This window comes from Schistocerca gregaria, chromosome X (assembly GCF_023897955.1).
Source record: "Schistocerca gregaria isolate iqSchGreg1 chromosome X, iqSchGreg1.2, whole genome shotgun sequence".
Taxonomy (NCBI): Eukaryota; Metazoa; Arthropoda; class Insecta; order Orthoptera; family Acrididae; genus Schistocerca; species Schistocerca gregaria.
In genome coordinates this window covers 622801208-622945386 of record NC_064931.1, presented here as the reverse complement: position 1 = coordinate 622945386, position 144179 = coordinate 622801208, and positions in this window count along the sequence as shown.

Sequence of the window (144179 nt, the reverse complement as noted above, 5' to 3'; positions counted from 1 at the left end):
TTTACGATCAATATATTTTGTGTGGCTGAATAGCCGGGTGTAAGATTTTCAACTGGATGCCACTTATGCTACTTGTATGTCCTTATTAACCTACCCTTGTCCGCCCCCGGTAGCTGAGTGGTAGCCGGCATGGTAGCTAAGCGTGTTCGGTCAGAGAGCCGTTTGGCCTCTGTAATAAAAAAACTGAATGGAAGGATCAACCATCGAACTTGAACAGGATGTCTTGCGAAGTCCGCAATGATCAGACAAAACGATGAATAAAAACAAAACAAAAATCCTAAGGGCCCGGGTTCGATTCCCGGCTGGGTAGGAGATTTTCTCCGCTCAGGGACTGGGTGTTTTGTTGGCCTAATCATTATCATTGCATCCCCATCGACGAGAAAGTCACCGAAGTGGCGTCAAATCGAATGACTTGCACCAAGTGAGCGGTCTACGCGACGGGAGACTCTCGTCACACGACATTATTATTATTATTATTATTATTATTATTAACCTACCCCATTTTTCTAGAGAAACGGGACCTGCAGTTTAACGTGGAATTTTAATCACGTGTCGTTCTTTGCGACTCCTCACATCGTCCAGAGGTGACGGTTACATTAAAGGCAGATTGCAAAATTTGATGGTCCGACTGGGATTAGATCAAATGGTTCAAATGGCACTGAGCACTATGGGACTTAACTTCTGAGGTCATCAGTCCCCTAGAACTTAGAACTACTTAAACCTAACTAATCTAAGGACATCACGCACATCCATGCCCGACGCAGGATTCGAACCTGCGACCGGAGCAGTCACGTGGTTCCAGACTGAAACGCCTAGAACCGCTCGGCCACACTGGCCGGCTGGCATTAGATCCTCCGTGTTCTTGGTTTCCTGGCATGCGCTATACCACTGGATTACCTTTTTGTTTTTTCCTGGTATGCACTATCACTACTTTTTCTTCCAGTTACCTGCTCTTCTTTAGAAATAGGAGTAATAAATAAAGGTTCTACTGCTTAGCCGGCGGGAGTGGCCGAACGGTTCTAGGCGCTACAGTCTGGAACCGCGCGACCGCTAAGGACGCAGATTCGAATCCTGCATCGGGCATGGATGTGTGTGATGTCCTTAGGTTAGTTATGTTTATGTAGGGGACTGATGACCTCAGATGTTTAGTCTCGTTGTGCCCAAGCCATTTGAACGATTTTGACTACGGCTTAGTGAATTACACGAAACGTAACGTCTCGTAAAGTTATAATCATTTTTGTGGTTGTGTTTACAACAGTGTCCTTGTTCGCGCATAAATTAAAATGTGTCTTCCACCCATTAAAACAAGTAACAGCCTCAAAAGGGGTAGAAAAATTTAAACTGAAAGGAAATGTAAAATTAACATCCTCTCGACGATATGAATCTTATATCTCAGCGTTCTGTTAGAAATAGTGCAGCTGAATAAAACATTTGAAGAATGGACACTGCAAATGAAACCAATCTTCTAACGTAAGTATTAATCTCAGCGTTTTTGGTGTTTCTAGGATTTTGCGGTTAGGTGGGTTTATGCATGTTTTAAAGGTGAAACTCTCACACTTTAGAAATTAACTGAAGTAAGGTTTGCTTAGAATTTTACTGTTGCTGTTGACCTTCCTCTTTGTGTTTATTTCCATGTGACAGCGTATATGTATGTTTTATTCTTTTATTCCCTGTTCAGGATTTGGTAGTAGCTTCCATTTCTCTTTCCTTAGGCGGTCCTGGGAATGTTGTTTCACTAAGTTTAATGTTTCCTTCGGCTACACGGGTATCTGCATCTACTATATAATTTTGTCTGATGTGTTCGTTACTTCCTATTGCACAGTCGAAGTCAGACTGCATTCTGTGAATGCGTTGGGTCATCTGCCCGGGACCCAATGTTTTGATTCACAGACTTTTCAGACTTTTCTAGCATCTCGTAAAATCTTTGACATGCAACACCGAGACTGACGCGATATCATGGTCCTTCTATTCCCTTTTGCGTTTTTTGATATTCGAGACTGGAGTCTGGATTTCCCTTCTCATCTCCCTCGCTGCTTGCCTTATCTGTATTGAACAAGGTACTATCGTCCGTTTGCATTTTCGCAATGAAGATTTTGAAGACTGTCGCATCGCATAAGAGGTTGTGTTATCTCGTCCGATTTCCACAGATTTATCCAGCATGGTGCCTCCATCGGTCATAGATTAGTCGTCGCATATGTTTTCTGGGTACTCAGCGTAACTATTTTCACTGTTTTTTTTTAAATTGTTCTTGCTTTCATTAATGCTTGCTGCCATTTCCACGCCTTCTTCCACTTCTATGGGCGCATTCTGATGTTACTCAACAGGCGTGTCGTCAGCGACACTGGGAGCCCTCTTGTCCTTCATGGAACATTTGCACATATCATTCCTCACGGCTGCCTTTTTTTCAATAGTCAGTTGTACAGTGCTTCTACAGTCACAATTTTCCCTCAGGTGTTCGGTTGAATTGCACATGGAGCATGTACGTGGATAATTTTCGAACCCAACATACGCCCGATGACCGCATACAGTCACATGAAAAGGTATGTGCTTTTGTAATTCTACTTCAGCTATTCGATTTCCATAGAGCTTACAATGCCTAACTTCGTCTCTGATATCGTACTATGTATTTATCTGATCTTTCGAGCGGCACTTCGAACAGTAAATTACACGCTTTCACAGTTCGCTAGTCGAGACCTGCGTGTGTTATTGATACTACGCTGACTGAACCATCAGTATGCTTCAATTTTATGCTACCGGTCGTGTTTCTCACTCTTCGCTCACAAATGTCTTTCTTTATACATTTTGCGTTTACGGTATTCACAGCCTTTTAATTTTAATTGCTATCACTTCCTCATCAAGCAAGGTATCTTTCCTCGAGGAAGACATGTTACAATTAAACTGACAATTCCCTGACCATCATGCTCGGCAGGTGCGTAGATAAATTACTATGATCGCTGATTGCACCGCCAGTCCCTTCTTTTCCATCTGACACGCCAGTTTAGAGTATTTTTATGTGCACTAATCTCTGATATGTTGTCATAATAAATTTCCTATTCATTTATCAAACCAGCTTTTACCTTCTTGCAGTGTACTGATGTGCCTCATAGCACTTGGACCGAATCTTTTACTCTCTCTAGTCAACTCTTTTAGACTTCTAAAGTATGACCATACTATGAAGTACGTTCGTGAAAGGCCTACTGTAGGGAAGCATATTTAGCAGTCGTATAACAATATTTGGAGAGAACTGTTTTAATACTGGTGTCATTCTAATTACTAACTTGGATAATTTGGCCATTGTTTAAAATACTGATACGATGTCACCGGTTTTCCTCCAAATTAATTCTGTGTGCAACAAAAATAGCTGACCTTAACTTTCAATACACAATTTTATCCCATCCCCGTTTTTTGTTCGTTCACTTTCTCCGTATTCCTAGTAACTAAAAGTGGTCCATAGCAGATATTGCGGTGTAGCAAAAGTAATCAGTATTAGTGAAGCTCCAGATATTTCAAATCGTAGCATACTGCACACAAAAAATACGCCAAATGCTTTTGAAAACATGAACAAAATTCGTTAGAGTTTGAACTCCGAACATTTCACGCCACGTACGTCCCAAATAACCTTTGAGCAGTGAAACTCGTTGCATTTATACCCGAGGCTGCACAGTGCTAATTTGAAGTACCCTTGTTGGCATTCTCTCCGCAGACTGCGACGAGACAAGATAACACTAAGACGTTGACCCCGTATACAGTACTAACTGCTTCGACTCCTAGCGTTCCCTAGCCGTTAATGAACACTATCGCGGGTTCTCTGCTCGTTCACCCCGGCACTCCTATAATGACTGGCTGGGAATCAGAAGAGCCACAGCACCAGCGGTCATTATAACGTTATCTGGCTGCAAGTCAGTTACCTGTTGCATTAGGAAACGCTTTTTCAAGTCCCTGTAGGTAACAGCACGTCTGTGGGGACGAACGGCGAAAGCTATTGACATTACCAATGCAATCAACTTGGAACCAGTACGTCGATGAGTTTATTTTGCGTAGGTAACGAAGTCTCTTCTGTTGTCTCTCGAACAGAAGTGAATATGGAATGCACGATCTCTTGGAAGACTTCGATACGCGTTTCGCACACCCTGGTAGTGTGTGAACGACGGAATGACTAAAATGTCGACAGGAGGTTTACTGCGATATCTCATAAAGCATATACAGAAGTAATCTGGTAGTTTCCGTTTCCCTGCACTTTGAGTTTAGTAAAATGTTTTCACTTCGACATCCTACTACTAAGGAGAAAATTTTCAGTATTTTTAATGGCAACATAAGACACGATGAGAAACTAAAATTAAATCTCGAAGTAGTAGTCTTTTTTGTGTCTTCAGGAAACTAATTTTCTATCGACAGACAGTCAAGTTCTCCGGAAAGATGATATCTGCTATACAGATGTAAATATAACGCTAGTGTAAGTTACATATACAGCGGATACTGTTGTACTTACTACGCTTTTCGGACTTCACCCCTGCAACAGAAGTGTAATATATTTTCTTACTATACTTTTAAATGATTGCATTAACTTTTTACGTGCTGCAGTCTCTTAATGAAATTATAAGAAGAACTAGATTAGCGCTCGCAACTTAGATAGCGTGGAGTATGTGGCCTGAAAAGATTTGTTTTGTTGTGATTTAACCGAATTTTTGTGTTGTTCCCAAATTGCAACATCTTTTGCACTCTTGTGGAGATATTTCCATAACTACTTTCATCCCCAAAAAACAATTTCTTTATATCTACACGAGGAATGAATTATCAATTTTCATAAATTTAGTTTCAAAACTTTGTTTTAATGTAACGAAATATTTTCTTACAAAATTTCATCCCCTATTGCTCTCCCTAAGGGGTTGAATTTCCAGAAACACTGGAACACGTATTTTTTTATTTTTACCGAGAAGTCAAATACCTGACGTCGTAAATGTAGCCGTATAAATCCTTTAGGAGTTCTTTAGTAATTATTTGTTTTAAAAGAAACTTTCATATCCCACTTTATCCCATTAGCCGTTCAGTTTCCAAAAATTCTGAAGCACATTTTTGTTTATTTTCTGACTGAGAAGCGAAATACCAGTCTTCTTATTTCTAGCTTCAAAATTTCCTTAATAGAGACGTACTTTCAAAGAGCATTTCATCCCATACTTCACCCCTTTAGGAGTGGAATTGCGGACAATCCTTTCTTAAACGATGCCTACAGTATAAGATCCACACACACCCAAGCTTCAAGTTTCTATCCTTTCCGGTTTGCGCTGGGCGATGATGAGTCAGTGTATCAGTCTGAACCTCTTCCATCCCTATAGGGGTTGAATTTCTAAAAACAGTTACTTGCGGATGTTTTATTACTAAAAGAGAAGCCAAATACAAATGTTCATAGATTTATCTTACACAATAAAATACTTCCATAAAAACTTTCTTTCCCTGCTTCACCCCGATAGTGGTTAAATTTACAAAAACAGTGAAACACGTATTTATTTATTTGTAACCAAGAAGTCACATAACAGTGTTCATAGATTTAGCTTTAAAAATACTTCAGTAGTTCTTTAATAATGATATACTTGCGAAAAAGATTTTACCCACTATTTAATCCCCATAGGGTTAAATTTACAAAAATGCTGAAGCACACTTTTCTCTATCTCTGGTAGAGAAACCAAATAATAATTTTCATTGGTCTACCTTCAAAATTACCTTAATAGTGACATTTTTCAAAGAATCACTTAATCCCTTATTTCACCGTCAGTGTTTCGAAAAATCCCTTCTTAAACTAAGGCTAAAGAATATGATGCACACGTTCAAATTTCAGGTTTCTATCCTTCGCGGTTTGGGCTGGGCGATGATGAGTCAGTCAGTCAGTCAGACAGGACACTGCCTTTTTTATATATAGGGATTACTGCTGAAGAATGTCTTTCCAAATGTGAAAACATGGTCAAGTGCCCATGAAAAAATATTCGACTGAAATTTAAAAGCATTGCAAATCTTGTCAATACTGTATTTAACAACCTGTTTCACTATTACTGTACTACACGTCAATAACCAGTAAGTGAAATCAAATTAAGTGGAAATATTGTCAAAAACCAGTTACAAGTTAAACACACTATGAAATATAGGTTAATGGAGACTGACACAAATTTTCATTTTCAAGATAGGTAAAATCTTTAACACATTAAAGAAACTCAGTTCATTTGCAAGTAGCACACTTTCCTTGGTAAAATACCTTCTGTTGCTTCAGGGCACAAGATGGAACATGACACGAAGTATAGCTTAACTGCCCACATTTTTACGAAACTAGTTCTAAAAATATGTAGCATTTTACTCACCATAAAATTATGTACTTGAAGCATAATTAATGTATTCCATATAACTTTAATATGTTATGCAGCACTTAAATGTCTAGAATGCGGAATATAATGCGAAATGTTTGAAATATTTACAAATGCTGTGCAAGGTACAACGTCATGTCTAACAAAAAAAAATAACAAAACAGGGGACCCCGTGATCACGCTTTGAACACCGAACACCACACGATGGTCGACAGACCGCCGTGTCATCCTCAGAATTCATCGTTGGATGTGGTATGCATGGGCATCGGGTCAGCACGCCGCACTCCCGGCTGTTGTTCAAGTTTCGACCTTGGAACCACTACCTCTGAATCATGTATTTCCTCACTTGAGATGAGGAAGCTGAGTGTATCCCAGTCTACTCTTCCCACCAAGGAAAAATCCCTGGCAGTATCAGAACCGAACCCAGTTCCCCTGCATGAGTGTCTGTCGCGTCGTCCACTCGGCTATGAAGGTGGACAACAGCCATAAAACTGTGTGGAATGGAGAAAAATGCTTATGTTGGTTTTTAGTGGGCATTACCTCATGTGATTATAAAACGAGTCATAGCTTGGAGTACAGATCAAAAAACATCCGTTGTTCCTACATACACTATCATCTAGTTATACACTCGCCCCTACTAGATAGCATAAAAAATTGCCAGGAAACAAATGTGCACTACCCATCACGTTAAACCAAAGCCCATTACATTTACGGATGTTCAGTACTGTTCATAACAATATAAGAGAGTGTAAAATTTAATGACAGATTAAAACTATGAGCCAGAATCGGATTCAGCCGTGTTTGCCCTTCGGCAACTATAATGATTATTTTAGTAGATATACTCAATCGGTGATTCCTATGATCACGCAGTTTTGAGTAATATGTTGCCACTGGATTGTGTAGAAGAGACGGTAAATGAACTAGGGGAGAGAGCGTCCCACATAGTGTCCCTGGTCACTTAGCATTACATCAGCCACGTAACAAGACGGCCATTGTTCGATCCCAGAAGGCAACATTTACGTAGGCCACAAAACGACGGTCTCTGATTGGCGTAAAACACATTAAGCATTTTCCTGCTCGTTGTCAATGTAACAAAGCGGCAGTCTGAAATGGAGGGCGGAAGTGATCGGTTGCTCGTCTGGCATAGATACCGCTGATCGCGGTACAATATGCGTTATCATGAAAATTGTGCCACTGTGTGGAGTTTGTTAAACAGAACTTAATTGTTTTAGCGCGATACCCGAGTTTAATATGGTTGTAATCTGCATACGACGCAGATGGATTACAAAAAAATTATGTAAACTTGTTTCGTAATCCACCAAATAGGAAATTACTAGAATTACAGATGGCATCCCTTCAAAAAATTTGGGAGCTGTTATTCGACCATTAACTCCTGTCAGACTTTATATCATTCTAGACCGTTGTAGTCATTCATTCTGATCCTGAATCTGGCGAATCCAAGACCAGTGTTTCTGCTGTGCAGAGAGGACATCATTATCATCTGAAAGGGACAAGTCAGTGTATGTTAGGTATCCACAGCGAGATACGATGGACGTGTGTCCTTCCACAAGCAACCTCGCCGAGTTAAGACGATCTACGACAAATATGTTCTGTGACCGGTCTTGCTAACGCAAGGGAACAGTCTCTCGGCAAATCTCAAAATAGCGCACATTCCACTTCAGGGTGAAAGGTTCAAAATGGCTCTGAGCACTATGCGACTTAACTTCTGAGGTCATCAGTCACTTAGAACTAATTAAACCTACATAACCTAAGGACATCACACACATCCATGTCCGAGGCAGGATTCGAACCTGCGACCGTAGCGGTCGCCCGGCTCCAGACTGTAGCGCCTAGAACCGCACGGCCACTCCGGCCGGCCAGGGTGAAAGATTCGTTCTGGACGCATACCCGTACGCTGTGATTAAGGCACTTGTAGGATGTATCTTTTCTCCAATGAGTGTTTGTCCCGCATGTTATGCAGGAAAACTTGTCTGAACTTAGTAAGGAAGGAGCGAGGTTCTCCTTTCCCCTCTTCTTTCTCTTGTCCATTTGTCCCACATCGACGCCAGGTTGGCACTGTTATTAATGGATTTGGCATGGTTAATTGAACGGTTGGCTGGATACCCTTTCTGTCACCAACATGTTACTCCCGGTGGTGGATATGCGTACCCCAGCTGTCCGCCGTAGTATTATTAATGTGAAAATCAGCGAAAGTTTTCTGTATGTTTGGGAATCTTTTAACTCAGGCGGGACATTGGTATGAGATCAGTATTCATCTAAAACATCAAGCCTGACCGGGAAACCGACCTTGCCGTTAGTTCGCAGGGCGGCTTCGACTCGTGGTCGGTGCATCTGTCCGCCAGGAAAACAGTGCTTTAACACGCAATACTGTCCAGGCGAGTTTTGTATTAGTGAGGTTCTGGTGGAAGTGAAGCTGTGAGTGTGGATCGTGAGTCACACCTTTATAGTGCAACACATGAAGAGAATACCACTTTTAAAATGGGAAGATACCTGTCAATGGCCTGGTTAGGTGGACTGGTTGGTTCAAATGGCTCTGAGCCCTATGGGACTTAACTTCTGAGGTCATCAGGCCCCTGGAACTTAGAACTACTTAAACCTAACTAATCTAAGGACATCACACACATCCATGCCCGAGGCAGGATTCGAACCTGCGACCGTAGCGGTCGCGCGGTTCCAGACTGTAGCTCCTAGAACCACTCGGCCATCCCGGCCGGCTAGGTGGACTGGCTGAAAGACAACCACACATCACTTTTTTTCATAATTTTGATTACTCCTTCACGTAAGTCTTTTGCTTTAATGTTATAATTCATACAATTTGTAGAAATTACATAATTAACAGCATGACATTACTTCACCACTTAACATTCCGATGAAACACCTGTGAGTTTAGTGACCATAAACTTCCTGCAGGATGGAGTGTATTTGAGTAGGGTGAAAACGTCTCACGTTCTTCCATCTCCTCCCACCTATTGTTCTTAGTTTTACTATAGGACTGCATTAGAGGCAGATCCTGTAGGAAACGGAAGGAAACAGATGCCTTCGCCAGGACATAATTTTCCGACCGTTGAGACTATTACGTTACTCATGGTTGTGTGTGTGTGTGTGTGTGTGTGTGTGCGTGTGTGTGTGTGTGTGGTGTGCATGCGCGTGCGTGCGTGTGTACTGAGCATCATCAGGTCACCATGCATGTGTCCTTTGAAGCATTTCTAGTCGACCCACAAGGATTCAGCGGAAAACTGGCATAGACAGACGGCCACTGCAATATTACTCATAAATATACAGTGTGGGTATGATTAAACTTTCACTTCTTGAACCAGCGTAGAAGGAAAACTATTTACCATATGGATACCCAACATTACATGAATGATGTTCAGACCATGCGCTTCAGGACTTGCTCTGTTAGTAGCATTAGTGTTATAATTTCCCGTTAGGCGCCGGTACCGGTACGGTGACGTAGGCTTGAAAGACAAGCACCAGTGAGCATCGCAGTTGCAGAGAGTCAACATGGGTCTGGACGAGATGAAGAGGGCTTTACTCGTTAAGCTGTTATATGAGAACAGCAGTAACAGTGCTGCCGTTCTTCGCGAGTATCGTCGCATTAAACGTAGGGTTACGGAGAGGTCCTCTTTCCGCACCGGGGTTGAAGAACATGATTCGTAAGCTCCAATTAATTGTCGACTGGGAATTGCTCCGGGGAGAGGCCGACGTCCAATTGCGCCACAAACTGTTGAAGTTACTGGTGTCATGGCTCTGAAAGCTGGACTCAATGTGCAATGTTCAAGCAGCCTACGAGCTGTGTTACGAGAGCTGAAAATTCCATGCATCACCGTTCCAAAGGTGCTGCGAACAATTGTGAAACAGTATCTCTAGTGCGGTTCCAGGCTGTCGTAGATGCATTTGGTCGTCAGACTGAGCAGACTCGATGTTAACCCCTCATGTGGAAATTAAAATGTGTTTCTTTCAATGCTTTATTCGTCATTTCTCTTCTGCATGTCCTCACAAACGTTTACAAAAAGATTCATTGTTCTACGATCACTCATGTTTTATGGAGACCCTATGAAGTAGCGAAATTTCAGCTATAGCCACGCTGTATTTCGGGCCGAATCGGACACATTTCGGCCCTTGTACCCGTGTCAGACCATCGTCCATTGACATCTGCAGCCGTGTTGTGGGAAAAATTCACTTTGCTGCATACGTACCTTTCTCGGATGATCCCCGTTTCATCGGAGATGGAATGCTCAATAGAGGTAATAGTCCTGTACTTATTGTTGGGAATCCTCAAATCAGTTCACAGTCGACTTGTGATCGAATGAATGATAGTATGGCATTGATGGCCGGGAGTCCCCGCCTGCGAAGTTCGGCCGCTAAGTTGCAAGTCTTTCCACATGACGTCACACTGGGGGACTTGCGTGCCGATGATGATGATGAAATTATGATGCGAACAACACACACCCAGCCCTAGAGCGGAGAAAATGCCCCACCCGGCCAGGAATCGCACCCGGGCCTGCTGCATTGCAGTCAGACGCGCTCACCACTCAGTTAAGGAGACGGGCGACTCATGGTTAATTAACACGTACCTATTTCCTTCTTGACCAACTGCACCATTGTACACAGTGTTTCTGAGTAACACACTCCCCATATACCTGGAAGATTTCCTAATTAATATTTATGTTCGCATGTGGTTCCAACGTGATTGAGCTCCATCTCACTTTCTACATCTAGCTACGGATCACCTGAATCAGGTGTTATCTGAAATATAGACAGGACGAATAGGTTTTGTTCCATGCTCAGATTTTTCACCTGATCTGATGGCAGTGCATTTCTTCTTCTAGTGTCGTGTAAAAATATTTTCTTCGAGACACCTGTGGAGACCAGAAAGCTTCTGATGGCATTAATCCTAGCTGCATGTGAAACTTTTCGGATATATTGGCGGTTGTTTGAACGAAAACGACAGAACTGGGTGACGTCATTCTGAACGGTAACACTATATCCTAGTTGTAAAGGTAAATATAACTATTACAGAAATGTACCAAGTTCTGTTTTTACAGCTGTCGGCAGATTAACGGCATATTTGAAATTATCTCAAGTTTCCTTAAATCGTATGACCTACGAGGACAATACACCAGATCGAATTGAATAAAAATTATTGCAAAACACGAAGATGTATCTGTTTTAAGACCAGTCAAGCTCACGTATCTGTAAAATTCTGCATTTTTGTGCAATAGATGGTTGTAGGTCACCGAATGAACAGGCTGCAAGAGCACTAGAGACAACATTCTGTAACAGACAGTTATAAATACAGGGTTCACAAGAGTCATGAATGAGGTGTTCTTTGCCTAAAGGCTAAGCATCTGGTGCAAGCTATATGTGTTTACACATTAAGTAATTAAAGTGTCATATTTCTTAAGGTGCTGTGCTGTCATACGTTCTTCCGTTATTCGTCATCGAAGAAGCATCATATCGGAGCCGCTAAACATCAGTGAACTATTGGTAGAAGATGCTGGTGATGAGTACTTTGGTTCTGAGCTGTTTGATTAACCCTGGCTCCAGAAAAACCTTCTTAAGTACCTGTGCAATACCTCTGAAAACTATTACAGTAGCTTTTGCCGAAACAACTGGCAGTTGGCCATTCGTTACACTGATCAATAAGACCGAGTAACTAATATGGCCATGAAATACCAAAATTCTTGAACCCGCCATTCTGCACGACATTCCACTAACGTGGGTGGCTGCATTATATAGACTGTAGAGAGAGTTCTCTTCCGTTCGATCAGTCTGTGCCAGGGGGCTATTGATAATCGGTGTACTGTACTAAACGCACAAATAAAGAGTTTGAGTTCATTCACTGTCTAACACTTTTCTACCCACATTTCGTGTATTTGGTAAGGATATATGTGTAATCGAAGTATAGTCATAATTTTGGCTTGCTGTCCTCCTATGTACACGGTATAGTGTACTTCCGACGACACGTGCATTCTTTTCGGATGTGAACGACTGCTTCTGTTCCCTATTGTCTGTTTACACTCATCGCTTTGACTGGTCCTAAATGATTTATTGCCATTCAGTATTCTACAGAAAATATGCAACTTAAACACGATGAATGCCGTACGGTTCACGTTGATTATAAAGGCAATAGTATCACCCGATTTGTGACACATGAATGGATTCATATGAATCTTAAGTACACCTAAACTAGTACAATAGAAACGAACAAAAATTCAACCAGAATGAACTGTTTGGAAGGTACATAGATGGTGCACAATCTTAAAGTCTACTAACGACAGTGTCAGAAATTTATCACAACAATGGTAAAGTTCGTATGCTGCCACTAATAATATTTTCCTGAAAATTTCAGTGAATTATACGGTTGCTTACCTGTGCTGTTCATGTTTTAAAAAAGGAAAGGTCACCGTAAAACAAGGTTGCACGGAACGACACGAAACAGTTCGATACTTTGAATTTTTGAGTTCGTAAAATAGTGCGTTTATGGTAAGTTTTGTATCATATTGGAGTAGAAATTAAAAAATACCATCAGAATGTGGATATATTATAGTGGGAATAGATGTATAGAGAAACAATTTAAAAATTATGCAGTGCCACATTTTGATAAATTCAATTGCCTGTTTACATGTCGGCTGAAGCACAAACAAAAGTAAGGCTGGGAGAAAGTTCATAATTTTGCATTATAACACATAAATGATGCTAATACGCCTCTTGTTTTAATTCTCTTTGTCTAGCTGGTAAGTGAGAAACAAAACCCTAACCTGTGTCAATGAAGATCACTTCCAATCTTTTAGAGACATTATTAATTTGAAGTAGGTTGTCACTCCAAAACCAAACTGCTATTAAACCATAGATTCCCGTAGGCTTGAGAATCGTACGTGACAAATTGATAATCCTTAGGTTTGATGACAATTTGTGGCTATAATAGAAAACAAAAAGCATTCTTTCATCTTATCGTTTTCATAGCTCGTTGGAATCGGATAAGAATTAAAGTATAATCAAATTTTTTTCTTTAATCTTCAGTTACTGTACTGACGCTAACTACAAAAACTAAAATGAGACATTCTAGGATGAACAAAAGTACCCATTTGGTACTTTTAGTAGCAGTGACAGAGTATTTATTCCACTGGTTAAATTATCGTAAATGAATTAATTCGTATCGTGGCTACGATCCAAAAGGAAAAGCTGCATCTTTCTGTGTTGTGTCACGGAAGGATTGGATAGTAAAAAAACTGACTGAAAGTGTATTGTTTATCCAGTTTTAAAACCTTCACTACGAGGGATCCTCATGTACCAACTTGTAAATACTTTGACAAATTATTACATAACAATGGATTCATTTGTTCCATGAATAGAGATATAGTGACGATGTGCCCGCTGGTATCAAAGCCAATAAGAATTACTATATATTTTAAAGAAAATCTGTGTCACGCTGCTTAAGTACCCCATGGTGGCATTTAATACTGTTCACATAGTCCATGCTTGGATGATAGTATCGATATGACGTTGTCTATGCTGGGATATATTACTGGAGTGGAAGGGAATTCGTCGTGTACGATGACGTTATAAAAGGCATCGGATAGCTATATGCGCCGGCCGGAGTGGCCGAGTGGTTCTAGGCACTACAGTATGGAACTGCGCAACCGCTACGGTCGCAGGTTCGAATCCTGCCTCGGGCATGGATGTGTGTGATGTCCTTAGGTTAGTTAGGTTTAAGTAGTTCTATGTTCTAGGGGACTGATGACCTCAGAAGTTAAGTCCCATAGTGCTCAGAGCCATTTGAGCCATAGCGATTTGCACATTTACAGATGGCAGTAGTATCGCGTACACAAAGTATAGAAGGACAGTGTATCGGCGGAGCTGTTATTTGCACTCTGCTGATTCATGTGGTTTTCGACGAACGACTGGAATTAACGGACTCTCGAAGCGAAATGCTAGTTGAAGCTAGACGCCTTCGACATTCCATTCCGGAAATCGTCAGGTAATTTAGTATTCAGAGAACCACAGTGTCAGCAGTAGGCCAAGAATACCATATTTCAGGCATTACCTATCACCACGGGCAACATAGTGGCCGACAGCCTTCACTTAACGATCGAGAGCACCAACGTTTGCGTAGAATTGTTAGCGCTAGCAGACAAGGAAAACTAAGGGAAATAACCGCAGAAATCAGTGTGGGTCGTATCCTTTAGGAGAGTTCGGCGAAATGTAGTGATAATATGCTGTGGCAGCATATGCCTTTGCTAACAGCACGACGTGATCTACAGCGGTTCTTCTGGGATAGTGACCATATCGGATGGACCCTAGACGAGTGGGAAGCCGTTGCCTGGTCAGATGAGTCCCAGATTTCAGTTGGTAAGAGCAGTTGGTTGGGTTCGAGTGTGGCGAGGGTCTACGAAGCCATGGACCCAAGTTGTCAACGAGGCACTGTGCAAGTTGGTGATGACTCTACAATGGTGTGGGTTGTGTTTATATGTAATGGAGTGCGGCTGGTCTAACTTAACCGATCATCGACTGGAAATGATTATGCTCGAATACTTGTAAACCATTTTCACCATTCATGGACTTCATGTGGAATTTTTATGGATGGCAGTGCACCATGTCAATGGGCCACAGTTGTTCGTGGTTGGTTTCAAGAACGTTCTGGACAGTTAGAGCGAATGATTTGGCCACCCCGGTTGCCCGACATTAATTCAGTCGAACATTTATGCGACATAAGCCAGAGGTCAGTCCGTGCTCAAAATCATACACCGGCAACACTTTCGCAGCTGTGGACCGCTGTAGAGGCAGATGGCTCAATATTACTTTAGTGGACCTCCAATGACTTGTTGAGTCCATGGCACTTCGAGCTACTGCACTACACCGGGATAAAGAAGGTACAACACGATATTGTGAGGTATCCCATGACTAATGTCACTCTTCACGTTATTTAGAGCTCATAGCAATGTAAAGTCAGACTGAAATTACCGTAGGCTGCTCGGGATTAGATCCTGTGTCTTTAAGGTTTCCAGTCTCATTCCTTACCGGTAGATCACTAGAACTGTCAGTAACAGAGTGAAGATGTTACGACCGGTGCGAGACTGCAGTTACCTGCGGCATGTGACTTCGATTCGTTCACAAGTGTTGTTAGTGTTGTCCTTCCCAGACTCTGTGGTCGTACGCTGCAAGAAAACTGACACTTGTACCATAGGATTCGGTCTATAAACGTGGTAGAATGATGAGATATAATTTAAAGGCAGTTTGAGACACTGAAGCGCCAATGAAATTGGTATGGGCATGCGTATTCAAATACAGAGATATGCAAACAGGCAGATTACGGCGCTGCAGTCGGCAACGCCTATACGATATTAAAAAAGTGTCTGGCGCATTTGTTAGATCGGTTACTGCTGCTACAATAGCAAGTTATCAAGATTTAAATGAGCTTGAACGTTGTGTTATAGTTGGCGCTCGAGCGATAAGAAACAGCATCTCGGAGGTAGCGATGAAATGGGGATTTTCCCGTACGACCATTTCAAGAGTGTACCGAGAATATCAGGAATCCGGTAAAACATCGAATCTCCGACATCGTCGCGGCCTGAAAACGATACTGCGAGAACGGGACCAAAGACGATTAAAGAGAATCGTTCAACATGGCAGAAGGTTATCCCTTCCGTAAATTGCTGCAGATTTCAATGCTGGGCCATCAACAAGTGTCAGTGTGCGAACCATTCAACGAAAAATCATCGATATGGGCTTTCGGAACCGAAAGCCAATCGTGTATCCTTGATGACTGCATGACACAAAGCTTTACGCTTCGCCTGCGCCCGTACACACGGACATTGACTGTTGATGACTGGAAACATGTTGCCTGGTCGGACGAGTCACGTTTCAAATTTTATCGAGCGGATGGACGTGTACGGGTATGGAGATAAGCTCATAAATCCATGCACACTGCATGTCAGCAGGGGACTGCTCAAGGTGGTGGAGGGCGTGCGCAGTTGGGGTGATATGGGACCCGTGATACGTCTACATACGTCTCTGACGGATGACACGTACGTAAGCATCCTGTCTGATCACCTGCATCGATTCATCTCCATTGTGCATTCCATTGTGGATTACAAACAACTTGGACAATTCCAGCAGGACAATGCGACACCCCACACATCCAGAATTGCTACGGAGTGGCTCCAGGAATACTTCCGCTGGCCACCAAATTCCCCAGACAGGAACGTTATTGAGCATATCTGGGATGGCTTGTAACGCGCTTCTCAGAAGAGATCTCCTCCCGTTATGGACAGCCCTGCAGGGGTCATTGTGTCAGTTCCCTTCACCACTATTTCAGACATTAGTAGAGTCCATGTCACGTCGTATTGCGGCACCTCTGCGTACTCGTGTGGGTCATTCACGATTTTTGGCAGGTGTACCGTTTTCCTGGGCTCTTCAGTGTGTATTGTTTCAATAAGCTGATAATGAGTGTGTCTGTTCATATTTTAAAAATAACTATTGTTATAAAAAGTTATTATCAGTCAGTCTTTTGCTCTGCTGCAGTGTCGTAAGTTCTTTTTATTTAGATAAATATTCAGGATCACCACATCTTTACTACTCTTCCCTAAACAGTCACTGAGCAATATGAAAGTCACTTTCCAGTAAATTTACTGCCCATTCCAGCAGTCATACGGTCGCTTGATTCCACAGTCGCAGTTCTGTCGGCTGCTACGCTGCATCGAGTATGTACGATTTGTTTCTGGATTAAATTTCACTTCTTATACATATGTTGCGCGGCACCCCAGATGCAGAAACACAAATGACACTTTAGTCCTCGTTTCTAAGTAACATTTGACACAAAATATGCGTTTTTACCGACCGATTTTACCGCTTTGTCAGATACATGTGTCTTTTCATGCTTTGCTTGGTCGTCAGCAACTAATTACTTGGCGTAAACCACAATCCAAAGCTTCTTGTGTGGCGAGCTCTTTGGTCACAAGGGAAGAGGTTATCGATAAAAGACGCACAAAGAACCACTCCAACATTTACTTTAAATGATATAGAAAAACCACGGGTAAGCTAAATGACGATTGGGTATTTCAGCCACAATTCATGCGAATGTGAATCCTGTGTTGAAATGATCGAAGGAGGTACTGGAAAGTCCACGGCTCAATCCTTACCCATTCTATGCTCCATCTTCTCTATCGTAAATCCTAACATTCGTCCCGCTCTATAAGGAAAGGAGAAAGCCAATCAAAAGTGCGGCACACCTAATAGGTCTACTAGACGTAGGTACAATGATTACTTGGGAACTAGTCCACCTTATACTCAGTGTAATAAATGAAGACATGATTTGAGTGAGGGACATGCCATTCGTTTTCTTTTCTAGTAGCGAAAGAACTTCGTGAAACAGACTGTATTGTAACACATTTTACAACTGGCGAGCACCACAGGGCATAGTTCGACCACCTGTAGGAAAATCAATACTATGTTATTGACATTTAATGCATCATCAACAACAACAGCAGCAGTACCCATTTCAGATGCAGTACTGAACGAAAGGCTCTCTACACTTTTCCACGCTTACAATCTTCAGCTGTATGCACGTATGTTTCTTCTGCATGTTTGGTAATATCATATACTTACCTTACAGTAGGTCGTTGCCTCGATAGTTTCTTGTTTCTTGGGATATGCTAAGGATCTTCATTGCTCTTTCTGCCATTAATTCACTTGGGTGCAGCTTCTATCCACAACCAATTTTCATTGCAGTCGCAATTACGTCTTTCATTCCGTCCTGACCCATGATCCATTTTAACAATTTGGTTGTTTTCATGTCTTGCGCGGTATTTCCATAGAGGCATCTCTATACTGAGAGCTGCGCGACACTCAATGTTGGAATAGTAGACAGACAAATGCAACGTGTGTCGCTGTCGTGTAAGTCTAGTCTAGTAATACACACTGTGATGTAATCACGCCTAATGCGTATTATAAAATCTACGACGCCATCTGTATCGACCTCTTCACATAAATTTAAATAGCAAATTTTTACAAAAATCGATCTTTAATATTAAGAATTCACGTTGTTCATGCTATCAGTTTGCTGGTGAAGTTGTGTTACAGGATGTTAGAAAGACAATTGCAAAGAGTAGTCATTTTAGTTGTTTAAAGAACACTCTTCTCGGACCCTTGTGAGACATATGCTATGATCCATTCCTCTACGGGTTTATGAATACAGAAGATTCATTGAAGAAACTGTTTCATTTGGTGGTCAGGAAATCATCGACCCGACAAACCTAGAAATAATATACTTTTTCACTGAACGAGGTGGCGCAGTGGTTAGCACACTGGACTCGCATTCGGGAGGACGACGGTTCAATCCCGCGTGCGGCCATCCTGATTTAGGTTTTCCGTGATTTCCATAAATCGCTCCAGGCAAATGCCAGGATGGTTCCTTTGAAAGGGCACGGCCGACTTTCTTCCCCGTCCTTCCGTAATCCGATGAGATCGATGACCTCGCTGTTTGGTTTATGCCATCAAACAATCCACAATCCAATATACTTCTTCGCAGAGAAATTATCCTAGACCATCATACTGTTGAAAAGACGACAACGAGGCAACCTTCAAGTGAATCAGCTATGGAAAAATTATGGCTTAAAAAAGTGAACATGTCTTTGAAACACACTTCTTCCGGAAAAAGGCGAAAATCCATTTAGTGGACACGTCATTGTACAAACCTTATTGAAAAAGCGTCTTACAATTCTGATAGTAATCTTTTATTTTCAGACGTATCAGAGCTTAGCTTTGATAACCAAATTTCGTTTACGAAAAGTTATGATGGTAATATTACATCTCTGCTCACTTAGTTTGATCTCCATTCACGTACTGTCTTCAGCTGTCCTAAACATGAAACACTTCGATTGGTTTTATGACTTCATTGTTAGTTTGTACTATTTCTTTTCGCTAAATTAGTTGTATTCTACTTGAGCCTTAGTTTATTTGATTTTAAAGACTACTTTCTAACTGGCTCTACGTAGTTCTTCCATACATTCCTGAAGATTATTTCCACGTAAGGAAATTAAAGTGATTTTGGTATGCTCGAGTTGCACGTATTCCTCCTTCGTTGCCGGCCGGCGTGGCCGTGCGGTTCTAAGCGCTGCAGTCTGGAGCCGGGCAACCGCTACGGTCGCAGGTTCAAATCCTGCTTCGGGATGGATGTGTGTGATGTCCTTAGATTAGTTAGGTTTAATTAGTTCTAAGTTCTAGGCGACTGGTGAACTGAGAAGTTAAGTCGCATAGCACTCAGAGCCATTTGAACCAACCTCCTTCGTTTCCCTAATTTACGAATCTGAAAATTTACTCTGGGACTACTGACAGTACTAGTGAAGAATAGTGGTAGATATACCTCTGACTTATATGTACTGGAATACAGTAACAGAGGTTGAATCAACGACTTCTTTCTTAAGTTGTGATAGCACATATTTTGTTGAAACTGAGAAAAAATGTTTCTAAAATCTTGGGAACTGAGACAAGGTGCTAATAGTATCGGTCACGACTTCCAGTGGTCGAGCATGTTATATCCGCTTGGACAGCTAGATTGTTCCTCCGCCTAATTAATATCTAATTCTTCTGCTATATGGCTGTTAAGAATTGCATTTGATGTCTGGCACATTACAGAGAGAAGGGTGTTAGATTTTTGAGTCTTGGGTACCTGCTCCCTTTCTCGTCAAGCAGACTGATAATAGCATTTTTTTTTTCCAGGTTTCAGAAACTATGATTTTTTGCAGACATTCTGTGAATCGTTTCGTAAATTCCTTTGTTTCGCATTTCCTATATTTTTCACTATTTCTCCTTAAACACTATCATCTCCCAGTGCCTAAACATTCTCCACATGTCGAGTGATTGTATACATCTCATCTGGAGTTATGGCCGGTCGGCGTGGCCGAGCGGTTGTAGGCGCTACAGTCTAGAACCGCGCGACCGCTACAGTCGCAGGTTCGAATCCTTCCTCGCCCATGGATGTTTGTGATGTCCTTTGGTTAGTTTGGTTTAAGTAGTTCTAAGTTCTGGGGGGACTGATAACCTCAGAAATTAAGTCACATAGTGCTCAAAGCCATTAGCCATCTGGAATTATATCCGGAACATTGTCATTTTCAGTACTATCTATTTGTGTTTTTGATTCATCTCTTGAACTACACAAATATTTATCGTTGTTTCTGATTCATCTCTTAAAATACACATACATTTAAATATCTTGTATTGTGTATACACTTATTTTCTCCGTTACTATGCCGCCTGAATTGTTAACTGGTTAGATGTAGAGTCTAATAAACGTACGTTATTGTTATTTTTTGTATGCCTTCATTGTTTTGCTATCCGCATCCTCCTCTGAGGATGACGCAGCTGCCGGATTGTACCGGTAGGCCACTCCTGGCCTGAAGACGGAGTGCTTCGTTGTTTTCAATTCTTTCTCTTTCGAAATTGTCATTGTTTTTCCCTCATCCCTTCAAATACATTTATATTTTCTATTTCTTTTTAGTTCTACGTATTAACATATTGCTATTATCTTTAATATCTTCCTCCTTCCATTTGAGATTTTCTTTTTTATTGATTCCTTTATATCTGCAACATCTTTTGCTGTCTGCATAAGTATCTCTGATAAATGACTGTCCCATTTTCTCTATGTCTGTATAATTTGCATTTTCCAAGGTGCTAACTTTTTCCTTAATTTGCTCTGGTGTATCTCATTTCTTATTTAGAGTAGATAATATATGAAGGTGAAGACGTATATATATATATATACTGTGTTCAGATTATCGACGATAATCTTCCGTGGAAAAATGCACATCTTGAACAGTCTTTCTGTTACCACTGGTATTAATGCCAGATCCCCTGTGTTAGACTGTATGTAATAAAGGGCGTGAAAATAATAAGAAGCGAACATTCATCACAAAATGTCAATAGTAAACTATATTAGCGCGTCATTCACATGCGAGAACCACCTGAAATTAGCGAAACTGTTTTGCGGAAATCATGACACACATCCATCGGGATGACCAGTCACGAATCCAGTGACGAGATCTGTCAGCCATTTCACGTTTGGTGAAGATCAATTATACAATCAGCAGTTTTTAGGAAGAATAATAAAGATTTAGGTTCACAAATTTTAATTGTCTTAAACTTTGCTTTCTGAAATACACGCTGTAGACATAACAGCAGAGGTCTTGTCTCCGGAAGCGTGAGGAAGAGACGCGGAGGCGGACAGCTCGTTAGAGGAAAGGCGTAACGACCGAGACTGTTGCTGTAACGAGCATAAATCAGGACGCGACAGCTGTCACCTCGCAACCCCTCCTCCACAAAAATGGAACACAAGTATTCTTCTCGCCGAAAACGGAAGAGAGATAGCACTTTGGCCCTTCAACTGGGCGGCCTGAGCTCTTTTTATATTTTGTTTTAATTTTAGTACGCGAGCGAAAACGGATCATGGTTCACTTTTGCTCCTGTTTAAAAAACATTTTTCCTCTTCTTCTGTATTCTGTCACTGCCGAACAAGTCGATACATTTCTAGTGACATATTTTACATCACATTTCAGGTGTTCAGAAATGCTACTGCAAATGTATTCTGAAGGGCACAAAATCTCTGAGGAATAATTCCTTATGTTCCTCTGTACCCACTATAATTATACTGAAGCTATATTCACATATTTTATGGCAACAGTGTACATCTACATATATATCTACAGGGTGTTACAAAAAGGTACGGCCAAACTTTCAGGAAACATTCCTCACACACAAAGAAAGAAAATATGTTATGTGGACATGTGTCAGGAAATGCTTACTTTCCATGTTAGAGCTCATTTTATTACTTCTCTTCAAATCACATTAATCATGGAATGGAAACACACAGCAACAGAACGTACCAGAGTGACTTCAAACACTTTGTTACAGGAAATGTTCAAAATGTCCTCCGTTAGCGAGGATACATGCATCCACCCTCCGTCGCATAGAATCCCTGATGCAGCCCTGGAGAATGGCGTATTGTATCACAGCCGTCCACAATACGAGCACATAGAGTCTCTACATTTGGTACCGTGGTTGCGTAGACAAGAGCTTTCACATGCCCCATAAATGAAAATCAAGATGGTTGAGGTCAGGAGAGCGTGGATGCCATGGAATTGGTCCGCCTCTACCAATCCATCGGTCACCGAATCTGTTGTTGAGAAGCGTACGAACACTTCGACTGAAATGTGCAGGAGCTCCATCGTGTATGAACCACATGTTGTGTCGTTCTTGTAAAGGTACATGTTGTAGCTGCAAAGGTAGAGCATCCCGTATGAAATCATGATAACGTGCTCCATTGAGCGTAGGTGGAAGAACACACTGACGAAACTAAAATGAGCTCTAACATGGAAATTAAGCGTTTCCGAACACATGTCCACATTACATCTTTTCTCTATTTGTGTGTGAGGAATGTTTCCTGAAAGTTTGGCCGTACCTTTTTGTAACACCCTGTATATACATAGTCTGCAAGCAGCCACACTGTGCATGGTGGAGGGTAACTTGTATCCCTACTAGTCATTCCGTTACCTGTTGCACTCGAAAATGGACCGAGGGAAAACGACTTTCTATATGACTCTGTACGAGCCCTAATTGCTCGTACCTTGTCTTCGTGGTCCTTATACATGAGATGTACGTCGGCGGCAGTATAATTGTTCTGGAGTCAGCTGCAAATGCTGGTTCTCTAAATTTTCTCAGTAGTGTTTCGCAACAAGAGCGTTGTCCTCCCTCCAGGGATCGCCATTTGAATTCACGAGTCATCTCCGTAATACTTGAGTGTTGATCAAATCTACCGGTAACAAACCCTGCAGCACGCCTCTGAATTGCTTCGATGTCTTACCTCAACCCGACCTGGCGGGGATCTCCAACATTCAAACAGCACTCAGGACTGTGCCGCTATAATGTGTTACACGCAGTCTCCTTTACAGATGAGGTAAAGATTTTTAAAATTCTCCCAGTAAATCTAAATCGATCATTCGCCTTCCCTCTACCGATGTCAAGTGCTCATTCCATTCCATATCGTTTTCCAAGGTTATTTCTACTTATTTCATCTACGTGGCTGTGTCAAGCAGTACACCAGCAATACTATATTCGAATTTTTTTTATTGTTTTCCCTGCTCGTCTGCATTATCTTACATTTTTCTACGTTAGGAGCAAGATGCTATTGAGCACACCCAATAGGAATTCTGTCTAACCTCTTATCCTCCCATAGCCACTCAAAGATGACATTTTCCTGTACACTACGGCATCATCAACAAATAATAACAGACGACTGCTCGCCCTGTTCTTCAGGTCACGTACGTATATAAAGATCAAAAGCGGTTCTATCACTCTTCCATGGGGCACTCCTGAAGATACCCTAGTCTGTAGTGAACACTCGTCGGCCAGGACAATATACTGTCTTCAGTCGTGTAAGAAGCCTTCAAGCCACTGTCATATCTGTGAACATATTCTGCATGCAGTCTTGGTTAACAGTCTGCACTGGCGCATTGTGTTAAACATTTTCCGGAAATGTACGATATTGAATGGGCCTGTAGCCCTTCATCCATGGTTCGCATGATATCGTGTGAATAATGGTCAACGTGCCTTTCGCACGACCGATGCCTTCAAAATTCGTTCTGGTTTGGGTACAAAGGCTTTTCTATCTCAAGGAAATTTATTATATCGGAATTTATTGTTCAAATGGCTCTGAGCACTATGGAACTTAACTTCTGAGGTCATTAGTCCCCAAGACCTTAGAACTGCTTAAACCTAACTAAGCTAAGGAAATTGCAAACATCCATGCCCGAGGCAGGATTCCAACCTGCGACCGTCGCGGTCACGGGGTTCCAGAATGTAGCGCCTAGAACGGCTCGGCCACTACGGCCGGCCTACTGGAATTTAGAATACGCTTAACAGTTCTGCAGAAAACTGATGTTAACAGAACTTTTTTGTGATTTTGCGGGTCCATTCTTTTACCCCTCCGATATGCAGGAGTCACCTACGCTATTTTCCAGTTGCTTCGGACTGTACGCTGGACAATACATTCACTATAAATGGAAGCTAAGCAAGGGGCCAATGCGGAAGAGTACTGTCCCTGAAATCGAACTGGACTTCCTGACTTACTTCTTTTCTAGTATTCCAGTTGTTTCACAAAGCCAAGGGTGCCTATTTCTATATCCTCCATACGTGAGTCTGTGCGACGCTCAAACGACCGTCTGTCTGTATGAGTCTCCTGCGTTAATGATGTTCTAAATGCAAAGTTTGGAATTTCGTATTTCCTTCTGCTGTCTTCTATTGCCACACAAGACGTATCAACGAGTGACTGTATAGAAGCCTTTGACCTGCTTAGTGATTTATGTAGGACAGAACTTTCTCGTGTTAACGGCAATTCAGTCTAGAACCGCGCGACCGCTACGGTCGCAGGTTCGAATCCTGCCTCGGGCATCGATTTGTGTGATGTCCTTAGGTTAGTTAGGTTTAAATAGTTCTACAATCTCTGTCTCCTCAGCAATTTCTGAATTTAATTATTAAAGCACGGTGGGTTTTTTTACGTCCTTAATCCACTTACTCGGCAGATACATTTCCAGAGAGCCATTTACAATCTGTTTAAAGTGTGCCCATAAATCGTCTACGTCAATTATTTTGGAATTAATTTATGTCCTAACATTGTCTAAGTATGATGCTACAAACCCCTTAGCTGCATTCTTCAGTATAAAAAGGTCTCCTAATACGAAATTTCTACATTTCTAATACGGAAGGTGTTCTTGAAACACTTGTTGGACAAGAAGAATTTCTGGCTTACTGGTAATATAGACAGGTTAAGCCGATATAATCATTAAACAGTTTACGTGAACATTAACTGAACTATATAGCAATTACACAGTTTCCCACACTCAGAAACAAACAAAAAAGTGGCAGAAAGTCAGAATGTTACCTTAGTAATTATATGAATCTTACACAAAAAGGAGAAAATGTGACAAGGCATAAACATAAAACCTTTGCTCGAAACAGAGAAATTCTCAAGCATCAATCTGACTCTGCAATGGATTGTGCACTCTTTCGGAATTTCATGAGGTACTGAAGCTGTGCACTGAAGCTGGACTCGAACCCGGAACCTAGTCATCCGCGAGCACTGTTCTCTCTGAGAGCTAGTCAAGAATCGCACCTGGATAGCTGAGACGATAGGAGCATTCCTTGCGAAAGATAACATTCCAGATTCTAGTCCTTGTCTGGTACACACCTTTAAACTGAATAAGTTTGAAAAGAACGCACTCTCCGCTATAGAGTGACAGATTCACTCTGGATACAATTCCTTAGGCTATAGCCAGAGAATTCCTCCGTGATATCTTTTCTTCATGGAACGCTCTCCAGTAAGGTACGCATGAGAGCTTCTACGAATTTTGGAAAGCAGGACAGAGGCAGTGACAGATCTGAAGCAGAGAGGGCCGGTCGTGATTCGTACCTGGATAGCTCAATCAGTAAGGGCATGACCAGCGGAAGGCACAGCTCTAGGTTCGAGTCCCTGTCCGGTGCGCAGCATTAATTTGTCAAGAAGTTTCAGATAAATTTTCTTTCGACAAGCTGATACTGTCAGTTATATCTGTCATAAGTAAAACGAATCTGGTCTGTGACAACTCCAAGAAAATATCCAGCAAGTACAAAGTTGAGTGATGTTGTTGTTTATGGTGTCTGTGGTGTCAAGGGAGTAAGTGACTTGATACTGACTAAGCTGCACAGTAAGTATTTGGGGAGAACAACTATGAGCAGCAACTTGCTTCTCGAGAAAATCCCAAAAATGCTGTAGGGATAATGGCGTCGGAAGGGACGATGACTCAGATAAGGCCGTAATCCTACACGTCTGTGTCCAAAACTGCTTCACTGAGGAACATCGCACTGTACTTCTTCCTGGACACCATTCCACGTACGTCAAAATGAATAAATGACCATTGGATAGAGAAGCAACTGAAATAAGTCAACAGAGGAAAGACCACTCAGCCTGACGAGATACGAATAAGATTCTACACAGAGTATGCAACCGAACTTGCTGGTCTTATAGCAGCAGCGTACCATAGATAGATCATTGGAGGAACAAAATGTTCCAAATGATTTGGAAAAAACGCAGGTCATTCTTATTTTCAAGAAGAGTCGTCGAACAGACACTCGAAACTACTAACCTATATCTCTGACGTCAGTCTGTAGTAGAATTTTAGAACATGTTTTATGCTTTCGTTTTATGACATTTCTGGAGACCGAAAACAACGATTGTGTGAAACCGTGGTCGCTATTTCACACGAGACCAAGAAAGCAGTAGATGTCGGCGCCCAGGTTGATGCCATGTTCCTAGACTTGCAAAAGGCATTAAATACAGTTCCGCATTGCCACCTAATGAGAAAGAAGTGAGCGTATGGATTATCAAGCCAGCCGTGTGACTGATCTGAAGACTTTCTAGAAAACAGAAGACAACATGTCATTCTCATCGGAGAAAAATCTTCAGACTTCATAGTAACTTCGGGTGTGCCCAAAGGGAGTATTGTAAGACGATTACTTGTTACAAAATGTGTGTAAATGACCCAGAACACAACATCGTAAGTTTCGCGAGTCTTATCACGGTTGATTCTGTTGTGCACAGAGAAGTCGCAACGTTAGACAATTCTAGTGAAATGAAAGAAGACCAGCGTGGATTGGCAACTGACCCTCAACATAAACAAATGTGAGTTAGTGCGCGTAAATAGGCAAGAATACCAATTATTGTACGATTACACGATTGCAGAACAATCATGCAAAGTCCATTATGGTGAAATTAGAGAGTTTCCAGCTCACAGGGGAGTTTGCCGCCTATCGTTTCTCTCGTGGACGATTCGTGACTGGAACAAGAAAAAGGAGGAAATGACAGTTACATCCGAAAAATAGCTAGTAGTATGCATACGGAGCGATTTAAAGTGGAACGATCACATAAAACTAATCGGATTCACTGGAAGGATCCTCATGAAATGTGGCACACCCACAAAGGAGGTAGCTTACAAAATTATCTTTCGATCAATATGTATTTATTGCTCGTTAGTCTGGGATCCGTATCAGATGAGATTGATAGAGAAAATTGAAAAGATCCAAAGAAGAGCAGCGCATATTGTTGCAGCTTCATTTAATAAGTGCGAAAGCGTCACAGAGATGCTCATCCAATTCCAATGACAGATGCTGCGAGAGAGGTGTTCTGCAGCACGGCGTGATTTAAGTTACTATTGAAATTTCTAATACTAGTATTCCTAAGAGAGTCATCCTTCTCTTACGTATACCTCATGCAAAGTCCATTATGGTGAAATTAGAGAGTTTCCAGCTCACAGGGGAGTTTGCCGCCTATCGTTTCTCTCGTGGACGATTCGTGACTGGAACAAGAAAAAGGAGGAAATGACAGTTGTAGACAGCGCAACCTCCGGAACACACCGCTAGGTGGCTTGTGGAGAATAGCTGTATATCTGGTTGTAGGGATTCGGGTCAGGAACGGAGGTAGGTTTTTTTTTTTTTAGGCAGCAAAGATCATTAGCTAACAGTAGTTAAAAAAATGCCATATTGTCATGTTGCAATGTCCACAGTAGAATAATAAAAATAACTTGGAAGTACGAACATATGTACTTAATGTAAAAAGAAAAACACTAAAAGACGAACACCAAACAGCCAATAGTAGATACAACAAAGTCAAGTTAACATTAGTGCAATGTTAAAAATGGTATAATGATAAAATAGTAAAGTACAAAGAAAAGTTCGTTACATAAATTAAAAACAAAAAATTACGAACCATTGTGCGAACCGGGCTGGTTCCAGAGACTTGTAACTGTAACTGTAACTGTAAACCAAACAAAGCTGTCCTTTACAAATATAAGTTCTTAATGCAATGTAAAAAAAACCAACAGTGTCTAATTTTCGAACCGGGATGATTCAATGGGAATACAAGATCCACACAACTTATAGGTCAAAGCTGGATACCGGAGTGTTTTAAATAATTTGCTAGCAAATAGTACCTATATACATTTCTCACCGGTGAAATAAAGCAGTTACACTTGTAAGAACGGGATAGCCCCTCGAAACCTATTTCTTGTATAAGATCCCCTCTGCGGCCGATTACTTGGTACACTCCATTGTGATGTGGTTCAGATCTGCCACCGCCGTTGAGTCCTGATCACAGTGTCCAGAAACGATGGTTTTCAACCGGTATAGGTGGTTGGGATAATTCCCATGTACCAGCCTCATACGGATGAGAGAGGTCACATGACGCCTACTAATCTTCACCGAGGTGAGCCATGGCCCACAACAGAATTTGGGTTTTGTGGTCTCCAGGTGGCCGCCCTTGCAGTCTGGGATACATCCTACTTACAGTTCCAGTCGTGATAAGCAGCTTTCTTGACCGTCGAGCTTAAATCTGTGTCAGAAATAAGTGTTGGGAGGAACTGACCTTCAGTAATGCTCCTCTTAGCGAGGTGGTAAATAATTTCGTTACGGAGAAGCCTTGATGCCCTTTTATCCAACGTAAGCGGACGTCAGTGCCCAATTTGCGAGTCTGCTATGGTCTCCGAGACATACCTATTAGTCTGTTTATCAAACGACGGATGTTGTTGTTTCTGCCATATACTTCGGGTGACCGTGGGGATCAATATCAGCCAGAAAGCCTGTGTGCCATAACAAATGGCCTCTCTGATGGTCAGGAGCTCCGCCGTGTAGACAGACGATTCAGGCGGCAGTCCAAGCATTTGGTATGCGTCAACTAATGGGGCTGAAGTAGGTGTATCCCACACTCGCTTCACTTTTAGAGCCATCCGTATTCGCAAGCATACAGTGACCAACGTCGGTTAAGGAAGTGCTCCAGGTCGTGATTAATATTCGTCCCGTTTCTGGAATCAGATAACAAGTACTAAATCAGGGCTGGGTTGAAGAAAGTACCAAACGGAGAGCGAAAGGAAGAGAGTTTCGAGTCTTGTAGGACAAAAGGTGAAAGATGTCGCCATTTCTCAGAGCTGCAAATTTGTAAGGGAGTTCGGTTCGTCCTTACTCTGTGAGGTGCCTGCGTGAGCTCTCAGAACTGAACCACCGTCTTGAGGGAGGCACAATGAAATCTGCAAGATCTATTAAACAAGAAATTGTTGGATAACATCTGCCGACGTGTATTGAGCGGCTTTGCAGACGCTCCCACTAACAGTGTACTGGTGGTCCTTGATTTCATTGCTCCAAGAACAGGACGGAGCATCCTATAGTTTATAACTTTGAGTTTTTGCAAACTGGGTTACGCTACGTTGCCATAGACGATGCTGCCGTAACCAAGTCAGAGAGGATCAAGACCTTATACAGAGTTTAGGGGACTATCGGTTCCGCTTCTCACCAAATTCTAGCAAGCATCCACAATATATTTGTTACAGTGAAACAGCGAAATCTGAAGAATGACGACTTTCACCGGTGAATGTCAACATTCACATAGTCACTTAGTGTATGTCCGAAATATTTGCTAAATACCCTTATATCTGACTTACACCGGTAAATGTTGACATTCACCATGCACTGATGGTGAATGTTGAACATGTTGGAGATTTATATTTTCTTCTCCGTAATTCAGTCGTTATAAAACGTCACAAGGGTGACGTAACTTTTTCGCCTCACTTTCTGAAAGGAATGACCAAGAATTTAAAATACACAGTACATTCTACACGAGAAAAGAAAATAATAGTTATAAAAAATTACTTACTTATGTGATTCAAATCTTATTTATTGCAACCACTTAAACCATTATGAAACTTTGAATTGCGCAAGAGTCCTTTGCTTTTACAACTGCATTTATTTGCGGAATACTTTCTTTTGCCATGACAGCGTGTATAGCCTTGTCTCCCGCTTCTCGAATTAGCTGCAGCTGCTTCTCTCAGGCGACATTTCTTGAAAAGAAATCTCATCTATGGAAAGTAACTTTTCTTTGCAAATCACGAACTGATTACGTGTGTAAAGCTGCTTGAGCGTACCATTTTTATTTGCCAGTTTATAGAAGTCGGAGTCTTGTATTCAAACAACAACCGCTAACACATTTCGGCTATCTGTACGACCACGGTCGACATCGGGGACTTGTATTCGTACACTATCACCAATTTGAGCAGGAGGAAATTGTTTTTGTGAGGTTCTTAACATCTTTGTTGCTTGCAGTAGAAGATTTTCTTTCGCGACCGCTCTTTTTGTAGAAATCAACTCGTGTTTTTCAGACAGAATTTGATGTGAAGACGTTGTAGGTTGTAGGTCCTCCCCAATATTTTTCTTTGGAATATGGTATTCGGTATGACCACCCGTCAAATTTTTTTTATAAGCATTAACAGTTTCTTCAAGATGGTCTTCGGTTTCAGAAGTATTGAAAATTTCTTCGAGTTGTTCTTCAGTTTCAATATTTGTGATTTGTTCGCAAGGCGAGAAAGACGATGCCATGCCTCTTTTTGCTTTAACGCCAAAATGGCTTCATAAGGACTTTGGCGTATTCCTTCGTGGTGTGTAGCGTTCTTGGCAAATTGAACAAAGAATAATCCATCTGACCATTTATTTGTATCGTTATCGTTCATCCATGCAGTTAGCATATTCTGTATATCTTGATTGGCCCTTTCAACTGAGCCTTGTTTTTGACTGTTACGAGGCTTCCCATTAACTAATTTAACATTTTTCCACATAGCGCATATTACAGATATGACTTGATTACTAAATTCTCTACCATTATCTGATTGCATTATTACTGGTGCACTTAAAAATATTGAAAGAACGTGATGCGCTGCTTCTTCAGGTCTTTTAGTTGTCAAAGGTCGTAGCTGGACAAACTTAGTTAAATGATTTTGATACTCCATTATGAACTTATATTCGCCATCTCTGTTTGACTGCAGATCTATCAGATCAAATTGTTACTTGAGTTTAATTCAGAACTAACCATTGGCTTCACAACAATACCTTTCTTAGGTGCACTGTGTTTCATCTGACACTGTTTGCATAAATTTAAATACAACATTACAAATTCATATGTAATATTTTTGTATTTAACTTGCAACTCTTTAAGCATACGTGTTCTTCCTCCGTGGCCTATTCTGATGTGATTTTAATGTAGTATACTGTACAGTTCTTTAAAAATTAATGATGAAGAGAAGTTAATTGCACCATTAATACAAGGGGAATCAAACATAATTATAGTAACATAATACTGTATGTTCGTTTCCCCTGGTTTTAATGGTACAATTAACTTCTCTTCATCATTAATTTTTAAAACATAAAAACGTTTTAATCGTCTGCAATCCAAAAGTTTGTTGCATTTAATTTTAGCAGAAACCACTTCAGTAATTATTTTAGGACACGTTTATTGAGAAAAATAAAAACAATTGTCTTCTCGTTTACCCGCAATTAATGTATATAGCTTTTCATGAAAAATATCACGATTTACTGCAGTATCCATTTAGTATAAATTAGGGTATCGGAAAGAAATTAAGAAAACGTTGCTCGCGTTATCACAGCTTCCATAAGACTGACGAAGCTGATTGACTCCGAGCGGAAGAAAGGACTCTTCTGTTTTGGACCTCCACCGGAGCATATCTGTGATTGTCGGGATTTGATTTTAAGGAAATCAGTGTCTCTGTATCAATGTCTTTTTATCACTACATATAACACTGTTACTTGTAAAACCGGTAAATATTCTTAATCTGTTTAAGAATAAATAGTCGGAAGTCTATCACTTCAATAGGGTGTCTGATATTAGGGAAATGTGACATTACCTGACACTCGTTGCTTATGAAGAGGAATGCACGAGTGCTGCTGGATTGGTATTTCCTCTGGAAAAACTTATGTAACTTCCACGTCTTGTAGTTTATCTCGCACTTCAGATGCTTTTGATGTAAATCCTCTAGTTTTTCCGATATTGTAGATGCAAAATCTTGAGTATGCAACACAGTGTATGTGTCTTTCTGAGACAATATTTCGTTAACGTATTTTGTTGTTATGGACAGGTATTTCACGCTTAAACAGCGTAATCAGTCACATCCAAGCAGTGTATTCTATATTTGGTCCTTCTCTAGTTACCCGTGACAGTTTACGTAGGTGTGCAATCGAGTTTCCTGCATAGGCAAGCTGGTGGTCCGTATTAAGTTCCCTTCCATATATACGGATGTTTTCTGCACCATTCACTACCCTAGCTGGCTGTGACGTATATCCTGATCACAGTAGGAGAAATTCGGTTCACTTCTATTCTGTTGAGCACTGTCCGAAGTTTAGTTGTAGCCATTTTGTACCTTTCTCAGATTTTCAAGTAACCACTATTACTGGGTTTGTTTATAATTCGTTCCACGCTAGTGCTGTGACTTCTCACTACTGAAAATAAACCGTCCCTATCACTACACCCACATCACTTTCCAAGCTCTTCCTGTGTGGCTTTTCCAAACTGTCTTTTCGCTACTGGGTCTTTCACAGCTTTACAATTTTAATTTCTAAACAAGTCCTGAATAATGGATTAAAGTAATTTCCAGTTAACCTGTGACATATAATACTTTGACTTTCATTACGTAATCAAATTTTTAGTAACGCCAGCACCAGAAAATCTACACTTTCATTTCTGGTATATCATTTACTGCAGTATGTTTAACTATTGAAGGAAAGTCGAGACAGAAAATGAATTCAGGTTAAACCTGAACGTGGTAAAGTATGGAAAGGAAAATTACGTTTCTCTTTTAATTAGTACTAAAATATAAGATTGGCATATTCAGTGTAAATTCAGTAAATGTTTTATCAATCTAGCTACAGAATGAATAGAAACGTTGTACATATCACTTTAAGTTACAGTACCAGAAATGAGCTTCATTTGGTATGACTGTTAGTAATCCAATTCTAGTTCGTTACGTATATTCACAGAATCTGTTTTAGTGTTAATAAGCTGTTGCATGACTACTCACGAAACGAATTTCATACTTTACTCATAGACACAGCAAAAGAAAATACGTCAAACATAATTACACGTTATGCCGGAGTTCTTTCTTTTAATAAGTGCAGTTCAAGTTAAAAGAAAATGTTATTACAAGAAAATATGCTACTCATTGTATTTTGTATTACCTCCACGTCACAAAATGTTTGAATTATTTTCTGTCTACGAATCATGTGACTGTTCAGAATATTCCATTGTCGGCAATATAATTACAACATCAAACAATACTACGCAAGCCGCCAGAGTGTACTCTAATCCTAGGACATAATGTGTGATGTAACTCAATGACAGATGTCACAGAATACGAGTATATAGCATGTCTGTTGCTTCCCCATATGACGCTATGTACTTAATACATCGCCAGTGGTTCAAAATTTGTATCATTAACATTGACGCAAGTAGATTCATCACCCTGTCGTTTTATCTCTTTCCATTCCATTTTTATTTCGGTATCACTTCCCTTGTTATTTGGCAGGATTTATATATGGATATAATGAGAAATCTGTTCCGCCCAAATACGACGGCCGGTGGCACTGCACAGTCTGTTACAATTAATGGACAGTATGCATGATAAGCTTCTCTCCTCATATAATTTACGGTAAGGGACTATAATAAGACACAATGTCTGAGAATCAATTAATACGGTTGATATTCGTATATATAATCCTATTTTGCATTGGCACCTGGATGACAGACCTTGTAGATTGACAACTGGTATGATAGCACAAGAAGCGTAATTGCAATCCTCCTCCAACCATAAAAATTCAGATTTGGGAATTTCCGAATAGTTCTATACCATAGAAATTCTGTCATTCTATCATAATTGATAAATACGTCAAAAATGTCATTCAGTACTTGAAATATTGCCACTAAAATGAGGATGATGACTTGTCGGTGTGGATGCACGACAGCAAGGTTTGTAGCGGTCACTAAAATCGTTTGCCAGACAAATCATTGATGGTCCAATTGGTATCCCGCCGTAAATATATGTCATAAAAAATATAGTGAATTACTTTCTCAACCGAATTTAAACTGGGAATCTAAATGTGAAGACAAGCACTGACGTCTGTCGCAATCTTCTTGTACAACGTGTGTCATATGAACGATTTTTCTTTGGTTCAGCAGCCTACTCTTCAGTTGACCACAGGTCAATAAAAAATACGATCCGCATGGTTTCTGCCATTGTGTTTTAGTCTTAATTGTTGAATATATCTATTGACCTCGATGTAAACCTTATTTTCGTTTTGCTGTCAGTTCTATGAACACAAAAATATTGGTAGAAAGCACTCCCCTGATAGACATAAGTAATAAGAATCTACACTTCTTGATGAAAATGTCAAGATGGAAATTTTCTGCACGATTCTGCTAAATGGTAAGTACATTTTAAATCACATTTAGTTACAGGTTCCATAGATCATCTGAAGTTTTTTATCAAAATTGTATGAAACGAATTAGTGCATAGGTTATGTATGCATGATTAGTTTTAAGATTAAGGAACATACACTGCTGGAAAAAAATAATACATCTGGATAGACGACGTCGATTTTGATCTAATGGCGGAATATGCCACTTGTACTGATGTAGATGCACTGATAAATATTTCAAAGTCATATTGTTGTTGTTGTGGTCCCCAGTCCTGACACTGGTTTGATGCACCTCTCCATGCTACTCTATCCTGTGCAAGCTGCTTCATCTCCGAGTACGTAATGCAGTCTACATCCTTCTGAATCTGCTTAGTGTATTCATATCTTGGTCTCCCTCTACGATTTTTACCCTCCACGCTGCCCTCCAGTACTAAATCGGTGATCCCTTGATGCCTCAGAACATGTCCTACCAACCGATCCCTTCTTCTAGTCAAGTTGTGCCACAAACTTCTCTTCTCCCCAATTCTATTCAATACCTCCTCATTAGTTATGTGATCAACCCATTTAATCTTCAGCATTCTTCTGTAGCACCCCATTTCGAAAGCTTCTATTCTCTTCTTGTCCAAAGTATTTATAGTCCATATTTCACTTCCATACATGGCTACTATCAGAAACGACTTCCTGACACATAAATCTATGCTCGATGTTAATAAATTTCTCTTCTTCAGAAACGCTTTCTTTGCCATTGCCAGTCTACATTTTATATCCTCTCTACCTCGACCATTATCAGTTATTTTGTTCCCCAAATAGCAAAACTCCTTTACTACTTTAAGTGTCTCATTTCCTAATCTAATTCCCTCAGCATCACCCGATTTAATTCGACTACATTCTTTTATCCTCGTTTTGCTTTTGTTAATGTTAATCTTATACCCTCCTTTCATGACACTGTCCGTTCCGTTCAACTGCTCTTCCAAGTCCTTTACTGTCTCTGGCAGAATCACAATGTCATCGGCGAACCTCAAAGTTTTTATTTACTCTCCATGGATTTTAATACCTACTCCGAAATTTTCTTTTGTTTCCTTTACTGTTTGCTCAATATACAGATTGAATAACATTGGGGAGAGGCTACAACCCTGTCTCACTCCCTTCCCAACCACTGCTTCTCTATCGTGCCCCTCGACTCTTATAACTGCCATCTTGTTTCTGTACAAATTGTAAATAGCCTTACTCTCCCTGTACTCGATGTTAGCAAATTACAAATTTCTCTTCTTCAGAAATGCTTTCCTTGCCATTGCCAGTCGGCCAGTCGGTCGGTCTCTTTAATTTTCCTGTAGGCAGTATCTATCTTACCCCTAGTGAGATAAGCCTCTACATCCTTACATTTGTCCTCTAGCCATCCCTGGTTAGCCATTTTGCACATCCACCTTCACAATTTGAAAGGGAGTATTCCAGTCAACATTGTCAAAAGCTTTCTCTAAGTTTACAAATGCTAGAAACGTAGGTTTGCCTTTCCTTAATCTATCTTCTAAGATAAGTCGTAGGGTCAGTATTGCCTCACGTGTTCCAATATTTCTACGGAATCCAAACTGATCTTCTCCGAGGCCGGCTTCTACCAGTTTTTCCATTCGTCTGTAGAGAATTCGCGATAGTATTTTGCAGCCGTGACTTTTTAAAGTGATAGTTCGGTAATGTTCACATCTGTCAACACCTGCTGTCTTTGGGATTGAAATTATTATATTCTTCTTGAAGTCTGAGGGTATTTCGCCTGTCTCATGAATCTTGCTTAGTCAGGACTGGCTCTCTCAAGGCTGCCAGTAGTTCTAATGGAATGTTGTCTACTCCCGGGACCTTGTTTCGACTTAGGTCTTTCAGTGCTCTGTGAAACTCTTCACGCAGTATCATATCTCCCATTTCATCCTTATCTACATCCTCTTCCATTTCCACAATATTGCCCTGAAGTACATCGCCCTTGTATAGTCACTCTATATGCTCCTTCTACCTTTCTGTTTTCCCTTCTTTGCTTAGAACTGGGTTTCCATTTGAGCTCTTGATATTCATACAAGTGGCTCTCTTTTCCCAAATGTCTCTTTAATTTTCCTGTAGGCAGTATCTATCTTGCCCCTAGTGAGATAAGCCTCTACATCCTTACATTTGTCATGTAGCCATCCCTGCTTAGCCATTTTACACTTCCTGTCGATCTCATTTTTGAGACGTTTGTATTCCTTATTGCCTGCTTCATTTACTGTATTTTTATATTTTCTCCTTTCATCAATTAAATTCAATATATCTTCTGATACCCAAGGATTTCTACTAGCCCTCGTCTTTTTACCTACTTGATCCTCTGCTGCCTTCACTACTTCATCCCTCAGAGCTACCCATTCTTCTTCTACTGTACTTCTTCCCCCCACTCCTGTCAATTGTTCGCTTATGCTCTCCCTGAAACTCTCTACAGCTTCTGGTTTAGTCAGTTTATCCAGGTCCCATCTCCTTAAATTCCCACCTTTTTGCAGTTTCTTCAGTTTTAATCTACAGTTCATAACCAATTGATTGTGGTCAGAGTCCACATCTGCCCCTGGAAATGTCTTACAATTTAAAACCTGGTTCCTAAATCTCTGTCTTACCATTATATCATCTATCTGAAACCTGTCAGTATCTCCAGGCTTCTTCCATGTATACAATATTCTTTTATGATTCTTGAACCAAGTGTTAGCTATGATTAAGTTATGCTCTGTGCAAAATTCTACCAGGCGGCTTGCTCTTTCATTTCTTAGCCCCAGTCCATATTCATCTATTACGTTTCCTTCACTTCCTTTTCCTACTATCGAATTCCAGTCACCCATGACTATTAATTTTTCGTTTCCCTTCACTATCTTAATAATTTCTTTTATCTCATCATACATTACTTCAATTTCTTCTTCATTTAGAGAGCTAGTTCGTATATAAACTTGTACTACTGTAGTAGGAGTGGGCTTCGTATCTATCTTGGCCACAATAATGCGTTCACTATGCTCTTTGTAGTAGCTTAACCGCACTCTCATTTTTTAATTCATTATTAAACCTACTCCTGCATTACCCCTATTTGATTTTGTATTTATAACCCTGTATTCACCTGACCAAAAGTCTTGTTCCTCCTTCGCTAATTCCCACTACATCTAACTTTAACCTATCGATTTCCCTTTTTAATTTTTCTAACCTACCTGCCCGATTAAGGGATCTGGCTTTAACCTATCGATTTCCCTTTTTAAATTTTCTAGCCTACCTGCCCGATTAAGGGATCTGACATTCCACGCTCCGATCCGTAGAACGCCAGTTTTCTTTCTCCTGATAACGACGTCCTCTTGAGTAGTCCCTGCCCGGTGATCCGAGTGGAGGACTATTTTACCTCCGGAACATTTTACCCAAGAGGATGCCAACATCATTCAACCATACAGTAAAGCTGCATACCCTCAGGAAAAATTACGGCTGTAGTTTCCCTTGCTTTCAGCCGTTCGCAATACAAGCACAGCAAAGCCGTTTTGGTTAGTGTTACAAGGCCAGATCAGTCAATCATCCAGACTGCTGCCCCTGCAACTACTGAAAAGGCTGCTGCCCCTCTTCAGGAACCACACGTTTGTCTGGCCTTTCAAGAGATACCCCTCCGTTGTGGTTGCACCTACGGTACGGCTATCTGTATCGCTGAGGCACGCAAGCCTCCCTACCAACGGCAATGTCTATGGTTCATGCGGTTATATGTCAACAAATAGCGTAGTGTAATAGCAACCAGTGCGCCACCTGTGTCTATACTTCAACAGGGAATGCTCATGGTCAGAAGGCTCAATGTGGTTCAGATGACTAAGGTAAGCAGCAGCCATGCCACGGAGAAACTCTTCTGCCAAATTACCGAATTTTAAAGGGGTCAAATTGTGGTCTTTCTAGTGGCGGGATGGTCTTTTCGGAGAGCTGCCACACAAGTTGGACGTGCTGCGTCAGTTGTGCAACGATGCTGGTATCAGTGCTCACATGAACACTCTCACACCTGTAAATGAGGTTTTGGACGTTCATGCAACACAGGCGCCCGCCAGGATAGTCGTATTGTAAGGGCAACGATGAGAGATCGTACAGATACTACAGCATAGATACGGGGGTGAGTGAGCTCAGGAGTGTCAATAAGAACTGTTGCAAACCGGTTATTAGTAGTGGGACTACGGGTCCGCAAATTTCTGGCCCGTCTTCCACTCACGCACTAACAGTGACATACAAGGTTCGACTGGTGCCGTCAGAGGATTTCGTGGAAGATGGAATGGCACGCCGTAGTCTTCAGGGATGCAAGCAGAGTCTGCCTGCACGCAAGTGATGGCGTTTGCCCGTACGACGTAGAGCTGGTGAGCGCTGTCTGGTAGAGTGCATTCTTGCAAGTCACACTGGCCCCACCCCTGGTCTTATGGTCTGGAGTGTGATAAGCTACGATTCATTCACCTCTGGTGTTTCTGGAGGGGACGCTAAAAAGGGTTCGGAATATGCAGAAGGTTCTTAGACCTTTTCTTTTGGCGTTCTTGTGACAGGAATGTGATATGATGTTCCAACAGGATAATGGTAGCCCCCACACTGCCGGTGAAACTGACGTGCTCTGCAAGACGTGCAGCAACTTTCGTGGCCAGTACGATCTCCGGAATTGTCTCCAATCGAGCACGTGTGGTATATGATGGGACGAGAAGTGACTCGTGCGACTTGTCAACCAAAAATTCTTACCAAACTACGTGAACAGGTTCAGCAGACATGGCATAACGTATTCCAGGACAGTATTCGCCATCTGTACGATCGACTGGATGCCAGAGTCAGAGCCTGCACTTCCGCCCTTGGAGACTACATCACGTATTAACGTGTTTCAGTGTGGGTAGACAACTGGCACCTCAGAACCGTTTGAGCTATTACTCTGCAAATGTAATCATTTCATGTACTCCCTAAGCACTGTTGCAAAATAAATCTTGAGTGAATTGGAAACATGTAAAGGCTGTACTAATTTTTTTCCGCCAGAGTATTATTTGTCAGCTGCACATAAAAAGTACGTTTTTACAGGCTACCAGTTTTCAAATAAAAATTTGCCTATGAAATAGAAGGAGCTCTCCTGGAGATATGATTTTAGTTTAGATTTGAAAATTAGTTTGCTAGCTGTCGGACTCCTCACGTTATTCAGTAAGTAATCAATGATTTTTGTTCATTCGTATTGTGGTCCTTTGTGCTCCACTGACAGCTTTAATAACGGGTATTAAAGATCATTTCCACTTCTAGAATTGCAAGTAGGGACTTGACCATTCTTCTCAAACTCTGATCGATTACTTATGACGAATTTTAATACCGAATATATACGGGTATTTGATTATTATAGATGCAATCGAAAGGGACGCGGAAAGGTCAATGAAACAAGCAAATAATCTTAATAAACATAGGCCCGGCAGCCAATAGTTTCCACGATACGAATTATATGAACGTCTTACAGCAGAGTCCCCGAGGGTGCCAAATGAAGATTTGCACTTGAGGACAAACACATTTCCTCAAGAGTTCCATTTGGCCACCGTTCATGTGAAGGCAGGCTTGCCGGTCGTGGTGGCCGAGCGGTTCTAGGCGCTTCAGTCTGGAGCCGCTCGACCACTACTGTCGCAGATTCGAATCCTGCCTCGGGCATGGATGTGTGTGATGTCCTTAGGTTAGTTAGGTTTAAGTAGTTCTAAGTTCTAGGGGATTGATGATCTCAGCTGTTAAGTCCCATAGTACTCAGAGCCATTTGAGCCATAGCGATATGCACATTTACAGATGGCAGTAGTATCGCGTACACAAGGTATAGAAGGACAGTGTATTCATGTGGTTTTCGACGCACGACCCACAATCACCATGGAGCTATGGTTCGAAGACTCTTCCGGCTTCTTTTTTATTTTCTAGACGTCCATTACCAGTTCTCATCGTTTATAATCAGAACATCATTTTGTCACATCCCAATAGCCTGTCCTACGACAGTGGGTCCCGTTAAACTGCATGCATGTGTGTACTAACCGTGCAGTGTGCAATCATAACTGGTCTTGCAAAGTTCATGTGGGGCGTCTTCCCCACTGAGTACACAAATGATGAATACGTTGACATTCTTTTGGTGCAGGGTGCTGCTGCTTGTGCGTATGCTGCACAGTGTCCTCAAATGCGTCATTCCAATTAGAATGTTTTTCGTCGCCTGGAACAACGCCTTGGGGAAACCAGAAACCTTCGTCCATAAGTAATAGAGGTCATCAAAGGACTAGACGTATTCCACATAGACAGGACGCGATCTCGAAACTGTTCACCAGTCACCTCGGCAAAGTACCTGTGATACTGCAAGGCAATTCCAGATGTCCCAAAGACCGGTTGTGTAACCGGCAGTTGTGGCATTCGAATCCTGTCTCGGGCATGGATGTGTGTGATGTCCTTAGGTTAGTTAGGTTTAGTAAGTTCTAAGTTCTAGGAGATTGATGATCTCAGATGTTAAGTCCCATAGTACTCAGAGCCACTTGAACCATTTGAAGGCAGGCTTAAGCACGTCTCCTCGTCGATGCCATGCTCGGGCAAAAATCCCAGGCGAGTTCCTACAGCGCCGACAAACATCCATAATTCGTTCATCGATACTGTCAACAAGGCTGGAATACTGTACATCAAGGCTTTTAAATATCGTCACACGAAGATTCCTACGGGGTCATGTTGGGGGTCATGGGAGGCTATGCTAGTGGGGAGGCACGATCGATGCACTTGTTGCCGAAAATTCGTGCCACCTATTCCCGACCAGCCATACTAAAATTAGCCGGTGCACCATCATGCGTGTACCACATGTACATCATTTCATCATAAGGAACATCATCTATATAGTCGATTAGATCGTGTTGCTGGAACTGATGGTACTCATGACCAGTAAGCCGGCTAGGTAGCACATGTGGCCTGTCAACCGAATACCAACGACATCTACCCAAACGTTAACGGAGATCTAAGCAGATGTGCCGTCTCACTGGGAATATGTGGGTTCCCTTAAGTCCAAACGTGTATGTTGTGGTTGTTCATAATACCATTTCGGTTAAAGCATTCATCGTCTGTAAATAACTGGTGCGTGAGGAACTGTGGATCATACGCACATTGTGTAAAGGTTACACTAGCAGAAGGAAAGCCGGGCTGGAAATTCAGGTGCGGCTATGGCTTGCACACTTTGTATATGATGTGAGTAAAATTGTCCCTCTTATAATATCCAACATATTGTGGAGGGCGAAACGCGTTCTTTTGCAGAAACCCCTCTGGCACTTGCGCCCGGCGTTGCGTCCACTTGTAACACACGCTCATCCATTGTAGTGTCGGCATTGTTCTCGGTCTGTGTTCAGGTTGCATGCTGTGTTTAAATAAAACAGTCTCGCGGAGGCGATGATGGGACTCAGTGGACTCACCGGTGTCTGGCTATTTTCTTTGAGGATACTCTTCATGAGGACACCGACCGTGCATTGCCATTAGCAAGCCGTACGTAAAACAGACGTCAGCTATTTCTCCAGTTCAGAATGTGTATGGATCCACAGCAGCCGCTTCAGATGCTACACGTGCACACTGCGTTTGCTGCTCACTGTGAAAATTGGTAGCTGGAATGAGACATTAACAGTATTGTAAAACTGGCATGACTGCATTTGTGCACACGTCATACCGGGAAAATCCATTGTTTCCGGACCTCTATTCGTTAGAATTATTTCGTTATTTCACTATCATCTTCACGTCTCTTTGAATCGTATCTATAATAATCAAGGTTCCTGTTTATTTTAAAGGTGCAGTTAAAATGCTAACTTCTTGAAAAGATACCTACAAGGTGATTGCAGGTGAATACCTCATATTATTCTTGTTACTGTAGGGGATGTCGTTCAGGATGAGCGGTGGTGGATTGTCGAGTCATGAAGGCGAGCAGGTGATCGATGTAAATAACCATAGTACTGTAATTTGCACTCGCATTTATTATTGGAATGGTACATACACTTAAGGAAGTGACCAAGACCCAAACGGCATACCGACTTAAACGAATCTCTGACGACTCTGGTGCCAACCGACAGCGTTGATTCCGCACAGACAACTTTCATTTCCTGCCAACGGGTTCACGTTGAGTCAGCTGATGCGACATGTCCGTACTGAGTCTGGCGTGGTGAACTCTCCAGCACCCTACGAACGTGGGCACCTACGCCACCTTTCCAAATAGAAATGAGCTACCGTGGGGGCTTATTTAAAGAAAATCCTCTGTTGCACTAACTCCAATACTGTGGCAAAGGTGTAGTACGTTCACATCTCTCGCATGTTACGCTTCATTCGTGATAAGTGACAAATCAACCACAATATCACCTGCAGTATTGGTTTTAAGTTCAGGGGGCGAGTGAAGGGCTCAGTTCGCTTCAAGTAGAAGAAACCAACACTCAAAAGAAAAAGTTGTGATCAAACCAAAACCAAGAATCTTTGTCCATAAACGCAACATAATGAATAGAGGAAGCTGAATTACATCTCTCTGTAAGAAAAGGCAGGGCTAAGGGTCTGACTCAGTGTGACACCTTGTTACTTGCGAGAGATGAACACACACAGACACTCACGCACTATCTGTAAGAGATATGTACACGCTTTGCACTGCCTCGGGAATAGAAGATAGCGTGTAGAAGGCCGTGCCTGCTCCCTGTCTCATCTGGCAGCGTCCTGGATCGTCAACGTCGAAGAACGGACCATGGCGTCGGCATCTCACCAGCTAGTCACCGTCTGGTATGTTCTGCGGTTGCGTTAGCTGCTTCCGTGGTCTGCCATGGCGTCGTTCTTTCTGTTCATCGGCTGTTTCAGTAGCTGGCTTGTACACTGTGGCTTTTCACAGTTCACGTACATTGCGATTGGGCGAAACGGCATTTGGACTTTTAATGTGACTGGGGATACTATTTCAGTGTCTTTATAGGGTGCTTTCCAGTGCCATTTAAAGATCCTGAGGTGACATTTCTTCAGTACTGAATAGCTCAAATAACTGAAGTATCCAAACACAATACGAGTATTAATGTATAACAGCTCTGTAATCATGTCGGGCAGCTTGCTGAACAAATGACTGGCAGATGTGAACCATTACATGCTTTCACACTTCATGTAATTTTCAAGGTCTCTGAAGCGTTTGTTCCTGCTACCTCTTACTGATCGTGCTAAGTCAAACGGTGAGGTCATTCGCTTGCCGTAGTCTATTTCGTAAGGACTGAGCTGCGTGTTGGCATGGACCTTCATAGTGTAAGCACTAAGCACGCATGACATGTATGTGTCCATGAAACGTGCATACTGCCGACATAGCTATGATTTTCATGATAGCTCCCTGAAATCTTTCCAGACGGCCATTCCCTTCTGGATGAACGTATGTTATCCTTAGCTTGTCATTTTTAGCAATCGACATACTTGCTGCATAATTCCAAAGTAAAACTGGAGTCAGGGTCACTGACTACAGAAGAAAGTGAAACGTACTTCAAAATCTAGACCGTAACAATTACACGCGACATGGTCTCAGGACTATAGACTGGGACAGGTGTTCTTAACAGATACCTCGAGAAGCGGTCCATCATAATTAAGCTATACTTATTTCGATATTTTGTTTTGGTGAGGGACCTACAATATGAAGAACCCTCCTTCAAAAGGTTCACTTGTTTCTGGGAGCTCTTCCATAGATTCTTTGGCTTTACCCACATCATTCCACTTACTGCGTGGATCACAACGTGAAACGTAACTATAAAGATCTGATTTCTGATTTAGGCACCAATAGATTTGTGCTATTCGCTGGTTAGTTGACCTTTTGCCACTGTGTCCTGCCAATCGACTATCATGACAGTCTCTTAACAACAGTTCTCATTAGCTTTCAGGTATGACGATATGTTTCCCTTTAACAGTGATCTTGTTAAGTATTCGACCAACAACTTTGAATTTAGGACCTTGTTCCCAGGACTGACGTTGCATTTCATCCTCATGTATGTTCATTAAATCATCTTCACTCCCATTTGTGAAACATACTCTGTCATGCCCACTTAACCCATTGCAATGATGTGCAGTTTCCTGGCAACTTCGGTATAAATGGAAATGCTTACAGTCCTTTTACATTTATCAATTCTGAATAGTTCTTCACTCGCTTTGGTGCTGTCAGTAACTCCTCAGAAGGTATTATTGAAATCCAATATACAATATACGTTAGGAAATTGATTCATTCGTTTCTAAAACTAGCAGTTGCCTGAAGAGAAAAAGTTGCAGAACTTATTGTTTGAACAGCTCAGTAACATGCTTATTCCAGTTCAAGGTTTCAACAATATTCACTGAAGAACCAAACAAACTGGTACACCTGCCTAATATCGATCGTTTAGGGCCCCCGCGGGTACGTAGAAGTATTGCAATACGACGTGGCATGACTCTACTAATGTCTGAAGCAGTGCTGGAGGGAAATCACACCATGAATCGTGCAGGGCTGTCCATAAATCCGTAGAAGTATGAGGGAGTGGGGATCTCATCTGAACAGCACGTCACAAGGCATCCCAGATATTCTCAATAATGTTAATGTCGGGGGAGTTTGGTGGCCAGCGGAAGAGTGTTACTGGTGCCACTCTGTAGCAATTCTGGACGTGTGGTGTGTCCCATTGTCCTGCTGGAACTGTCGAAGTCCGTCAGAATGCACAGTGGACATGAACGGATGAAGGTAATCAGACAGGATGCTTACGTACGTGTCACCTGTCAGAGTAGTGTCTAGACGTTTCAGGGATCCCATATTACTCAAACTGCACACCATTACAGAGCCTCCACCAGTTTGAACAGTCCCTTGCAGACATAGGGTCAATGGATTCATGAGGTTGTCTCCATACCTATTCACGTCCATCCGCTCGATACAATTTGAAACGAGACGTACGACCAGACAACATGTCTCCAGTCACCAACAGTCCGATGTTGGTGCTGACGGTCCCAGGCGAGGCGTAAAGCTTTGTGTCATGCGGTCATCAAGTGTGCACGAGTGGGTCTTCGGCTCCGAAAGCCCATATCGATGGTGTTCCGATGAATGGTTTGCACGCTATCACTTGGTGACGTCCCAGCATTGAAATCTGCAGGAGTTTGCGGAAGGGTGGCCCTTCCGTCACGTTGAACAATTCTCTTGAGTCGTCGTTGGTCCTGTTCTTACAGGATCTTTTTCCGGCCGCAGTAATGTTGGAAATTTGATGATTTACCGGATTCCTGATACCCACGGTACACTAGTGAAATGGTGGTACGGGAAAATCCCCACTTCATCGCTACCCTGGAAATGCTGTCTAACATAGCTCGTGCGCCGACTATATCACCACTTTCAAACCCACTTAAATCTTGATAACCTGCCATTGTAGCAGCAGTAACCGTTCTAACAACTGTACCAAACACTTGTTGTCTTATACAGGGGTTGCCAACCGCAGCTGCGTATTTCGACTGTATACATATCTCTGTATTTGAATACGCATGCCTATACCAGTTTCTTTGACGCTTCATTGCATATACCCAAAAATTCTGAGCATTCTACCTTGTTTACTGACTCCTTTTTCAACTGAAGATATGAATATTTTTTCTACATAACTGAATGGCGTGTCTTCTCAAAATGTAGGGAGAACCAATTTTCAAATAATCGCTTATTAATTCTTTTAAACACTTCACTAGGAATTTCTTCCGTGGCTGTCTCTCTAATGAGGCTTCTAAAAAAGATTTGTATCTTTTGCAAACTTTACCAATTCTGTTTGATGAAAACTAAGCGAAAGGTCATTCACATATACAAGGAATAGGAGCAGAGCCAAAATTGAACCCTGTGTGATTCCATTATTTCTCCCTGGCCACTAAAATTTTCTCCCTTTCCAATAGTTTTTGAATTATTCAGCGAAAATTTTTGCATTCTGTTCTTTAACTGAGGTTCGGACCAGTTATTTTTGAAGACATAATCCTAAGAGATTAACATGGGTAACATAATCAAATACTTTGGGAAGATTACACAAATATCGACCGCCGATATTTTAAGTGTTTCAAAATTTGATGAATTACTGTAAAAGTAACATTCTCAATCAAGCAGTACTTCTGGAAACCAAATAGTAATATCCTAAGTAAAATGTTTCTACGTACATGTTGGTTGGTTGATTTGGGGGAGGAGGCCGTGATGTTCTAGGCGCTACATTCTGGAGCCGAGCGACTGCTATGGTCGCGGGTTCGAGTCCTTCCTCGGACATGGATGTGTGTTATGTCCTTAGGTTAGTTAGGTTTAAGTAGTTCTAAGTTTTAGGCAACTGATGACCTCAGAAGTTAAGTCGCATAGTGTTGAGAGCCATTTGAACCATTTGAACCATTTGGGGGAGGAGACCAAACAGCGAGATCATCGGTACCATCTGATTAGGGAAGGACGGGGAAGGAAGTATGCCGTGCTCTTTCAAATAAAACAGCCCAGCAATCGCCTGAAGCGATTTAGGGAAATCACGGAAAATCTAAATACGGACTGTCGCACGCGCGTTTGAACCGTCGTCCTGCCGAATGCGAGACTAGTGTGCTAACCACTGCGCCACGTCACCCCGTACGTAAATGTAAGACTGCTTTTGAATATATTAGTTTTTCGAATATTTTGGAAGAAGATGTCGGTAATGGAACTGGACAATAATTATTTAAGTTTTTCTTGTCACCTTTCTTTTAAAGACTCTTGACTATGGCATATTTTAATCTGTCTGGAAAAAGTCGCTGAGCCGATGATGCGTTACATATATCAGTACAGACATTACATATTAAGTTAGAACAACTCTAAGGAATTCTGTCTGAAATTCCATAAAAACCATTGGACTTATGTTTATAGGAGCTTTTTAATTTTATTAATTTCAGTGAAGTATGTTAATGCTACTTCTAGATAGTTACATTTTTGTAGAATGATATTTTTAATATTTTAACTTGCTTCTTCAACTTAACTTTTCAATCCTAGTTTTGCTGATGCATTTAGGAACTGGTTATTACCGGCAATTTGTTAATTACCACTCACAAAATTGACATTCAGTTTATTTTTGATAGTATATTGCGTACTGACTAATTGGTCGGCCTCACGTTTTGAAATATCGTACGTAGCTAGAATCACATTATTTCAATTGTTAAATTCTTGTCATTATATATACAGGGTGAAGAAAAATGCCACACTTGGAGGTCAGCATCCGATTTCTCATCCAGATTCAAGATAAATGTTTATCTAGCTAAATCAGATCAGATATAATTTGAAAACACATGTTTGAAAATGAGGAGCTGGCAACACTGTCACATCGTGCAGCAGAATTGAATATACAGAGTATAGTGAAAGACCGCGCCGTACGGTACAAGCCACCGTCGCTCACTTAGTAGGCTGCTGGGTCAGCCAACCCACAATCACCATGGAGCTATGGTTCGAAGACTCTTCCGGCTTCTTTTTTGTTTTCTAGACGTCCATTACCAGTTCTCATCGTTTATAATCAGAACATCATTTTGTCACATCCCAATAGCCTGTCCTACGACAGTGAGACCCGTTAAACTGCATGCATGTGTCTACTAACCATGCAGTGTGCAATCATAACTGGTCTTGCAAAGTTCATGTGGGGCGTCTTCCCCACTGAGTACATAAAAGATGAATACGTTGACATTCTTTTGGTGCAGGGTGCTGCTGCTTGTGCGTATGCTGCACAGTGTCCTCAAATGCGTCATCCCAATTAGAATGTTTTTCGTCGCCTGGAACAACGCCTTGGGGAAACCAGAAACCTTCGTCCATAAGTGATAGAGGTCATCAAAGGACTAGACGTATTCCACATAGACAGGACGCGATCTCGAAACTTTTCACCAGTCACCTCGGCGAAGTACCTGTGATACTGCAAGGCAATTCCAGATGTCCCCAAGACCGGTTGTGGAACCGACCGATGTGGCCGAGCGGTTCTAGGCGCTTCAGTCTGGAACCGCGCGACCGTTACGGTCGCAGATTCGAATCCTGTCTCGGGCGTGGATGTGTGTGATGTCCTTAGGTTAGTTAGGTTTAATTAGTTCTAAGTTCTAGGGGGCTGATGACCTCAGATGTCAAGTTCAAAAATGGTTCAAATGGCTCTGAGCGCTATGGGACTCAACTGCTGTGGTCATTAGTCCCCTAGAACTTAGAACTACTTAAACCTAACTAACCTAAGGACATCACACACATCCATGCCCGAGGCAGGATTCGAATCTGCGACCGTAGCAGTCAAACGGTTCCGGACTGCGCGCCTAGAACCGCGAGACCACAGCGGCCGGCTCAGATGTCAAGTCTCATAGTACTCAGAGGTATTTGAACCGGTTGTGGAAGTGTTGCACGATGAGGAACTACACCCATATCATTACACACTACCTCAACACCAGCTGCCAGGTGACGATATTCAACGAATATACTTTTCTGAAAGCCTTCTGCTCCACATGAAAGATAACGAAATTTTTTACATAACATGATATGGACTAACGAATCGAGCCTCACTCGTGAAGGTATTTTCAATCTTCACAACAGCCATTATTGGTAGGAACACAACCCGCCTATCACACGTGAACGTGGCTTTCAGGCACTCTTTTGTATAAATCTGTGGGGTGGAATCGCGGGAGGAGTGTTTTTATGCCATTACCTTTTGCTAGACAAGTTGAATGCGTCCCTGTATCGTACGTTTCCGTGGGGTAGTTTGACTCATTGTCCGCCCCCGTCGCTAAGTGGTAAGTTGGCCTTTGGCTGTGCTGCGGTGAGGCCGCGCTGTTTGTGTTCCTGCCGCGGAGCGAGCGCTCGTGTTGTTTACATCGTACTCGGCCGTTTCGCGTGTCCCGTACTCAGCATATAGATCACTATGGCGCACCAATACAGAAAATCAACGCTCAAATTTACGTTCCGCAACGAATTTGCACTGCCCAAAGCGCACGAAGTCGAACGATTTCTACGAGAAAAAGTTCAAATCCCGGCGTTCGGCATTCACTTGTCCAAAATCATCAACGATGCAACATGTGAACGGATCCTTCGGGAAACGAAACAGGGCCTCCGTTTCTGCCATGCTGACGACAATGTGGGGACTTTTAGAACTTACTTTCGAACTACCGGCGAAGGACGTCGTGACTTCGCTTCGCTCCTACGGCACGGTGCATGATCATATTGCGGAAAAATGGACGCAATTCCAGACATATACTGTGCTGAACGTAGTCCGCCAGGTCCGAATAGAACTTAAAAGACATGTACCTTCATATCTGAATATCGGTGGCTGCCGTGCCATCGTCATCTACGATGGGCAACCGAAGACCTACTCTGGTTGTGGGAAGGAGGGATACCTCAGATCCGAAAGTATCCAGCGTCGCATCACTCAACTGCCGCCGGCTGACGCAGACCCGCCATCGCAGCCTACGCTGCTTCCCGTGACTTATGCAGCAGCCCTCACGACAGCTACCACTTCACCACGACAACCGACATCCACTGTTGGGTCGCGGCTCCATCCTCCAATACAGTGTGATGACGACACACCCGTTTCACAAGCTACGGATACAACTCCGATGCAGCCGCCCCCGTCGACGGATAACAACATACATGGCGATAGCTTGGCCGTAGACTCGCTTATTGTGCCTACGGCAGACTTTGTGCCAGAACGTCGTGAATCTTTGCCATCGTCTGACACAGAAGGACACACCAGGAAGCCACGCTCTCCGAAACGACGGAAGCGGAGGCGTAGAGCAACTTCCGAACGGGATGCGACACATCCTCCAGAGGACGATGACTCCACCTTCAATGACGACGCTACCACTGAGGCAGCGCCGTTTGCTGCAGTGTGGCACCACCGAACGGAACTGAGGACAAACCATACATATCTACAGTGGCAAAATCGGATGCCGATATTCAGGACAGATGCTGCGCACCACCTCCTGGAATGGAAGCACCCATGCAGTGTCCTGAGGAAGCTAGGGAAGCCGATCTTGCTTTAAGTTCCCCGACGTGGGCGGATGACCACGACGACGACGGCACCATGCAAGTTACGCCAACAGCGCCCACGCCATTGGCACCGACTCTCTAGAAAGGGCTGCAGGTGAGGTTTGGGGGGATGTGGAGGTGTCAAAAGTAATTCCAGTCTTAACGGATAACTTAACAACAACAACAAGTTTATCGGCAAGTTTGGCAACAAGTTTATCGTATCGCCACGCTTAACCTCAACACGATACGAACGGCAGTGAAGCTCCAGTTGCTGCGTGAGATGCTTCGTTCTTCGGATGTTGACATTGTCCTGTTGCAAGAAGTGTATATAGCGGCCCTCCCCGTTTTCTACGGTTATGTGACATATCTGTCACCGGCGGACCAAAATGGCAGCGGTACGGCAATACTATTGCGCGACGGAATTGCCATCGAAGAAGTGACTTACCTTCCGTCAGGAAGGGGGTTGGCGATCACAGCACTGGTCACGCGCATCATTAACATTTATGCTCCATCAGGCACTGACCAACGCCGCGAACGATCGCTGTTATACTCGGAGATATCGCCCCCCTCTCTATCAGCCGCTTCGACCATTATATCTTCGGCGGCGACTTTAACTGTGTGCTCCACCCCAAAGACCAAGTCCCACATTTCTCGACTTGTCAAGAACTTCGGCTCCTGGTTCGAGATCTGCTTCTCACCGACACATGGGAGACAGTGCACGGTGACGGTCCCGGGCCACATACCTTACTAGTCACTCAGCCAGTCCCCTAGACCGCATTTATGTCTCACGAGCTCTAGCGCTGGGAGTATTGGACGCCGAACGTTGGTCACTTGCGTTCTCCGATCATAGCGCTTTCATATGCACACTCACTCTACAGCAGCAGCGGATATGGCGCAGCCGAGGACCCTGGAAGCTGAATGTGGCACATCTCCTAGCCCCGGAATGCCGTCAGATTATCGCCAACATACGGATGGATTGCGAACGTCGTCTTCCCCGATACCCTTCGACTCTAGCAGGGTGGGTGGAATGTGCCAAACCAGCGTTTCGGCGTGTGCTAACACAGTTCGGAAAAGATATCGCAGCTGGGCATCGTCACACTTTTATTACGCGTTATTCTGCGAACTCGCCAGCCAACCACCATCTCCAAACCGACAAATGGAAAGCCGCCGAATTAAAGATAAAATATTGTCTTTTACGAGGAAACGTTTCGAGGGGATCGTCGTGCGATTGCGACGTCAAGACCGAGCGGAAGGAGAAAACCCGTCTATGCATCACAACGTGCTCTACAGCCACCGACGCCGAGAGCAGCTGATCACGGACCTCGTATTGCCAGGTGGTAGGGTCGTAATGACTCAGGCGGCGGTTACGGAAGCCTTTGCAGATCACTATCGCCTGTTTTACGACGAGGTGAATACAGAAGAAGCGGACGAGCACGACATACTGCAGCACGTGTCGCACACCCTCGAGAAAGCAGCAGCGGCGACGCTGTTAGCTGGACTTACACGGGACGACATCGAGAACGCGCTTAACATGGGAGCACTTTACAAATCTCCCGGGCCAGACGGACTGGCGTTCGAGTTTTATCGGACTTTCCGCGATCTAATGATGCCCCAATGGATCATCATGTACCAAGAACTGATGATCCCCAGTTTCCATGTACCACCTGTATTCGTGGAAGGTCTCCCTATACCGATACACAAGCCTTCCAGAGGTCGGACGGTCGAGGACCACAGGCCAATTACAATGCTCAACTCGGACTATAAAATCTTTGCCCGACTACTCGCCAGCCGCATAAAGAAGGTTCTGCCCCTACTCCTCTCCATGGAGCAAACGACACAGGGCGGAGCGACCAAGGTGCAAACGGCAACCAACGAATGCAGGGATTTAATAGCCATCGCCACATCCTGTCGCCTTCGAGCTGCTCTGATCTCAATTGATTTCGACCACGCCTTCGACAGAGTTCACGACGAGACGACGGTGTCAAGCGCCAACCGCCAACCCTTCCCTTCCCTCTCCTTTTACTTCTTCTTCCTTCTGTCCGTTATGGTCAGCATGGGCTTCCCGCCTGGCTTTCTCGACATCTTTCAGCGCCTTTTCCGTGGAGCTGTAACCCGTGTATTGGTGAATGGACGGATTGCGGGTTTCTCTCTGATCCGACGGTCCGTTCGCCAAGGATGCCCACTCTCCATGATCATTTACGCGAGCGCACTCGAACCACTTGTCGGAGGGTTGAAAAACAGGCTCACGGGCATGACATTGAGGGATCACACCTTTCAATGCAGGATCTATGCTGATGACCTTCTATTAATTGTCCGATCTGGTGACGAGGTACGCTCGGTGATACAGTCGCTATGGATTGGCAGCGGGCAGCCTCATGAATGTGGCAAAGTCGGCCGCGATGCCCATTGAGAGAGGTCTACAAGATCCGGTTCTTGGGCATAACATTTACACAGGATGTGCGTCGCATGGCTGCCATGAACTATGCATGATTACTACAGGCAATACGCACAGAAGTTCGCCGGAACCTACTTCGACGGATGGACCTCCTCCAGCGTGTGGAATACCTCAACCTTCACGTGGCGACTAACATGATCCACGTGGCCCAGGTCCTACCGATATAGACAACGATGGCCCACAGACTACAAGCAGCGTTTGGATATTACCTTACCGCCGGACACCTATTCAAAGTCCGCTACGACACACTCACTATCCTTCCGCGTGATGGCGGACTGGGACTTATAAATGTACGAGCGAGAGCTACAGCGTTATACTTGTGCACAATGATGAAATTGTGGACCCACAAAGATGCTTCCCTTACGGGACGTCTGTTAGAGGAAATGCTGCCGGCGTCTCTTCTGCCACCTGTCACGGTCGCGCACATTACACCCTCACTCCCTCACCTCTCGGCATTTATTCCTGAGTATAAGTTACATGCACCCAGACCTTCCCAAGACTTGCACTCCCAAGGCGAGAGACGTTTACAGGCTGCTGCTAAGGCCCATCCCTAGCAATTTGATTGAGAGGAAGAGCCCTACATCCCTATGGCCTGCAGTATGGAGAGCGGTCCAGAAGCCGTCTCCCCACGCGCATACGAGCCGCGTGGTACCAGGTGGTGAACCGGAAGGTTGTAACACGACAAAGGCTGCACGCTATTGCGATGACGGATTCCCCCCTTTGCCCACGTTGCCACCTCGTGGATACTGACGAACACCGTTTAACATGTGGATCGGCGTTAGAGGTATGGCTGCTAGTGCAGAAGATCCTCGCCTGCTACCTACGTATCGCGCCTCGCACAATTGAGCCACGGCGTCTCCTTTGTCCAGGGGATACTTATTTGCCACCTGCGAAGACTCACGCTCTCACATGGTTTAAAGGCATGCCCATATACTACCTCTTTCGCGATGATGAGAAGATGGTACTAGATTACTGGCAATTTCTCCAAGACAGTCATAGCACACTTGAGTGTACACCCCGATACCGACAACTATTTGCGAACTATTTGCGCAGTGTCTTCGATAACCCCCCTCCCAGTTGGGGAGTACCGGGCAGAGGCTGACCGCCGTCATGGAGCTCCAAACGCTGTGAAATGTTGTACCAATTTGAAACATGGAATCTGTATGCCGATGGGCCATGTACATGGAATGGCGAGCGGGATTTGGTTACATTTTCTTCCTTTATTCTCTATCATCACACTATTAGTTTCAATTCTATTTCATAGTTTAGGAGGAACTCTTTTTCTGTTGTTGCTACGGATGTACATTCTGATTTTGTTTATCGTAACTGAAAGACGTCTTTTCCATATAAAACAAAAAAGTAGGCAGAGACAATAATTTACAATTAAAAAAACAAAAAGAGGAAAAAATAAAAAAGTCTAGAAGACAGCACAATCTCGTGGTGCTCCGAGTTCCCTTAAAATTTTTTAAAAACAATTAAAAAAATAAAAATAAGAAAACAAAAAGTTGTCAGCGTAATTTAAAAAAGTTGGCAGAGCATTTGCACGCGATAAAAAAAAAGTGGTCAGCGCGACAGAATGTCAATCCTAAGGAACCGGGTTCGATTTTCGGCTTGGTCGGAGATTTTTCTCCGTTCAGGGATTGGGTGTTGTGCTGTCCTAATCTTCATCATTTCATCCCCATGAAGGCATAAGTCGCCGAAGTGGCGTGGAATCGAAAGACTTGCACCCGGCGAACGGTCTACCCGACGGGATGCTGTAGTCACTCGACGTTTACATTTTTACTGACAGATTAGAAAATGTTCCACGTGGTGTTCAGCTACAGCTATGGTTTCGGCATGGTGGAGCACAGCCGCACTTAGAAATGAATGTGCGTACCTAATTAAATGAAGCGTTCCCAGGGAAATTGATGGTCGTGGAGGTCTAGTGTTCTGGCCTCCGTGTTCGTTGGACCTTAATCTACTAGACTGAGTACTCCACCAATGGACGTACACGACATAATAGGTCACGTGGCTGCTGTTTCAGCAGTGGTGGATGCAGGTGTCTTGCGTACTGTCCAGCTAAGTACGAGCCAGCGAGTGGCGAAGTGTTTGCGAGTGCAAGGTGGTTACTCTGAACATCTCTAAAGCAAAGTTTCCTTGTACGTGCTAGTACCGATTCTGTGAAGATAAGTCTGGACGTCAAATGTACAAAATGGAATTATCGTCTGTAGCATTAATGTGCGATGTTGTGTAGCCTACCTATTGTATTTTTTGTACCTCATTGGATACAGACAGTGTAACTGTATCCACTGTTATTTTCTATTTGTCCGTACCTGTGTCATGAACGAAACAAGGTGGTCGGCTACAAGATGTTCATATTATGTCATGATTTTTCAATAGAGGTCACGGCAACAGAAACATATACACAAGATACCAGTTTGTGTAGGTGTAAAATGGATAAAATTGATTCTTTAACTGAAAAAAGTATTCGGCCCAAACGTCATGGACATCTCTCAGAACTATAAGGTGCTACACTGTTTATTTCCATGAATTATGCATCATGATCGGATAGTCCATTAACAATTGGGTACATATTAATTGTTTCAGCCTGAACACTCTACTATCTTGCTGCATGCGACTTTGAGTACTGACTACTGAAATCGCGCCGAAAAGAACAAAATAATGAATCCTGTCCATTTTTCCTGTTAAAATCTTGTAACAAATCTCTACAAACCACTGTTTCTCTTTGTCTGACAGGTATCTCAACATGTACCTAGATTTCTCACAAATAGCCGAAACTTGCCTGGAGGGTATCTGTCGATTATTACGATTAGAAGAGAAGTAATCTGCAGTGATAACTCACAAGAAAGTGCTTGTAGCTTCTGAGCTACACAAAGACTGTTTCATTACTTTTGTCTTTGTGTCCAGCTTTTGCACATATTACAATACCTCCTTTTTTCATGCTGACTTAGGGGCCGATGACCTTAGCAGTTTGGTACCATGGGAACTTAACACCGTCATAAAATTACATGCTGACTCTACATGAAAATGATGTTCGTATATAATTTTTGACATTTAACTTCTCTATCTCTATAGTTAAACAATGTTCAGAGAGCTGTAGAAGATCTCTCACTCCAAAATTTTCCACATCTTCTAGAAATACAAGAAGCTCATCTACCTTTTTTCAGCCCTCTAATGTTTCGATGAAATAAACTCATTTTATCTTTTTAAAAATTTACATTTATTATGGTCCTGTTATGCTCCGATTTCTTTCTTGACTATCGGTCTTTAACATGACATAAATCTTAAAAAATGTCCCTCTGACTCCAGTAATGACAGGAAGTACGCCTTTTTGCTGATGCCCCCCTTAAAGATGCTCAGCTTTCTGTCTGTAGTCCTATTCAGGTGGAGGCCATTATTTGTGCATCCCCAACTTCTAGTAGCTGCAACAGATGCAGCTCTGATCTAGGACTTAATTTCAGTCGGAAGGAAGCTACTCAGTTCTTTGTCTACATGGTGGGCAGACATTTTAAATCAGGGCTGATCGTGGTGCTGTGAAACGCCCACAAACCCAAAATGAGTGTTTGCTATTGTTGATGCTATTACATCTAGGCCACTTTCAATACTATAACCGAAGTTGATAGTCAGTCTGTTTCCTATTCTTCCTACTATAAGCACCTGACCTTTTTGATTAAATTCTCTCCACGAACCTCTTGTGCTCCCTGTCGTCTGGTTAAGCTTGCACTACATTTTACGGTGAGCGTGATATGGTATTCAAAACCTAATTTTTCCTGTAGCATTTGGCCTTCACTAATCCCGTGATTGCTACCTATTAATGAACTCTTTTCCTTCTTTTTGAATTTTCTACAGACTTAGCTTTACAGTTGTTTCTACGAGTTTTCTACATTATATTTTCTCAAAATCTGATTGACGTATTTCTTCCCTCTGATTGCTGACAGTAATTTGGACTGTGATATCTGAGATTTTCTACCTTTACTTATTACCTGTTTGCTGTTCGCCGTTCCCCTTATTTCTTTCCCCCTTCCGCCAGTCTAATTCAAAATACACCATTCTACTTTTGCCCTATGGGCACATATCATTCTTTCCTATTGCATGATTCTCTTGTCTCGACTGCATAATATACAACTCTTGTCTCGACTGTAAAATCTGCACCTCCATGAGACAGCCTGATCTGGAACTTTATTCGCCTACCCGCTAGTATCACCTAAATCAAACATTAACCCAGAGTCCTGACACGCTTCTCCCACACTGACTAATCTACAACATCCACATTTATCACACATGACGCTACTTGCACAGTAATCCGAAAAAACACTATTCCATACTTAATCTGCAATAAAGTAAGAACTGAAAATGAACTTACTTCGTACGCCACGACCGTAGTGGAGATACTTTTATTGTTCCAAGATAACCGGTTTCAACAGTTTTATGCTGCCATCATCTGATCTCACACAACATGTAATAAAATTGCCATGTTACATTACATAAAGACAAAGTATAATAGTCACTCCCTACATATACATGTCTTGCTAAAATTCATGTTCAATGTATAATAGTCACTCCCCACACATACATGTCTTGCTAAAAATCCAGTTGATAAAATTCACACACTTGATAAATTCCTCGTATCGTCCATTCATGTTGGTGATGAACATGATTCTCACAAACTACGCTGCGATCGCGGCGTACGAAGTGTGTTCGTTTTCAACCACACCGATCGGCCCACAGCACAACATGTATTCTTTGCAAAGGAAGTACTAGTGAATATCTATCTTCCGATTAGCTGCGCAGCTTACTTCTAGACAGTGAGGGAACATAGCACGAGATTATGGCATCCATTTATTAAAGTTTGCCAAGCGTTTCTATTTAAATTGGAAATGACTCTGATTTTGTTTTGTCTGCTGAAAAGGGCTAGGATAGAGAGCAGTTAATTCAGATGGGATACTTTGACTTGGTGCAAGTTTAAACTGCTTGTAATAAAAACGGACGACAGCCTATAAAAAAGAGCGCTATTATAAAGTAATTAGTAGCCAGCAAAAATTATTTCACTCACGAAGAAACGATGCGCGCTCTACTTCGATACTTTGACATTTCAGATAAATTTCAACCGTAATAACGAAGTTACTGATTGGAAACTATGCCTCGAGAAACTAGGGTGGATAGACATGTGTTGTAGTGCCTCATGTTAACATAAACTTCATTATGCAGTTTACTATTCAGAACGATGGAAACCGATATCCTTAACATTAATTTTCAGCACTCAAGTCTGGATGTTTCGAATGTAAGAACGATCACAACAACGTCGATATGTCGCGATATGAACGGTAATCAGAGGAAATTACAAAAACTTATACAGGTGCTAGTGACCTTGTTAGCATATGACTTTTGAAAAGCAGAAATGTAGTAAAGCGAAATTAAATTAACTTTTGAACGAGTAGGAAATGAAATTAGGCTTTGTATACGTTAATTAAGGAATATGTTGCACAATTTGGAAACCGAATCTGCTACGTTAGATGCAACATCGTTATCTTTTTAGGTCAAATGCAGGATCCTAATAACGAAATAGTTTACTTTTAGTAAACGTATTAACAGAATTATTTCTCTGGTTCGTGCCTTCATATAGTACAGTTTGAAGCATGTAATTTACCTTTACCTGGTGAAGATAAGTGCAGCAATAGTGTGGTATTGTCGTCTACATCCGTCTACATTTACATCTACGTGTTATTTCATGCAACGCTTGCTCACAGTTGTATTTGGCTGAAGATTTCTCTTATATTCAAGAAGCCAATTTCACCGCAGCTGTTACTGCTACCAATCCTTCAGTCGGCTTTAGTGCAAGTCTGCATAATCTCGTAACATCCGAGGCCAGGCATTCAAAGAACGCTCAGTGTGACTCCTCGTAACAGATTTCTTCCACTGTCGCGCGCTTAGCTCACCCCCTATGGCCTACCAGCACCCCTAACCAAGCTACTTCCCCTAACTATGGTTATTTAACCTCAGAATATGTATTCATGTTTACTGTACATACTAATTCTTTTATCTAGTGCCGGCAGGGGTAGCCGCGCAGTTCTAGGCGCTACAGTATGGAGCCGGGCGACCGCAACGGTCGCAGGTTCGAATCCTGCCTCTGGCATGGATGTGTGTGATGTCCTTCGGTTAGTTAGGTTTAAATAGTTCTAAGTTCTAGGGAACTGATAACCTCAGCAGTTAAGTCCCATAGTGCTGAGAGCCATTTGAACCTTTTTTTTATCTAATCCCTCAATAAAAAACAGTAACCCTATTATGCTGGCATCTCTTATATTGTGTTTATTTAGTAATGATACAAAAAATTTTCGTAAATAAAAACGAAAAAATAAGTCTCGCGTGTTTTATGTTTATTACAGATACGAACCTTTCAACATGTCAATTGAAATAGCAATGTAGTCTACCAAGAACTCGCGCACTTTGGCGCAGACAGAAGTTTGCTAGGCAAGCCAGTAGTTAACAGAGTGCATCGAGGTGACATCTGGTGGTCAGCTCTCCAAGGTGTGCTAACTGTTGCACTAACTGATGGTATTTACGCTGTCGTAACATTCCTATTGTAAGCAATGAGTCTTGTCAAAGTAATTTATTTCACATGTTTGTTTTTCTGTGTATATTTATAAATGATTGAATGATAATGGAATAGCGTAGATAATAAACATGAAACACTTATTGTATTTGAAATAATGTGATTTATGTTTAACACTGGCGTAAGTACGTCTAAATAATGTACTTGTAAATTATTTTTTTGCTGATAGGAGTGTATAGATAATAGTTGCAACCAGCAACTCAAGAATAAGGCGAAGTACATCAATGTAGGGAACTGGCAGACCATTTCACCCCACAATAGCGGAGAAAATTAGGGGAAACTTCAGAATTGAATGTTCGAGTTAATACATGTCTACGAAAGTGCAGATACTATTAACTGAAAAAGTGACTAAAATTGCAAAATACAGATTTTTGCAAGGTATAATGGTGTGAGTGCACGTGAAAACGAATCTCTTACATAATAACCAGTCATTTGTTGACGGTAAATCTTGGGGTCGCAAGGTGCGTAATGTTTCACTTTTAAAGTGCACTATCATGGATTCAAAACGCGTGGCGCAACACTGAACGGTTTTCTAATAATCTTAATATACTCTCTGTTTTAATACATACAAAGACAATTCTGTTTTCTTACTAAGAATGCGTTTGTGTGTCGACACGTAACTGTGAAGACAACGTGAGTACTTTTCTGATCTCAGACAGTGTGATGCAAGGAGTTGCTCGTCGAGTGTAAGAACATTTTAAGAAACGAGAAAAGAACGACTTGTGGAATAAACATTTTTCATCAGATCCTTAAGGTATTTAGTGGTGGAAAAAATAATGAACTTCAGAACGTTTTGGAATACAGGTGGTAATCAGTGATCTGAAGATCTGTAATCGAAATAAGAATTATTCCTGACAGTAACTTTCGAATTACGCCAAAGAGAAGGAAAACGGAGGAATACGTATTCAGCAGTACTGAAAAGGAAAGATAGATGTTTGATTACGTAAATTGAAATGGGCAATATCTTAGAAATACTAGGACATCAGACTCATTTTATTTGATGAGAACAAATATTTGCAAACAACGGATGTTTCGCTGGTGTGGGATATGAAGACGATGCGCCATTTTGCTGGAAATTAAAATTTTATTGTAAGTAAATTTGTGTGGCTAGAACACTTACATTTTTGACTCGCATGTGTGTGTACCTTTATTAACCATATTTTAGCTAACAGTAAACATTAGTGTTAATTATTCAAGGCTATGCGATTTTTATTTCAGTTATTCATTTTCATACAATATGGGCTATGGAAAACCTAAAATAAAATTAGTGCTCTGTGAATTTTGTATGACTAGTTATCTACATAAATATGAAATTCTGTTGAAGAAATTCTACATAGCACTTTGTTTACAAAAAATATTGTGGGATGGAAGCATTAGGGAGGAGGTTTCTGAACCAGGCTTTTGAAAAGGGATGTAGAATATGCAGTCAGTGTCTGATGCTTCCAAGTTCGTATTTTGCCAGTTAGAAGAAACTGTATTCAGAACGATTTATAGTCAGTGAGTAGTCAGAATAAATCGTAACTCGTTTTGTTAGTATGTTGAGTACTTTGTAATTACAGGACTGAGATTGTAAAAGTAACTTCGTTTCTGTTGGATGTCCAAACTGCTGATTACCTTTTCAGTACACAGTAAAATGTGAAGTTGTTTGTCAGTAACGGTTTTTCTTTATTAAATTAGTTTCAAATAATAGAATGTTTCCAGAAAGCTTATCTTCCTGTTCAAAGCAGATTTACTGGCATTTTCAGGTCTACCTGCTCATATGTGATGAAACTATAAATGTGATAAGTAGTTTAATCTTCTCTGTTGTGTCTCATCCTCTACCTAAAAACACAAGTAGCACATTTTATTGCCTTCTCAGCTGGACTGCAAAGCAAAGCAAATCTGCACGTTCTGGCCCTGCTGGGACAGTTGGGACCGACCGATCGCCGTGCCATCCTTTGCCAATGGTGCCCTGCGGTTCCGGTATGAAGGGGCATGACGTCAATACACCGCAGTCCCAGCCGTTGTCGGCGTTTTGATCTTGGACTGGAACTTCTCACTCATTCAGGTCCTCAACTGGCATCACGAGGCTGATTGTCAGTAGCACACTTGTTAAAATAACAGACTATACATAACAATCGCAGCTTCCAGGTACTGACTCTTTATCATTTGTTTGAACTAAAGCAAGGATAAATATAGTCTTCTATGTTAACTGAGGTATGCAGGTCAGTGCTAGAATCCTCCCCTAAACGTTAACTCTTGCTTTACAGTCATTCTTCGCAAGGAAACATAATAAAATGATATACTGCCAAATATGAGTAGTATAAATACCTGCAGCAAGAGTAAGGAAGGGTAACTAAGGTTTAAAGTCGCATCGGCAACGACACTATCAGGGACGTAGTACAATGTCGAAGGCAGCAAAAATGAAGCATTCGCTTTAATCGATTTAGCATAACCACAGAAAAAGTAAGAAAATTCTGGCTCTCTGTGGGTTTGAAATCGATTCCAGTGCGCTGCGTCTCCATTGATAATATCGCTAGCTTTGTTGTAAGAAGTGTGAGAAACAGCTACCCGTATCAAGGAGGGCTATACCGGCTGTATGAAATTGTGCGACGATATTTATCCGCGTAGATGCCGGTGAGCGTCATATTGCACAGCGATTGTCCAGGTAAATGTATTACGAAAATATGTCTGCCAGTGTTATTTCTTGTCAGGAGATCCCTTCAGTCTCGACAGGTACATAAGACTTTTCACACGACCCCGTACTGTGTGTACGAGCTGGCCAGAGCTGCTTTCCCACTCACCACTCAGGCAACGTCTGGCTCAGATATTCATGAGCAAGATATGCAAAGTGAGCTGGATCTCTATCTCGTGGGAAGCACATACGTGTGCATAGATCAAGTGGGATAAATTCCAACAACACTGTGACTACGTCCCTCACACACACAGTATTCGCTGATGCAGGTTAGTGAAGGGAAGCACATACGATCCTATTTGACTATGACCCCTCCACAAATTCACTAAAAATATGTGTCGATGGCCTTTCGCAACTGTTGCGTCGCATTTCTGCACGGACCATAAACGTTTAACTATTGTAACTGTTAGGCGTTGTCTGTGGTAAAACAGGCTTCATCCGAGAAAATCACACATGGAAAAACTGATGACCGAATATATACGTAGAACTATTGCAACTATGAGCGTTCTGTATCTGGTGAAACAGGCCTTTAAGAAAATCGTATTCGAGAAAAATGAAGATCGAACTTACAGATGCAGCACCCACTGTCTCAAGACGACGCGAAAGTTTGAAATCAGTGGAAGCTAAAGACAGCGCTTCTTATGAATTGCAGGAGGGTAACTTTCTTTCACGTATTACGTTTCACGAAGTACTGTGGGTGAAACCCATTTCACGTACAAGTTACGGAGAGCTGAGTGATGCCTCAAAATGTACGAGAGTAAGCACTGTTTCTTCGAAGTCACATCTCCCCATAGTTAACTGTCTTTTCGATCCTTCTAACGTGGCACAATTTCCCTGTTTATCGTAACCGTTGATACAGTTGCTGGGGCTTCAATATATTTGTGATTTTTGTTTAAATGTTTATAAATCTATCCCTAAGTTTCTTTGCGACTACCCCATAAGCGTGCGATGTATTTTACCTAATTTACGACAAGGCCGTAGAAAGAAACGGCAAAATTCTTTGCCTAGCCAGAACCTCCACGCTTGCACTAAAATTTATTGACGAGAATTAGGAAAATGATATACGGTTACCATTACAAATTTCAATCAAATATTGATAAAATACCGAAACTCAAAAACATTTTCTCACAAGAGAATGAAACTCCGGCTCTCTTGTACACACACACTTAATCAAAATAATGTCACAACAGAACGATGTTTCAGTCACGGGGAAATATTTAACAACAGTGGAGTAGCCAGTAACTGCTCGCTGCTCAGCTGTGGCGACCGGACAGTCTGTGCAACTGATCAAATAAACGTTGTATCTCCATACAGTCTTGGAAATATGGTAGGCGTCTGCTTCTTTATTTTCCACTGTTGTTTTTTCCCTCCATGGCACATGAGGGTGAAATTAGGCTTGCAGCTGTACATTGCTACACTGCGGCCGAGAGCAGTAATAAAATATACAAACATAGTTATTTTCAACTTAAAAATATTAAATAAGTTAGTACATTTAAACTGCTAAAACAGGCTGTTGTATGTTTCCAATTTCAAGTGAAATATTGTTCCCTTTCCAAAATACATTCAGCTAGTGGCAGTCTTCATAAAAACAGAGCACTTAGCTCTACTGAAGGTGCATGAATGGTGGGTGCAGAGGGTTGTTGGAGGAACTGTGTTTCGGATAGATGGTGGGATGGAAGCATTGGGGAGGAGGATCCTGAACCAGGCTTTTGTTAAGAGATGGAGAAAATCTAGTCAATATACGATGCTTCAAAGTGCATATTTTGACTTCAGAACCCTTCACACCCATTTATTAAAATAATAACAAGCATAAAAATTAGTTAACTTGGTTCTGGATGCTATTTACAATTGACAATCCGAAGTTCCCTTGGTATTGGTATATTAATCTTATTCTCACATATCTCTGATACTTGACAAAAGTGTCTATACATTTATCTTCATGGCTATGTACAGGAATATGGTAATCTTATTAGGCGCAGACTGAAACTTGACTATAGACTGGTACAGACTGGTGCAGACAAATGCAGATTGGTTAATTGGGGGTCTGTACACTCGTTATAATGCCACGCGCATTCATGTATCACTGCGCGAGTGTGATCCACAAAGAGAAAAGGTTCTACATTAGCAGCAATCTCATTGGCTGTGTTACATATCAATACGTGGATCGGCGGAAGCACAATTTGGTCCGTCTCCATGGCAGCGCCATCTCGTAGTGCGGAGACGGACGATCGCTGCGCCTGCGGTGTTGTGCTCAGCGGGGCGCGCTCTAGTGGGAACGTTGTGTACACGCTGACTACGCAGAACTATGTACACAACACTAGGAATCCTGCCTACTCGGTTCGCTAGACAAACAATCAAACAACTCGTATTAATGACTTTTATTACAACAGAACAATACAAAACTTAACTTTGAGGTGTCGCAAGCAAGGGGTGCCATACAAGATAATCACTCTTCTTCAGAATAAACCAACACAAGTCTGTGCTACATAGAGATTCTTAACGAAGTGGGTAATCTTGAAGCTGCTATTGACGTGCGCTGCCACTGGTCGGGCGCGGCGCATATGTCCTCTTCAGCTAGGGGCCGCTGCTGTCGCGTTGTCGTCCTGGAGGGAGTCAGTCAGCGTGCGACTGGCTGACCTCTTCTCACAGCCGTCTGTATTGTTACCGACTGGCGTGCCGGCGCTGCTTGTACGCCGCAACAGAAACCTGCCCTGATATTTGTAAGTCAGAAAGAATACACCGAAACAAACACAATGTCAAAATTGTAGCTGCTAAGACACAATGCAATTATTTTTAAAAAATGTTGAAAATTGATAAATTTGTAGCTCGCCAGGCAGCTGGACAAATGTAGATTCCTACCATAACTTTAGCAGCAGCACTGCATCGGTAAACAGATAATACGGCATAACGCGATCGTAATTTGTAATGCGAATTTCAGTTTCCGTTGATAGTTTTACTGACCCAGTGGTGCACAGTTACTGTTCGCTCGAATTTGCAACTCATTTAATATCCATAATAACAGACGGCAAGTCATGGAGTAAAACTGAAGTGATATCAGGTGTTCCCCAGGGAAGCGTCCTGGGACTTCTGCTGTTCCTGATCTATATAAATGACCTGGATGACAATGTCAGCAGTTCTCTTAGGTTGTTCGCAGATGATGCTGTAATTTACCGTCTAGTATGGTCATCCGAAGACCAGTATCAGTTGCAAAGCGATTTAGAGAAGATTGCTGAATCGTGTGGCAGGTGGCAGTTGACGCTAAATAACGAAAAGTGTGAGGTGATCCACCTGAGTTCCAAAAGAAATCCGATGGAATTTGATTTCTCGATAAATAGTACAATTCTCAAGGCTGTCAATTCAACTAAGTACCTGGGTGTTAAAATTACGCACAACTTCAGTTGGAAAGACCACATAGATAATATTGTGGGGAAAGCGAGCCAAAGGTTGCGTTTCATTGGCAAGACACTTAGAAGATGCAACAAGTCCACTAAAGAGACGGCTTACACTACACTCGTTCGTCCTCTGTTAGAATACTGCTGCGCGGTGTGGGATCCTTACCAGGTGGGATTGACGGAGAACATCGAAAGGGTGCAAAAAAGGGCAGCTCATTTTGTATTATCACGTAATAGGGGAGAGAGTGTGGCAGATATGATACGGGAGCTGGGATGGAAGTCATTAAAGCAAAGACTTTTCCGTCGCGGCGAGATCTATTTACAAAATTTCAGTCACATACTTTCTTTTCCGTATCCGAAAATATATTGTTGAGCCCAACCTACATAGGTAGGAATGATCATCAAAATAAAATAAGAGAAATCAGAGATTGAACAGAAAGGTTTAGGTGTTCGTTTATCCCGAGCGCTGTTCGGGAGTGGAATGGTAGAGAGACAGTATGATTGTGGTTCGATGAACCCTCTGCCAAGCACTTAAATGTGAATTGCGGAGTAGTCATGTAGATGTAGATGTAATGAACAGTTGCCTTTGCGGTATCTCTAAGTGTTAACAATGGATCTAAAACTAAATTACTTTTCCTTGCGTTTTCTTCGTATATGCTTCTTAATAGCATCTGTCTCTGTGCAGGTTCCAGAGTTTCACAGTAATGTGGTACCCCGTTCCTGTTTTCAACTTCGCAATTGTGAAATAAGGAAAACGTGGTATGCGATCGAAATCATCTGTTTCTCCTGAATACGTAGGTACGCGTTATTTATTAGTTAATATCTTGGACATTCATTCGAATGATGTCGACACTTTGTTAGAACCTGTGGAAACATTAGAAAAAATACGGGATTGTGGTTCGAACTACGACTGTTGTGCTAATTAAAGTCTAAAGCAAAACTACAGTACCGTCCTAGACCAAAAAACTATTGAGAAGAATAGCTTTCAGCCACAGACAAAGGTTGTAAAATTTTTGGTTAAACGGCGGGAGAAAACGCTTAAAGTTAAGCTGTTCGCAATGTCACTTTCGTTACGCAAAATCTAAACGTGAATTGGATAAATGGCAGAAGGATTTACATGCAGTAAGAAATTCTCCCAAAATGAAAATAGCAAAAGAGTGAAAGGAAAATATTCGAGAGATTTAGAAATGCCCATGTGAGTCAAAGCACCGTTACCGAGGGAAATCTACGAGACTGGGCCCTTTGAACTGCGACTGAAATGAACATTACTGATTTTCAGACTTCTTCGTCCTGGTTCACCAGATTCAGAAAATTATGCGGAAAAGAAAGTCGCAGAATTACGAAGTTTATTTCACATAAACTGGTAAAGGAGATGGCATTAATGCACAGTACTATAAACAAATTTATAGCTTCCTTTTATCCCCTAAAACTCGTATTAAGTCAGTCAGACAAGTTTCAATCGAAAAACGAGAGAGTCGCTGGTGCAGTCTATGAATTCTATGACACATTCGTACTCAACAATGCCAGTGATAAATATCACTGGATCACAGCTTCCGGAGCTTTATAGCTGTCGATAGGAATCTCAAAACGAATTAGCGTCATATGGAAAACGTTTTGTTAACAGTTGTTGTTGTTGTTGTCTTCAGTCCTGAGACTGGTTTGATGCAGCTCTCCATGCTACTCTATCCTGTGCAAGCTGCTTCATCTCCCAGTACCTACTACAACCTACATCCTTCTGAATCTGCTTAGTGTACTCATCTCTCGGTCTCCCTCTACGATTTTTACCCTCCACACTGCCCTCCAATGCTAAATTTGTGATCCCTTGATGCCTCAAAACATGTCCTACCAACCGATCCCTTCTTCTAGTCAAGTTGTGCCACAAACTTCTCTTCTCCCCAATCCTATTCAATACCTCCTCATTAGTTACGTGATCTACCCACCTTATCTTCAGTATTCTTCTGTAGTACCACATTTCGAAAGCTTCTATTCTCTTCTTGTCCAAACTAGTTATCGTCCATGTTTCACTTCCATACATGGCTACACTCCAAACAAATATTTTCAGAAATGATTTCCTGACACTTAAATCTATATTCGATGTTAACAAATTTCTCTTCTTCAGAAAGGCTTTCCTTGCCATTGCCAGTCTACATTTTATATCCTCTCTACTTCGACCATCATCAGTTATTTTACTTCCTAAATAGCAAAACTCCTTTACTACTTTAAGTGTCTCATTTTCTAATCTAATTCCCTCAGCATCACCCGATTTAATTTGACTACATTCTATTATCCTCGTTTTGCTTTTGTTGATGTTCATCTTATATCCTCCTTTCAAGACACTGTCCATTCCGTTCAACTGCTCTTCCAAGTCCTTTGCCGTCTCTGACAGAATTACAATGTCATCGGCGAACCTCAAAGTTTTTACTTCGTCTCCATGAATTTTAATACCTACTCCAAATTTTTCTTTTGTTTCCTTTACTGCTTGCTCAATATACAGATTGAATAACATCGGGGAGAGGCTACAACCCTGTCTCAATCCTTTCCCAACCACTGCTTCCCTTTCATGCCCCTCGACTCTTATGACTGCCATCTGGTTTCTGTACAAATTGTAAATAGCCTTTCGCTCCCTGTATTTTACCCCTGCCACCTTTAGAATTTGAAAAAGAGTATTCCAGTCAACATTGTCAAAAGCTTTCTCTAAGTCTACAAATGCTAGAAACGTAGGTTTGCCTTTTCTTAATCTTTCTTCTAAGATAAGTCGTAAGGTCAGTATTGCCTCACGTGTTCCAACATTTCGACGGAATCCAAACTGATCCTCCCCGAGGTCCGCATCTACCAGTTTTTCCATTCGTCTGTAAAGAATTCGCGTTAGTATTTTGCAGCTGTGACTTATTAAACTGATAGTTCGGTAATTTTCACATCTGTCAGCACCTGCTTTCTTTTGGATTGGAATTATTATATTCTTCTTGAAGTCTGATGGTATTTCGCCTGTCTCATACATCTTGCTCACCAGCTGGTAGAGTTTTGTCATGACTGGCTCTCCCAAGGCCATCAGTAGTTCTAATGGAATGTTGTCTACTCCGGGGACCTTGTTTCGACTCAGGTCTTTCAGTGCTCTGTCAAACTCGTTACGCAGTATCGTATCTCCCATTTCGTCTTCATCTACATCCTCTTCCATTTCCATAATATTGTCCTCAAGTACATCACCCTTGTATAAACCTTCTATATACTCCTTCCACCTTTCTGCCTTTCCTTCTTTGCTTAGAACTGGGTTGCCATCTGAGCTCTTGATATTCATACACGTGGTTCTCTTCTCTCCAAAGGTCTCTTTAATTTTCCTGTAGGCAATGTCTATCTTACCCCTAGTGAGATAAGCTTCTACATCCTTACATTTGTCCTCTAGCCATCCCTGTTTAGCCATTTTGCACTTCCTGTCGATCTCATTTTTGAGACGTTTGTATTCCTTTTTGCCTGCTTCATTTACTGCATTTTTATATTTTCTCCTTTCATCAATTAAATTCAATATTTCTTCTGTTACCCAAGGATTTCTAGCAGTCCTCGTCTTTTTACCTACTTTATCCTCTGCTGCCTTCACTACTTCATCCCTCAGAGCTACCCATTCTTCTTCTACTGTATTTCTTTCCCCTATTCCTGTCAATTGTTCCCTTATGCTCTCCCAGAAACTCTGTACAACCTCTGGTTCTTTCAGTTTATCCAGGTCCCATCTCCTTAATTTCCCACATTTTTGCAGTTTCTTCAATTTTAATCTACAGGTCATAACCAATAGATTGTGGTCAGAGTCCACATCTGCCCCTGGAAATGTCTTACAACTTAAAACCTGGTTCCTAAATCTCTGTCTTACCATTATATAATCTATCTGATACCTTTTATTATCTCCAGGGTTCTTCCACGTATACAACCTTCTTTCATGATTCTTAAACTAAGTGTTACCTATGATTAAGTTGTGCTCTGTGCAAAATTCTACTAGGCGGTTTCCTCTTTCATTTCTTTGCCCCAATCCATATTCACCTACTATGTTTCCTTCTCTCCCTTTCCCTACACTCGAATTCCAGTCACCCATTACTATTAAATTTTCGTCTCCCTTCACTATCTGAATAATTTCTTTTATTTCATCGTACATTTCTTCAATTTCTTCGTCATCTGCAGAACTAGTTGGCATATAAACTTGTACTACTGTAGTAGGTGTGGGCTTCGTATCTATCTTGGCCACAATAATGCGTTCACTATGCTGTTTGTAGTAGCTTACCCGCATTCCTATTTTCCTATTCATTATTAAACATACTCCTGCATTACCCCTATTTGATTTTGTGTTTATAACCCGGTAGTCACCTGACCAGAAGTCTTGTTCCTCCTGCCACCGAACTTCACTAATTCCCACTATATCTAACTTTAACGTATCCATTTCCCTTTTTAAATTTTCTAACCTACCTGCCCTATTAAGGGATCTGACATTCCACGCTCCGATCCGTAGAACGCCAGATTTCTTTCTCCTGATAACGACATCCTCCTGAGTAGTCCCCGCCCGGAGATCCGAATGGGGGACTATTTTACCTCCGGAATATTTTACCCAAGAGGATGCCATCATCATTTAATCATACAGTAAAGCTGCATGTCCTCGGGAAAAATTACGGCTGTAGTTTCCCCTTGCTTTCAGCCGTTCGCAGTACCAGCACAGCAAGGCCGTTTTGGTTAACGTTGCAAGGCCAGATCAGTCACTCATCCAGACTGTTGCCCCTACAACTACTGAAAAGGCTGCTGCCCCTCTTCAGGAACCACACGTTTGTCTGGCCTCTCAACAGATACCCCTCCGTTGTGGTTGCACCTACGGTACGGCCATCTGTATCGCTGAGGCACGCAAGCCTCCCCACCAACGGCAAGGTCCATGGTTCATGGGGGGGTGTTAACAGTTACAGAAAATAATTCATTGTTTCTGTTGACTCTTGGCCTGGACATAACACCTCTGTCTTTAGAAGGAGGACGAAAACACTTAAAACAATTCGGATTCCGTCCGTAACAAATAGCGTAATTCAATCGCACAATAAAGAAATTTTTCGACAGCGTAAAGCATTTTTCTGAAAACTGTTGGACAATATAATTCATGATAGCTTTTTATCAATTCAGGTTGTCATCGTAAATACTATTAAAGTTCAGACAGTTGCGCATCCTCAGTGTGCATCATCATGTTTCACGAATTTTATCAACTATGCATAGTACGCAGGATACTATGGAGAACAACGGCCACGATAATTTCTTACTCTACCACAGTTACGTCTAAATAAAACTAGTAATTATCGTGTAGTGTCTGATGCATTATTTTTTGTTTTTCTAGGTGTACCTTTCGTAAGGAAAATGTTTGTTTTAATCATTTAATTCACACTTCCCAATGTTGTGACGACTACAGCAAATATATAAGGAACTATTTTGTGTTAGTAATATATAGAGTATTCAAAAATTATACTATGAACATGTTACAGGTTTTTTTTAAAAAAATAATTTATGTAAAAAAATTCAAGTCCCGACTGATGGAAGATTCTGTAATACACTCCTGGAAATTGAAATAAGAACACCGTGAATTTATTGTCCCAGGAAGGGGAAACTTTATTGACACATTCCTGGGGGCAGATACATCACATGATCACACTGACAGAACCACAGGCACATAGACACAGGCAACAGAGCATGAACAATGTCGGCACTAGTACAGTGTATATCCACCTTTCACAGCAATGCAGGCTGCTATTCTCCCATGGAGACGATCGTAGAGATGCTGGATGTAGTCCTGTGGAACGGCTTGCCATGCCATTTCCACCTGGCGCCTCAGTTGGACCAGCGTTCGTGCTGGACGTGCAGACCGCGTGAGACGACGCTTCATCCAGTCCCAAACATGCTCAATGGGGGACAGATCCGGAGATCTTGCTGGCAAGGGTAGTTGACTTACACCTTCTAGAGCACGTTGGGTGGCACGGGATACATGCGGACGTGCATTGTCCTGTTGGAACAGCAAGTTCCCTTGCCGGTCTAGGAATGGTAGAACGATGGGTTCGATGACGGTTTGGATGTACCGTACACTATTCAGTGTCTCCTCGACGATCACTAGAGGCCAGTGTAGGAGATCGCTCCCCACACCATGATGCCGGGTGTTGGCCCTGTATGCCTCGGTCGTATGCAGTCCTGATTGTGGCGCTTACCTGCACGGCGCCAAACACGCATACGACCATCATTGGCACCAAGGCAGAAGCGACTCTCATCGCTGAAGACGACACGTCTCCATTCGTCCCTCCATTCACGCCTGTCGCGACACCACTGGAGGCGGGCTGCACGATGTTGGGGCGTGAGCGGAAGACGGCCTAACGGTGTGCGGGACCGTAGCCCAGCTTCATGGAGACGGTTGAGAATGGTCCTCGCCGATACCCCAGGAGCAACAGTGTCCCTAATTTGCTGGGAAGTGGCGGTGCGGTCCCCTATGGCACTGCGTAGGATCCTACGGTCTCGGCGTGCATCCGTGCGCCGCTGCGGTCCGGTCCCAGGTCGAGGGGCTCGTGCACCTTCCGCCGACCACTGGCGACAACATCGATGTACTGTGGAGACCTCACGCCCCACGTGTTGAGCAATTCGGCGGTACGTCCACCCAGCCTCCCGCATGCCCACTATACGCCCTCGCTCAAAGTCCGTCAACTGCACATACGGTTCACGTCCACGCTGTCGCGGCATGCTACCAGTGTTAAAGACTGCGATGGAGCTCCGTATGCCACGGCAAACTGGCTGACACTGACGGCGGCGGTGCACAAATGCTGCGCAGCTAGCGCCATTCGACGGCCAACACTGCGGCTCCTGGTGTGTCCGCTGTGCTGTGCGTGTGATCATTGCTTGTACAGCCCTCTCGCAGTGTCCGGAGCAAGTATGGTGGGTCTGACACACCGGTGTCAATGTGTTCTTTTTTCCATTTCCAGGAGTGTATAACGTAATATAAGACCTTGAGTTTGATCCCTCTCAGTCACTTGTGGAACAATTACATATTTAATAGTTTAGCAGTCAATATGTAGTGCTAGTTATTCAAAAATTAACGATTTGAGGCACTTTTAGAATAGTTTAAGTGCATAAAATTCGTCTGTGTACATTTCGGACTTCGCGCTACCCGGCGATATGTTCTCTTGTAGAGATGGGACGTTCGCGGAAGCCTCGGTCCCGCTCCCGTCTGTCTCGGTCTCGGTCTCCGGCTCCCTCGGCCGGACGCGTCATTCTTCGCGTGGCCACTCTGGAGATGGGTAGTTCGCGAACTAACGGGTCCGACAGAACGGTTCATCAAGATGAACGAAACGAGCGATGAACGAATTCTAAGGAACGGTCTTCCATAGTTCACTTCGGTTGCGGCTTTCTACTTATAATTCACGGGAACGGGAAACGGTCGGTCTCGTTCCCGCAACGGCACGTCGGCCGGTCTCGTTCCAACCTCGGTCCCCTTCCTATCTGTCTCGGTCTCGCTCGGCCGGACTCGTCCTTCATCGCGTGGCCACTCGTCGCAGTTCCACTGCCGCCTTCTCATAGTTCAGTATAGAGCTGTTCGTTCCGTTCGCTGCGCACGCCCATTCTAGATCTGTCTCAAACCTTTTTTGAACTCTGAACTTCTGGTTCTTTTCGTATTCTATTCACCGTCCACAGCCGGTAATTAAAATGTATTTCATAATTACGTAAATTACATAAAAATTACGTGGTAAGTAAAACACACATCTTTTCAGGTAACAAAAGGGCATATCAGCTTACTTCACTATTTCGTTAAACATCAGAAGACATACTTATAAAAAGGCAGGTCTTTTTGTTATTTCACATCAAAGGAAGTCGGCACGGCACACACGAGTGGCCACTTTCCGTCCTTTTTTGATCCAAGGTTAAACGGATTTTCATTGTCATGGAAGGCAGACCGAGCTACAACCGAATGAAGCCCGCGCTCCATAATCGGTTGTCTAGTGTCACATTCTGTAAAGAGAATACGATAGCTTCTACAAGGTGGCTCCCAGTACTATACCGCTCATTGTTGCCCACCAATCGTTATCTGTTGTTTCGAAGTTGTTCCATGCATTAGCTTATTTATTATTTCTTCAAAAACTTCTGAGGTCATCAGTCGCCTAGAACTTAGAACTAATTAAACCTAACTAACCTAAGGACATCACACACATCCATGCCCGATGCAGCATTCGAACCTGCGACCGTAGCGGTCGCTCGGTTCCAGACTGTAGCGCCTAGAACCGCATGGCCACTCCGGCCGGCTGTTATTTCTTTACTGCCTAATAATTACATGTTTATCTGTACTGCTAGTAGCAGTCCACAAATCGTGCGTAATTGGCGAGCAGGCTGTACTCGAAGTCGGGTTATCGTGCGCCACCTTATATTATTTCACTGCGATCAGCCACATAACGCTACAGTTAGCTAAACTAAAGGTTTTGCAGAGTCACGAAAATTACTTCTACAAGTGTGTGAGAATTCTGTAATGAATAAAAACTCTGTACTCCAGAGGGGAGACAAATGCCCCTCTTGGCACCTTCCATCTTCAGTCATCTGTACTAATAATATTCAGTTTTTCAGGAGAACCGTATACCTTGCACATATCCCGAGGATGAACGAGTTTGCCCATCTCTATTCTCTTGTCACAGCTGTGTCTGTTTATTCACCGGATAGTGCGCCAGGCAAGAAAGGCTGTACAAACAGCTGTTCTAATCGGTTCTTCTTGCGGCAAAACAGAGTAACTTTGTCTTAAATACACTCCTGGAAATGGAAAAAAGAACACATTGACACCGGTGTGTCAGACCCACCATACTTGCTCCGGACACTGCGAGAGGGCTGTACAAGCAATGATCACACGCACGGCACAGCGGACACACCAGGAACCGCGGTGTTGGCCGTCGAATGGCGCTAGCTACGCAGCATTTGTGCACCGACGCCGTCAGTGTAAGCCAGTTTGCCGTGGTATACGGAGCTCCATAGCAGTCTTTAACACTGGTAGCATGCCGCGACAGTTTGGACGTGAACCGTATGTGCAGTTGACGGACTTTGAGCGAGGGCGTATAGTGGGCATGCGGGAGGCCGGGTGGACATACCGCCGAATTGCTCAACACGTGGCGCGTGAGGTCTCCACAGTACATCGATGTTGTCGCCAGTGGTCGGCGGAAGGTGCACGTGCCCGTCGACCTGGGACCGGACCGCAGCGACGCACGGATGCACGCCAAGACCGTAGGATCCTACGCAGTGCCATAGGGGACCGCACCGCCACTTCCCAGCAAATTAGGGACACTGTTGCTCCTGGGGTATCGGCGAGGACCATTCGCAACTGTCTCCATGAAGCTGGGCTACGGTCCCGCACACCGTTAGGCCGTCTTCCGCTCACGCCCCAACATCGTGCAGCCCGCCTCCAGTGGTGTTGCGACAGGCGTGAGTGGAGGGACGAATGGAGACGTGTCGTCTTCAGCGATGAGAGTCGCTTCTGCCTTGGTGCCAATGATGGTCGTATGCGTGTTTGGCGCCGTGCAGGTGAGCGCCACAATCAGGACTGCATACGACCGAGGCACACAGGGCCAACACTCCGCATCATGGTGTGGGGAGCGAACTCCTACACTGGCCGTACACCTCTAGTGATCGTCTAGGGGACACTCAATAGTGCACGGTACATCCAAACCGTCATTGAACCCATCGTTCTACCATTCCTAGACCGGCAAGGGAACTTGCTGTTCCAACAGGACAATGCACGTCCGCATGTATCCCGTGCCACCCAACGTGCTCTAGAAGGTGTGAGTCAACTACCCTGGCCAGCAAGATCTCCGGATCTGTCCCCCATTGAGCATGTTTGGGACTGGATGAAGCGTCGTCTCACGCGGTCTGCATGTCCAGCACGAACGCTGGTCCAACTGAGGCGCCAGGTGGAAATGGCATGGCAAGCCGTTCCACAGGACTACATCCAGCAACTCTACGATCGTCTCCATGGGAGAATAGCAGCCTGCATTGCTGCGAAAGGTGAATATACACTGTACTAGTGCTGACATTGTGCATGCTCTGTTGCCTGTGCCTGTGGTTCTGTCAGTGTGATCATGTGATGTATCTGACCCCAGGAATGTGTCAATAAAGTTTCCCCTTCCTGGGACAATAAATTCACGGTGTTCTTATTTCAATTTCCAGGAGCGTATTTGGTAACAACGTTAAAAAACGGCTTGTTGTCATACAGGGTTTTCGGAAATTCCCGCTACCGACTACTAGAACATGTAGAGGGGAGTGAGTACATAACATTTTAAATAGATATATATGTCTGTACCGTTTCTGTCCTACGGCTGTTTGGAAGCTTGTTTGCTAGATCGGTATGCAACAGGGTAGTTATGTTGGAGGGGGGGGGGGGGGGGGGGGCTTATATAGGATCGGTTGATGTCATTTGATGTCTGTCCTATCTTTCTGACCTGGTTCGAGCCTCATTCATGTGTCTGTGAGTGTTAGAGGTAAATGAACATTGTTATCAAAAATCGCGAAACCTTCTTGATCAATTTATTTCAAATTTTAAAGGATATTGTAATAAATATTTGGTAGAGCAAGGTTACGTATTTTAATACATGTACTATGTAAATATGTATAACACGTAATAGAGAAACTTTGCTAGCAAAAATCTCGAGAAGTTCTTCACCAATTTACTTAAAACTTTTTCTCTAATAAACATTCAGACAGACATACGCTACTTACTTTAAAATATGTACAGTACATAAACAAGCATATACTATACAAGGGTAAACATTGTCAGGGAAAGTCTAGAATATTTCTGGACTGATTTATATAAACTTTAAGTAGTAGTTTGATAAACATTCAGATGGACATCGGATACATTTTTTTCAATATATATGTTTTATAAATTAATATATAAAGAGGAAACATTATTGGCAAAAATTTAGAAAAGTTCTTGACCTATTTACTACAAATGTTTACACGGTATTATAGTAAACATTTGGACAAGCTTATGCTATATGTTTTCAAATACATGAAATATATAAATGTATGTACAATATGTAACAAAGAAGAGTTGTTAGCAAAAATCGTGAAAAGCTCTTGCCGACTGCGGTTTTCTCCACGCAGTGAGTGTTCGCAATGAAAGCAGCGTATTTAAATCATTAGACACATTGTTTCTCCCATATCTATTCTTTTTCTTTATATATGTAAAATTGAATGCACATCTGTGTGCTGTTTTGTTTTCTTCCTCACAGTCGGTCTTACATAAAACAGAAAAATTGTATTTATGGCTTATGGACTTCTACGGTACCTGAATCGTCCGAAATGTGGTAATCCTACCTGGTTGCAGATTGAAATCAAGAAAAATACCGTCATTGAAGACACTATCTTCACAGATCTAGCAGCACGAGAGGTCTCCCGTACTCATCTATCAGTGATCTCAACCGCTTAACCTTTTATTTTAAGCTACTTCAGTTCTCAATCAGAGTTTCGTTGTCTATAACAGTAAAGGCTCAAGGTCAACTAGAGGAGGGAGAGGACACGGACAGAAGGCGGGGCAGTGGATATAGAGAGTCGGAAGGAGCAGATGGACAGAGAGACGAGGGAGAAGGATGTGGATAGATAGGGAAGGATACAGATAGGGAGTGGGGAGGAGGTGATGAACGTAAAGAGGGGGAGGAGGAGGAGATAAACAAATAGAGGGCAGAGGAGGAGATGGACAGAGAGAGGAGGGAGAAGGATGTCGGGACACATATCCAATTCCCATACCTAATTAGTAATTGCGAAGCATTGCCGGGTTCGCTTGTAAGTTATAAATACTCCCAGAAACAATACTGAATTATTTATAAAAATAAATCATAAACACACGTGTTTATTGATCGTGCAGACAGTGGTGCAAATGCTGTCAATAAGCCACCCACTTTGGTTGTTTGGCCTCTCCCATTGCCTTATCCGATGTGCTTAGTTGTTCAGTTCAATATTTAACTAGCTAATTGAGTTAATAACTGTTGGCAAGCTTCAGGGCGTCCTCAGGAATTATCAACAGCAAGCACTGAATCAAAGAGGTTAGCAAGAATGTTAGCCACTGTAGAAACTTTGATACCCACCATCACACAAGGACTTTATATACTATTCGACGAACAATGAAGTCATGTCAGTGGAATTCCAGACATGCAGAAGTAAAAATAACAAAAACGGCAGGCTTTTCACAACAGCCGGTAAACGTCTGAGATAAACTTTTTAAACCTTACTTCTGGCGGGTTGCTGTTTAAATTATAAACCTTATAACCTGGACTTTGTTTACATTCACTTCAGAACAACACCAGTTCACACAAGCGCTGTCGCATGATGTGTCACTGCTAAGTAACATAGCTCGATGAAACTAGGACCGTATGTAGAAATAGCTGCTACAGTAAAATAAAAAATGTAACTGAAAGAAACAGGCAATAAGACTCACAGAAACAACCCCTTTATTCAAAGACAATAATTTCACTGAAGAAACCGCTATTTATAGTGGTCCCCTCTACATTGCAAAAGGCGGGAAATGGGTCTTAATAGGATGTGTGATCATTATGGACGGCAATGTACGCTCTGCAAGGTGCTCACAGCTGGTGACAAGGTTGATAAGGAGTTCCTGTAGTAAGGCGTTCTGTTCCTCTAACAGCACGGTTAACAAATGCTCGATAGTCTTTGGTGCGTGTGGGAGTGCTGTAGCAATTCTCCTCAACGCACCCATCACGCGAAAGATGAGAGTTAAGTTGGGGGAACGGACAGGCAATCCATTCACCGAATATTGTTTCGTCGCAATACCTCTTCCACCTGCGCCGTTAGATGCAGTCACTCATTGTGATCCATAAAAAAGAAGTCAGATCCGAATGAATCCCTGAATACATAAAGGAATGGTTACAGTGTCACGATAACGTTGACTGGGTAGCGTGTAGTGTGCAAAGTTTTGGAGGTTGACATGCCTAGCAACATTATGTCTCGTCACACTATAACACTTTGATCATCACAACGATCATATTCGACAGTGTTCCTGGCTACATTGCATGTTTCTACCTCTCACCATATGACGGTAGGTCCAGAGACGGTATCTGATCTTATCCGAGAAGAGCAGAAGAGCATGCAACCCATCTCTCGTTTGTTCAGTCCCTCTGCTCTCTGCGTCGCGAACGGTGCCGTCGACGTGTGGATGTCAACCGAACTCAACGTATTGGTTGTGGGGCGAATATACTACCCCTTGCAGTCACCGTGCCACTGTGGAGAGTGAGACTACGTGCCTTGAAATACTGTTAAAAGTCGTTACCACTGCACCGGTCATCTGCAGCTGTGTCTGACTGCGGCACACCCCCACCCCTCCCCTTCCCCCTCGAGCAGCAGTATCTTTGGTTCGCAACGTTCCCCATGCACCTGAGACATTGTTCTGAGCAACAGAAAATTCTTTGGCTACACTCGTCACACTACGTCCTAATTACAATTTCCCCATGTTTCTTCCCGTGTGAAGTCATCCAGAATCTGTTTCCGGGCCCTGTTGTAATGGAGGACACCACCGATGTGCACCGTAACTGCTCGTTCTTTGACGCACACGGCCTTATCCCGTTCCTTCATCGCCCACATGTTCTGCTGTTGTACAGTGACTTCACTCTTTTGACGTCCATGTTTCTGTGCGCGACTGGTTTGCCTCTGGCAACATAGTCCCAAAGTTTCATTGATTTTCACCCAGCAGTTAATACATTAGTGTAATCTATCATGTCTTTAACTTTAACAGAGCAGTAGATTTGTGGTAGCCCTTACTGTGGTAACTCAAATGAATGTTTATAGATATTCCGTCTTTTGTGACGAAAATAACTTTATTTTATGTGACGGACGATGATAGTTTGACATTGTGGATGCACCTTCAGAGGATCCAAAACAAATGCTTTGATCTTGATTGTGTTGGTCGCTATTCCAAAAGACAGTAGGTCGGGAAAATGGAAAAATTATACAAACTGATTACTGTTAGTGATAGAGGCAGTCCTTACCGACGTGCCAGGGTAATAGAACTTCAGAACCAAAGACAATGGTAAACTGGATCTTAGCTCTAAGACGCAACACTAACGAACGCTATAAGATATAAATGTTAACTTCACGAAACCAAAGATAAAAATTTCTCTACAAAGTTGTCACCACACGAATGTTTGCTACATTTAAAAGTGTCAACTTGTCAAAGATACTAAATTGTTACCTGTTAGGATATTTACAGTCCTGTTAATTTCAGAGACTAGATGCATTTATATATCTTATTAGGACTCTTACCATTTATTAAAGAAGTTAAAAATGTAACTGAAGTGGATAAACAAAATTGCTGAAAAGTATTTTACTGCAGAATTCAGGTTGCTCATTCTTCAAATTTCTGGCTGTCTAAATGCTTGTAAATGAATTTTCAGCTCTTCTAGTAAACTGAGATTTTTGCTCTTCATTGTGATATAGTGGACACTAAGAGTTCTGTTTCTTAGTTTTTGTTATCTTTATCATGCATAAATGTGGCTTATAGGAACGGTACGGTCTAAATGTGTAAACATCTTCCTGAAAACATTTCTAAACATTTATTCCAGTCAGGCCTATATAGTACCGAGAACGATTCCCATAAAATTTGCAAGTATCACCATTTCCGATTTTTATCTCTATGTGTCCTTTACTTATATTAAATGTTGTCGCCTTTGTTTACTGATGTTAAATGACTCGCGAATATCGGATTTTTAGAATAAATTGTGCAACTTTCTTGGATATTTTCCAAGGTGAATCTGATATGCATAGTAATCGCGCAATTATACATAATTAAGCTTCGTTGAGTTAATCTTTTTATTAATTCGTACGAGAGAATACAATGGCTTTTGCTGTTGCTTTAATACTGTGTAATTCGTGTTGATGATCATGTTCTTTTAATAGTATTATGTACGGTCTGTGCAGCATACTTCCACATATTACTTGCTATTGTTCAGGAGAGTGTAGTGATTTGTTGCGAATAATGATGCCAGTGTATGAGGCCTTTCTGAAAATCTAAGTTCATGTTTTAGGATTTTACTCTAAATGTGGAAGTGCTAAAAATTAATTGCTCGCTCTTCTCCCTGTTGTGTTATAAACATTACTATTTCTGCGTAACTAGCTACATTCCATAGCAGCTAATCAGGTTGGCCTTTGATTTCATCAAAAACAATAAATGTATACTTTCGTGTATTGCACAATATATCATTAATTGCGTAAGTATACATTTATTTTTAAAAACAGTTAAGGGGCTGTACTTCATGGAAAAATCATCTTGCTGTTAGAATTTCTGATGTATGATAGCATGAAACTTCAAAAATTGACGTCTTTGTATAATTTACAAGGCTTCTCTGGATTATCTGTAATTATCTGTTTGACAGGAATATTTGTAATTAATGTCGAAAGATACAAATGTACTCTGAATTGATATTTTCATTTTTTATCTACTGTCATACGTAATTTTGAGCTATCTTCGTTTATTTTGTAACGCTATTTTAGCAGAAAATGACGGTTTCAATGTATGTAAGCGAAATTTATATTTTATTAGCTTGAGTCAGCGAAAAAATGTAGAATATTGTTGACTTTTACTTACTTCTGTAATTACGATGGTGTAGAAACATTAAAGAGAAAGTAATAATTGCAAAAGAACTCTTTAAAATTTCATCACATCAAGTAACAACTATGTGTGTTCGATATTCGCTCTCTGGAGTTGAAGGTCCATGAAGAATAAAACTTTTATGTATATATTTAAATGAAAAATTAATACCCCAATTATGTAACGAACTAGCTAATAGACTGTCTATTGATCAAGCTGTACAATGATGTTTGAGAGCTATTCTATAGACGCTAACTAGTACAATGGGAGCCAATTAAGGCTCTAGACGCGGTGCAATTAACCTGTCGTCGCTTTCCGTAATATATTCCTGAAAGCTGTCTATGGTCGTACCCTAATGATCGACCTCTTGAGACCCTCTGATGGTTTGTTGCGCCGCGCCAGCTCGGCGGGGTAAGGCATACTTGTCTGCATATAAAGGTACAGATAATTGCCAGAACAGGAGGCTAGGTATTCCGTTAGAGGGCAAATAGAAAGTAACGTGTCCATAGAGATCCGTTCTCGTTCAAGAGATTGTACACTTATACTTAGACTTAATGGGAAGTAAGTAGAAAGTATGGTTGTGGTGGGTTATGAGGATGACATTAGACACGTAAGTTACACTGTAACTTATGAGTAGAAAACGCAACAAAACCATAATCTGTTGGATTTTACGTATGATTTTTTGCTGTAGCGTCGAAGCCCTCACAAGACAAGCCATACATATAGTCCTTAAAGGTACGCTATGCCGTACTGAAGTAGGACGTAACGAGATGAGAGTTCACGTACACGCAAACAGCATCCATCTCGAGTGACCTACGTCAACTTTTTCTAACTATCCGTGCATGTAGTCTGCATTAGGAAAGAAATGAAAATTTCAGTAACCCAGCCAAACATTATTTTACCGTTCCTGTGTCTTTTCCACGAGGTTCCACACATCAGAAGTGATGCGTTAGCTGCATTTGTGGGAAGAGACAAACAAATGAGTCGCTTACGTAGCTTGGAGGTATTCAGCACTAACTCAGTTATGGTAAAACACTCTATGGTAAGAATTACTTGGTTGATATGTCGCCAGGGAAGAAACAAAAGAACACTCTCTAGGATAAATGGATGGCAGACACAAAATACATACTTTTGATTGCCGTGAAGTTATTTAAAGAGGCACAAAAATCTTCACGTTGTATATCCACATACAGAGGAAAACGCAAATATCAGAGAAATTTTCTCAATAGTCTGAATATGAAGCACCTTTAAGAGTTCAGAAATACACTGAGATGACGAAAGTCATGGGATAGTTATATGCGCATATACAGACGGCGGCAGTAACTCGTACATTAGGTATAAACGAAGAGTACACTGGCGAAACTGTCATTTGCAGTCAGGTGATTCACGTGAAACGGTTTCAGGTGTAATTGGTTCCTCACGACGGCCATAAACAGACTTTGAACACTGAATGGCACTTGAAGCTAGACGCATGGGACATTCCAGTTTGGAAATCGTTAGGGAATTCAACATTCTGAGACCCATAGTGTGAACAGTGTGCCGAGTATACCGCGTTCCAGGCATTACCTCTCACCACGGACAATGCAGTGGCCGATGGTCTTCACATTACAACCGAGAGCAGCTGTGTTAGCATACAGGAAGTACACTCGTGGCTACAAACTACCATTATTACTTGAATTACGCCACATCACACACTCGAATCAGATATTTTAGTAGTCAGCGCTCAGGGTTTAGTATGTCTGATTAATTATGAGAGGAAGAACTAACAGTGTAGCCCCCTACCTCTCTAGACAGTGCAGCATGTTTTCTAAATTCTAATCATGTTTGCTGAACCAGATCCAGATTGTAATAATGTAAATTAGGCAAAATTTTGTATACAAGTACGTAATCAAACTTATTATTTATTTGCGTTATATTAGATTGTGTTATCTTATTTTCTTTTGATGTGATTCGATTTATTTTGTACTAGCTTGTTGATCCGACTTCACTCAGGGATCTGATATGATATTGTGTGGTAATAGGATAAACTTTAAGGTGTAAGAGATAAGAAAATTTTGTTGAAAACATATTCTAATTATTTACAATACTTGTTAAAGTGTAAGAGGTAAAATTTTTTTATTGCAAACATTCGGCTTACAATACTTATTTACAAACAACATTTTTCATTTTGTCATCCGGGCTATTATATGTACAAAGTTTTCGAATTTCCTACTCGAGAGAAGTAGTTGAGTATGAGAGAAGCAGTTATCTTTCAGGTTGCTGCCGCAATATTTTAAAGTTTGCTCTTGCGCTTTATTAATTGTAAAACTTTAGGCTAAGTTCATTGCAAATTTCAGTCATTAAATTGAAATGGCAGTTCAGTAGAGATCAGTGGTGTTCTGCGGATAAACAGTGTGTGTCCTCTGTACCGTTCAGTCACAAGTTCGACTTTGATGATGTTATTTGATAGCTGTTTGACTATCATTATTATTTCATTACGTCGGTTTCGTAAGTTGAGATCTCTGAGGGCTACCACACCACATGACTCCCTTGATCGTACCGGGACTCGTTTCTGAGTTTTAGCGGCACGCACACTGTACACTTACTTTTATAGTATATATCGAGTATATTATGTATTAAATGTGGAGAGGCAGGTACTACACGACTATTAAGACACGCTTTCTCTTAAGAATCTCAAGGGTTTACGTTGTGGCCTATAACAAACATTACACGATTAAATGGCTTGCCTCAGTGAATTTCTTTTTAAGACTATGTCGTCTAGTGAAAATATTACGTGCGTAAGATAATTGTCTTTAATCACTTTTGATGTGTTTGTCATTTGAGTGCAATACACAAATCAGAAAGGAATTTAAGATACCATTGCCTGCTGCCACGGAATGGTGTCCTTAAGTCCCGTCGAAAGGCATAATATCTTGTTATCAGTGATTGTCATGCCATATCTAGAACGATGTAGTGCTACCGTACAAGAACACGCAATGCTGTGCAGTAGGCCAGCAAATACGTCATCTCTTTCAAGACATAAACATCTGTATTTGTCACTAACGTTATCCGTTGAAGTAAGCCCTTCGTCTGATATGGTGCAGACATGTTAACGCCAGGAAAATTGGTTACTGAAGTATCGTATTTGGCCTCAAATGCTTCAAATGGCTCTGAGCACTATGGGACTTAACTTCTGAGGTCATCAGTCCCCTAGAACGTAGAACTACTTAAACCTAACTAACCTAAGGACATCACACACATCCATGCCCGAGACAGGATTCGAACCTGCGACCGTAGCAGTCGCGCGGTTCCAGACTGTAGCGCCTAGAACCGCTCGGCCTCCCCGGCCACCTATTTGGCCTCACAATGCTGCCAGGACAGCTTTCCAGTCTGTCCGTCTTGACAAAATATAGAGTAATTAATTAAAACTGAATCGAAGGCTTTTGTTTCTGAACTATTGGCCACTATTCCATCGAGCGTATACATAGATGCATAAACGTCAAAAGTGTGCTGGACTGAAGGATGTAAATGTAAAGCTGTTGTTTTCCGTACAAGCCCCGTGCATTAGAAGAGAGGTGTACCGCCTAGGAATACCCATGACACTCATCAAGAATTCTTTCCATCGGTATTTAACTCCATCTTTCAACCATCCCGAAGAGTGTTATCGTACACATACGTTTCAGACGTGCATCGTGGCTCACTTTTGCTAATGATTATGGACATTAACAGCTACGTCGCTGCATTTATGCGGCTGAATTACACTGCAAATACAGTAGCTCGCCCAGTACTCCACGAAATGTTTCAAACGTCTAGTGACCTGCGAACTGTATTTCATCCCTACACAACCACATTTAGTTTTCCGTACTGTATAGCGACTTTTAACTTTGTGACATGTAGAGATAGATGCAGAATAGCATGCTCCTTGCACACGACGCAGATCCGCCTGTGTTTCCCTGTGGCACGATTTCTTGTGTAAGCAGCAGCGCTTGTATATTTATTCTGGCGAGCAAAGCCCCCACTGCAGGCGCACTGCCGTCTACTGCAGCCTACCTTTTGTTCCTCTGGTGCGTGTGTGTTGTATCACACTACAATATTCGTCCTCTCAATTACACCTCTGTTTCCTAGAATATTTGTGAGCATATAATGACGTCAAAAATTTAGTTTCCAAAGAAATAACATCAGTGCTCCAAACTTTTTCAGTTGAAAGTGCAGACACTATTTTTTTTTCGCAGTCTATATCTGCGTTTTGTAACGAAGCAACGCTGTTGAAAGCACTATCACTAAAATTTAGTTTAAAATTTTTCAGATGTTTTCTTACAAATTTTGTGGAACCGATTGTGGATTTAATTTTATGCTCTTGTTTGTGACTTGTCAGCGGATGGACATGTAACGTAAAACTGTTAGGAGTAGGTCTTCCTCCAAAGCTCTTTTTAAACTGGACACGAAGGTTAAGTATAGGTAAAAGTTTCAAGTAGAATTAGCATATACTGTATGCGTTGAGCCTGAAAAATGTGCACGGAAGCCAGACGGATTTTTGAAGACGATCGTCAGCCGACACACTAATCGAGATGTATTCAGTCTGTAAGGAGCGTCTTTTAGATTGAAACTTCCCGGCGGATTAAAACTGCGTGCCGTGCTGAGACTCTGACGCGGGACGTTTGCCTTTCGTGGGTAAGTGCTCTGCCAACTGAGTTACCCACTTCCGAGTCGCGACCCGTCCTCACAGCTTTACCTCCTCCATCACCTCATTTCCTATCTCCCAAACTTTGCAGAAGTTCTCCTTTGACACTTGCACAACTAGCACGCCCGGAAAAATGGATATTGCGGAGACATGGCTTAGCCACAGCCTTGGGGATTGTTCACAGAATGAATTTTCACTCTGCAGCGGAATATGCCTAGGCTGTGACTAAGCCCTGTCACCGCAATATCCTTTCCTCCAGGACTACTAGTTTCACCGGAGAACTTCTATGAAGTTTGGAACACCAGAGGACGAACTACTGGTGGGAATAAAGCAGTCTGAAAAAAAAATCCCTTAAGTTAATGACGTAAACATGACTCAAAATTGACGGGTTTCATAGACAATTGAAAACTGAGTATTTTTCACAATCATATGTGGGTGCCAAAAACACATGTTTTCCTAGAAAACCAGGAAATAAATTGTTACATTAGAAAAAATGACTCTGAGCACTATGGGACTTAACATCTGAGGTCATCAGTCCCCTAGAACTTAGAACTACTTAAACCTAACTAACCTAAGGACATCACACACATCCATGCCCGAGGCAGGATTCGAACCTGCGACCGTAACGGTCGCGCGGTTCCAGACTGAAGAGAAATTGTTAGGACTGTCGCTTATGTACCCATAACGTAAACGCTGCTAAATGATAGTGCCACTGATGTAGCGAATAAGGCACCTGGCTAGTATGGAGCGAACCTATGTCCGACTCCCAATTGCCTTCTGCACTTTTTTCCCGTTTATATTTGTTTAGTATCGTAACTGATGGGAATAAGACTTGTAACAACGTAATCCATAAGGAACACTAGTAAGATCGGTAAATAAATTTCGCAAACGACTTGAATTCGTAAAGAATTAAAATATTCATCGTGGTTGCCTTACGAGATCGTGCTGAAAAGTAATGCCTCAGAATATTTTGTGTGTGACGTTTTACAGATTCTTAAGTAAAACAGGTTTCATTGACATTCTACATCTTTATTCTTTATTTTTTCATATTCATTTCTCAACATGGTCACCCTTGCGACGAACGTATTTCTTTCAACGACAGACCAGTTTATTGATACCATCACTGTAGAATGTTAGACTTCATTGGCGAAGCCTCATCAACTATGCATGTACCGCTTCTTCAGTATCAAAGTGAAGTCCTCGAAAGTGCTATTTTAGTTTTGGAGTCATACATACATCTGAAGGGGACACGTCGGGACTGTATGGAGGATGATCGATGACAATGAACCCAAGGCATCGCGTCGTTGCAGATGCCGCGGCGCTCGTGTGTAGTTTAGTATTGTCATGCTGAAGGAAGAAATACTCCGTGTGTAGACGAACCCTTCCAAATCGTGCTTTCAGTTTTCTGAGGGTCTCATAGTACCTTGCAGAGTTTACGTTGGTGCTTTTGGGCATGGGTTCCAAGTGCATCACGCCTTGAACATTCCATAACACTTTCGGCATGACTTTTCCTGATGATATCATGGTCTTGAACATTTTTGGTGCCAGTGATCCTCTGTGGATGCTTTCTAGTTTTCTGGGTCAGAATGGTGAACCCAGCTTTTATCACTTGCCGCAGTGTTGTTAAGGAACTCATCAGCCGCCGCTAAATAAGCAAAGAAATTGTTGAAAGATATACAGTCTCCTTCGTTTCATGTCAGGAGCGAGCATTCGAGTCACCTACCGTGCATAGAGCTTTCTGCATCGCATTTCTACAATGATGGCCTGTACACAGTCTTGTAATATGGCCACACTTACCTGAAAGCTGTGTCTGTGTTATCTGACGACTTTTTCTGATGAGAGCTTCAACCCGATTTCTTGTCGGTTGCCATACGCAATCCTCCTCTCCGACACACGATGCGGTCAGTACCAGTCTTTCTTTCACAAAGAGCACCAGCAACCCAATGTCGCACGTTACAGATATCGTTTGAGTCATCACGGTACGCAGCTTTATACTGCTGTGGATTTCAATTGGAGGCACGTTCTCTGCGGCTAGAAACTCGATTAAAGCAGGCTGTTTCTCATACACCGACATAGTTACGTTTCCAACCATCATACACTCCTGGAAATTGAAATAAGAACACCGTGAATTCATTGTCCCAGGAAGGGGAAACTTTATTGACACATTCCTGGGGTCAGATACATCACATGATCACACTGACAGAACCACAGGCACATACACGCAGGCAACAGAGCATGCACAATGTCGGCACTAGTACAGTGTATATCCACCTTTCGCAGCAATGCAGGCTGCTATTCTCCCATGGAGACGATCGTAGAGATGCTGGATGTAGTCCTGTGGAACGGCGTCCCATGCCATTTCCACCTGGCGCCTCAGTTGGACCAGCGTTCGTGCTGGACGTGCAGACCGCGTGAGACGACGCTTCATCCAGTCCCAAACATGCTCAATGGGGGACAGATCCGGAGATCTTGCTGGCCAGGGTAGTTGACTTACACCTTCTAGAGCACGTTGGGTGGCACAGGATACATGCGGACGTGCATTGTCCTGTTGGAACAGCAAGTTCCCTTGCCGGTCTAGGAATGGTAGAACGATGGGTTCGATGACGGTTTGGATGTACCGTGCACTATTCAGTGTCCCCTCGACGATCACCAGAGGTATACGGCCAGTGTAGGAGATCGCTCCCCACACCATGATGCCGGGTGTTGGCCCTGTGTGCCTCGGTCGTATGCAGTCCTGATTGTGGCGCTCACCTGCACGGCGCCAAACACGCATACGACCATCATTGGCACCAAGGCAGAAGCGACTCTCATCGCTGAAGACGACACGTCTCCATTCGTCCCTCCATTCACGCCTGTCGCGACACCACTGGAGGCGGGCTGCACGATGTTGGGGCGTGAGCGGAAGACGGCCTAACGGTGTGCGGGACCGTAGCCCAGCTTCATGGAGACGGTTGCGAATGGTCCTCGCCGATACCCCGGAAGCAACAGTGTCCCTAATTTGCTGGGAAGTGGCGGTGCGGTCCCCTGCGGCACTGCGTAGGATCCTACGGTCTTGGCGTGCATCCGTGCGTCGCTGCGGTCCGGTCCCAGGTCGACAGGCACGTGCACCTTCCGCCGACCACTGGCGACAACATCGATGTACTGTGGAGACCTCACGCCCCACGTGTTGAGCAATTCGGCGGTACGTCCACCCGGCCTCCCGCATGCCCACTATACGCCCTCGCTCAAAGTCCGTCAACTGCACATACGGTTCACGTCCACGCTGTCGCGGCATGCTACCAGTGTTAAAGACTGCGATGGAGCTCCGTATGCCACGGCAAACTGGCTGACACTGACGGCGGCGGTGCACAAATGCTGCGCAGCTAGCGCCATTCGACGGCCAACACCGCAGTTCCTGGTGTGTCCGCTGTGCCGTGCGTGTGATCATTGCTTGTACAGCCTTCTCGCAGTGTCCGGAGCAAGTATGGTGGGTCTGACACACCGGTGTCAATGTGTTCTTTTTTCCATTTCCAGGAGTGTATTACTCGATACAATTCAGTCATCTAGGCGCTGAGTGTTCAACATGCATCTGCGGAACGGGAAAGTCGAGCGAGTAATATGTATGGCATGTAATACCTGAACTGATTTAAGAACAGAATAAAAAAATTCAGATGTATTTTCAGGCGTCATACAATGGTTCTTCAACTAACACTGTGGAATGTCCTCACTTTTCTTCGAAGAACTACATGGATGATACTTGTCATCTAAACATTAGAAAAATATGTACTCGAGACACCAAAAACATCTAATGAGGGCAATCTTCGAGTATAGATCGTCGTTTCCGAAGACTTGGTATTCATTTAATTTTTTTTCTTTTCTGGGCATTAATTTTAATGCATAGTATGCAAACGATAACAATGCCTGAAACTCGCTGCTGTAAGTTGCTCATGAGATTACGTTATGAATGGTTGTTGCATTCGCGCGTGTGTGCAATTCCTGCTGGGTTTCCAGAAGCGCATTGCAATTTTGAACCTTCCAGACAAACTTCAGTGCCACGTCTCGCTGCAAACAAGCATCGCGCGGTCGGCTGTCTGTGGTCCCTCATGACGAATTCGCAGCAAGATTTCTCGGAGCTGTTTTCATACAACGAATTTTAAAAATTTAATTCATTACTAATCAAAGTCGATTGAGAAATTTGTCTATCTTCCTAGTAGTCTTCCTTGTTGTTTACTTTATTAAGCCTCCTATTCCTTCCAATTTGGATACGAAAAAAAAATATCCGAAAAACTGCAAAATCAGATCTCATGCTCCCCAGGCCGATACTTTGATCGCTACACCAGCTGCGCTTCCGTTGAACAGCCGTTACCTTGTGCGTACGCTAGCACCAGTCGTAACAGTGTCGAATTCTATGAAAATATACATTTGCAGACCCATTATATGATGATGAAAAATGCTCAGTTTCCACTTATGTATCGATTCTGTGAATTTTGAGCACTTTAGGGGGAACTTTTCACAAAATGGTTGGGGAGGGTGGAGGGGAGGGGGGATAAAGCCAAAATAACTGATAATCTTGCATTTTAGCTGTGCACAAGTGACCGAAAAAATACAAGCCAAATCGGTTGGCTGTGTCTAAGGCGTTCCTCTTTTAGTGCTGTGTCAGTGAGCTGCCTTCCAAGAGGGTTTGTGACATACAGGGATGGCCGATATGAAGATACCGCCGATTGACGCCAGGCTATATCTGCTGGTCGTGAGCGCCCACCTGTATCTGCTATAACTTAAATCATAAGTGGTTTTCGTGAAATCCGACAACCTTGCTGCGGCTATTCTCGCCTGCGACACACTTCTGCCTCTCTCGCCATTCTACCGAACGCACAATGCCTGCCTGAAAGAGCCGCTACACCTCCCTGACAACCGGAGGATTGGCTGTCCACAAATTCATAGCGTTCTCTCCACAGTGCGACTGCTACGGTGTTATTTCAGATACAGTAATTATGGCACAAGTTTTAATACTAGATTTTCCCAAAAATTGTGCAAGAGATGTACACTCCTGGAAATTGAAATAAGAACACCGTGAATTCATTGTCCCAGGAAGGGGAAACTTTATTGACACATTCCTGGGGTCAGATACATCACATGATCACACTGACAGAACCACAGGCACATACACACAGGCAACAGAGCATGCACAATGTCGGCACTAGTACAGTGTATATCCACCTTTCGCAGCAATGCAGGCTGCTATTCTCCCATGGAGACGATCGTAGAGATGCTGGATGTAGTCCTGTGGAACGGCGTCCCATGCCATTTCCACCTGGCGCCTCAGTTGGACCAGCGTTCGTGCTGGACGTGCAGACCGCGTGAGACGACGCTTCATCCAGTCCCAAACATGCTCAATGGGGGACAGATCCGGAGATCTTGCTGGCCAGGGTAGTTGACTTACACCTTCTAGAGCACGTTGGGTGGCACGGGATACATGCGGATGTGCATTGTCCTATTGGAACAGCAAGTTCCCTTGCCGGTCTAGGAATGGTAGAACGATGGGTTCGATGACGGTTTGGATGTACTGTGCACTATTCAGTGTCCCCTCGACGATCACCAGAGGTGTATGGCCAGTGTAGGAGATCGCTCCCCACACCATGATGCGGAGTGTTGGCCCTGTGTGCCTCGGTCGTATGCAGTCATGATTGTGGCGCTCACCTGCACGGCGCCAAACACGCATACGACCATCATTGGCACCAAGGCAGAAGCGACTCTCATGGCTGAAGACGACACGTCTCCATTCGTCCCTCCATTCACGCCTGTCGCGACACCACTGGAGGCGGGCTGCACGATGTTGGGGCGTAAGTGGAAGACGGCTTAACGGTGTGCGGGATCGTAGCCCAGCTTCATGGAGACGGTTGCGAATGGTCCTCGCCGATACCCCAGGAGCAACAGTGTCCCTAATTTGCTGGGAAGTGGCGGTGCGGTCCCCTACGGCACTTCGTAGGATCCTACGGTCTTGGCGTGCATCCGTGCGTCGCTGCGGTCCGGTCCCAGGTCGACGAGCACGTGCACCTTCCGCCGACCACTGGCGACAACATCGATGTACTGTGGAGACCTCACGCCCCACGTGTTGAGCAATTCGGCGGTACGTCCACCCGGCCTCCCGCATGCCCACTATACGCCCTCGCTCAAAGTCCGTCAACTGCACATACGGTTCACGTCCACGCTGTCGGGGCATGCTACCAGTGTTAAAGACTGCGATGGAGCTCCGTATGCCACGGCAAACTGGCTGACACTGACGTCGGCGGTACACAAATGTTGCGCAGCTAGCGCCATTCAACGGCCAACACCGCGGTTCCTGGTGTGTCCGCTGTGCCGTGCGTGTGATCATTGCTTTTACAGCCCTCTCGCAGTGTCCGGAGCAAGTATGGTGGGTCTGACACACCGGTGTCAATGTGTTCTTTTTTCCATTTCCAGGAGTGTATGTCTTTACATCACAGCAACTTAATTTTCAGTCCAACAGGGAAATTTTAGCTTTGTGTTTACAGTGCGTTTACGATATTTACACCTCGTTTGGGTGTCAGTCGTGCTTTGGAGATTTCCGAGCTCTTACGCTTGCGATCACACCCTCATTAGGATTTAACCAACCTGGATATGGAGCTGGTAGTGTGTGTTAAACTTAAACTATTCAGACGTTGTGATATCATGCGATGATAACGTCAATGCAAGGACGAAAATATAAAAGACTCCTGATCACATAAGCGTCGGGAGAATAAAATAGGGAAAGACGGTTCTTTGTACCTAAAGCACTTCTCGACTTATCACGCCTAAATTAACAGCCGAATTATTTGACGAGAATAGGAAGAAAGTCTTGCTCATAGACATTTACATGGGGCTTCACCTGAGTGGAGTTATTTGTAGACTGAAGTAAATTTAATGCTTAGAAATATGATTCCATCTCTAATAACATCATCGTCGACGAAACGCTGAACTCTGACCGTCTTTCCTTTTCAGCGACTACGTGGTAGCTTGTGCGTGTGACGCAAGTGCAAAGAAGAATCGTAAAATAATCTTTTCATATTATATCAAACCGCGCTAGGAGCATAATTGTATGCTGGTGTGTTCGTTAGGTTAAGGTGATGAAAATAATTTCATTGACGACACGGTAAGTAAAGAGAGGTAGCTGACTTTTTTAAAAGAGTGTTTATATATTAAAAAAAGTACCGAGGAGTCGGACGTCAAACATATGTTCCAACTATCAAGAAATAACGACTCAAGACATAAGTCGAAAATTTTGTTTGCGGGTGCTTTCTAAGTGTCACAACGATATGCCAAGAAGTCGACAATCTCAGTCCTATTGACACTTTTTGGAAAACTCTGGACGGAAGAATTACGGAAATTACAATATCGTGAAATCAGGAACTGAACATTAGGATGGAGGACTAGTGATCCAGTGTCCCATTTGAATTCATCACAAAAAAAATTGTGAAAAAATTTAGGTATTTAAAAAAACGATGAGGAAAAACGTCATTTTATTTTAAAGATTTTAATGTGTCCACAAATAAACTTTGAGAAACGACAAGATACAAAGGACATATTCTTTTTAACTCATGGTTTTTGCGTTACGCCCATTACACATCCGTAAAGCCCTTAAAATGAATAAAAACGACTGTATAGAATTTGTATTTAATTAAAAGCGAGCACCAACAGATTCGCAACAGGTATTCAAATATTCCCGCATGAGACTCATTACATACTTGATACGATTCCACTAATGACAGTCCAAAATAGTCGAGCAAATGTCGGTTCTGTTTCTTACGTTGAACACATCACTGGTTCTGGCAATCACCTCAATTCAAGTGGAATTTGGAGGAAAGCTAGCAAGTGTGTTGTTCACGCAACGTCTCCTGATCGATCTATCCACCTTTTCCCAATGTCGACAAACAGAAATGGAACCCCATCGCAGTAGAACCACTCGTTGCTCCTCACATCTACTGATGCTGTCTCGTAAGCAAAACATTACGGCAGGATTGTCCAGTACGTTTTTAGGTTCACAACATTCACTATAACATGATATGATATCTTAACGTAACCGCTATAAGAATCTTCCTCGATCTCTTTCATTTCATAATTTAAATTATCGGAAAGAAACTTTTAAATCACCTCCTCAAAGGCGGGAAGATTCGTACGAGCACCAATAATTAACGCTGGGTTACCCTCATCATCTGCTTAGGAAAGACTTTGGAACTTACTGTAAATCACTCCCTCGTTTAGATCTTAGAAACCAAACAGATTCTTACTTGTCTGCAGTGAGGACTAGGAGATATCGGACTACAATTAATGACATGACCTTGCTGGAAATCGCTAAATAACGGGCTACGCAGTGTAGACACCATCTGACAGGTACCATCTTTGACCTTGCGAAGGTCTGTCATTGTAACGTAATATCCACGAACAATTTCACATGTGGGACTTTCGGGAATGTCTTCCAACTGTACTACCGTCTATCCAATCTCTAAGCTATTTTAAATATAGAGTCACTTACGTCCCATCAGATCATTTTATTCAAGAAAATGGTGACCGTCAAGATACCGTTTTAAATGTGAATTTTATTAACAGTTATTAATGGTATCCATAGGAAGAACAGCTTTACGATGCTGCCTGTTTGTAGATGACTTTTCAATTTGCTGCTCTCCTTTCTATCTCCCAGCAACCACGCGGTATTTGCAACGAACTTTTAAGAGATTGGAGAAGTGGGGGATAATACAAGTTTTAATGTCTTACTGAAAAATATGTAAGTGCTCGTTTTATGTTTATAATCTTGCTTAAATTAAAACGAGGGATATAATTTTAAATTTTAACGATTCGATGTGGTACCTGAGTCCCATTACTAACAAAAACTTGGTTGACACACTTGAGGGATCTGAATAAACGGTCCCTCAAAGGACGGAACATGTCTAGCGCTATTCCAAAGAGCCCTTATACAATTTCGATCGATTATGGTTGCCCAGTGTATAGGTCTGCCGAAGCTATTTTATGATTGCGGATACGGTTCTACATGAGGGACTGAGACTGGCAAGAGGAACATTTAGGACCTACTTTACTCCCAGCCTCCGTGCTGAGACTGGCGAACCATCACATTATACCAAGCGACAGCTTCTTTTGATGTGACAGGCATGTGAATGTTCCTCCATGCACCAGAGCAATGCTCGCCTACACGTGGGTCAATTTCTTAATAACTGTTTGTGAGCAACGAGGTGCTTTGTGATTTATGGAAAGAGAATTTCTTTAGATATCGGTGTAGAAAATTTAAATGTTTACTTCTAGTTTGGACCAAAACATCAGCTTCACTTCTTAAGAGGTCCAGAATCTTTAAAAAAACCATTGCCCCCTTAGCATTGTTTTCAAATCTACTTTTAGCACTATTTTACACAAACACCGCAATATTGTTAAAGTATATCTACATTGATAGATTCAAGCAGGGGAGTTCTTTTGGCTGCTTAATCGTTTTCCCTGATCATGTCTTCAGGATTCTCCGAACCTACAAATTCACCGTCTACAGGACAGATATGTACATCACCCTGAAGGCACTAACCAGATGAGAGGTTGTAGAGAGAAGCATTTTTCGGTCTGCTCCAATTTCTTCAGTGCCATCCGAGCGACTGCACATGTTGTTGTTGTTGTTGTTGTGGTCTTCAGTTCTGAGACTGGTTTGATGCAGCTCTCCATGCTACCCTTTCTTGTGCAAGTTTCTTCATCTCCCAGTACCTACTGCAACCTACGTCCTTCTGAATCTGCTTAGTGTATTCATCTCTTTGTCTCCCTCTACGACTTTTACCCTCCACGCTGCCCTCCAATGCTAAATTTGTGATCCCTTGATGACTCAGAACATATCCTACCAATCGGTCTCTTCTTCTCGTCAAGTTGTGCCACAAACTCCTCTTCTCCCCAATTCTATTCAATACCTCCTTAATAGTTATGTGATCTACCCATCTATTCGTCAGCATTCTTCTGTAGCACCACATTTCGAAAGCTTCTATTCTCTACTTCTCCAAACAATATATCGTCCATGTTTCACTTCCATACATGGCTACACTCCATACAAATACTTTCAGAAACGACTACCTGCCACTTAAGTCTATAATCGATGTTAACAAATTTCTCTTCTTCAGAAACGCTTTTCTTGCCATTGCCAGTCTACATTTTATATCCTCTCTACTTCGACCATCATCAGTTATTTTGCTCCCCAAATAGCAAAACTCCTTTACTAATTTAAGTGTCTCATTTCCTAATCTAATTCCCTCAGCATCACCCGACTTATTTCGACTACATTCCATTATCATTGTTTTGCTTTTGTTGATGTTCATCTTATACCCTCCTTTCAAGACACTGTCCATTCCGTTCAACTGTCCTTCCAAGTCCTTTGCTGTCTCTGACAGAATTACAATGTCACCGGCAAACCTCAAAGTTTTTATTACTTCTCCATGGATTTTAATACCTACTCCGAATTTTTCTTTTGTTTCCTTTACTGCTTGCTCAATATACAGATTGAATAACATTGGGGAGAGGCTAGAACCCTATCTCACTCCCTTCCCAACAACTGCTTCCCTTGCATGTCCCTCTTATAACTGCCATCTAGTTTCTGTACAAATTGTAAATATCCTTTCGCTCCCTGTATTTTACCCCTGCCACCTTTAGAAATTGAAAGAGAGTATTCCAACCAACATTGTCAAAAGCTTTCTCTAAGTCTACAAATGCTAGAAACGTAGGTTTGCCTTTCCTTAATCTTTCTTCTAAGATAAGTCGTAAGGTCAGTATTACCTCACGTGTTCCAACATTTCTACGGAATCCAAATTGATCTTCCCCGAGGTCGACTTTTACCAGTTTTTCAATTCGTCTGTAAACAATTCGTGTTAGTATTTTGCAGCTGTGACTTATTAAACTGATAGTTCGGTAATTTTCACATCTGTCAACACCTGCTTTCTTTGGAATTGGAATTATTATATTATTCTTGAAGTCTGGGGGTATTTCGCCTGTGTCATAGATTTTGCTCACCAGATGGTAGAGTTTCGTCAGGAATGGCTCTCCCAAGGCCATCAGTAGTTCTAATGGAATGTTGTCTACTCCCGGGGCCTTGTTTCGATTCAGATCTTTCAGTGCTCTGTCAAACTCTTCACACACTATCGTATCTCCCATTTCATCTTCATCTACATTCTCTTCCATTTCCATAATACTTTCCTCAAGTACATCGCCCTTGTATAGACCCTCTATATACTCATTCCACCTTTCTGCTTTCCCCTCTTTGCTTAGAACTGGGCTTCCATCTGAGCTCTTGATATTCATACAAGTGGTTCTCTGTTCTCCAAAGGTCTCTTTAATTTTCCTGTAGGCAGTATCCATCTTACCCCTAGTGAGATAAGCCTCCACATACTTACATTTGTCCTCTAGCCATCCCTGCTTAGCCATTTTGCACTTCCTGAGGATCTCATTTTTGAGACGTTTGTATTCCTTTTGCCTGCTTCATTTACTACATTTTTATATTTTCTCCTTTCATCAATTAAATTCTATATTTCTTTTGTTACCCAACGTTTTCTACTAGCCCTCGTCTTTTTACCTATTTGATCCTCTGCTGCCTTCACTACTTTATCCCTCAGAGCTACCCATTCTTTTTCTACTGTATTTCTTTCCCCTATTGCTGTCAAATGTTTCCTTGTGATCTCCCTGAAACTCTGTACAACCTCTGATTTAGTCAGTTTATCCAAGTCCCATCTCCTTAAATTCCCACCCGACTGCACATACATGTCCAATAAACGTAAGTCTTCATAGTGCTGATCTCGTGGGAGATGTTTTCTCGCTGCTGAGTTATAAGCCATCATGAGGCAGACTGGCTGGAAGCTTATGGAAATAAGCTACAATCAGTGAAACCAGTGTGTGTGTGTGTGAGTGTGTGTGTGTGTGTGTGTGTGTGTGTGTGTGTGTGTGAAATTAGACATTAGTTGTCGTAAATTAGTGAATTATTTACCGTTTTATTCTAGAAGAATTTTGAAAGCTTTTAGCAATTTTAACTACATCCGTCTAAAAAAAAAAAAATCTAATCTGGAATTAAAGACTTCGATGTCATGCATGTGCGGCTGGTCCCGGCGGAGGTTCGAGTCCTCCCTCGGGCATGGGTGTGTGTGTTTGTCCTTAGGATATCTTAAATAGTGTGTAAGCTTAGGGACTGATGACCTTAGCAGTTAAGTCCCATTAGAGTTCATACACATTTGATGTCATGCACTCACCAAATTCTATCATCTTTCTGTCTCCCTATCACGGCCATATTATAGCACACATCCACCAGTAACACGCTGAAGACTAGGACTCTCTGTTTCTCGAAGACGTCGATAGCGTCCAACAAAATAATTGTGGCCGGAGTGGGACCCGAACCTGTGGCCTTTGCCTTTCGCAGGTGGGTCGTAATTCGTACTTGTAAGCTCCGTCGGCAGAGCATTTGTTCATGAAAGGCAAGTTTCTGGTTCGAGTCCTGGTCCAAAACACAGTTTTAATCTACCTGAGAGTGTCAAATCATCGCACACTCCGCTGCAGAGTGAAAATTCATTCTGGAAAGTAATTATGGCGTGTGTATTTACATTTATGAAACCGATGCTTCTAGATACGGCAAGTGTCTCAATCAGTCTCCCGCGACTCACTAACACATAATCATGTCAGTGAAACAAGCAAGGAAACACGATTGGCGACGAGTTCATTAAAGACGGATCATTATTTCCATTATTTCGGACTTACAAGGTTAAGGGAACTAAATTAATCTTCTCTTTTTCAAACGAACCATATACTTTAATCGATTTGAAGAACCCATAGAAAACTTAAAGCTGGACTGCTGGACAGGAATTTGAATCCCCCTCTTCCCGAACGTGAGTCCAATGTCTTATCCTTTAAGTCACCTCTCTCGGAACATCATGTCGATAAGCTCATGTCATTTATAGTCGATTCTGGATGCCGAATCTCATACATAAACAATAAAAATAACTGGCATGGAACTCTGAAGGCTTGCAATAACAACTAACAACTCCATGGCCACGCCGAGTGGCGTACCACGATTACTGTGCCTAATTCCTATGAGTAACTCATAAGCGACGGCTGAAATAGGAAATTTTCCATGCGAAAAACTGAGTGACCTGCACCCTCAAATTTTATCGTTGAGGTCCCGACATATACTGTTTGTTAGCTTTGTGGCCCCTTTTTGTTTCTGTGTGCGTCTTGATTTTAGACTTTTTCAGTCACCTGTAGAAGAAATGTAGAAGCACCAGAAAATCATGCAGTTGAAATGTATACGACAAATGTAAGAAATATCTATACGCTGTAACAATGACCGGAAGTTTAAGTGGGAAACAGTATGCTGCATGAACAGACAGAGCTTTATTGAGAGTCTTACAGTGCCAGAATGAGATTTTCACTCTGCAGCGGAGTGTGCGCTGATGTGAATCTTCCTTGCAGATTAAAACTGTGTGCCTCACCGAGACTCGAACTCGGGACCTTTGCCTGTCGCGGGCAAGTGCTCTACCAACTGAGCTAAAGGCAAAGGTACGAGTTCGAGTTTCGGTGCAGCACACAGTTTTAATCTGCCAGGAAGTTTCAGTCTTACAGTACATTACGATTTTGCTGGAGTGACTATTCAGAAGCCCATACACACGAAAATAATTGTTCTCATGTAGTATTACTGTTTTCGTGATATATTAATTCATAAGTGGTTACCTATGGCCTACGGGACGGTCTCTGAGCGTCTAGTAGACTCCTACTGTAATATCTACATGACTACTCTGCAATTCACATTTAAGTGCTTGGCAGAGGGTTCATCGAACCACAATCATACTATCTCTCTACTATTCCACTCCCGAACAGCGAGCGGGAAAAACGAACACCTAAACCTTTCTGTTCGAGCTCTGATTTCTCTTATTTTATTTTGAGGATCATTCCTACCTATGTAGGTTGGGCTCAACAAAATATTTTCGCATTCGGAAGAGAAAGTTGGTGACTGAAATTTCGTAAAAAGGTCTCGCCGCGACGTAAAACGTCTATGCTGTAATGACTTCCATCCCAACTCGTGTATCATATCTGCCACATTCTCTCCCCTATAACGCGATAATACAAAACGAGCTGCCCTTCTTTGCACCCTCTCGATGTCCTCCGTCAATCCCACCTGGTAAGGATCCCACACCGCGCAGCAATATTCTAACAGAGGACGAACGAGTGTAGTGTAAGCTGTCTCTTTAGTGGACTTGTTGCATCTTCTAAGTGTCCTGCCAATGAAACGCAACCTTTGGCTCGCCTTCCCGACAATATTATCTATGTGGTCCTTCCAACTGAAGTTGTTAGTAATTTTAACACCCAGGTACTTAGTTGAATTGACAGCCTTGAGAATTGTACTATTTATCGAGTAATCGAATTCCAACGGATTTCTTTTGGAACTCATGTGGATCATCTCACACTTTTCGTTATTTAGCGTCAACTGCCACCTGACACACCATACAGCAATCTTTTCTAAATCGCTTTGCAGCTGATACTGGTCTTCGGATGACCTTACTAGATGGTAAATTACAGCATCATCTGCGAACAGTCTAAGAGAACTGCTCAGATTGTCACCCAGGTCATTTATATAGATCAGGAACAGTAGAGGTCCCAGGACGCTTCCCTGGGGAACACCTGATATCACTTCAGTTTTACTCGATGATTTGCCGTCTATTACTACGAACTGCGACCTTCCTGACAGGAAATCACGAATCCAGTCGCACAACTGAGACGATACCCCATAGCTCCGCAGCTTGATTAGAAGTCTCTTGTGAGGAACGGTGTCAAAAGCTTTCCGGAAATCTAGAAATACGGAATCAACTTGAGATCCCCTGTCGATAGCGGCCATTACTTCGTGCGAATATAGAGCTAGCTGCGTTGCACAAGAGCGATGTTTTCTGAAGCCATGCTGATTACGTGTCAATAGATCGTTCCCTTCGAGGTGACTCATAATGTTTGAATACAGTATATGCTCCAAAACCCTACTGCAAACCGACGTCAATGATATAGGTCTGTAGTTAAATGGATTACTCCTACTACCCTTCTTGAACACTGGTGCGACCTGCGCAATTTTCCAATCTGTAGGTACAGATCTATCGGTGAGCGAGCGGTTGTATATGAGTGCTAAGTAGGGAGCTATAGTATCAGCGTAATCTGAAAGGAACCTAATCGGTATACAATCTGGACCTGAAGACTTGCCCGTATCAAGCGATTTGAGTTGCTTCGCAACCCCTAAGGTATCTACTTCTAAGAAACTCATGCTAGCAGATGTTCGTGTTTCAAATTCTGGAATATTCCGTTCGTCTTCCCTGGTGAAGGAATTTCGGAAAACTGCGTTCAATAACTCCGCTTTAGCGGCACAGTCGTCGATAACAGTACCATCGGCACTGCGCAGCGAAGGTATTGACTGCGTCTTGCCGCTTGTGTACTTTACATACGACCAGAATTTCTTCGGATTTTCTACCAAATTTCGAGACAATGTTTCGTTGTGGAACCTATTAAAGGCATCTCGCATCGAAGTACGTGCCAAATTTCGCGCGTCTGTAAATTTTAGCCCATCTTCAGGATTTCGCGTTCTTCTGAACTTCGCATGCTTTTTCCGTTGCCTCTGCAACAGCGTTCGGACCTTTTTTGTGTACCACGGGGGATCCGTTCCATCTCTTACCAATTTATGAGGTATGAATATCTCAATTGCTGTTCCTACTATATCTTTGAATTTGAGCCACATCTCGTCTACATTCGCATAGTCAGTTCGGAAGGAATGGAAATTGTCTTTTAGGAAGGCACATGTCCTCATTTTGCATTACTACAAAGAATGTTACATCGTAATTTAGTTTCATCTACTGGCACTAAGTAAACGCAGAATTTCCCGGAAACAAGGACTCGTTCGAATTAGTGAGGACGAAATTCCAACAACCTTAGAAGCTCGTCTGAGAAACTCCACTGCTCTGCAAAACTTGAGGGGGAACTGAATGAACGTTGTTTATAGAACATCAGGTATCCACATATTCTGTAATCTGAATAATTTATGTCCGTTGGTGGGAGCACACTTATCAAACCAACTGTGGGCCTAAATCGCACAGATACATACAGTCGAAGACTGTCATCGACCTGACCTTCCTTAGGAGATACCGTGTAGAGTGGCCTCTTGAAGACGATCTGAACGCCGTCCTGGTTGACAATAGCTGGATGGTCGATAGTGCACGTCGATGTCATGGAACACCTCCCTCCTGCCCCCCCCCCTCCTCAATGCACCGACACATCCACTATAGGATTTAAGTCGGGGGAACGGGCAGGTCAATCCGTTTACCTAATATCCTTTCGTTTCAAGAATTCCTCAACTTTTGTTGTTCGATGCGGTCGCGCATTGTCTTCCATAAAAATGAAGCTACGGCCGAATGCATCGTGAAAAGACTTACATGAGGAGGTAGTACAGTGACACGATAAAAGTAATAAAGACAATATGCAATATAGTCGAAGAGGAGACATGAAGAAAAACAGATGGCATTAAGAGTAAATAAAACATTGAGAACAAATGTCTGAGGTGTTGCAAAATCTTTCAATTAGCATTTCATAAATGTCACTAAAAAGATGGGGTTTTCAGGTTCAGTAAATGCTGCAATGGAACTCTTAGGCCAGCCATTACAGCTAACTTCAGTAATACGAATATGACCCTCACAACACTAGTAAAAGAATTTTAAAATCAAAATATTTCAGCGGTTATGATAAAATATCAACGAAGTTAATTAATGAGTGTGCTTCTGATTTGAATAAAATGTTAAGTTATCTGTGTAACCATTCACTTACCAGTGGAATATTTCCTGAATTGCTGAAATATGCTGAAGTTAAGCCTTTGCTTAAGAAAGAAGATAAAGAAATACCGGAAAATTTCCTCGAAGTTTCGCTTTTCCCCCGCATGTTCTATAATTTCAGAAATAACAACAAATAACATATTCTCAGAGTCAGCGTTCGGATTTCTAAAGAGTTCTTATATTTAGAAGGCTGTTTACAGATACAGTGAGAATGTATTTAATTCATTAGACAATAAATTATGAGCTACTGGTATATTTTGTGATCTTTCAACGATATTTGTCTATGTAAGTCATAATATCTTTTTAAGTAAATTAGTATGTTATGGTGTACCAGGAAATACTGCAAAATGGACCAAATCCGTTATCTCTGATAGGAAACAAAGGGTGTCATTTGAAAGGAGACACGTGTTAGGCTCTCAGGCACCATCCCACTGTGGCCTATTTATATCTGGGATCCCACAGGGTTCAATCATAGGGTCCTTACATTTTCTTGTGTTTATCAGTGACCCTTAATCTGTAACATTTCCAGTTTGTTTTGTTTGCAGATGATACAAACATGGCAAATATATCAAATCAGTATAGACTTAGAGAGATCGGTTAAGTTAATATTCATGAACATTAATAAATGGTTGTATTGTATGTTAACTGTGGAACTAGAAACGACGGAGGGGCTCCGTCCCCGCCGCAGCCGCAGTGGTCCACAACCCCACGACGACTACCGCAGTCCACTGCACCCCTCCGCCGCCCCACACCGAACCCAGGGGTATTGTGCGGTTCGGCCTCCAGTGGACCCCCCCAGGGAACGTCTCACACCAGACGAGTATAACCCCCACGTTTGCGGGGTAGAGTAATGGTGGTGTACGCATACATAGAGAACTTGTTTGCGCAGCAATCACCGACATTGTGTAACGTAGGTGAAATAACGGGAACCACCCCGCATTCGCTGAGGCAGATGGAAAACCGCCTAAAAGCCATCTACAGACTGGCAGGTTCACTGGACCTCGACACAAATCCGCCGGGCGGATTCGTGCCAGGGACCAGGCGCTCATTCCCGCCCGGAAAGCCGTGCGTTAGATCGCACGGCCAACCGGGCAGGCTAAAAAGTGGTTACTACCAATTACAATTATTTGTCAGTAAACTACGAAAAAATACACTACACGCAGTTTACAACTTGTAAGTGTTTTTCCATAATTATATGCCTCGAATAAGGTGACAAACAGATAGAAGAAGTTGACAGTGTTAAATTCTTAGGATTACAGCTTTACAATAAATTCAGCTGGTAGGAGCACACCACGGAATTGCTGAAGCGCCTAGACAAAACTTTATTTGCAATGTGAATGTTGTCAGTCATAGGTTGTATAAAAATGAAAAGACTAGCATACTGTGCTTACTTTAATTCCATAATTCAACACGAGATTATTTTATGAGATAATTCAACAAGCCAAGCTAAAGCTTTCAGGGCCCAAATACGTGTAATAAGAATTACAAGTTATGTGAGCTCAAGAACATCCTGCAGAGGTCTATTTAGTGAACTGGGGATACTAATAACTGATTCCCAGTATATTTATTCATTATTGAAACGTGTCATTAAAATATATATCTCTTTTTAAAACCAACAGCCCAGTTCATGGAATCAACACTAAAAATTAAAATATACTTCATAAAATTTTAAAGTTACTTGCTTTTGTTCAGAAGGGTGTCCATTACTTAGGAACACACATACATTTCCAGTAACTTTCCAGCAGGCATACAAAGTTTGACTACTAATAAAGTTCAGGTTAATAGGAGCCTAAAGAATTTGTTGGTGGCCAGCTATGTTTCAAATAATGAAAGTATTAGTGCAGTCTGACTTCTGTCCAAATTCAGTGCAGTAATGCGATCATTCTAAACTATTGTTGTAAACTGACATTTCTATTTGATGATGCTGGACTAATATAGCCTTAGTTTATTGAACATTTTCTCAGTTTGTGACAAGCTATTTTTTACCTTTCAATTAAAAATGTGTTTACGATTTTTTTTTCATTTACTCCATATCCATGATGACCATTTCACGTGGTATTTGTGAAAGGAACATTATTATATTTGTTTTTCTTCCTAAATATTTATTGTGTATTCTTATTTTTCTGATACGAGCTATGTTCTGGCGGATCTTCTTACTATGAACCTACTGGAACCAAAAGTACTTCTAATCTAATCTAGTCTAATCTATTTCACAACCTGTAATTACCATTCCCTATTCAAGAAAAAGACGGCTTATAAGAATAGTAAACATGTAACTAGTGAATGCAAACTGTAGATTTTCGAGTTTAGCCTCTGATGGAAACAAAAAGTAAAACTAGGTTTCATTTTAATACGTGATAACAAACAGTAAATGCAGTAAGTAACTAGCATGAAATATGATATATGCGCTATTGCAGTATTACGTATTATTTAATGTAACACAGGCAAACAGTTTTTTTGTTAAACAACCAGCAAAAGTTTAAAATGAACAACAATCTTGAAACTGTCATAGGTGTCTGAATTTAGGAACATTTATTTCCTCATTAATTTAGAAACGTTAGCTGTTACTGACTGATTAATAAGCAGAAGATGTATGACTGTTGTCTCCTCTGAGTTCAGAGGGGAGTTAATGTGTTTTCTGGTATTCAATTATTACTTGGTTACTGGGGCTGCTTGTCTTTGTGTACAGTGTTGTTTCGCAATTATGAATGACATGTAGATTAACTCACACGCACACACACACACACACACACACACACACACACACACACACACACACACACAAATTCAATACCCACAGAACACGCGGGAACAAATGCACACATCAGATCTCAACACTGAAAGTAAAACACAAACAAATACATTCAAATTTTATGTGAGATTGCGAGAAACATAAAATCCTTACGAATGTAAATTGATGAGCACATAGGAACCAACCAAAATCGAAGAAAATGGCGGTTTACAAGAACCGTAAAAATGTAACTACTTAATGAAAACTGTAGGTTTACAATTTAACCTTTGATGAAAACAAAAAGTAAGACAAGGTTTCATTTTAATATGTGATAACGAACAGTAAATGCTGTAACAAACTTGCTTCAAATATGATATACCGCAACATAACTGTTATTAATTCTATAATAACCAAACATGTACAAGTATTACGTATTCAAAATTTTTACGGAAAAACCTCTGGGTGCCTTACCACCAAAGAGAAACGCTGAAATTTTGTCGTTTATAGCGGTAGTAGTATTTGGCGCACATGTCTCTCACCAGTGGCATCTTATATATACTAGTTTCTTAGCACATGGAAAAAAATGCGTTTGCTAATAATAGTCAGATCGTTATTCATGAGAGCAGCTCTGCTGCAAGGCGGTACCACTCATCGATGAAACTAATATCGCACCAGACTAATTTCGGGACCTCTCTATCGAATGTTCACGTGAAAGTTTGATTTAAAACCCATTTTGTTCGTAACTGGAAACAAACTGTCGCTTTTCTTCGACGGTGGGCACCGCATGAACTACGTGACGATCACTATTTGTTTGGGGCGACTCCAGCTATACATTGCAGAAACGAAATTGCAAATATCTGACAATATATCAGGGTAAATGTGCCTGATAACTCTCAGAATGGACAGCCTGTATATACAGAGTCTGGAAGATATTTCTTGTACTTTAGGTTAGGCAAACCAGTTTCTTACTTTCGGTTGCCTATGTTAAGATGCATGAAATATTTTCTGGGCTAGTTTTATCTTGCCGAGCCTCTATATGCTCTTCTAGCACAGGAGACAGGGTCATCTGCAAGAAGTGCAGATATGCCTCGCCTGTGAGACGTTACGGAAGAATCATTGGTCGCATGAGGCAGTCTTCAATAATCTTCGCTTACACATATCGGCGCTGATGTTTCACTGGCACCGTGCCATTAGCAGTCTTCATAAAACGTAGGTGGGTGTTGTAAAGGTTAATGATAACGCCCTTCGTAAAAGTGCCTCATCTGTGAGTAGGATGGACGACAGAAATCCCAGCAGTGTGACGACCTGTGTGACGAACAAGCAACAAAACTGTCGCTGCGGATGCAAGTCATTAGGTAAATAGGGTGGTAAGTGATTTCGATAGTCACAGTTGTAGTTTGAAATATTCCACAGGGCTGTGTGGCGGTCCACCTATCTAGTGCTGATACAGCGGTCATACTCTACATTGCTCTACAGCAGTTTCTCCAAGGTTTGTGTAAGTACTGAGCACACCCGTCTTCTTCTTACCAATATCAGTAAACGAGCTTGTCTCACACATACGGCGAAACAGTATTTCAAACAGTTTATGGTGCTGTTGTTATCAGTGGGGGTAATTTTTGTGGACCAGTCGCGCTGCCGCCCACAGTGTCGACCCCTTGGTATAATGGGGTGAGAATGGGGAAGGGGGAGGAGGGGAATCGTCTCTCAGCACTACACTATACGAACGTCATCCATACCAGAGTTAGTTGACTACAGCAGTGAAGTGGATGCCTCGCCGAAGTAAGAGCTCACTGTTGTCTTGGACAACACTACTGCTTGTTTAGTGTGGAGCTACAACGCTTGTACCCACTGAACGTCTCCACTTGCATAATGTGTTTCACATGTCCTTTCATCATTGAAACCTATACTTTATACTTTCACTCCATCTTCCATTGGGTGTACAGCATTTGGAGCGCACTTCCAGCCCCTACTACCTTTCCCTATCCTTATCCCCTCAGAAATCCTTTCCCACACTTTGTCCCTGTTTAGGAAACTATATTACACTGAAGTGCCTAAAAACTGGTATAGGTATGCGCATTCAAATACAGAGATATGTAAACAGGCACAATACGGTGCTACGGTCGGCAACGCCTATATAAGACAAAACGTCCGGCCATAACTGATAAATCGGTTACTGATGCTACAATGGCAGGTTATCAAGATTTAAGTCAGTTTGAAAGTGGTGTTATAGTCGGCGCACGAGCGATCGGACTCAGCATCGACGAGGTAGCAATGAAGTGGGGATTTTCCTGTACGACCATTTCACGAGTGTACCGTTAATATCAGGAATCCGGTAAAGCATCAAATCTACGATACCGCTGCGGCCAGAAATAGATCCCGCAAGAATGTAACCAACGACGACTCAAGAGAATCGTTCAACATGGCAGAAATGCAACCATTCCGAAAATTGCTGCAGATTTCAATTCTGGGCCATCAAAAAGTGTCAGCGTACGAACCATTCGACTAAACACCTTCGATACAGGCTTTCGGAGCCGAAAGCCCATTCGTGTACCCTTGATGACAAAACGACACAAAGCTTTATGCCTCGCCTGGGCCCGTCAACACCGACACTAGACTGTTGATGACTGGAAATATATTGCTTGGTCGGACGAGTCTCGGTTCAAATTGTATCGAGCGGATGGACGTGTACGTGTATGGAGACAACCTCATGAATCCATGGACCCTCCATGTCAGTAGGGGACTGTTCAACCTGGTGGAGGCTCCGTAATGGTGTGGGGCGTGTGCAGTTGGAGTGATATGACTCCAATGTACAACAATGTGCTCCGAAAACGTGTGCATGCACCAGCATTGTGAATTTTTTTGACTGAGGGGCTACATATGACCACCTATCCTACTTTACAGAGCAGACAAGCATCTAAACGCCACGTTTTGTGAAGAGTCGTGGTCGTCCAACCATTTAGCGTCTATTGGTAGTTTCACTGTCCCTCTTCCTCTTTCCGAGGACAGTTTCACGTCACGCATTCGACCGGCTTTGTCGTTTTCGAGATACTCGTTCAGAGGCTCTGCGTAATAATAATCTTTCCTTTGTCGAAGTCGCTTATCTCACCATATTTCCCCATTTGCAGCCCATATCTTCTATACAATGATCCCCGTCCGTGTCTGCTCCGCTTACGTACTTTTGTTGGTGCGTCTCGTGCCCGCAACGTCACCAGGCGGCATCCAACGTCGCGGTAGGCAGTGGTCGTAATGTTTTGGCTTATCAGTGTATATTGCTTCTTTCCATCTCGAGAAAACTATGAAAATAAAACAACAAAATTTCTTATAAAAAGCTTTTCACTGTTAATAAGAACGTCTTGTATGAATGGTATCTAGTAGTTTTCAAGTATTAAGTATTTCAGGTTAACAAATGGCTCAAATGGCTCTGAGCACTATGGGACTTAACATCTATGGTCATCAGTCCCCTAGAAATTAGAACTACTTAAACCTAACTAACCTAAGGACATCACACAACACCCAGTCATCACGAGGCAGTGAAAATCCCTGACCCCGCCGGGAATCGAACCCGGGAGCAGGAAGCGAGAACGCTACCGCACGACCACGAGCTGCGGACAATTTCAGGTTACTCTAGGGAAGAGCTCTTTCAAGAATCATATAACATGAAATGTATTCATTATTAGAAAGATACAGAATATCACACGTACAACGCATTCTTATTACGTAATGCTTCTTAAAAGAAGTTTTGTTGGTTTATATTTCTCGTCGGATGGAGAAAAGCATAATATTTTTTATGTAGGCCAGCTTGTTTATTTCGATAGTTCTTGACATTTTGAAAAGATTGTTACAACACACAGTGGAATGCAAAAGGCTGTGAAATAAGCTTATCAGACAATATCTTTGTCACTCCGTTAATAGAGCACACTGGTCGCGTTGGAGGTATATATACGGCGTCCAATCGACACAAGGCGGTCATGTGGGTCTCCACTGCCGACGTAAGTCATGACAGTGAAGGGGTGTGTATGTGCCAGTTGGTTGTACGAGATGAGTCGACGCGGGGAGATGAGAGGAAGGCTGAAAGGACCTATCGTGATCGAACGCGCCCATGACTACACCGATCTGTTGGTGTATCAACGCAGACTGGACATCGTGTCTACGGGGAATGATGTGTCATTCGCAGTCATGTAACATGTTGGACGAACAGTGGTTGCAATAAGATCGAAACCGATTCCGATCGGAGACGAGTGTCACTCTTTGTCAGTGACAGTCGGTTTTAAACCAGACAGAAACTGCTGCTGCCAGTGAATGCAGATCCATCTCAACAAGTTTCCGAACGAACACTGCGAAGGGAACCGGATGCAAGTGAGGTAACTTGCAAAAAGCCATTACTCCCGGCGACACAAAACCAGCTGATTTGCAATGATCCCAAAAACACAGAAATTGGATAACGTCTGACTGGGGGCGGATTTTCATGTCATGTGAGGCCTCAGGCCCACCAATGGCACAATGAGATGTTTAACCAGCAGTGTCTGGAGGGTGTAGTTCAGGGTGTAGCCTGTTCTATGATATCTTTGTATTGTTTCTCATGCCATAGATTGTCCTACTCATGAATGATGCCGTGAAAATCTATCACGATGTTTATTTCACTTTCTCGGTGACCAAGTGTTGCTCTTTGTTCTTGCTCTGTAGGTTTGAGTATGCTGTGGATACTCCAGTCTCCCACGATGAAAACAGCAGTGATGACCTAGCAGCACGCACACATTCTTCGTTTGACGAACTTTCAGACACGATACCGCACTTCTACATCTACATCTACATCCATACTCCGCAAACCACCTGACGGTGTGTGGCGGAGGGTACCCTGAGTACCTCTATCGGTTCTCCCTTCTATTCCAGTCTCGTATTGTTCGTGGAAAAAAGGATTGTCGGTATGATTCTATGTGGGCTCTAATCTCTCTGATTTTATCCTCATGGTCTCTTCGCGAGATATACGTAGGAGAGGGAAATATACTGCTTGACTCTTCGGTGAAGGTATGTTCTCGAAGCTTCAACGAAAGCCCGTACCGAGCTACTGAGAGTCTCTCCTGCAGAGTCTTCCACTGGAGTTTATCTATCATCTCCGTAACGCTTTCGCGATTACTAAATAATCCTGTAACGAAGCGCGCTGCTCTCCGTTGGATCTTTTCTATCTCTTCTATCAACCCTATCTGGAACGGGTCCCACACTGCTGAGCAGTATTCAAGCATTGGGCGAACAAGCGTACTGTTACCTTCTTCCTTTGTTTTCGGATTGCATTTCCTTAGGATTCTTCCAATGAATCTCAGTCTGGCATCTGCTTTACCGACGATCGACTTTATATGATCATTCCATTTTAAATCACTCCTAATGCCTACTCCCAGATAATTTATGGAATTAACTGATTCCAGCTGCTGACCTGCTATTTTGTAGCTAAATGATAAGGGATCTATCTTTCTATGTATTCGCAGCACATTACACTTGTCTACATTGAGAATCAATTGCCATTCCCTGTACCATTCGTCAATTCCTCCTGCATTTTAGTACAATTATCCATTGTTACAACCTCTCGATATACCACAGCATCATCTGCAAAAAGCCTCAGTGAACTTCCTATGTCATCCACCAGGTAATATATGTATATTGTGAATACCAACGGTCCTATGACATTCCCCTGCGGCACACCTGAAATCACTCTTACTTCGGAAGACTTCTCTCCATTGAGAATGACATGCTGCGTTCTGTTATCTACGAACTCCTCAATCCAATCACACAATTGGTTTGATAGTCCATATGCTCTTACTTTGTTCATTAAACGACTGTGGGGAACTGTATCTACCTGTGAACCTGTGTCTATGGCCCTCTGAGTCTCGTGAACAAATAGCGCGAGCTGGGTTTCACACGACCGTCTTTTTCGAAACCCATGCTGGTTTCTACAGACTTGATTTCTAGTCTCCAGAAAAGTCTTTATACTGTCGTAGAAAGTATCTGGGACTATTTGGAACAGAGGGTAAAATGTTGCAGTTAATATCCCCGCAATGTGGCGGCTTTACGGGATCTAATCACTAATCAGTGACTATAGCTGCGCATAGTATACGAGAAGTAACTTGTGGACCCTCTTCCTCACTGAATTGAGGCTATTATCAAATCAGAGTCGATTCCACACGGTATTAGTGTGACTTCTCCTGGGAGTGACTGTTTCATTGTCCGTTGTGATTACAACTCAAGTGTAAGGTACAACGGTTTAACTAATCATTGAAGTAATTAATACAATTAAAAGTAGCCAGGACAGTTTGGAGTGTTAAATTTTGTCATATTTTTTAACTTATACGAGGGCGTGCTGAAAAGTAATACCTCCGAACTTTTTATTAGAAAACTCTTAAATCCTTTTAAGAAACACCAACGCTATTAACATTTTATATCTTGATTCTTCACGTCTATATATTTATTTCCCAACGTTGTCATCCAGTTCAAGAATGCATTTCTGCCAATGAGAGACTAGTTTGTTGATACCGTCACTGTAAAATGGTTGACTTTGTTGACGGAGCGACAACCCCACCTCTGAGTACACCGCTTCATCAGTATCATACTGAAATTCTAGAAAGTGTTCTTTAAGTTTAGGAAACAGATGAAAATCGGATGGGATAGGGTCATGTCGGGATTGAATGGAGAATGATCGATGTCAGTGAACCCAGGTGGTCGGAATGCTGCAGATGTGACAGCACTCGTATGTGTCTGGGATTGTCATGCTGAAGGATTGGATGCTGCATGAGTAAAAGAACTCTTAGAATTCGTATCTCGAGTACAATACGTCGTTGCTCAGGTTCCGACGTACAGTAGTTACGTTATACTCCGCCTTGTTACACCACAGAGTTCGGAGCTCACTAGCGGCAGCGGTCGGCAAATATGTAGACATAAAGAACAATGGTATAGAATGTTAATTGAGTTTATGTTATTTAAAAAGGTTTAAAAGTTTTCACATAAAAAATTTGGAGGCATTAGTTTCCAGAAGGTCCTCGTATGATGATCAAATAAAATTCAGTGATCTTGATTTGCCCATCATACTATGATATATGAAATTCAATGGAATTATTGAAATACATTTAGGCTCTCGTCGCGGATTTTGTTCATTTTACGCCGCAGAGACGGATGGAGGGGAAAAGGTTTACTAGGCGGAATGATAGTGACATTTTTCGACCCCACCGTTATAGACGAACTACAACTTCGTCTTTCTTGCTCAAGGTCTCTAGTCGTATTGGCAGATACGATGGATTTCTGCATACAGTATATATGATGGAACTCTTGATCGCATACGATTCGAGTACCGTTTTGTGCTCTCTCTCTCTCTCTCTCTCTCTCGCTCTCTCTCTGTCTCTCTCGCACGCACACACACACACACACACACACACACACACACACACACACCCTGCGGTAGTGAAGAGTGATCAGCCAATATAACTAATACGCAAAAAAAGTTAGTCACGGTACTTCTCAGCTATAGGACCAATTTCCAGTTGATAAAATACAGGGATGAGGTTGTGGAATAATATTCTTCCTCTTATCACAGAATGATACGAATTTCTAAATGTTATATCCTACTCATTTTCTAATGTACGCGTTGTTGAAGTATTTACGTCAACATTCGAGGTGTAATCATTTGGTGCTGAAACATGGGTACTGAAAGAACGTTTCTAAAGATCGCAATTTTTCCTATAACAGCGAATGAATGATTGTATGTTCATGCTATACTACTAAACTCGCAGCTCCTCTGTTCTTCTTGCAGTCTTTTGGAGTTCTATTGCGTCTTCCCTATCAGGCAAGAAAATTGCGTCACATGAAGACAATTAACGAAATCTCCCCGTATCACAGCGACTGCCGGTATGATTCCTCTGGAAAAGTGCACTGTCGATATCCAGTCCACTCTTTATCGAATGCGAGTTCGTGTTCTCTGTAGAATGACCTCGTCTTCGACTGGAGGTTAAGCTCCAATTTTAATTATTTTTGTTCTGGCATAGTGTAATATTTGATCATAACGACCCCCGAAATTGTTAAAAATACTGTTATGAACCAGTCTCAGAAAATGAAAAGCAGATTGGTCGTTCAAGGAGTTCAACTGATTACCCTACAAGACTCTCTCAAATTATTTCAGTGAGATGGATTGCTCTTACTTTCTTACGTTACCTGGTAGAATAACCAACTTCACGTTTAAAAAAATTTCAAGTTCCAGAGCTAATGGTGTTCTCAGTAATCGTCATAAACGAAAAAACTTGTTCCTTTGAAATTCATACTTTATGCAATAATCTATTATACAATCTCCATAAGTTGCATTTCCCACACACTAACAGCGATAACTAAAAGTCATTACTCATGTGCTATTACCATGGAACACCGAAAATCCTTTAAAGAAAATACTATGACAAAATTTAGCGAATTCTACAACTAACCTGAGCATTTTATGCCTGGAGGGGCTTTTTATTAAGACAGGAACCAATAAATTTCATTCAAGAATGTGTCAGAGTATTTATAGTTAAATTCGTCGCCACAGGCTGGTAATATCAGAAGAGTATTGGTTGTACAGAAGTGCGGGTTACGATTGGCCAACGAAGAACATAGCGACCTTGAGTGTAAACGAGTTATTGCAGTTCATCGCAGGTGCAATAAAAGAGCAGCCATAAATATATTGTTACCTTTTAATGGAATGGCACGTCAATCAGTGAGTGAAATTTGAAAACAGTGACGAGTGATTCCATTTTCGAGACTATTTCCACTAGTTCACACGAATGAGTTCTTCTGTACAGAATCTAAGTGTAGAGAGAGAGAGCAATAAAACGGTAACTCAAACTGTCCACGTACGAGGACAGTGAATGCAAAGCGATTTCGCTGCAATGAGTAGTTACCAACCTATGGAACAATTAGAATAATAAACGCTGTAGTGACTGCACGCTAAACGGCTTAATATACTACTACTTAAAAATTACTTATGAAGACGCTACATTCTCAATTATGGCATAAAATACCAGTGCAATTTAGCGCAGGTTTAGAAACAGTCTAAACTAAAAGAAGATGCCTTGTTTTCAACCTACGATTTTTCAATGATTTCAGTAACGTTGAAAACAATTGAAAATATCATGACTTGTTTCCTTGCCTTCTAAAACTCACTGTTTTTACAACCTAGATATCAGTGTAATAAATAAGAATCTATTCTGTAAGCTGTCTGACAAAATTATTTTAGAATCTCTATCTGTGAGGGCTTAAATATATTGAAAGGTTTCTTGCAGAGTTTCGTATTTTCTCCAAATTCTTTTAATTGTTTTCGAAATGTACAACGCGAACTGACATGAAAATCAATCTCAAATAAATATAGCATACGGTGCTGCTACAGCACTTATACATCCAGTAGAGAAAACTTTCAGTCTCCTTTTTGCAGGACGAATAGATACGCAAAAAATTAGGTTTTGAAATAAATGCTCAGAAAAAATTAAATGATGGTTTGTAAAAGCTACAGTTTGAAAACTGCAGTATTCGCCCTAAAATCGTGTATTATAGAAACAGTGTTGTAAATTAGTTAGAAGACTATCTGACAGATGAGTATAATACAAAACTGGAAAGCAGATCCAGCACTGGTACCGTGAAACAGCCGTCCCAAACATAAAACATCTTTGTAGCTGGGAACTGAGGTGCTACCGTAAGACACATCAGACTGCGAAACTGAACTGCCACGTTAATAAGACTCTAGAAATTACAACGTATGCTTATACAGAAGTATATGGACCTCTTGGATGGGCCATGTGACAAATGGATATGCTTATAAGGGAAAGATGTAGTTTGGACCGTTTTACTGCTGGGTGTGCCATAACAGTGCGGACATCTGTGTGTAGTAGAGACGTTCCCCACGGCAGTGCCTCCGAGCTGCGCACGAAACGGTGCAGAGCACTGCAGCGCCCCCTGCGCCGATTTCTGATCATAGCAGGCATTTCTGTATTTGTTCTGACCAACAAATTCATATAATAAAGGAGGGCAGGAAGGCATTTGACACAGTCCCGCACTGTCGTTTAGTGAGAAAAATACGAGCTTATCGGGTATCGGAGATTCAAGACTTCCTTGCAAACAGAACTCAACACGTCGCTCTTAACGGAACAAAATCTACATATGTAAAGGCTATTTTCGGTGTACCCCACGGAAGTGTGATAGGACCGTTATTGTTTACAATATATATAAATGATCTACAATACTGGCCATTAAAATTGCTACACCAAGAAGAAATGCCATGGACAAATATATTATACTAGAACTGACATGTGATTACATTTTTACGCAATTTGTGTGCATAGATCCAGAGAAATCAGTACCCAGAACAACCACCTCTGGCCGTAATAACGGCCTTCATACGCCTGGGCATTGAGTAAAACGGAGCTTGGATGGCGTGTACAGGTACAGCTGCTCATGCAGCATCAAAGCGATACCACAGTTCATCAAGAGTAGTGACTGGCGTATTGTAACGAGCCAGTTTCTCGGCCACCATTGACCAGACGTTTTCAGTTGGTGAGAGATCTGGAGAATGTGCTGGTCAGGACAGCAGTCGAACATTTTCTGTATCCATAAAGGCCCTACAGGACCTGCAGCATGCGGTCGTGCATTATCCTGCTGAAATGTAGGGTTTCGCACGAATGAAGGGTAGAGCCACGGGTCGTAACACATCTGAAATGTAACATCCACTATTCAAAGTGCCATCAATGCGAACAAGAGGTGACCGAGACATGTAGCCAATGGCACCTCATACCATCACGTCGAGTGATACGCCAGTATGAATACACGAATACACGAATACACGCTTCCAATGTGCGTTCACCGCGATGTCGCCAAACACGGGTGCGACTGTCATGATGCTGTAAACAGAACCTAGATTCATCAGAAAAAAATGACGTTTTGCCACTCGTGGACCCAGGTTCGTCGTTGAGTACACCATCGCAGGCGCTCCTGTCTGTCATTCAGCGCCAAGGGTAACCGCAGACATGGTCTCCGAGCTGATAGTCCATGCTGCTGCAAACGTCGTCGAACTGTTCGTGCAGATGGTTGTTGTCTTGCAAACGTCTTGTCTGTCGACTCAGGGATCGAGACGTGGCTGCACGATCCGTTACAGCCATGCAGATAAGATGTCTGTCATCTCGACTGCTACTGATACGAGGCCGTTGGGATCCAGCACGGCATTCCGTATTACACTCCTGAACCCACCGAATCCATATTCTGCTAACAGTCATTTGTACTCGACCAACGCGAGCAGCAATGTGGCGATACGATAAACCGAAATCACGATAGGCTACAATCCGACCTTTATCAAAGTCGGAAACGTGATGGTACGCTTTTCTCCTCCTTACACGAGGCATCACAACAACGTTTCACTAGGCAACGTCGGTCAACTGCTGTTTGTGTATGAGAAATGTGTTGGAAACTTTCCTCATGTCAGCACGTTGTAGGTGGCGCTACCGGCGCCAAGCTTGTGTGAATGCTCTGAAAAGCTAATAATTTCCATATCACAGCATCTTCTTCCTGTCGGTTGAATTTGGCGTCTGTAGCACGTCATCTTCATGGTGTTGCAAATTTAATGGTCAGTAGTGTAGCAGAAAGCGTCGGATGCTGTTCGCAGGTGATGCGGTTGTCTATAACAGAGTAGCAACGCCAGAAGATAGTAACGATTTGTGTAATGACCTCCAGAGAACTGATGAATGGTGCAGGCTCTGACAGTAGACCCTGAAAGTAAATAAATGTAACATATTGCACATACATAGGAAAAGAAATCCACTACTGTATAGCTACACTACTGATGACAAACCACTGGAAACTGTATATGCCGTAAAATATCTAGGAGTAACTATCCGGCGCGACCTTAAGTGCAATGATCATATATAACAAACAATAGGAAAAGCAGATGCCAGACTCGGATTCATACGAAGAATCTTAAGGAAATGTAAGTCATCCACGACGGAAGTGGCTTATAAGTCTTTTGTTGGACGCATTCTTGAGTACGGTTGATCGGTCTGGGATCACTGTCAGAAGAGACAGAGAAGCTCCAACGAAGAATGACGCGTTTTGTCTCGGAATCGTTCAGTCTGCACGAGAGCGTTACGGAGATGCTCAACAGTCCCAATCCATTGGCAGATATTACAAGAGCTGCGTTGCGCATAAAGGAGATATTTACTTCTGAAATTTCGAGAGAGCGCTTTCGGTGAAGATTCGGACAACATACTACTTGCCCTACATACGTCTCGGCTAACGACCAAGAGGAAAAATTTCGAGAAATTACAGCTAATACAGAGGCTTACCGACAATCATTTCTCCCATGCACTATTCGCGAGCGGAACATGGTTGGAGAGCTCAGTTAGTGATACAAAAGTACCCTCTGCCACAAACCAGTAGGTGGCTTGTGCAGTATCATGTAGCTGTAGATGTAGATGTACGTTGAATATTCTTTATTGTTGAAATTTCTAAAACAAGATAACATTACAAACAAGCCAATTTCATAAATGTTCGTTGTGTGGTGTCTCCAAACAAGGCACAACACACAGTCCTACATCACATTGTTTGTAGCAATAGCATCATTCCTTTTGTTTCTTTGTGGTTGCTGCGTATGGTATATCTCCTTAGAGGCTCGATGATAATTCATTGGTTCTTCGGAAATATCCTTCTCGAAGCAGCAACGGATTTTCCTCGTCTGATCGATGACCTCCTTCCTTGGTGATATGTCTCTAAACTATCATGAATAATGAACTCCGGTGTTTAAAGTGTTCTTTCCCATATGAACCTTGTAAACAAGGTGGGAATTTAGCACGCACAGGAGTGGAAAGAGTTTTTTGTACCACGTCAGTGTTTTGCGAGCATATTCGTTGAGCTAAGTAGCATGTCTTATTTGTCCACCGCAAATATAGACTGATTTTAAACCAACACCCACTACAAGTATCTGTTGAGCTAAACTCCATTTCACCTCTTTGTCATTTGGCTTCAGGTTATCGCCTACCTTCTAGTTCATGCGAAATGTTCTCTCCTGCAAGAAATGGAAGAGAGATGGGCTTGTGTACCAGCTGTCCTAATACAGCGTGCATTTTATAGTTTGCATTTACTAAGAAAACCTCGAAACGTATATAGCACACGTTAACACTCCTGGTACGCTCAGTTACTGTCATATACATGCAGAGAAGGGAGGAGGTTAGTCTTCAATATCGCGTCGACAACAAGGTCATTAGAGACCAAGCACAACCGTCGTTCTCCCGAAAGCGAGTGCAGTGTACGAACCACTGCACTAACCCGCTTGGTGCATACACAAGTAGTGGAGGCATCATTCTACATTTGATATCAATTTGATAAGCAAATTATTTAAATTGACCAATTAATCACCCCCACCCCCTTCAACCCCCGCTCTGGCCACGCCCACCCCTGCCGCTGGATGACATCACATGCTATTCTCAGCTTGCACTTAGCCTCCCCCTCCCCGTCCCTCTACCCTCCCCCTCCCCAAAACTACCTTATTGGCGGGAATTTCAAATTTTGGAGGTTATTTCGCATTTTGGCAGGAATTTCTTTGCCCAGGGCTGTGCTGACATCTCTCCCTACCCCCACCCAGGAATTGGCGGGAAATTAAAATCGGTGGTATCCTTTCTGGGACTTGAACACTTGTCCTCCAGGATGAAATCCCAGTTCCACCCCCCTAACACAACTATACCACCAGACACACTTGGAATTGACGGAAAATTAAAATTGTCGGTACCGTTTCTGGACTCGAATCCGGATCCTCCTGGACGGAAAGCCCAATTGCACACCTGTAGCACAATTATACCACCAGAGTCGCTTGGAATTGACAAGAAATTAAAAATGGCTTTCCCCTTTCCAGGACTCGAGTCCTGATTCTGCTGGATGGAGCGCCCAAGTTCACCCCTCTCCCCACCCCTACACATGGATACTGTCCAGATGCGGGAGAGGAAGGTTAGGTTAATGAACTTTATTTATTTTGGTTGGGAAACTGATGCAAAGATCGATCCTAATTACGCAATTAAAACAAAGATCGGGCCAAATTACACAACCATATGCATAGCGCAACACAAGGATGGCACAAAATCGCAATACAACTCAAAAATTGGTGATACCATAAAACTGATGTCATCATACTGGGAAAAAGTTTGCAATACCACTCCAAAATAGTGACGAACACACTCAAACTCTCCCCTTCTGCTACAAGCTGGCGGGCAAAAGATAAGGGTGTAAGGTACTATCTCCATTCTTTCTGGCGGGAAATACGTTCATCTGCTGAGATGCTGGTGTTGGACAGAGCGGAGTTTAAAAAGTGTATTACCTGTAAGCATACAGAATCTGTGACTGTTTTATGTCAGAGTTCACTACAGATATCTGCTCATGAACCATCCTGCAGCCCAGGTAATCAAATGCAATCCACGATATCACAACTGATGGAGAAAAATACTTCACAGTTCTAATTATACTTCGAAACTGTCACGAAAAAACCAGCACTCATAATGAACGGATCATACTGCAGCATACGAACTAGGCAAAATGGTCATCCTAAAAGACTGAAAAGGGCCAGTAGTTGAACGTGTGTTCTCCTCGATATACAATCACAAAATGTCGAAAACCGAGACCCTCTCACTTCCAGTCACGCCTCCTCCCCTCTGCCTCCCTCCATCCATCTATGGGGACGACACATGCTTCTTCAAATGGCCAGATGCTCTGTGAAGCATCTTGCGCCACTGCTGTGACCACTGCTCACACTCGGCCCTCAGTGGTCACTCATGACACACGGCCTGCCTTGAGGCGGTGCCCCTTAGCACAAAAGGAATATTTACCACCATTACCCCACTCATCTAGGGAACAACGTGCCCCAGCTGGAAACCCCTCGAAGGCCACTAGCTACACTTGGCCCTCCACAGTCACTCATGATATGTGGCAACCTCCAACCGCATTCTACAGTTGCAGCACAGTAGCTCTGTTTTCTGTATGTCTGTATCTGTGCATGTGTCGCAGAAGGCTCCCAGGTCCCACAGGAGATCCGAGTTAGCATTCGAGTGCGAATCCTCAGAGCATTATATCCGGAGCGATAGGATTTGAAGGTGGATCTGCCATGCGTTATATCCGGAGCTATGTTGGGATGCAGATCCACAACACGTCACATGTGTAATAGGGCTCAAAGGTGGATCAATCATGCGGTACTCTCGGAGATGTCGTCTATGTTTGAAGTTGGATTCACTAGCATGGGGATTATATCATGGGAGCCATCTGCGGCAGTTGTTTGGTGTCGTTACTCAATGCTGTAGGCTGGTCCTATTTCCATATGCTGTGTTGCCCTCCATATATTTTTTTTTCACCAATAGGGTGACAGTACCTCTTTTTGTATGCACTACCCTACCTGTGAACAGCACCTTCTGGCGATGGTCAACGCCGGAACAGTAATCATGTACAAGACTGCGAAATGAAGGAACAACGCTTTTCGAAATGGAATACCAAGATATCCGATATCCGATACCCTGTCGAAGGGGAAGATAAGATTGACTGTACAGGTTATCACCTTCAAATGGCTTTTGGAAGCGCTCTACAATACCGCATACTCTTCCAGTTTCCATATGTTGCGATGTCTTCCACATTTTTGTCAATGAGAAACATCGCCTCCGTGTTTTATTTCTACCAGCCTGTGTTGTGGTAGCTGTACCGTTTATGCCATGCAATGTTCAACTTTCTGTGAGAGCCAGAGGATTGATATGTGTTCATGTCAGTTTAGCAGCAGCTGACACGGATCTCTAAGTTATGGTAGAAAAACAAAGTGTATGGCTATGTGCACTGACTGAGTGTGTTACAACCGGAAAAACAATGTATTAAACAGCTTATGAAGAAACAATTCAGGAACCCTCTCGTATGATTGATAGTCTGTTGGATATGGTCGATGCAGAGGGACTGCCTAAAGAACAGCGCTGGAGTTTTTGCTGTATGGGACTTTAGCAGATAGGTTCAAATAGGTGACTCTTTTTAAGATATGAGAGTGGCAGAAATATGATTCACCAGTGTTGTAATCACTAAAATACGTCTCTACAGGATCCAACGCAACTACGTGGGAGAATAGATAGACTTGATTCCAAATCACAGACAGCATTTCTAACCGTAAGCGTAACAATATCAGCAGCTCGTGCGTGTGCCTGTAGACTCAATACCGCGTTTTATGCAGGGTGACTATAACGTAGTCGCTATGTTTGTGCTTTTAATAGCACAGTTCTTACGTGAAATGTATGGTGTGGGCTGTAGAATCCCTCTGCGGTCCCACGCGCAGGTGAGAAAAACATGTGCCGTCATCCGGGGACGGTTTGGGCGTGTTTGATAGTGAGAATTGTTTGAGGTTAGGGCGAAATGATCAATTTAATTAATTTGCAAATCAATTTGATATCAAAAGTGGAGTGACGACCCCAGTACCGTACTACTTACACACAGGGTATACTGGTTTATCAATATACAGGGTGGTTATAATTAAGATTTAACTACTTGAGCCATTGTGGACGGAAAACTGTTTACCGTATGGCATTCTCAATGTGTGCTACACGATTTGCGTTGTTATTCGGTTTAAGTGTCATGACTTACCGTTAGGTCTCAGTACTGGAACGGTGACGTAGGGTTGAAACACAAACATCAATTTGTATTACAGTTGCAGACAAAACATGGGTGTGGACGAGGTGAGCAGAGCTCTATTCGTAAAGTTGTTTTCAATAAAACAACAGCAATAGCGCTGCTGCTCTTCGCTATTATCAACGCTTTAAGTGAATACGAAGAGCTCCTCTTTCAGCACCGGTGTTGAAGAAAAGAATTCGAAAGTCCGAATTAACTGGCGATTTGTGAATTGCTCCTGGGAGAGGATGACGGCCAATTGCGCCCCAAATTGCTGAAGATGTTAGTACTGCCATGGCAGGGAATGCGGTATGCAATGTGCGATCTTCAAGCTGTGCACGAGCTGTGTCACGACAGCTGAACATTCATCTACATCTACATTTATGCTCCGCAAGCCACCCAACGGTGTTCCTGTCGCATATGGTTCGCGGGAAGGACGACTGTCTGAAAGCCTCCGTTCGCGCTCTAATCTCTCTAATTTTACATTCGTGATCTCCTCGGGAGGTATAAGTAGGGGGAATCAATATAGTCGATACCTCATCCACAAACGCACCCTCTCCAAACCTGGCGAGCAAGCTACACCGCGATGCAGAGCGCCTCTCTCTGCCCCTTGAGTTTGCTAAACATATCCGAAACGATATCACGGTTACCAAATAACCCTGTGACGAAACGAGCCGCTCTTCTTTGGATCTTCTCTATCTCCTCCGTCAACCCGATCTAGTACGGATCCAACACTGATGAGCAATACTCAAGTATAGGTCGAACGAGTGTTTTGTAAGGCACCTTCTTTGTTGATGGACTACATTTTCTAAGGACTCTCGCAATGAATCTCAACCTGGTACCCGCCTTACCAACAATTAATTTTATATGATCATTCCACTTCAAATCGTTCCTCACGCATACTCCCAGGTATTTTACAGAAGTAACTGCTACCAGTGTTTTTTCCCCTATCATATAATCATACAATAAAGGATCCTTCTTTCTATGTATTCGCAATACATCACATTTGTCTATGTTAAGGGTCAGTTGCCACTCCCTGCACCAAGTGCCTATCCGCTGCAGATCTTCCTGCATTTCGCTACAATTTTCTAATGCTGCAACTTCTCTGTATACTACAGCATCATCCGCAAAAAGCCGCACGGAACTTCCGGCACTATCTACTGGGTCATTTATATATATTGTGAAAAGCAATGGTCCCATAACACTCCCCTGTGGCACGCCAGAGGTTACTTTAACGTCTGTTGACGCCACTCCATTGATAACAACATGCTGTGTTCTGTTTGCTAAAAACTCTTCAATCCAGCGACACAGCTGATCTGATATTCCGTAGGCTCTTACTTTGTTTATCAGGCGACAGTGCGGAACTGTATCGAACGCCTTCCGGAAGTCAAGGAAAATAGTATCTACCTGGGAGCCTGTATCTAATATTTTCTGGGTCTCATGAACAAATAAAGTGAGTTGGGTCTCACACGATCGCTGTTTCCGGAATCCATGCTGATTCCTACAGTGTAGATTCCGGGTTTCCAAAAACGACATGATACTCGAGCAAAAAACATGTTCTAAAATTCTACAACAGATCGACGTCAGAGATATAGATCTATAGATTTGCGCATCTGTTCGACGACCCTTTTTGTAGACTCGGACTACCTGTGCTCTTTTCCAATTATTTGGAACCTTCCGTTCCTCTAGAGACTTGCGGTACACGGCTGTTAGTAGGGGGGCAAGTTCTTTCGCGTACTCTGTGTAGAATCGAATTGGTATCCCGTCAGGTCCAGTGGAATTTCCTCTGTTGAGTGATTCCAGTTGCTTTTCTATTCCTTGGACACTTATTTCGATGTCAGCCATTTTTTCGTTTGTGCGAGGATTTAGAGAAGGAAGTGCAGTACGGTCTTCCCCTGTGAAACAGCTTTGGAAAAAGGTGTTTAGTATTTCAGCTTTACGCGTGTCATCCTCTGTTTCAATGCCATCATCATCCCGAAGTGTCTGGATATGTTGTTTCGAGGCACTTACTGATTTAACGTAAGACCAGAACTTCCTAGGATTTTCTGTCATGTCGCTACATAGAAGTTTACTTTCGAATTCACTGAACGCTTCACGCATAGCCCTCCTTACGCTAACTTTGACATCGTTTAGCTTCTGTTTGTCTGAGAGGTTTTGGCTGCGTTTAAACTTGGAGTGAAGCTCTCTTTGCTTTCGCAGTAGTTTCCTAACTTTGTTGTTGTACCACGGTGGGTTTTTCCCGTCCCTCACAGTTTTACTCGGCACGTAGCTGTCTGAAAATCATTTTACGATTGTATTGAACTTTTTCCATAAACACTCAACATTGTCAGTGTCGGAACTAACATTACCCTCTCATAAGGAAATTGTAATGTGTTTGTAGGAATGGTTTGGACATTATTTCTCTTCCACGTGTCATTTCAAATTTTACCACAAAGTTTCATTGTCCAAAGATCAGTTGTTTATCGTGCGGGCCTTCTCAAGTAACGAATCTTTTAAGTATAACCACCCTGTACGTTGTTAGCATTGAAGGCACGACAACTGTGCTGGAATTCACAGGGTGGTGAGAAACATTCTGAAAAGCTTGTAAGAATGTTGCAGCGTAAGCTTTCTGAGGATTAACTCTTAAGGAATAAATCCGATACGTTGAACCGTTTCCGCCCCCTTCCAAAGACACTGTTGCCAAACGTGTTCTCCGTTCGGTTTCCCGAAAACCGAACAAGAGCACGAGATAAAAACTGAACATGGGACGGTAGTAAGGATCGAACCCGAGACAAAGGCAGAGCAGTCTCGTGCTCCATCATCTACGCCATGAGAACTAACAGTCGTTATATGTGGCGGGCCGTTTAAATTATCTCGAGCAACGGCCTGAGTGCGACTTTCGCAGTTTCTTTTTTTTTTTTTTCTTAAATAGAGGACTAGGAGGAAAGAGATAATGGATTGTACCATTCAAGCAGCAAATAGTCACGTTTCTCCACCGAAATAACGTTCTATATAAATTGCAGCTGCTATGTACCATTATTGACAATGTGTATTCACTCATTTCTTATAAGGAAACAGAATTTCTTTCTGCTGTGAACGCTTACAATAAGTATGTGTATGAGGGTAAGTTAAAGATACCTCCAAGTTTACTCATCGCCAATCCTTGGTTTTTGTGTCTGATGCTACCCTTGGTTCCCCCGTTGTTCGTTATTGTGGTTGTACAGTGGTAACTGCTGTGGTTGTATAGTTATAAGAGTTTGATATGGTCCCCATAACATCATGGTGATCACAAGGACATCTGTCTCTTTCGCATCAACGTATTTTTCAATGGACGTTCTTGGAGATTATTCTATAATGTTCTCGAGCTCTTGCGGATACTCTCGAATGTTAGCGAGTGTTTACGAATGTTCTAAAACATTCTCGAACTTAACGTAGTATTTTCGAATGTTCGAGAATACAACCTGGAAGTAACTCATTTCACACTGATCCGCAGTCCGACAAAAACCTCTTAACCGATGAGTGTAGGAAAGACAGAGGAACAACTCATCGAAAGAATGTATCCGTTTATAGAAAGAAACTACTTAACATAAAACTGTTGAGAGTAAACAATTTCAGCAACAGAAAATGATTCAGTTTAATAAACAAATCAGCGACTACAGAATAAAGAATAAATATTTAAATCCATTAACATAATTATGAACCAAGGCGAAAGTGTTAACTTCCCAACGGAATTCCTAAATTTTGTAACTGTTCCTCCAACGTTCTCGCAAAAGAGTTTCTAAAATATTTCACAGAAACAGAAATAATAACTGGAAAAGAAAAACCCGATCAATACCGATACCATGAATTCCACTCATTTCAACTGATTTACCATTTAGTCTCCAGTTTCCAGCGACATTATCCTACAATATAGCTATCAATAAAGCACCAGGGCAAACATTCCAATGTTGCAGAGTGAATTCGAAATAATCATGATTCTCGCATTGACAGCTATATGTAGTGTGTTCGCGTGTTTGTCTTCTACGAAACTTATTTATCTTTAAATTCGAAAGAAAAGCTCCAAATGTAGCAGTATAAGAGTTGTTATGAATAAGTTATGTGCTATGAAAGGGATGATTAATTGGATATGTTCCTCCTGTTCAGGAAACAAATTAAAAAAGACCAACCGAAGCGTGTCCTATACAGCTTTCACGATCGAAAGATGGTTACCCATAAGTGATAGCGCCAAAGGAAGCCAGTATTTTTTGTGTTGTTAGGTTCCCTCATTCTCTGATCTGCCCTTTTTTAATGACACAACGTAAATTTTAGCTATAAGAGTTACAATTTGAAACAATAATTTGTGTCATAATTCGCTTCAGTGCTCGTATTTAAATATTTAGGGAAACCGGCGACATATCTGAGGGCATATAGCTTTTCCAGGTACGTTAACACCACACAGAAAGAGAGAAAGTGGAAAACTTTCTAGGAACCTGACCTCACATTTGTCAGAGGAATCGAAAAACAATGCGTCTTTTCATATATAACTTATACGTTTTCAAAAAATTTGGGATATATTCTGATACATCTACATCTACATGACTACTCTGCAATTCACATTTAAGTGCTTGGCAGAGGGTTCATCGAACCACAATCATACTATCTCTCTACTATTCCACTCCCGAACAGCGAGCGGGAAAAACGAACACCTAAACCTTTCTGTTCGAGCTCTGATTTCTCTTATTTTATTTTGATGATCATTCCTACCTATGTAGGTTGGGCTCAACAAAATATTTTCGCATTCGGAAGAGAAAGTTGGTGACTGAAATTTCGTAAAAAGGTCTCGCCGCGACGAAAAACGTCTATGCTGTAATGACTTCCATCCCAACTCGTGTATCATATCTGCCACACTCTCTCCCCTATAACGCGATAATACAAAACGAGCTGCCCTTCTTTGCACCCTCTCGATGTCCTCCGTCAATCCCACCTGGTAAGGATCCCACACCGCGCAGCAATATTCTAACAGAGGACGAACGAGTGTAGTGTAAGCAGTCTCTTCAGTGGACTTGTTGCACCTTCTAAGTGCCCTGCCAATGAAACGCAACCTTTGGCTCGCCTTCCCCACAATATTATCTATGTGGTCTTTCCAACTGAAGTTGTTCGTGATTTTAACACCCAGGTACTTAGTTGAATTGACAGCATTGAGAATTGTACTATTTATCGAATAATCGAATTCCAACGGTTTCTTTTGGAACTCATTAGGATCACCTCACATTTTTCGTTATTTAGCGTCAACTGCCACCTGCCACACCATACAGCAATCTTTTCTAAATCGCTTTGCAACTGATACTGGTCTGCGGATGACCTTACTAGACGGTAACTTACAGCATCATCTGCGAACAACCTAAGAGAACTGCTCAGATTTTCACCCAGATCATTTATATAGACAGGACGCTTCCCTGGGGAACACCTGATATCACTTCAGTTTTACTCGATGATTTGCCGTCTATTACTACGAACTGCGACCTTCCTGACAGGAAATCACGAATCCAGTCGCACGTCGCACAACTGAGACGATACCCCATAGGCCCGCAGCTTGATCAGAAGTCGCTTGTGAGGAACGGTGTCAAAAGCTATGCTATGTACCTCATCACTACAAAAAACAACTACAAGAATTAGGAAGTACTAATTTATTAAGAAAGTTCTAAGTGCCTGACCAGGAAACTGACTTGTGCCAAACGTCAATAAGAAAGTTTTGATTACTAGTGTCATTAAAACAGAGGGACTAGGTGTTATTTGTGACATTATAAGTATAGAAATACAGAAGGATTATTTTAATTAGTATAACTGTAGTAAAGAAAACCATTTCTCATTGCTTTTACATTTATTGACACGAGGATAACAATTAAATTCATCAAAGAATAACTCAGTATTGACTTCTGTTTTTTGAAACACTATATTCTTGGAATCGGATACTGCAAATGCTTCAGTTTCAACATTTTGTTGAGGGAGAACCAGTAACATTTTTAAATTTCTTAAAGTATTTACTAACAATTCTGTCACCAAGTGCAGTATTTATTATTATGGGACTAGTTTCGAAACTTACGGGTGTATTTCCAAACCTGGCTTACTGCGGCTATAAAAAGCAGTATTAATACATAGTTGTCAGTGAACAAGGAGTACAAAAGTGGTATTTCAAGAAAAAGTTCAAATATAAGAGAAATTATTTATTCGAATACAAACATACCTACATTGACAGTGCCTGATATTAATAATATAATTAAAGTGTCAACATGTACTTTATAAATGTTTGCAGAATTAATGTCACAATACGCATATGCCTCTTACCAAGTCATAATCAAACTGGAGGTCATCATAGCCAGAAGCACAAGGAAACTTTCGATGCCTTTAGAGTCGAAACTCACAAACAAGCGCACGTCCGCGGCCAATGGGTATGCCACGTTTTAAATGTGGATGCGTCTAAGCACCATCATTAAAGCTGACATCAGTACAGTGCATGACAACAAAAAGCTATAAATATTACACAAATAGAAATACTAGTGTCACGTGCACCCCACTTCATATTCAAGTGCGCTTCCACGGCCAACTGCTGCATCGAATTAAAATACGTGGCATGGCAGCACCTTTAATAAAATCTTGTTTTGTTTCGTTATTAAGTCAGGGTATGTAGGTTTCCAAGTGAAGGCTACACATAATGATATCTTCAATGTTTAATTACCGCATTAGGTACCCAAATTAGTGTATGATGATCTCACAGCTAATAAATAGGAATACTGTGCACTGTTTGACACAGAGCACAATGTTGTGTACGAGAGAGCTTTGTAGTGGATATATCATATCATTTGAGTGTAATCCGTAATGCGATATGCATGTCAAGCCTACAAATATGTTAGATTACTATGTTTAAATTTCAAACAATGGTTCATAGGAGAGCACTTACGTGCATCTGTAATTGGATTAGCATGTCTAGTTAGTAAATTATATCAGAGCGTGAAGTTTGTATCTGACTGGTAGAGTAATCATAGGGGCACTATATGAAGAAGATTGTTCAGACAGCGTGCATGACCAGTAACGCAAGATTGTTTGGAATTATTTAAAATGCTTGATTATCGCCGCGCGAAGTGGCCGTGCGGTTTGAGGCGCCATGTCACGGATTACGCGGCCCCTCCCGCTGGAGGTTCGAGTCCTCTGTCGGGCATGGGTGTGTGTGTTGTTCTTAGCAAAAGTTAGTTTAAGTAGTGCGTAAGTGTAGGGACCGTTTTCCTCAGCAGTTTGGTCCATTAGGAATTCACACACAGTTTGAACTTTTAAGCTTGATTATCCGTATTTCAGCATTCATCCTCTGTGATTTACAACAGGACTCGCGTGAGCAGATACGCACTCTGAGTCCAGGACAAGCTGATTTCAAGGTGGTCATTCATGACGAAATGTCGTTATGATTCTGTGCCATGAGACGCTGTTTTAGTAGGACTATGTAACTGTTTCTTACAAGACTAATTGGCTAAACTAACGATATGTACTGTTTTTAAATGTTTTATATATGTAAACTATAGATGTATGTAGACTTTTGGAAGAAACCATCTATGTGTGTGACGCAAAATTTGTAATGGAGCAACAAATGTGTCTGGTAAATAAAGGCGTCGTGATGCTTCCTATTTTAATTCAATGCGTTCATTGGCTGTGGACGCGCACTTGAACATAGAATGCTTGTCTTATACAGTTTTTAAATATGTAGCGGGTACACAAGACACTAGTATTTGTATTTGTGTAATACCTGTACTTTTGTTGTTGTCATTCACTGTATCGGTGTTAGGTTTAATAAACGTGCTTAAATGCATACACGTTTAACATGCGACACGCCCATTGGCTGCGAACGTGCGCTTTTACGTGAGACACGACGCTAGCTCCATCGGAAGTTTCCTGGTGCTGTTGGCTATGTTGACCTCCACTTTGATTTTTTTTTATTTCTTTATTTTGGATTTGGGTCAGAAGGACCATACAGCCAACAACGGTTATGAAGTACCAAAGAAACATAATCGCAGAAAAACAGAACAGCACAAAATTATGAATTTAGCATACAAACACACTCTTAAAGTAAAATAAAAGCGCAACTAGACAAACACTAGACATCCGCCGCCAGTGATGACAATCACATTGGAACAGAATTACAAACAGCACGATGTAGTAACATTATGATAAACATGCATATGCTCTTATAGCAAAAGACAAAAGATGAAATAGCAGACACCGTACATCATACAATCGGTAGACCAATATCTGAAGAACAAAACTGCAAATAACGCCATATAATAATGTGAGAAGTGTAGCTACAGACAGACGTACGTCATATAAAAGAAAATCCGAAAATGGCAAACACAACCAACGGTATGTACAGTAGTGCCAATAGAACAATGACATACAATGCACAAGAGAACAATAATGAAAATTTAATGTACAAATAGAGGTCTGAACCCAAATTAAAACACAAAATTAAGCACCCGATTTTGAACCAGGCTTATGCCACGTGTAAATGAAGACCTCAGCAACTCATAAATTAAATTGGATTTCCGGTGACTTTCAAATTGTCTGTGAGCAAGTTAATATTTATCAAAACGGTGGAGTAAAACAGGAACACTGGTGGGGAGGGTATAACCTCTCGCAACCAATTTTTTATACAAGTGTGATTGTGCTGTAGTGACATGTAACATGCCAATATGACGTGGTTAAGATCCGCTTCTGCCGTTCTGTCCTTATCGCAGTGTCCAGACGTGATAATCATCACCCGATATAGATACGCGATGTAACATCCGTGTATCAGCCACATACGAATTATAGAAGTCACATGACGACTACGAAGTTGCACCGAGGGGAGCCATGGGCGAGAAGAGATGTTCTGTTATATGGCCGCCAAGTGGCCGTCCTTACAGTGCTGAGAGACATGCCATTCATAGTTCCAAGGGTGATAAGCAGCCTTCCGTATCGTCGATGTGAGAATCGTATAAGAGATCAGCGTTGGCCATAACTGGCCTTCGGTACTACTCCTCTTGGCAAGACGGTCAACAGTTGGATTATGAAGAATGTCATGTTGTCCTTTAGTCCAAAGTAATTGATCGGCAATGCCCAAGGTCTGCGCGTCTCTTATAGCCGCCAAGACGTCCAGAACATACCTCTTCTGTTTATCAATCGTGGAATGTTGCAATTTCTGCAGCACACTTTGAGAGTCGGTAAGTATGAGGACGAGCTTGAATCTCCGGGTACCATAACGAATAGCATCCCTGATGACCAGTAGCTCCGCCGTGTAGCCAGAAGATTCAGGTGGAACAGCAAACATTTGGTATGCTCCACTGGAAGGACATAAGAAGATGTGCCTCACACCTGTCTAAGTTTTAGAACTGTCCGTATAGATGTGAGCGTACTGCGGCCATTATATGCTGAGAAAATGCTCCAGGTCGCGAGTGATGTTGACTCCAATTTGATTCTCGTGGTCTATTGGAGAGCGTTGCTGCCCCCGGATCACGGGGTCCTGGGTTCAATTCCCAGCCGGTTTGCGGGTTTTCTCTGCCCTGGGACTGGGTGTTTGTGTTGTCCTTACCATTTCGTGGTCTTCATCATCATTCGTGACAGTGGTTAGACTGGATTGTGTAAAAATTGGACGGTGTAGAAACTGGGTCTTCGTACGGGTGCTGATGGCCGAGCAGTTGAGCGTCCCACAAACCAAACACATCAGTCTGATTTTGGCCTGGTAAGAGGTATGTGTGGATTTTGGCATTCATTCTTCAAACATTTATAAGGCATATGTTCCCATTTTGATGTATATTATTAATATCAGGCACTGTCAGTGCAGGTATCTTTGTATTCAAGGAATTAATTTCTGTTACGTTTGAACTTTTTATTGTCTTTTTATTGTAATACCACTTCAATATTCACTGCTCACCGGCAACTATGTTCTGCTTTTTGTAGCCTCAGTAGACGAGACTTGAAACTATACCAGTAAAGTTAGAAAATAGACGCCTTATATAAATACTGCAACTGTTGAAATAATCGTTAATGAACTCTTTAGGGAAGATATTGCAAATTCCCTGCACAGCTGAGAAAGAAATGGCGACACCATCAACAAATATTTCTGTTTTGCAACTGATGAATGAGGTTGGTTTCTCAGATGAAGTTCGGTTTTGCATAAATCTGCCACGGTCTTCCCTCTTTTGAATACACTCACATTTTCCTATTCTTCTGTTTCAGAGTAAGAATTTTTGATAGCTAAATGCGATGGATGTGTATGCGACCCATTGATCATATTGTAATGACAACAATGCTTTGGTAATATCTTCAAAATTAAAGAAGAACATATTGGAATTACATGGAACGGGTTCATAGCTTTATCTTATGCAACTCCTGAGTGAAGCTCTGCTTGTTACAGAGACCATGCAGCCTTTATTAATGAATGTCTGAGACATTTTCTCCATTATTTGACACATGGAACAAGTTCAGGGAAATGCAACAGACTACCGAGAATACGATAGCACTAAAAACACGTTTTTGACAGAAAAATGGCACTTAGAACTTCTTCCGTTTCGATTCGCCTTATTTTTAAGTCACATTGGACGTTTCACTATCATGTATGACGATCGGTTCACATTTAGAGCATTTTACAGGTTTTTTTTGTGAAAGATTAATTGCAAATGTTAGTAAGCGAGGTATGCATGTGTTTAGCTTTTCGAGAGCTACTGACTCATTAAATGTGTATGGTGCTCGAAAGGAAAAGCAGTTGGACAATATTACCCAGACAGTCAAATAAATTGCGAGTACTAATCATACAGTGAAATGCTGTTGCATACTACTGATAGCAAAAGAACTTATTCAGTCATTAGTGTGAATTGTTAAAGAAATAATCCACTATACACCAGCAGGGATCAACATTCACCAAAAATAGCGTGATTTTTCGTGAATATTATCGTCTCTTCGGCAACACTTCAACATTCGCTATATTCTGCACTTTATTTACGGTAACTTTTCTCTAACTGTAACCATCTGGTGACGAGCCTATTACGGACTGAAGGCTAGCTACCAACTTGAAGATTAAATATGCCAACGTATAAAAGTAACCCTGGTTGTGCTCTACAGTTATCCACAAATTACACTATAATCACAGTGTTGTGTAAGATCTATAATGGACGCGATAAATAAATATATTTCTGAGTCAAAAAGTATTGTGGGATTACGCTATATTTACAGTCATTGCTAACACGAAAATTACTTAACGTTCACCCTATTTCACAGATCGAATTGCTAACTTGAAGAGCTGCATTGGTTCATCAATCTCTCCCAATTGCATTGCTCGAAATGACACTGTTAAAGTGGTTGGTCCCAGTTCCAGAATAACTTGAGAATCGAACTTGCCCAATGCTGCCACTGTAAAGAAAGAGGAAATGGTCACATTTTACAACAGCGTTCAGGCTGCAGACAAAATTGGCTGCAGTGCTTGCGGCACTAAATGTATAATTTACAGGGCGCTCTGAGGGCTGATAGCGTGCCGCCTTCTTGGCGTCCACCGGGCAGAAGCCAGGGATGCGTCTGGCGCCATACTCATCCTCTTCTCCAGCTGTTAATGGAGAGCTTCATCTCCTAAACCGTAAATAACGTATTTTATCTGCAAGTAGAAATCTTGTGGTATTTAGGGCATCATGATCTTCCATCAGTTTATTTGAAAATAGAGGAGACGAATAATTTTTTCTTGATGTATAACACACGACAGATTTAATCTATTAGAATTCAACAGATACCGACCTAGGCTTCGCATGAAACGAAAAAAAAATAGAACAAAGTAAAAATTTTTATAAAGGCTGTGAATAATTGATATTTGACATATTCTGTACACAACACAATGTGTTCTTCGTTTGTATTTACGATTGTAAATCTGTAGCGCTAATGGATGCCATGTGGATCACACAGTACATAAACGAAAATTATCAGTAAACGAATAAAACGCATGACAATAACGCAACATATCAATCTAAGCTGAAGTTGCTGATACGTTGTAACTTAACGTGTATCATATGTCCAAGTTGTGTGCACTATGCAGTACGGTACTGATGTCGTTCCCATAATAAAAAGAATATACATAACATAATACCTCTTATTTGCATTATATAAAATGGCTCTGAGCACTATGGGACTCAACTGCTGTGGTCATCAGTCCCCTAGAACGTAGAACTACTTAAATCTAACTAACCTACGGACATCACACACATCCATGCCCGAGGCAGGATTCGAACCTGCGACCGTAGCAGTCGCACGGTTCCGGACTGCGCGCCTAGAACCGCGAGACCACCGCGGCCGGCGCATTATATAATTCCATGTGCCGGCCGGTGTGCCGAGCGGTTCTAGGCGCTTCAGGCTGGAATCGCGCGACTGCTACGGTCGTAGGTTCGAATCCTGCCTCGGGCGTGGATGTATGTGATGTCCTTAGATTAGTTAGGTTTAAGTAGTTCTAAGTTCTAGAGGACTGAGGACCTCAGATGTTAGGTCCCATAGTGCTCAGAGCCATTTGAACGATTTTTTTGATTCCATGTACAAGTCACACATCTGTAGGTCGAATGTGAAAATACTCAAACCTAGTTCTTGGTGAGGGAAACACCACTCAAGCGTTAGACATGCTCCAACTGGCCGACTGCTACCTACAAGGCAGTACGGCGAACGATTTATGGTCTTGGGACATGTGATCAGCATTCCACTAATCCCTCCAGTCAGCAGATAATTCCCTTGCTTTTCTGTTCAAGCAGCCCCCCCCCCCCCCCCCAATTTGGCATTACAAGGGCTAAGTGTACCCCGTAACAGACCTCCCTGCCTAAGAAAAAAATCTGAGGAGTTACCGGTAATCGACCCCGAGTCGTTCCGTACCACAAGCAGCGACAGTCAAATTTATATACCGGAATACCTACTGGTTATGGTAAATACTTTCTCAGTGACATAGATTACAGTCACCCTGTGAAATCCATCCTAGTATCAGTCATGTAATACGGTTCTCACACTTTACAGAGTTCGCAGATAACCGTATATGGCATGTTTCTTTAACATTATGAAATTTTCAGTTTTCTGTAGTTCGCGCAACAGGTGTCACCAGTGTAAGTAGATTCTAAAACTTATTATTAATATAACGTTAATGTGTTTAGCGTAATGTGCTATTGAGAAGTGTAAAAACAAATTCTAAAATACTCCTGTACGACTGACAAAAGTAAAAGTACAATGTACGATGTTCAACCACAAGGCCCATTCATCAGTTATGTTCTTCATAATTCTTACACAGAACGTTTAGGAGACAACTGCTTCCAGTCAACTGCTACAGAAGCCGTTTGCTCACTAGCATCCTGAAGTGAGTTTTGCAATGGTTAGGTCACGTTCCTTGTGCTTTTTCTACATGTTACAAATATAAGTGCAGAATTATGATTAACAGATTTATTCAAATCTTTATACCAACACAACATTTCATACAGCAATATTTTATAGATTTAATATACACTACTGGCCATTAAAATTGCTACACCAAGAAGAAATGCAGATGATAAACGGGTAGTCATTGGACAAATATATTATACTAGAACTAATATGTGATTACATTTTCACGCAAAATGTGTGCATAGACCCGGAGAACTCAGTACTCAGAACAACCACCTCTGGCCTTAATAACGGCCTTGATACGCCTGGGCATTGAGTCAAACAGAGTTAGGATGGCGTGTCTGGGTACAGCTGCCAATGCAGGTTCGAAACGATACCACAGTTCATCAAGAGTAGTGACTGGCGTATTGTGACGAGCCAGTTACTCGCCCACCATTGACCAGACGTTTTCAATTGGTGAGAGATCTGGAGAATGTGCTGGCCAGGGCAGCATTCGAACATTTTCTGTATCCAGAAAGGCCCGTAAAAGACCTGCAAGATGGGGTCGTGAAATTTAGGGTTTCGCAGGGATCGAATGAAGGGTAGAGCCACGGGTCGTAACACATCTGAAATGTAACGTCCACTGTTCAAAGTGCCGTCAATGCGAACAAGAGATGACCGAGACGTGTAACCAATGGCACCTCATACCATCACGCCGGGTGATACGCTAGTATGGCGTTGACGAATACACGCTTCCAATGTGCATTCACCGAGATGTCGCCAAACACGGATACGACCATCATGATGCTGTAAACAGAACCTGGATTCATCCGAAAATGACGTTTTGCCATTCGTGCACCGAGGTTCGTCGTTGAGTACACCATCGCAGGTGCTTCTGTCTGTGATGCAGCGGCAAGGGTAACCGCAGACATGGTCTCCGAGCAGATAGTTCATGCTACTGCAATCGTCTTCGAACTGTTCGTGCAGATGGTTGTTGTCTTGCAAACGTCCCCATCTGTTGACTCGGGGATAGAGACGTGGCTGCACGAACCGTTACAGCCATACCGATAAGATGCCTGTCATCTCAAATGCTAGTCAAACGAGGCCGTTGGGATCCAGCACAGCGTTCCGTATTACCAACCGATTCCATATTCTGCTAACGGTCATGGGATCTCGACCAACGCGAGTAGCAATGTCGCGATACGATAAACCGCATTTGCGATAGGCTACAATCCGACCTTTATCAAAGTCGGAAACGTGATGGTACGCATTTCTTCTCCTTACGCGACGCATCACAATAACGTTTCACCAGGCAATGCCGGTCAAATGCTGTTTGTGTATGAGAAATTGGTTGGAAACCTTCCTCATGTCAGCAAATTGTAACTGTCGCCACCGGCGCCAAAGTTGTGTGAATGCTCTGAAAAGCTAATCATTTGCATATCACACCATTTGCTTCCTGTCTGTTGAATTTCGCGACTGTAGCACGTCATCCTCGTGGTGTAGCAATTTTAATGGCCAATAGTGTATGATTTTATGTTTCGAAATGATTATTTAGACGAACTTCATAATCGTGTCCGGTCTACCAACAAGAGATGCCATGCCATGCTCAATAGCTGACTGTTGTTTTGTTGGGCGCTGAACTGCACGGTCATTAGAACCCAATTTTTACATAGCCCAATTTTTTTACACACTCTAATCTAAGCATTATCACGAATGATGATGGAATGATGAGGACAACACACACCCAGTCTCCGGGAAGAGAAAATCCCGAATCCAGCCGGGAATCGAACCCGGGACTCCGTGATCCAGAGGCAGCAACGCTAGCCACAGGACCACCAGGTGCGAACAACAGCTAACTGCGCCACAAATTCAACCAATTAACTCAGAATAGTAGATGTAAATGATAAAACAGCTGAAACTTTTAAACGCATGTCGTTCCCCGTTGTGGGTTTTATTCTTAAATAAAGTCACCTGAAAGCTGTGCTTATACATTTCCTGATCAAAGGTATCTGGAAACGTCTATGTAATTCGGAACTGACCACTAGATGTCACGAGAGGCGGACCAGCTAGTTTATAAGGTGGCGGGAGGTATCGAGTTGTCAGCTGAGAACCAATGACAAGAGAATGGGTAGATCTGGATCTAACTTCCAATGTGGCCTAGTCATTTGACGTCAGCTAAGTAACAAATCCACCATGATCATTTCCACGACTCTAAATCTGCGTAAGTCGAATATTGGTGATGTGATTGTGAATTAGAGACGCGAAGGAGAAACCACAGCTAAGCTAAAAACAGCCGGACCTCATACATTAATAGACATCGACCACTGGATACGGCGTATGGCAGTTCTTAAAAAGCTACATGAAAACAGCGGGAGGAATCAGTAACAAGTTCCAAAGAGCTTCCCAGCATTTCTGCTATCAAAATAACTGCGATAATAGAGTGAATAAGAATGCGGTAAAGTGGTGAGCAGCTGTAGCTAATGCTAAGCGACGCTTGAGAAGGCGTAAAGAGCGACGCCACTGGAGAGGATACGAGTGATTTGCAGTGATGAATCACGCCAATGCATTCTTACAGAGGGCTGTTGAGTGGGGAGGCGGTGGGGAGGCGGCTTTTCATGAGTCAAGGTACTCACATAGACACGTGGTACGGCAGCACGCTCAAACCACTTCATCTGCTCGACCTCTGTTGTTAAGACTACATGCGTCTCGCAGCCATGACGAAATATGTTGCTATCGCACGCCTTGCCTGTTCGACTGGGGAGTTGGTAGCCCTGCGCCTGCTATACGGACGTTTGAGTCACAGCTCTCGTACAAGATAAGTAATTTTAGTAGTAATAAACTGTTTCTAACGCTTTAAACTAATATATTACGATAATTATAGTGCTCTTTAAGCGTACCATTAAAATTTTTTGTCTTACTCTCGTGTTTTCACAGTAATCACGCAAAGTTCGTTTTGTTTACATATCGCGGCCAAGCCGAACTTTTGAGCTTTCAGATTATACCTCTTTAAACTTCATACCGCAAATTTAAGTGCATTTACTGATAGTTTAGTGTGCTAAATACGTTTGTTGCCCCTTAATATCTGTAGAGTATCGTCATCTCTTAAGTAATTCCAGTAATAAACTTCTGAACCATTGTTTACATTGTCGCGAGTAGGCCTTATTTTTCGTACACGTGTTTTCGTTGTTTTCCTGTAACTTAATTGTCTTACTGTCACTAAAACCGATTTGTACCATGACGTGCCGTAGAATCATTAGCTCCGGGGTCTGGTGTGATGGATGTAGTGACTTTTTTCATTGGGGCGATTGTAGTGGCGTGGGAATTGGGAAAATGAGCGAGACTCATCAGTGGTTCTCTAGGCTATGCAGTAGAGATAGAAAGATTGTGGAACAGGAGGGGAAAATTGCTGCCCTTCAGGCTGAGTTAGATGAAGATAGGCGAGAACTGGGCAGGTTAAGGGAGGAGAAGGGTAAACAGGGGTGGGAAGTGGCAACAGGCATAAGGAACAGGCCCAGAAATTCTTCTGACAGCTTTGTTATTAATGTACAAAATAGGTTTGACCTGTTGCCTCAGTCAGAAACTGATGAGCCTCTCACAGAAGTAGATGTAGACAGGGCTCAACAAGCTTTCAGCAGCAAATTGAATAAGAAGGTAGGGAAGTCTGCAAAGAGAAAGAAAGTCTTGTTGCTAGGTAGTTCGCATGCTAGGGGTGTGGGGCAACTTCTGCAGGATGAATTAGGGTCAGAATACCAGGTCACAAGTTTTTTCAAACCTAGTGCTGGACTGGGGCAGGTTACAGAGGATTTAGGTTCACTATGTAGAGGCTTTACTAAGGAAGATACCGTGGTTATTGTGGGTGGGCCGGGAAACAGTATTGACAGAGATCCGGGGTACAGCATAGAGTATGACCTGGAAAATGTTGCATCGGCATCGAGTCATACCAGTGTTGGGTTTGTGTCGGTTCTGGAGCGCCACGACCAGCCTCATTTGAGCTCTTCTGTCAGGAGAGTTAATTTGGAGTTGGAACGGCTACTTGGATCTGATGCAGGATCACACGTTGGTGTGGTTCCTGTTGATTCTCTCTGTAGATGGGACTATACTAGACATGGCCTACACCTCAACAAGAAGGGGAAGGGTGAACTGGCTGGGCTGATAGCAGGAAATTTAAAGGAGGGAGGAACTACATCTCATGGTGGTAACTCTTTTTTAGTGTAAGATCAGTGTCCAGTGAGAAACTCAGCCAGGCAAGTACTAAAGATGTTAAAAAGTTCAAGATACTCACAAAAGTAAAATGAAAAATAATGTTAGTATATTTTATCAAAATATTGGGGGATTGAAGAATAAAATTGATGAGCTTCTGCTTTGTTTAGAAGATATAGAAACTGAGAATGTAATATATGTACTATGCCTGTCTGAGCATCACATTGTCACTGATATGCAAAAGGTTTGCATCAATGGATACAAATTAGCTGCACATGTAAGTAGAGATAATATGATGAGAGGAGGAGTTGCCATATATGTCAAAAGCTTCCACAGCGCAAAAAATTTAGAAACTAAAAAATTTTGTGTAGAGCTACATATGGAAGCATGTGCCACTGAACTAAAACTAAATGATGGCACTTTCATAATTGTAACAGTGTATAGGTCCCTCTCAGGGAATTTTCAGCTATTTCTAGAAAACTTGGATGCTTTGTTGTGCTACCTGTCAGACAGGGGGAAGCAAATTATCATTTGTGGGGATTTCAATGCTGATTCCCTGAAAGAGTGTAATAGGAAGAATGACCTTGTGGTATTACTCAGTTCTTTCAATTTGAGCTCTGTCATTGATTTTCCTACTCGGATAACAAAGAATAGCAGGATATTGATAGATAACTTTTTTATAGACCAAGATAAGTTTAAGGACATAAATGCTTATCCTGTTGAGAATGGTCTTTCAGATAATGGTGCACAGCTAGTTACAGTACATGACATAGCTCCATGCAGTTTAACAAATCTGAATTTCAAAGCAGTGCGTTTAATTAACAATATAAATACTGCAAACTTTAGGGAAAGCCTAAAACAGCTAGACTGGGATGAAGTGTATATGGAACTCGATGCAAACTTGAAATATAACTTATTTCACGATACATTTTTAAGGGTATTTGAAAATTGTTTTCCCAAGAAAATAGTTAAACATAATTCCAAGAAAACATATAAAAAACTTTGGCTAACTAAAGGAATAAGAATACCTTGCAACCGTAAACGAGAACTGTATCTAACAGCAAGAGGGAGTACTTGTTCAATATTATAAAAGCTATTGTGCGGTACTAAGAAAAGTTATTAAAAAGTCCAGAAGCATGAGTATCATGTCTGAGATCAGTAACTCTGATAATAAAATTAAAGCAATTTGGAATATTATTGAAAGGGAAACATCGCAACGAAGAGCACAGGAAGACTTTAGTGCCATAAAATAGAATGACATGTGTACTAACAAACAATCAGAAATTGGAAATATTTTCAATAATCATTTTTTAAATGTTGTGGAGAAAATAGGATCTAGATCTTCACTAGAAGATGCAAGGCTTCTAATAGAAGAGGCCATACCTGTGCAGTTTGAAACAACTGTATTTCCACCAACTTCTCCCTCTGAAATCAGTAAAATGATAAACTCACCGAAAAGTAAAAGCTCTTACAGAATTGATGGCATTTCCAGCAAGATACTTAAAGCTTGTTCCCCACAGAGAAGTAGGATTCTCAGCCATGTATGTAATAGCTCTTTGGAGCAGGGTGTTTTCCCCGATACACTGAAATATGCCATTGTAAAACCAGTGCATAAAAAGGGGGATACGTCAGATGTCAACAACTATCGCCCAATCTCTCTTCTGACAGCTCTATCAAAAATTTTTGAGAAAGTAATGTATTTAAGAGTAGCCTCCCATATTTGTAAAAATAATGTACTAACAAAATGTCAGTTTGGTTTTCAGAAAGGCCTTTCAACAGAAAATGCTATATACGCTTTCACTGATCAAATATTAAATGCTCTGAATAACCGGATATCACCCATTGGTATTTTTTGTGATCTCTCAAAGGCCTTTGATTGTGTAAATCATGGAATTCTTTTAGATAAGCTAAATCATTATGGTTTGAGGGGGGCAGTGGACAAATGGTTTAATTGATAATTAACTGGAAGAATGCAGAAAGTTGAAATAAGTGGTTCATGTAATGTTAAAACAACACCTGATTCCTCAAACTGGGGGGCTATCAAGTACGGGGTCCCACAGGGTTCGGTCTTAGGTCCTTTACTGTTCTCGATATACATTAATGACTTACCATTCCAAATTGATGAAGATGCAAAGTTAGTTCTTTTTGCTGATGATACAAGTATAGTAATAACATCCAAAAACCAAGAACTAAGTGATGTAATTGTAAATGATGTTTTTCACAAATTATTAAGTGGTTCTCAGCAAACGGACTCTCTTTAAATTTTGATAAAACACAGTTCCGTACAATAAATGGCACAACTCCAGTAATAAATATAGACTTTGAACAGAAGCTTGTAGCTAAGGTAGAATTTTCAAAATTTTTAGATGTGTCCATTGATGAGAGGTTAAACTGGAAGCAACACATTGATGGTCTGCCGAAACGTCTGAGTTCAGCTACGTATGCTATTAGGGTTATTGCAAATTTTTGTGATAAGAATGTCAGTAAATTAGCTTACTATGCCTACTTTCATTCACTGCTTCGTATGGTATCATATTCTGGGGTAATTCATCGTTGAGTAGAAAAGTATTCATTGCTCAAAAACGTGTAATCAGAATAATCGCTGGAGCCCACCCATGGTCATCCTGCTGACATCTATTTAAGGATCTAGGGATCCTCACAGTAACCTCACAGTATATATATTCACTTATGAAATTTGTAGTTAATAATCCAACCCAGTTCAAAAGTAATAGCAGTGTGCATAGCTATAACACCAGGAGAAAGGATGATCTTTACTATGCAGGGTTAAATCTGACTTTGGCAAAGAAAGAGGTAAATTATGCTGCCACAAAAGTCTTTGGTCACCTACCAAACAGCATCAAAAGCCTGACAGATAGTCAACCAACATTTAAAAATAAATTAAAAGAATTTCTAGATGACAACTACTTCTACTCATTGGCTGAATTTTTAGATACACTCCAGGAAATGGAAAAAAGAACACATTGACACCGGTGTGTCAGACCCACCATACTTGCTCCGGACACTGCGAGAGGGCTGTACAAGCAATGATCACACGGACGGCACAGCGGACAAACCAGGAACCGAAGTGTTGGTCGTCGAATGGCGCTAGCTGCGCAGCATTTGTGCACCGCCGCCGTCAGTGTCAGCCAGTTTGCCGTGGCATACGGAGCTCCATCGCAGTCTTTAACACTGGTAGCATGCCGCGACAGCGTGGACGTGAACTGTACGTGCAGTTGACGGACTTCGAGCGAGGGCGTATAGTGGGCATGTGGGAGGCCGGGTGGACGTACCGCCGAATTGCTCAACACGTGGGGCGTGAGGTCTCCACAGTACATCGATGTTGTCGCCAGTGGTCGGCGGAAGGTGCACGTGCCCGTCGACCTGGGACCGGACCGCAGCGACGCACGGATGCACGCCAAGACCGTACGATCCTACGCAGTGCCGTAGGGGACCGCACCGCCACTTCCCAGCAAATTAGGGACACTGTTGCTCCTGGGGTATCGGCGAGGACCATTCGCAACCGTCTCCATGAAGCTGGGCTACGGTCCCGCACACCGTTAGGCCGTCTTCCGCTCACGCCCCAACATCGTACAGCCCGCCTCCAGTGGTGTCGCGACAGGCGTGAATGGAGGGACGAATGGAGACGTGTCGTCTTCAGCGATGAGAGTCGCTTCTGCCTTGGTGCCAATGATCGTCGTATGCGTGTTTGGCGCCGAGCAGGTGAGCGCCACAATCAGGACTGCATACGACCGAGGCACACAGGGCCAACACCCGGCATCATGGTGTGGGGAGCGATCTCCTACACTGGCTGTACACCTCTGGTGATCGTCGAGGGGACACTGAATAGTGCACGGTACATCCAAACCGTCATCGAACCCATCGTTCTACCATTCCTAGACCGGCAAGGGAACTTGCTGTTCCAACAGGACAAGGCACGTCCGCATGTATCCCGTGCCACCCAACGTGCTCTAGAAGGTGTAAGTCAACTACCCTGGCCAGCGAAATCTCCGGATCTGTCCCCCATTGAGCATGTTTGGGACTGGATGAAGCGTCGTCTCACGCGGTCTGCATGTCCAGCACGAACGCTGGTCCAACTGAGGCGCCAGGTGGAAATGGCATGGCAAGCCGTTCCACAGGACTACATCCAGCATCTCTACGATCGTCTCCATGGGAGAATAGCAGCCTGCATTGCTGCGAAAGGTGGATATACACTGTACTAGTGCCGACATTGTGCATGCTCTGTTGCCTGTGTCTATGTACCTGTGGTTCTGTCAGTGTGATCATGTGATGTATCTGACCCCAGGAATGTGTCAATAAAGTTTCCCCTTCCTGGGACAATGAATTCACG